Genomic DNA, 144179 nt, shown 5'->3' on the forward strand with positions numbered 1-144179 from the left:
AACACAAATAATAAAGAAACAAACCTATTGTTGGACAAATTGGTTAAAGATTTCAGATATTTTTAATCTTTTTGGAGAAATGATTATAAAACGATATGCTCGTAACCTACACGACTTAAATTACAGCTCATGATTGGATTTCAGGGAAGATGCAAAAACAAAAATATCGTTTGTTTTTGATGTTGGTAAAGAATTTTAGACTTTCAATTTTTTTGAGGTGATGATTTGAGAAACGATAGGCTCGTAACCTACAAGACTTAAATTTGAGCTCATGATTGAAGTTCAGGGAAGATGCAAAAAAAAAATATCGTTTGTTTTTGGAAGTTGGTGAAGAATTTCAGACATTCAATCTTTTTGAGGTGATGATTTGAGAAACGATAGGCTCGTAACCTACACGACTTAAATTGGAGCTCATGATTGGATTTCAGGGAAGATGCAAAAAAATATCGTTTGTTTTTGAAAGTTGGTGAAGAATTTTAGACTTTCAATCTTTTGAGGTGATGATTTGAGAAACGATAGGCTCGTAACCTACACGACTTAAATTGGAGCTCATGATTGGATTTCAGGGAAGATGCAAAAAAAATATCGTTTGTTTTTGAAAGTTGGTGAAGAATTTTAGACTTTCAATCTTTTTGAGGTGATGATTTGAGAAACGATAGGCTCGTAACCTACAAGACTTAAATTTGAGCTCATGATTGAAGTTCAGGGAAGATGCAAAAAAATATCGTTTGTTTTTGGAAGTTGGTGAAGAATTTCAGACATTCAATCTTTTTGAGGTGATGATTTGAGAAACGATAGGCTCGTAACCTACACGACTTAAATTGGAGCTCATGATTGGATTTCAGGGAAGATGCAAAAAAAAAAAATATCGTTTGTTTTTGAAGTTGGTGAAGAATTTTAGACTTTCAATCTTTTGAGGTGAAGATTTGAGAAACGATAGGCTCGCAACCTACACGACTTAAATTTGAGCTCATGATTGGATTTCAGGGAAGATGAAAAAACAAAAATATCGTTTGTTTTTGAAGTTGGTAAAGAATTTTAGACTTTCAATCTTTTGAGGTGATGATTTGAGAAACGATAGGCTCGACAAGACTTAAATTTGAGCTCATGATTGAATTTCAGGGAAGATGCAAAAAAATATCGTTTGTTTTTGAAAGTTGGTGAAGAATTTTAGACTTTCAATCTTTTTGAGGTGATGATTTGAGAAACGATAGGCTCGTAACCTACACGACTTAAATTTGAGCTCATGATTGAATTTCAGGGAAGATGCAAAAAAAAAATATCGTTTGTTTTTGAAGTTGGTGAAGAATTTTAGACTTTCAATCTTTTGAGGTGACGATTTGAGAAACGATAGGCTCGTAACCTACACGACTTAAATTTGAGCTCATGATTGGATTTCAGGGAAGATGAAAAAACAAAAATATCGTTTGTTTTTGAAGTTGGTAAAGAATTTTAGACTTTCAATCTTTTGAGGTGACGATTTGAGAAACGATAGGCTCGTAACCTACAAGACTTAAATTTGAGCTCATGATTGAATTTCAGGGAAGATGCAAATAAAAAAAAATATCGTTTGTTTTTGGAAGTTGGTGAAGAATTTTAGACATTCAATCTTTTTGAGGTGATGATTTGAGAAACGATAGGCTCGTAACCTACACGACTTAAATTTGAGCTCATGATTGGATTTCAGGGAAGATGCAAAAAAAATATCGTTTGTTTTTGAAAGTTGGTGAAGAATTTTAGACTTTCAATCTTTTTGAGGTGATGATTTGAGAAACGATAGGCCCGTAACCTACACGACTTAAATTTGAGCTCATGATTGGATTTCAGGGAAGATGCAAAAAAAATATCGTTTGTTTTTGAAAGACTTAGACTTTCAATCTTTTTGAGGTGAAGATTTAGGAAACGATAGGCTCGTAGCCTACAAGACTTAAAATTTGAGCTTACGATTGGATTTCAAGGAAAATGTAAACAAAAAAAAAGGATAATAATAGGGATATCGATTAATGGACTAATTGGTAAAGTATTTTTGTTTCTCAAACCCATTTTCTGGGAAGATTGTAGGTTATAATTTCTTGTGTATTATTCAATTAATTTATAACACGAGCGCTTTGGAGTATTTCGTTTTTATTTTTTATTTGCAGGAAACCATATGGACGTTAGGGTTTTGACTTGCATGAACCTCGATCAAGGATACCGGAGAAGGATCTGCCAATACTGAATCTTGGGATGAGCAGTGTTTCCAGAATACCAACGAACACCATGCTGAGCATTAGGTTGCAGTTGAATTTGTGATTATTATTAATTAATAAGATATGAATCCAAAATAAAATCAGCAGTGAAAAAAGACACAAAGACAAAAATAAGAGTAGGGAAGAACGAGGATGTAGTGAATGAGTGTGGTAGAGAAGAGTGAGAGAGAGAGAGAGTTAGCGAAATAAGAGAGATCAGGTCAGCCGAGAGAGAAGTTGAAGATGTATGTGTGAGCAAACAAGAAATAAATCAGTCGTGTGTTTTGCTTTGGCCAGAAAAGACGCGTTTGTGTTTCTTATCCGAAACGGAAGATTTTCCGAAAATTTGGAGTGAATACCGCTCAAGTCACGACACTCTAGTGAAGGACGATCACAAAGAGTAGGAAAAGGATTTCTGGAATGTATAAAACTGAAAAATGTAAGAAAATCACAAAGTTTGATCTGCTGCAAAGCGGCTAATTCTCCAAATTTAGTTGCGATGATTTCGACACCGTCCGAACAACAGTGTTTTTTTTCATCTATCATTCTTGGATTCTTGGAACACAATACGGCTGCTGTCCTCACGTATAAGGATTTTTAATTAAATGTACCTTGACCAAAATCATATTTTAATGAAATGGAGCTGGCTCACTATATAAAAATTGATTTAATATGATCAATCTAAACCATAAATCAGAATTATGGTAAAGTGTCAATAATAAACTATAATAATAATAATAATAAAGCAGGTTTTGGGGTTTTTGCTGAATGGCACTATTTTGCTCCACTTCATTAATTTTTTTGAGCAGATAAACATTTGCGATTAAACTTCAGTTTCCTACAGTATTATACAGTTAATTTTTGCTCAATTTGAGGAAGATTATTTATGATGAAATATTATTTCAATAAATGGCCAGGTAGCAGTTATTGATCAGCCCGCCTGTGTGCTTCTAGCAGATGCGGCGAATGAAGCTGATGCAGGTAATCTCGAAAACACAAAACTTTAAAATTCGATATCTCTGGAACGAAACATATTCATTTCTGTCGATAGGTGATTCTGGGGGCTGGTGGTCCGTGCTTTGTTCTAGATTAGTCCGAGGGGTCATTCACAAACACAGTAATTGAAAAATTTCCCATGCGTGTGACCCTCCATCTGTCAGAGCCTGGTCACGCTACTGTAAAGGAGACAATGCTAGATTATCGAAGCCTATATTCGGTAGGGCTGATAGGATGTTACGGTCCTGTTCAGCAACAGAGGGGCAACCCTGGTTGGTTTCTCATGCCCATGCTCTTTTTGTTTCTATATTTGGGAAACTTTACTTAAAAATTTAACCTTAGGGACAAAAATAAAGTAATTATTGGATATTGTGTATCACATGTGTGGACACATTGGTAATATATTTAAAAAAAACTACCTTAATCCACCTATGTGGTTGATGCCTTCCTCACTTTTTACCAACAATGGGTAATATGAGTGATTTAGACACATATTTCAGCTATTTTTTTAGATCCAGAAAAATAAGTACACAGATATAACTTAAGTGGTCATAACTCGAGACAGGGTTGCCAGATCTTCTATGTTGTGGTCTTGTTGGAAAGGTCTCTTGATTATCTAACCAACGATGGGTCGGATGATGGATCCGGACATCGTTTACATACATTTAAGTGAGATCCGGCTTCAAAAAAGTACATAAATATCACTTAAGTAGTCATAACTCGAGACAGGGTTGCCAGATTTTTAATGTTGTGGACTCGTTGGAAAGGTCTCTCGATTACCTATCCAACGATGGGTTGGATGATGGATCCGGACATCGTTTACATACATTTAAATGAGATCCGGCTTCAAAAAAGTACATAAATATCACTTAAGTAGTCATAACACGAGACAGGGTTGCCAGATCGTCAATGTTGTGGACTCATTGGAAAGGTCTCTCGATTACCTATCCAACGAGTGAGATGCTTCATAAAAGTACATAAATATCACTTAAGATAACTCGAGACACAGATTTTAATATTGTGGATCGTCTCTTTACTATCCAACGATGGGTTGGATGATGGATACATCGTTTACATACATTTAAATGAGATCCGGATAGTCATAACTCGAGACAGGGTTGCCAGATCGTCAATGTTGTGGACTCATTACCTATCGATGGGTCTCATCGTTTACATACATTTAAGTGAGATCCGGCTTCATAAAAGTACATAAATATCACTTAAGTGGTCATAACTCGAGACAGGGTTGCAAGATCTTCAATGTTGTGGACTCATTGAAAAGGTCTCTTGATTACCTATCCAACGATGGGTCGGATGATGGAACATCGTTTACATACATTTAAGTGAGATCCGGCTTCAAAAAGTTCATAAATATCACTTAAGTGGTCATAACTCGAGACAGGGTTGCCAGATCGTCAATGTTGTGGACTCAAAGTCGATGGATGATGGATCCGGACATCGTTTACATGCATATAAATGAGATCCGGATATATGTGAAAACACATTTTTATACATAACTTTTGAACTAGTTATCGAAACTTCAAACAATTCAATAGCGATGTATGGGACCCTAAACCAAGTCGAATGCAACTGGTTTGGTCAAAATCGGTTCAGCCGAAAAAACGAAGTTGACTTTATCATCATTGTTATCCGAGCATTCGTTGGTGAAGGTTGTCTGAATCAACATGACTCGTCGCGTCCCGGCGCAAAACGCCGGCAATATTGCCCTACCTGCAGCTCAAGCAGGCAAAAAAGTGGGAATTTCCAAAAGGAAGGTTGAGGCCTCAACTGATGGCCAAAAACCGGGATTTCCAAAAGGAAGGTGCTTTTGGAAGTGACATCGAACAGCAAAAAGACGAAAAAGAGCGACGGTACTGTACCGATGGATGAGGAGGAGGAGAACTCTTCGTCGCACGAGGAGCAGCTATTGAAGAACAACAAGTTTGCTGGACTGCCTGACGAGGACCAGGTAGCGGAAGCAAAGGAGAATGAAGTGAAACAGCGAAAGGAGAAACTGCCTCCTTTTTATGTGCGGCAATCAGCAGCGACGATCGACTTTCGAGCGGGGCTGGTTGAACTCATCAAGTCTGGGAAAGTCCAAGGCAACATTCGTCTGTGTCAGGATGGATTTAAGGTGCTGGTGCAATCCAGGCAGCACTATCAACTGGTCAAGGATTACTTGACCGAAAACGAGGCGGAGTACTTTACCCATGATGTCGTCATGGATAAGCCGTACAAAATCGTCGTCAGAGGTCTGTACGACATGCCAGTGGAGGAATTAGCTGCCGAGCTAAAAGTTTTGAAACTGGATGTGTTGGCCGTGCACAAAATGAGCCGACGCAACAAAGACATCAAGTACCGTGACCAGCTCTACCTGCTGCATTTGGCTAAGGGATCGACGACGCTTCCTGAGCTGAAGGCAATTCGAGCGGTTTTCAACATTATCGTGTCGTGGGAGCGATACCGACCAGTGCATCGTGACGTCACACAATGCTTCAACTGCCTGGGTTTCGGGCACGGAGGTAAGAACTGCCACCTGAAGCGTCGTTGCGCCAAATGTGGTACCGATGCGCACATCACATCCCAGTGCATCCAAGATTCGCTGGTGAAGTGCCTCAACTGCAACGGTGAGCACTCGTCAACCGACCGAAAGTGCCCCAAGAGAGCTGAGTTCGTGAAAATTCGGCAGCAAGCATCGACGAAGAATCAGCCTCAGCGTCGTAGAACTCCTCCAGCCCTGGTGGAGCAAAATTTTCCACCTCTTCAACCGCGACGCCAGGTCCCGAACTTGGCACCGTTGCCGTTGGATCCCAGGAAGAGAGCTGAGATGAATCATCCACGGCCGGGTTCCAGCCAGGAGCCGAGACCGCCACCACCGGGCTTCAGCCAGGAGCCAAGACCAACCCAAGAACCAGCAGTTGAGGAAAATGGTAATGATCTTTACACCTCAACCGAACTCCTCAATATTTTCAAACAGATGTCCGCTGCACTGCGTGGATGCAAAACCAAGACCCAGCAGATTGAAGTGCTGACCTCGTTCGTCATCCAGTATGGATCGTAGGTCCCTCAAGCTGCTGAATTGGAACGCTTGCTCCATTAGGAGGAAGAATTTAGAGCTGGTGGATTTTCTTCGCGAGAAGGAGATCGACGTAGCTACCATCACGGAAACTCATCTGAAGCCCGGTGAAAAAGTTTATCTGCAAAACTACAAGATTGCGACGCAGCTCGATAGGACCACCTCTGGAGGAGGAGGTGTGCTTGTCGCTGTTCATCGTGATCTCAAGCCACGCCGGCTGCCACACTTTAAGCTGGACATCATCGAGGCCGTTGGAGTGGAAATTCCCACTTCGGTTGGCCCAGTACTCTTCATTGCTGCATACTGCCCACGTCAGGTGAATTCCAGAGATGGTTCAGCAGCAAAACTGAAGAGTGATATCCAGAAGCTGACACGGCGGAGCGCAAAGTACATTATCGCTGGTGACCTCAACGCGAAGCATGAAGTTTGGGGCAACAGCAGGAGGAATCGGAACGGAGTGATTCTGCACAACGATCTGCAAAACGGATACTACAACGTTGTGAGTCCGGATCGTCCAACGAGGGTGGCTCGGTCTGGGAATCACTCAATCATCGACTTCTTCATTACCAATATGGCTGAGAACGTGGCTCATCCTGAGGTGTTTGAAGAGTTGAGTTCTGATCACTATCCGGTGGTTGTGGAGGTTGGAGCTTCCGTTACTCCGCAGCGGCAACCAACCCGGAAAGATTACCACAACGTTGACTGGCAGCAGTTTCAGCAAGTGGTAGACAGCAACATCGACTATGATCAGCACCCTGAAACTTCTGCCGATATTGATCGTTCGCTGGAGATGATCCAGCAGGCTATCAACCAAGCAGAGGCTGCCAACGTTCGGGAGGTTCCTGTTAATTTTAAGGTAACTGATATTGACGTAGATACTAAACACTTGATTAGACTTAGGAATGTTTATAGGAGACAATATCAACGGACTGGGGACTATGACAAAAGATTTCAGTGAACAATTTGAACAAAATCATACAAGACCGACTTGACAATATCAGAAATCAAGAATTTTCAAAACATGTAAGCCAGCTTGGGAATTATTCAAAACCATTTTGGAAACTTTCAAAAGTTCTTAAAAACAAACCAAAGCCTATTCCTCCTCTTATTGTTGAGGATTCTCGTTTGATTACATCCGAGGAAAAGGCAAATGCACTTGGGCTTCATTTTGTTAGTTCACATAATCTTGGCGCTTCCATGACCAGCCGTAAAGAAACATCAGTTGCCAATAGTATTTCAACAATCAATGACTCTACCTTTGAATTTCCTGCAGATTCCCATGTTTCTGGTGAGGAAGTCAAAGTTGCAGTAAAACAAATGAAAAATATGAAAGCTCCTGGCTTTGATAACATTTTTAATCTGGTGTTGAAAAAACAGAGTGATCAGTTTTTTCAACATCTAGCCGATATTTTCAATAAATGTTTGCAACTTGGTTACTTCCCCACCAATTGGAAGCTGGGCAAAGTCATACCAATTTTGAAGCCTCAAAAAGATCCAACATCGCCAAAAAGTTATCGCCCCATTAGTCTTTTGAGTAGTCTGTCCAAACTCTTTGAGAAGGTCATCTATTCAAGGCTTTTGGATTTTACCAACGATAATAATATAATTTTGAACGAGCAGTTTGGCTTCCGAAAGGGACATAATACTGCTCATCAGCTTACGAGAGTAACCAAAATCATCAAGCAGAACAAGCTTGAGTCTAAATCAACTGCTATGGCTTTGTTGGATGTTGAGAAGGCTTTTGACAATGTTTGGCATGATGGTTTGATACATAAACTGTATTTATGCGGTTTTCCAATGTATCTTATCAAAATTATCCAGCACTATCTTTCGGAGAGATCGTTCAAGGTTTTTCTGAATGGGATTGCTTCTGGATTATTCAACATTGATGCTGGGGTTCCCCAAGGAAGTATTCTTGGCCCACTTCTGTACAATATTTTTACATCTGATTTGCCTACTCTTCCTGGTAATGGTGTGTTGTCACTTTTTGCTGATGACACTGCCGTTATTTATAAGGGTAAAATAACCAGATATTTAGTTGGCCGTCTTCAGAAGGGTCTTGACGTTCTTTCCGAATACTTTGGCGACTGGAAAATTCGCATAAATGCAGCCAAAACTCAAACCATCATTTTTCCACTTTCCAAATCGGCCCGATTTGTCCCAAAGGATGATGTTTTGATTAAAATGAATGATGTTTCAATACCCTGGTCAAAGGAAGTTGTCTATTTAGGTCTCATACTTGACTCGAAACTATTGTTTCGGCAGCATGTAGACAAAATATTGAACAAGTGCAGCATTCTCATCAGGTGTTTGTATCCTTTAATTAACAGAAAATCAAAGCTATCTTTGAAAAATAAGTTAGCAGTTTACAAACAAATAATTTACCCCGTTATTGAGTATGCAGTACCTGTTTGGGAATGTTGCGCTAGAACTCATAAATTGAAGCTCCAGCGTGTCCAAAACAAGGTACTCAAAATGGTTTTGAATGTTCCTGGCTGGACAAGATCAAGTGAGGTTCATGAATTAGCAGAAGTTAAAGTGTTGGATCAGAAGATTCAGGAAAAATGTTTGAAATTCAGGGAAAAATGTGCTATTTCTGAATACCCCTTGATTCAAGGATTGGTTTAGTTTATTGTAAGTTTAAGTTAGTTTTAGGTTAGGTTATGTTTTCTTAACATTTTTTTTTTCCTTATTGTACCTAGTGTTACAAAAATGATAAATCATATACTTTTAAAGTTATAAAAATGAACAGTGTTTAAATCACGAAAAGCAAACTAAAGCTGAAGAGCCGCAGCTGACCACTTATTATGTAAACCAAATGTAATTATTATAAGAAAGATTCAATAAAGTATATTTAATTCAAAAAAAAAAAAAAAAGTTGACTTTATAGCTGTCGGCCACCATTGCTAGTACCAACCACTAGTGTCTTCCTTTTTATCTACAAGGACTTCGCCGCCCTGGGCTCCTAAGTGTATGAAAGTATGGCACGGAGCGACGGCGCCGAATACCCATATTTACACAAAGAATTTTAGAGCGCCCGCCGCGGGATTCGAACCAGCGACCTCTGAATTGTGAGTCCAGTGCGCAGTCCGATTGATCCACACGGGCGGGACAGGTCGGTTCAGCCAGTGCTGAGAAAACTCAGTGAGAATTTTGGTCACATACATACATACACACACACATACACACACACATACACACACACATACACACACACATACACACACACAGACATTTGTTCAGTTTTCGATTCTGAGTCGATATGTATACATGAAGGTGGGTCTTCGAGCTTTTAATAAAAAGTTCATTTTTAGAGCAGGATTATAGCCTTACCTCAGTGAGGAAGGCAAAAGTGCTGAAATAACATATTTTTTTTTTTTCTTAAAAAACTGTTTTCAGGGTGAAATTCCGATTTTTTGTAAGACTGTGCAAGATCTCTAGCTCTTCTGATGGCCTACCTTTATCCATAAAATAATTCAAAACCTGTGTGTATCCGTAATTTCTTATTGAACTTTGGATAGTCGAGTCAAAAAAAAGTATTTATTATTTTATTTGCTTATTTCATCTGAGCAAATACTTAAAAAATGACCCTTGAAATAAGTTTTCATTTCTAACAAGTCCATCCTCCGCTTCTATCTCGTGACAGGACAATTTTTATCACGCACCATGATTTACTATGTTGCCGGGTAGCATAATTATTTTCGCCGTTCACAAATTGCCCACGAGTCTTCTGCAACTGCTACCACTGTCATCGCTGCCCGTAATAACTCATTTATATCAGCCACATTTAACCTACCTTTCCGGTAGCAAAGGTATAATTTTCACATTTAAAACCCGGCTACCGAATTGGGTTGTCCCGGTTTCCTTTTTGTGCGAGGATTTCGTAATTTGTTTTCTTCCTGCGTTGCAGATGGAAAGGAGTTTTCCTGAAGTCTCCTGAAAGCTCGCCTGAAACGTGCCCCGGTTATTATATCAGACTGCATCCTTCTCATCTGTTGCCTGAGATAAGGGTAAAGGGTTTTTACTTCGTCCTGTTTGATTAGGATTTAGTTCCACCATAAATGGGCCAACAATACCATCCTCACCCAACTCAAAACAAGAAGCTGTTTGCGAGATCTTCTTCGCCGTGATTCCTTCGTCACTTCCTTACGAGGTGAGGTGCATCTGGTTGGTTGTTATTTATCTTATTTGCTTTCCACACTCCAGACTGTTCCGTACCTTCACGCAGAGGAACGAGGAGGCATGAGGAAGTTTGTTTCATTTTCGTCCAGACATTCAGACGCATAAAATCATATTTATTATTATGTTGCACAAACGCAACAACACACACGACACGACGAACGAACGAATGCATGCGAGCGAGTCGTGCGTTTTCTCTCAACTTATTCTCTCAGCTTGTTTTTCCTCCTCGCTGCGAGCGCGAAGTGTGATAATGTTCTTAGTCTGGTTCTCGCCCGATGTTACGTTTGTCTGGCTAGCTGGCTGACTAACTTGTTTTGCACCTCGCGGTATGAAAATCGAACGAATTTTGTGGAAATGTTGTGCACCTGTAAATTTTAAATTTTTCTGACAGGCTATCGTTACCAATTTCACAACAAATTCCATAAAAATAGCATTAGGACCATTGCAAATATTTTTCAAAGTTTATGTCTAGACCGCTTGTTAATATCGATAGGTAGTTTTTTTTTTCTTTTTCGTCGAGAGTTGACAGTATCCTCCCTACATCATCGATGATCGGAAGGAACGAATCGTTTTATTGAATGACGTTATTCATCCAGCATCGCTGATCGGAAGGCACATCGACGAAAAATTGTCTGGATACTAGCAATCGAATTTATTGTATAATTAAATATTCAAGAGCCAAAGGCAGCTCAAAACTCGTGTGAAACGTAGTCAAAGATGCAGTCTATTGAGCGGTCTCTACACTCAAAGTTATAAAATATATGTTATAAAATGTGACATTTTCTGCACCAAATCCACTGTTGCAGATTTTGAGATATTTTTTTCCTTTGGGTGTATATTTGACCTCCAATAACAAATAATTCGAACCAAACTAACCAGATTTCTAGGTTTCTTTGAAATTACCCCAAAATCCAAACTGGAAAACCCGATACGACCGAAAATTAATCTTTTCTTTATACAATTTGTCATGAAATTACAGCAGCACATTGCCCGGGTACAAATTTGAGCACTAAACATTGAAAAACATTGATTATTTATTTAATAAGCTATTTATTACCTAATAGGTTCCAAAAAATATTTTTTCAATCCTCTGCCACATCACACTATTACATTTTAAAACATTTTAAAATTAATCACACTGTAGAGAACAGTTTTCTGAACAAGTTCCATAAAAAAGGTATCAGTTTTAGTTCAATATAAGCAGAGGTAATTAAATTAAGAATTTTTTTATAAAGGCACTATTTATTACAGGAAATTGGGCATATTTCTGCTTTTTTGGACTATAAAATCGAAAAATAATCTTCAAAAAATACAGTTGTTCTAGATCTCCCGACGAAAGATTTCGGTAGACCCCGCAAAATGTTGGGAAAGAGTGCTTCTTTCACGGTGCCAAATATCAGACAAACCGAATTTTTTACCACTAGTTTGTTCTAAAAAACACACCGTGTTTAAAGTTTAAATAATAAAAAATCATAAAATACCGGTTTTTTATGTACTAAATTCTTTATAATTTGCAATATGGGTATCAAACGATACGAAATTTTGCATAAATTTTCACTGTTTTACAGTTTTTTGAATGGAATACTAAAATTTTCAAAAAATATCTATTTTCTCGAAAATATTAAAATTTTCATAATTCGCAATATGGGTATCGAATGTTTCAAAAAATTACATGTTTTTTAAACTGTTTTAGAGATTTTGGATAGAAAAACTGTTTTTACAAAATACCGTATTTTCCTTGGTATTTTCTCCAAAATACTAAATTTTTCAAAATTCGCAATAAGGGTATCAAACGATTCGAAATTTTGCATGCATTTTCATTGCTTTAGAGTTTTGTTGAATGAAAAACTAAAATTTTCACAAAATACCATATTTTTTAACTCAAATTTTTATAATTTGCAATATAGCGAAGCAAAATCACCAGCATTTTCACTGTTTTAGAGTTTTTAGCATGAAAAACTAAAATTTTCTATTTTCGTATTTTCTTGAAAATATCCAAATTTTTTAATTCTCAATATTGGTTAACGATTCGAAATATTGCATGTATTTTAACTGTTTTGGAGATTTTTGAATGAAGTACTTTTTTTTACAAAATACTGTATTTTCTCGAAAATACTAAATTTTTTAAAAATCACAATATGGATATCAAACGCCATGAAATTATGTATGAATTTTCACTGTTTTAGACTTTTGAAATTAAATACTAAAATTTTCCTAGAATACAGTATTTTCTAAAAACTACTAAAACAGTGAAAAAGCAGATCTGCAGATGCAATATGGGTATTAAACGAAGTTAAATTTTACCTGTATTTTCACCGTTTTTTTTAAATGATAAACTAAAATTTTCACAAAATTCCGTATTATCTCGAAAATACTCAATTTTACTTAACGATTTGAAATTTTGCATGCATTTTTATTGTTTTAGTGTTTTCGAGATATTACGGAATTTTGTGAAAATTTTAGTTTATCATTCAAAAAATTCTAAAACGGTGAAAATACAGGTAAAATTTCGCTTCGTTTAGTACCCATATTGCAAATTATACTTTTTTATGTATTATCGAGAAAATACGAAAAACTGTTTTTACAAAATACCGTATTTTCCTTGGTATTTTCTCCAAAATACTAAATTTTTCAAAATTCGCAATAAGGGTATCTGCAGATGCAATATGGGTATTAAACGAAGCGAAATTTTACCTGTATTTTATCCGTTTTTTTAAATGATAAACTAAAATTTTCACAAAATTCCGTATTATCTCGAAAATACTCAATTTTACTTAACGATTTGAAATTTTGCATGCATTTTTATTGTTTTAGTGTTTTCGAGATATTACGGAATTTTGTGAAAATTTTAGTTTATCATTCAACAAATTCTAAAACGGTGAAAATACAGGTAAAATTTCGCTTCGTTTAGTACCCATATTGCAAATTATACTTTTTTATGTATTATCGAGAAAATACGAAAAACTGTTTTTACAAAATACCGTATTTTCCTTGGTATTTTCTCCAAAATACTAAATTTTTCAAAATTCGCATTAAGGGTATCTGCAGATACAATATGGGTATTAAACGAAGCGAAATTTTACCTGTATTTTCACCGTTTTTTTAAATGATAAACTAAAATTTTCACAAAATTCCGTATTATCTCGAAAATACTCAATTTTACTTAACGATTTGAAATTTTGCATGCATTTTTATTGTTTTAGTGTTTTCGAGATATTACGGAATTTTGTGAAAATTTTAGTTTATCATTCAAAAAATTCTAAAACGGTGAAAATACAGGTAAAATTTCGCTTCGTTTAGTACCCATATTGCAAATTATACTTTTTTATGTATTATCGAGAAAATACGGTATGTTATGAAAATTTGAGAATTTCATTCAAAAAACTCTAGTGAAAATACATGCAAAATTTCGAATCGTTTGATACCCATATTGTGAATTATAAAAATTTGAGTATTTAAAAAAACGTTATTTTGTGAAAATTTGAGAATTTCATTAAAAAACTCTTAAACAGCGAAAATGCATGCAAAATATCGAATCGTTTGATACTCATGTTGCAAATTACAAAAATTTTGAGTATTTAAAAATAATACGGTATTATTTGAAAACTTGAAACTTACTACATTATCAAATAATAAGTTCTAAACGAATGCATTGAAAATTTAACATGATATTGATGGATTAGGTCAATTTAAGAAAGATTTTAAAAATGAGTTATCGTCCGTTATCGGCGATAAGATTATCAAGGTAATCGGGTAATAAAGGCCCTCTGAGTATGATTTGATCACTTCTTTCCCGACTAGCACTTGATCGCTGGCTGTGGTAGAGACGAATAAAAATGTGAATGATTGGGTTTAGTCGTCAACTTGCTGCGATCTGATTATAATTTTCCCCATTTAACACCAGCAGTCATGGGTTGTTATAATCAGCGGAGGTACACTCGACGAATGACACCTAGTCGTGTCAATTTGAGAATAAAGATTATTCTCAGCAGTCTTATTCGTGAGGTGTTACAGGCAGCGATTAATCGCAAAACTAATCATAGTCGTCAGATTTTCAACACTGAAGATTATCGCCGATAGAATTATCGTAATATCGATAACAATAGATTATCGTTAACGTCCCGATGATAACAATAGCCATTATCGTTATCGTTAGACGATAATATTATCGATGATAATTTTATCGATTAACAACCTTGATACGTACTGGTTTTGACGTACCCTTTTAAAAAGGGTGATGCATGAACAATTAAGGCAGCGAAAAAACAGTTCTGGAGTTTTTTTTAAAAAGGTCCAATCGCCTTTAGTTAAGGGTATTAAAAACACCCAAAAAGCAAAAACTGAAAATTTGGTATATTGGACCTTTACAAAAAAGCTCCAAAGTTGTTTCACAAACTGTTGAACTTTTGTTCGCCACAAAAACCTCGATCAAAAAATTTCAATTGGAATCACCGCAACATCCAATCGCCGGGAAACGTCATCGTCTAGCCTCCATTAACTGAGCGTCGAGGCGCGAACATCGTGAAAAACAAATCAGCCGACTTAACTCCACCTCCCTCTCTCTCTCTTTGTGTCCACGGATTAGCCTGTTTCTTTCCCCTTTTCGTAGAGTTGATCATTCCGGAATATCCTCCCGTCGCTGCAAATGCGTCGTTTTCCGCGCAGTTTCCAAACCCTTCCAACTGATAGCCTGTCCACCGTGACCCAAAGTCCTGTGCTGTGACGGCCAGTAAGTAACCGTCGTACGCGCGCGTCTCAAAACTCGGCCAGACTTCCACGCCTCGGTGAGCCATAAGCCGGCCAGTCTGATTAATCACCCAGACAGACCCGGTGGCGAAGAGTTGACCGGACACCAGACCCAGTCCTCGGACGAAAGGGCGGCCCACGGACACGGACATCGTCTGGGACCGGGCTTAGACCGTGTCCAGCCGTCCAACCCAAACAAGTTTTTTGGCTAAGATTTTCTAACGTGTTTGGAGTGTTCTTGTACAGTGGCACAGTCTGAGGTGTCCCCCCGGCGAAGGCATCGTGAGACAGCCCCAGCCTTAAACGAGGTGTCCCCACGAGAAGTCTCGCGGGGATGTCGTACTGTGTGGCTGGTGTTGCGACAATAATATGTGCCGGAGGTTAGGGTTACCAACACTTTGTAACAAAAGTCTAAACGGTGTTTGCCAAATGATGCTTTAAATAAAAGATGTACTAAATTGTTTTTTGAAAGTCTTTGAAAACTTATTTTGCATACATTCAACCTGGTCACTCTACCCTCCCAGAGAGAAACGCCGAGGAAAACCGCGGTGCAAGCACTTACGCCAACGGGTAAATTTTCGGGCCGTCTGATTGACGATGATTGACAATGTCTAGCGCACGAATATCGAGAGAATTGCAATTGCATTTGCATCATTTGCATTGGCTGGACCTGCGTTGGACCCACGGCCAGACACGGGATCCAGACTGGAAGTGTCTCCAGCGTTGTGATCCCAGGAGGAGTTTAATACATTTTTATACCAGAAATAAAAGAGATAATTTTCGAATTATTATACCACTTTCGAGGTTCGTTTTACGGGACTGTGTTTGGGCAATTGCTTCCACCATGGCGACCTCAAGTTCATCAGCTCTCGTGGCGAGAGTAAGCGAGGATGGATCGGATGTCCAGCAGACGAACTGCAGACAGCCGAAAATTTGTACGTAATGATGATGAATTTAAATAAAATTTAAAGCGGTTGCATTTTTTTTATTGAAATGGTAAACAGCGAATGACTGATGACTTGTTTCGCCAGTGTTGGCTTGAAACGGTGTTTGAAGTTGGTACACCGTAGAAATTTGTTTTGGAAACACAGTACAACTCAAGAGTTTTTATTGAATAGGTCTTATGAACATATGAAAGAAAATAGCTTCTTGGACCATTAAAAAACTCAAGGACTTTTTTTTATCAAAAATACATTCACGACTCTTCAGCATGAAACCAACAAAATGAAATCAGTCAAACATTACAATATTCAACCTTTTTTGAAGGTTGCAGACATCTTAACTATTTTTCTAAAAAAAAAAAACAGTTTCAAAAATCTAGCTTAATATTTGAAAAGGTCGTATGAAAACTTAAAATGCTGTTTTGAAGGTCTCGGGACCAAAAGGCCTATGTCTGAAAATATTTTTATCGGATTCCTCGGAAAATTTCACAAAAGATATCAAAAAATTGTGAAGTTATGTTTTCAATACTCTGAGATACGATTTTTTGAAAATAAAAACTGGGGTTTTCGACGCGCCACAAGCAAAAATGGAAAAAATGACGAAAACGGGAAAAAATCGACTTTTTTCACTAAAACTGCGATAACTTGAAAATTTCAGCGATGGCCTATACATGTTAGGGTACCAAAAGTTGCATATTTCAATTACAAAAATTTTGGTATAATATAATATAATATAATATAGTCGTTGTGCCGGTGATGATTCTTGCGAAGACTCTGCTTAATAAATAAGGTAGGTGTTGACATTTTTTAAAAATGTGGACAGAAATAAAAATTTCGAGTGCTTAATTACAGCCAAAAACATTTTCTCCCCTTTTCCGAACGGACAAAAAGTGCTTTGGAACTGGTTCGTGATTGGGTACACGGAGTACTCGGCGGAACGGACGGAGACTGGTAGTTGACGGGACGAACTTGGATTCCTTGGTGTCCCAGCTTTAGACCAAGGTTGAAAGTGCCGCAAAAGTTTGCGACAATCTGTTGGTGCAGTCGGCGGATTTTGCTATGGAAATGACATCCCGGTACTGGCATCGGTCAACCGACGAAGCTAACCTGCACGTGGTCGTTAAGCCTGGTGGCAAGATGGAGTCAGGGCTCAAACACGAAGATGAACGAACGACACACGCAGTATTCGAATTGATCGGCTGGGATCTCGCCAAGGTCTCCCAAGATAAATGCTGAGGGACACTCCGCTAATCAACACCTGGTGACGCAGATTGATCCAAATAATCAAGAGATTGCAAGTGCGAATCAAGCGCGAGTGTTTCTAAGTTAGCTATCGGTTCCCTGCGTGGCCCAAATAGATGTGCTTTAATAATGACAAAGTGCAAATAAAAATGGTATATTTCAGCATAAAACTTGTGTTTTATCATCATTTCAATAAATCCATGTGATATACCACACAAATACACTTATATTCAAAACACGAATCAAAAACTGGTTCCGAAAAACCGAAAAAAAAACATTTCCAACCAGTTCCGGCCGAAAGCCGATTTCTTAGAGATCCGGCCTCCAAATAGTACATAAATAACAATTAGATGCTAATAACTTTTGATAGGGTTATCAGATCCTTGATGTTTCAGGCTCATTTGAAAGGTCTTTCGATTATCTAACTAACGATTGGTCGCATGATGGACCCAGATATCATTTCTACTGAAATATCTGAGATCCGGCCTCCAAAAAGTGTATAAATAACACTTAAGTGCTAATAGGGTAATTCTCCGCCAACTCACACAGCAGTTGCCCCGACCCCTTTTCGATTTGCGTGAAACTTTGTCCTAAGGGGTAACTTTTGTCCCTGATCACGAAACCGAGGTCCGTTTTTTGATATCTCGTGACGGAGGGGCGGTACGACCCCTTCCATTTTTGAACATGCGAAAAAAGAGGTGTTTTTCAACAATTTGCAGCCTGAAACGGTGATGAGATAGAAATTTGGTGTCAAAGGGACTTTTGTGTAAAATTAGACGCCCGATTTGATGGCGTACTCAGAATTCCAAATAAACGTATTTTCATCGAAAAAACACTAAAAAGTTTTAAAATTCTCCCATTTTCCGTTACTCGACTGTAAAAATTTTGGAACATGTCATTTTATGGGAAATTTAATGTACTTTTCGAATCTACATTGTCCCAGAAGGGTCATTTTTTCATTTAGAACAAAATTTTTCATTTTAAAATTTCGTGTTTTTTCTAACTTTGCAGGGTTATTTTTTAGAGTGTAACAGTTTTCTACAAAGTTGTAGAACAGACAATTACAAAAATTGTGATATAAAGACATAAGGAGTTTGCTTATAAACATCACGAGTTATCGCGATTTTACGAAAAAAAGTTTTGAAAAAGTTGGTCGTCATCGATCATGGGCATTCATGGTCACCCGCGACAGACACGGACGACGAAACAAAGAGAAACGCAAAAAGTAACTTTTTCAAAACTTTTTTTCGTAAAATCGCGATAACTCGTGATGTTTATAAGCAAACTCCTTATGTCTTTATATCACAATTTTTGTAATTGTCTGTTCTACAACTTTGTAGAAAACTGTTACACTCTAAAAAATAACCCTGCAAAGTTAGAAAAAACACGAAATTTTAAAATGAAAAATTTTGTTCTAAATGAAAAAATGACCCTTCTGGGACAATGTAGATTCGAAAAGTACATTAAATTTCCCATAAAATGACATGTTCCAAAAATTTTTACAGTCGAGTAACGGAAAATGGGAGAATTTTTAAAACTTTTTTAGTGTTTTTTTCGATGAAAAATACGTTTATTCGGAATTCTGAGTACGCCATCAAATCGGGCGTCTAATTTTACACAAAAGTCCCTTTGACAACAAATTTCTATCTCATCACCGTTTCAGGCTGCAAATTGTTGAAAAACACCTCTTTTTTCGCATGTTCAAAAATGGAAGGGGTCGTACCGCCCCTCCGACACGAGATATCAAAAAACGGACCTCGGTTTCGTGATCAGGGACAAAAGTTACCCCTTAGGACAAAGTTTCACGCAAATCGAAGAGGGGTCGGGGCAACTTTTCCCGATTTCGTGTGAGTTGGTAGAGAATTACCCAATAACTTTTGAAAGGGTTGTCAGATACTCGATGTATTAGGCTCATTTGAAAGGTCTTTCGATTATCTAACTAACAATGGGTCGCATGATGGACCCGGACATCATTTTCATTGAAATATCTGAGATCCGGCCTCCAAAAAGTGTATAAATAACACTTAAGTGCTAATAACTTTTGATAGGTTTGTCAGATCTTCAATGTTTTGAGCTTATTGAAAAGGTCTTTTTAATACCTTTCTGAAAATGTAGTTTCTTGCAAAAACCACCCTTTTTACAATCTTCCGGACATACGCCAAAATCGTTTTTTTAGTATAACTTTTGAAGTACTTAACTAAACTAGCTGATTTTAAATAGAGACCTATGGGACCCCAAGACGGATCAAATGAGACTAATACGGTCAAAATCCGTTCATCCAGTCCGGAAATAATCGAGTGACAATTTTTTTGTCCACCCACCTACACACATCCACACAGACATTTGCTCAGAACATGATTCTGAGTCGATAGGTATACGTGAAAGTGGGTCTACGAGGTCAAATTAAGAAGTTCATTTTTCGAGTGATTTTATAGCCTTCCCTCAGTAAGGTGAGGAAGGCAAAAAGCATTTTTAATGCTGATTGATTTTTGATAACTGATTTTAAAGGTTTTTTTTATGATAAATACTTTTTAACGCAATTTCTTTCTCCCTTGAACAAAAAAAACTAGAAATAAAATTTGCATTGACTTACAGATATGATTTTGTTTTTATATTTCAAATTTAAAAAGCATTTCAAAAGCATTATCAGTTGGACTAAAGCAATATAAGTGCTTTCAATCATAGTTCACAGCAATAAGAAATCAAACACTCAGCAATAGATTAATATTGTTTGTTTAGAACGTATGCTCAAATAAATTTCTTAAACACAGAATTTTTTTTAAAAAAAGGTCTATCAAAAATAAAATTATAACAAACCAAGTTTTTCGCAACAATATTTTTGAATCTGTCTTATTTCAAAAATGTAAGGAAATGTGTTGCCCGGTGTTCTTCCTCAAAAACCTGCTAAGAACATTGCAAGTACTGCGTGGTAGATGCTGTCCATCCCTCAAGTTTGAGCCAACCAAAACTTGGTCAGACGGACCGTAAACGTCTCCAGAATAATTAGCACAAACGAGGAAACTGTGCTGATTAAAAGTGAAAAACGAACATCAGCATAATCAGCAAATAATAAAAATGAGTTTGCCTGTTTCACTCATTCATGTTTTGGTGGTTCAACGTTTGGCTTTTCTTCAAATGGACTTTTGACAATTTGGTGGCGAGATAGTGAAATGAAGAGGCCAGCCAAAATTATGGGACAAGATCAGAACTGGGAGTGGTGTCCAGCCCGGCCCGACAACAAATCTGGCAGACAGAACTTGTTAAATTAGGCAAGGACCAGTTTTGATTCAACTTTACGAGGGCTGGCGGTCACGACGGTCCACGCGTTCCAGCATCCAGCCAGAAACCGCCGTATGTCCTTTCCCTTGTTATGCAAAGGCGCGTATTTTGAGCATTTGAATCTTGGCTGCCACCTCGACTGTATACGACATTCTGGCGGGTCGAGCATCTGTGGCGAGGAGGACATCGTGCGCAGTTTTCAAGTGCAAAAATTCATTAGCGCAAACGCACAACATTTGGACGAGACGAGACAGACTTGTTACATAAATGTTGAGGGGATGGTGGGGTTTAATGGGTCGAAAAGTGAATTCTACTTTATTTGTTTTTGGTATCTTGAGAATCAATGTTCATGTGATGTGTTCGTGACATGCGGTAATACATTTATTGTTATATAGAGTTCACAGGTTTTGTTGTGATTCTTTTTATTTTGTTGTTCACTATACTACTATCAAACAGGGCTTTAATGTTTTTATAATTCACGAGTTATGGTAAAAAATAGAATAACTGCACTGCACCCCTCACTCCCCTACAACTTCAATCAGTGTTGTTGTCCCCAACTCTCACTTCCACCGACTAAGTGCAGCGGACTCCGTGAGCATATTTAAACGCTTTAATTAACGGGGATGAGATAAGTGACACTGACATTGGAAATGCGAGATGAAATCACCTTTTCCTGTCCGTGAAAAATTATGGACGACCATTTATCAGACCTGTCTTGCCTTAATTGCAACAATTTTGTTTTTGGAACTTGCATCATCTTGAGGGCAAACTGTAACATTTTTATTAAAACCTGACACGGCTTGATGTGATGGACAATTGCTAAAAACATGTTGTTCGGTCACTCTTTCCCGATGGATCGATCCAAGTCTTGCGACTGCCCAAAATTGATGAAAGTCAAAAAAGGATGTTTTCATTAGACGAAATCATGACTTATTCAACATTTTTCGTCTAAACATTCGGCGAATTGACGTCTTTCGGTGGCTTCAACCGTGTCTCAGGTGACTTATACATGTTTTTTACAATTTAGAACAGCCAACATCGGCAACGTAGACGAGGTCAAAACACTTTTATCAAAACGGCGTCTAATGTTTGCCAAGACTGATCGATCCAGGCGTTCGAGCCCAGACGGTGGACCATTTGAAATTCTAATATTTCTAAGTTCCATGTACTGGGAAAACCCGAAAAAGGGAGTTCAGTAGTCAGACTATATTTAAATCTCAGGTCAACCGTTTCGAGGTGATCGCGCAGCATAAATTCCTGCCAATTGGATACAATGTTTAGTACTCGATAGTACGGTGGAATGCAAATATACGACTGTCTGGTGACGAGTGATTTCGGTGGCATGTGGCATTAATGTTCTGCCTATCAACTACCAGACGAGAAGCCTGCCCGTGGGGATTGGAAATTCATGCACGACAAAACAACGTCCATCAACATATCAGATCACGACCCTATCGGATGATCTGGGCTAATCTGTATTCTAAGGTTTTGCATAGTTTGCTGCTAGTCAAGAAATGGCGCGTAGAATTTCGAAGTAAAATGAGCGAGTTGTAAAATATTCAATTATTTTAACCTGTTGTATTTTGATGATAAAATTATAATTATTGTGTCTTGAGGAGGGTGCCTAAAGGGGTTACATACATGTAGAAAATCACATAATTTCTCTCAGACCATTTTGCAGAATTAGTTTGTTCATATAATTTTCCATGCAAATTTGGCAGCTTTTTTGATCCATTTGGTGTCTTCGGCAAAGTAGTAGGTATGGATACGGACTGCACTTGGAAAAAATTATACACGGTTAAAAAAATTGGGTATTTTTTATTTATTTTTTTGTCACAAAAACATGATTTGCAAAAAAAACACTATTTTTATTTTTTTTCCATCTTCTGATATGTTTTAGAGGACATCACATGCCAACTTTTCAAAAATTTCCAGGTTGTGCAAAAAATGTTTGACCGAGTTTTTAGTTTTTTAATCAATACTGATTTTTTTTTTCAAAAAATCGTATTATTAATCGCAAAAATTTTTAAACTTCATTTTTCGATGTAAAATCAAATTTGCAATCAAAAAGTACTTCAGAGAAATTTGGACAAATTGCATTGTTTTCAAGTTAAATTTATTTTTAGGTGACTTTTTTTTAAATAGTCGATGTTTTTTCATTTTTTAAAATTAGTGCGCAAGTTCGCCAACTTTTGATTATTTTTTTTTTGAAAAGCTGGGAAAATTCTCTACACTTTGCTTTTTTGAACTTTGTTGATACGATCCTCATTTGCTGAGATTTTGCCATGCAAAGGTTTCAAAACATGAAAATTGATGTTTTCTAAGTCTCACCCAAACAACCCACCATTTTCTAATGTCGATATCTCAGCAACGAATGGTTCGATTTTCAATGTTAAAATATGAAACATTCGTGAACATTTCCGATCTTTTTTAAAAAAATATTTCTAAAAATTTTTAATCAAGACTAACATTTCAAAAGGGCCAAACATTCAATATTACACCCTTTTAAAATGTTAGTCTTGGTTTAAAAATTTTCGAAATATTTTTTTAAAAAAGATCGGAAAATGTCACGAAACCATTAGTTGCTGAGATATTGACATTAGAAAATTGTGGGTTGTTTGGCTGAGACTTAGAAAACATCAATTTTCATGTTTTTAAATCTTTGCATGGCAATATCTCAGCAACTAAGGGTCGTATCAACAAAGTTCAAAAAGCAAAGTGTAGAGAATTTTCTCAGCTTTTCAAAAATATTTTTTTTCAAAGGTGGGCAAACATGTGCACTTATTTAAAAAAAATGAAAAACTGCGACTATTTTCAAAAAGTCACTTAAAAATGTATTTAACTGAAAAACGGTGCAATTTATCAAAATGTCACTGAAGTACTTTTCGATTGCAAATTTGTTTTTACATCGAAAAATGAAGTGAAAAAAATTTTGCGACCAATATTTCGATTTTAAAAAAACAGTATTGATTACAAAATTCATAACTCGGTCATAAATGTTTAGCACTACCTGGAAATTTCTGAAAAGTTGGCGTTTGATGTCCTCTAAAACAAATAAAAAAATAAAAAAATAGTGTGTTTTGCAAATCAAGTTTTAGTGACAAAAAGTTAAATAAAAAATCACCAAAAATTTGTTTACCGTCTATAATTTTTTTCCAGTGTAGTCCTTATCCATACCTTCTACTTTGCCGAAGACACCAAATCGATTAAAAAATTCCTTCGAAAGATATAGATTTTTGAATTTTCACTCATCATTTTTGTATGGACAGCTGCCAAATTTGTATGGAAAATTATATGGACAAACTAACGATACAAAATGGCTTCTTTGGGCATACCAAAGGTAGTAACAATGTTTCAGCCGGATTACAAATTACAAAAATTAAAATTTAACAAAAAATAGTTTTTGTAGAGAATTGCTCAGAACAGAAAATCTATTGAATAGGTACATTGAAAAGGCGATTTTCAATCACTGAGTAAACTAAGTAAAAGATTATTAAAGCTCAAAATTTTGCCAAGCTTAAGCGAACGGCTATATTTTTATGAGCGTTTTCACTAAAAAAACGGAATTGATTTACGGGTGCCACTATATCTCGAGATTTGATGGACCAAATTGGCTGAAATTGAGGGTAAATACTCTCAAGACATATTCGACGAAGCCCAATTTTAATTTTGCTTCAGAAAAAATACAAAAATCAATACACTCAAACCCCGATGGTTTGGCACCAACTGTTGTCAAACGAACGGAGTCACTTTTTAGTTTGACACCCCTTTAACACGGAGTTCACACACACTACCAAAAGTTTGTTTTGTTAGGGTGCGTGAGTGCCGTGTGAAAAGTGACAGTTCAACAGTTTTTATGGTACGTTCGTTTGATGGATAGTTCCACACTGAGTGCCGCACTCAAAGCTGTCAAAGTGTTTCTTTGAAGAAACTCGCACTAGTTCCGCACGAGTTTCGCCGCCATCTTGGAACTGAAATTCTAGTGCCGCACTCGATATTTTTTCAGTTTCATTTGAGTTCCATGCACACTGAAAAAGAATGTTCGTTTGAACCAAAACTGGCACCGACGAGTGTGGCACTCAGTGCCGCACTGGCTGTTCAAACGAACGTACCATTAGTTTGACTTTGACCAACCAACAAAATAAAAAAGTGTCAAACATTATAGCGGCCAACCACCGTGGGTTGAGTGTAGCTAATATTTTTTTTCAATGAAAAAATAAGTCTGAGAGCTTGGCTCTTGACACATCTAGTGGTTGATGTTTGAAAAAATCTTCATAGCATTTTAACAATTTATTAACATTTCTTTTCATTTTATATGTAATTCGGAGCAGTGCGTGGCCGAATGGTTACGTGGGTGTCAATTTTATTAGTTTATTATCATAACCGAAACGAAAGCAAATATCAACTCAATGGTTGCAACAATAAAGGCACCGTGCATCATTAAACATGGGGTTTAATGCCCTTTCTTTCACATAAGTTTCGATTTTTTAAATAAGATCGGTCAGGAGCCGAGCACATTCTACAGAAGTTTGTATGGAATGTTAAATGTAATACTAGGTAGAATCCATTATTTTGTAATTAATAATTGAAATCAATTAAAATTGAATTACATCAAATCAATCAAACCATCCACATTACCGACCCCCGGGTCTTTTGTGGTCTCTATTGCAAGTTTCTGCTCGAACCTAGGAGTCCGAAGGCTTGAATGGGGAGAGCACCCAAACCTCTTTCTACTCCAAGGAACCTTCCACCCCAGTGTTTGAACTGACGACCTTTGGATTGCGAGTCCAACCGCCGCCAGCAATTCCACCGGAGTAGGCTTGGTTTGGTGTGTTGTTTGTACTTATGGCATGGAGACAAGAGACAACTCCTACACCTGGACGGCCTAACAACCAAGGCCGGGACCGACATTTTACTTCCTCATCCGATGGAAGGTTGCAGCAGATGGGAATCGAACTCAGAATCATCCGCTTACAAAGTGGACAGCGTAACCATTCGGCCACGCACTGCTCCGAATTACATATAAAATGCAAAGAAATGTTAATAAATTGTTAAAATGCTATGAAGATTTTTTCAATCATCACCCACTAGATGTACCAAGAGCCAAGCTCTCAGACTATTTTTTTTCTATCATTTTATCTATGCTGCAATCGCTCTAAATTGATAATAGTGTTTTGATTTAATCAGTGCAATTGCCGGGCCCCAATCAGACGAGATGTTTGTATAGATCGCGACATGCATGTCAAAGCTATTAATTGTAAGTGACTTTGACTTGCATGGAGACGCAGGGTAGCTGACGGTGTGCATCCATTGCCTCAGTCGAGCCGCGATTTCGTTCGCCGCGGACTCTTCAACCGCTAGAAGTCTCGAGACTAGACCGGGGCCCAATTTGGCACTCATCAGGATAATACACATCTATTAGGGTTCATCTACCCTAAATTATTGGAACTCAAATCAGCCTCAATGAGACGCCCAGGAAAGTTCTATTCCAAGTGAAAATGAAATCTCATGCTGAGGAGGAGCTGTCGGACGAAAATTAAGGAATGATCCTAATATGACGAAATTTTGCCATCGTTTCGGAACTTGGAGTAACGACGCGGTGTGGTGGCGGCTGTGTGATGATAACTATGCAAATGATGACTCTGGTTGATGCTGCTGTGCCAAGCTAGCTAGTTAGTGCCTAGTCTACACACTTTGTCAACGATGCTTACGTACAACTGCCGTCGCCGCCGCCGGTCGGTGTCAGTGAACTTGTTTAGAAAGAAACTAGAGTTCATTGTGATCATATTATTTTGACGGTTTACCTTTGGAAGATGGGTATCAGTTGGTGAAAGTTGGTGGATTCTTAAATATTGATGTTTTTAGTTTTAATTGAAACATGTATTACTAGGATCGTATATCCTGAGAAAATACCCTTGTAGAGTATTTCGGTTGCATTTACAAAGCGGACTCAGTGGCAAAATCAGATCGGCCAATGTTCAACAAATCATAGAAAATCTGTACATTTGAACATCATGACTTGCTTTTAATCGTCATTTGAAAGCTTTTCTTGCGATCTTTCGATTGTTGTATCAACTGACTGTTATTTTTACGTTTTATATCAAGTTTTAAAAGAAATACACATAATTGGAGCACTTTTTTCTTACGGATGTAAACAAACTTTGGTTCTCTCCAAGAGTGCATTGTTTTTTTTTAAACAAAATATTGTCTTGACCAAGTTCTTGACACACTGAAACCAATAAAACTCAAGCTTAGTTATGTTTCATGAATGGTCTGTTAACTTTTTTTTGTGAAAATATCAGTTGAATTGAGGTGTTTAACAATTGTGGGAGGCACAATAGCATCCTATATTATGGATCAGGCAATTTGGAGGAAATGTTTTGTTGCTCTAGATAAAATTTGGAGCAACATTTGAAAAGGGCGCAGCGTTAGATTGTGGGTGTTCCGAATATGTGGGGTGCCTGTACTGTGATAATAATTGCAGCTCCGTCATCTGGGGCGATCCGGGACAAATGGGCGAATTTGGACAGTTGTTTTAGCCTCGTCACAATACAATATTGAATAAATGGATATTTTTTATTGGATTCGGTTTAACAAAAGTAGTGCTTCTTTTGCCGAAATTCAAGATGTAGTCTGTAGGACTGTAGCCTCAATTCGCCCCAAATTACTGTATAAATGAATTCACAAAATTTGTAAAAGTAGATGAATACAACCACAAAATTCTAAATTTGAGAGCTAAAACAAGTGAAAATAACAATTTCAATTCTAAAAAATATGCTTAAAAATTTGCAATTTGTTCAGCAATATCAAAGTCACTTGCCATCTCGCACCCTAGACCCACTCCAAATGATAGACTTAATAGAAAGATGTGCTCGTCCACTTTTTCACACTTGATCCACTTGAACCGAACAGGCGACAAAAGTAATTTAGAGGCCCGAAAAAAAAATCTGTTTTTGCACAGCGGACCATAACTAGCGGCGTAGACTCATCCCAGGCCTTGAACGGAAGTCAAACGTCTGCGAATTTGATTCCAGCCAAAGATGACTCCAAACTGTACGGTGTACGTTACGAAACGTTTGGCCTGGCTATGGCAACGAAACTCGGCCCGACTACACTGGCGGTGATGGAATTGACCGCGCTCTGAACGGTCGCAGAAAAGTCGCAATTCTTCGTCGCTTGTCTAGGACTGAATCCGCGGATGGCGATGCACTAGACGAAAATGCTAATTCCGGCTAGATCTGAGAGGTTTGGATCGTCTAGCAGGCTAATCTACCGCCGCCAATTGTATCGCCGCGCTGAGTCAAGTCTATATTTTGACTGGGAAACGATCTGCGGAGGACGGGCCTTGGCTGCACACTTGGAGTGGCTCTTAATTGGGCGGCTAGACGATGATTTCTGGCCGGCAAGTAGTTTTGATTTGTTGGTGACAACAAAATAATCAGCTTTATTAATTGTTGGCAACAATGTCGACCAGCATCCAGCGATGGCAAACCCGGCTGGGGTCAGGTTAAATTGATTATCATTGTTGATTCGATAAAGCGGGAGACAGGACCATCAGCAAGATCCTATTCCGAGCTGGTACGCACCAATCCGGCGAGGTCAAATTAAGGCATCTCGACGAATGAAAGTCGCACTCAATTGGCAGAATCAAATTCGGTCCAGTTACGCATGTCTGGCCGGCAAGAGTCTGGGGCCAAAAGTGCGTGCCGAAAAATTGGACGAAAATTGTGCGTTAAGTAGAGGCTTCCTTTTTAGACTTGGAGGCGACGCACTGGACAGTGGGAATATAGAATATTTCAGAATAGGCAGATAGTAAGTAATTTTTTCCCATGACTTATGAAGAGTATCGGGGCCGCATTTACAAAACGGATTCAGTGGCTATTTCTTAACTTATCGTTAACATGTTAAGGTTAATGATAGCATTCCATAAGTCGCATCCCTAAAGTGTCGTGATGAGGTCCAACTTGTGACGATACACTACCTTCACTTTACTAAGCAATCGAATCCAGAAGGGAAAAGATCACCAGTTCTGTTGGTCCGGGTCAGGATCAACACATTAACACATTAACATTAGCATGTAGTCCAGATGATTGTGCAAATTTTGATGTTTTGAGAAGTGTATTAGTATATGAATAATAAAAAATGTCATTCTTTGAAAGGCTACACAGAGCTTCAGAGAACTTAAAACGTTAATGTTATGGATACAAAAATTTGCGCAAAGATCATGCCTACATGCCAGTGTTGTTGTACATAATCGCATTAGTGGCCAAATGCCTAAAATATTGCAAATATTGAGAAATATTCAGTCCTCTGGCACCACTGTAAATGTCTAGAACGTTTGACAGTCACCAAAACCTCGAAGAGCCCACGCATAGGGACGTGGCGTTACATCGTGCTGCCATCTGATTTTTTTAAGTGCAAGAGTGTAAAAGTGCTGAGTCATCGTCTAAAAATAGACGGCGTCCTATCTCGCCCAGCAAAATGAAGTCGATAAAGTAGTCGGTTTCGATGAGAAAAAGTGGAAAACGTGGTCTAAAAATAGCGACGCCATCCCCCTATTAGTATGTGTGAAGAGCCCACCGTAAACAAAGTATTGGATAGAGTATGTGCATTAGTATGTGTGAAGAGCCCACCATCAACAAAGCTTTGGATGAAGAAGTATTGGTGTCTTCTAATTGTTTACATTAAAATAGGGAAATGGCGAACGCATAAAAAACTTAACCAAAAAAAATATTTTTGTGTAAAAAATATTACAAAATTCGGTTTAATTGGTTACGCGAGTGGTCCTGTTTATGTTGGGTATGTTACCGGATGTATACGTGAATCGGCTGGTCGGATGAGCAACCGGAGAAGCAGAAGTAATTTTACCTCTTCCGAAGACTGGTACCGGAACCGGTTCTCGTTGTTTCGGAGCAAGAACCCGTCAGGAAGCTGCGTGGAGTAAGTAAAGAACCACCCACAAAAGCGAGGAAGGATCAACCAATTTTAAGGAAAATTCCGAATCGACCGGAAAAATCTGGGACCGGGGATCGAGAATTTCTTGGAATCCACGCGGAAGGAACATTCTTAAAAGGGTTCTGGACATGCGGCAAGTGTAACAAAAACATAATTTGAGAAACGTCTGTTCACTTTGTTCATTATTCAAAATCTGACAGTAGACACCTTTGTTTTCTTCTTCGTTTTCTTGATGTTCGTCATCGAATATTTTGGTTTCATAAACATGGCGGCAGTGACAAAGGGCTGGAAATATTTTAGCTCGTCCACCGGAACAAACCTCTGAACATAGAAGTAATTTTTGTTATAATCTAATACATACATACATCGTCGCCGTCTCGCTAACTTGTCGTACGTGCATTTTGGGCCAAATTGAGTTAAGAACGCCATTTTGTGCGGCTCACAATGCCGAACCTTTTGGCCTTCACAGATCCCCAAAATTCGATTTCAAACCTGAGATATTCCATAAAAACCGAAAAAACTTCATGCATTGTTGTCACTTTTCTTATGAAGGCAGTTTCAATCTTGTCGTGCTATCTTGTCACTCCCTGACATTTGGTGTAAGTGCGACAATTGCCCAAAGGGAATTCAGGTTAGATCGCGTTTGACATACACAGAAAAAAATCAATTCTCGAAACCGTGAAGTCAGTTCACGATTATGAGAACCACGAAGGAATATATTCACGTTTATGGTGCAAATGCACCATACTCATGAATAAATTCCTTCGTGGATCTCACATTCGTGAACCTAATTCACGATTACGGGAATTGATTTTTTCTGTGTAGGAACGAGGTCGACTATTAGGTTTTACGCCGACTCGATTTGGAGGTTAGAAGGAGTGCACTGGTTACATGGACTTAGCACAGTTCGATGCGGTCGTCGATTTTGTTCGGGAAAATTCGTCGACAATCGACAAAGACCATGTAAACAGTGCACGACGCTGTCGAATGACGTCACGGTGAAAAACCTAATTGTAAACATTTTCAGTTATAACTCGGGACTCTGGCAACCAAATGGTCAACCAAACAAAACTTGTTTGTTATTGTTTACATTGCGTGCTCTTGTTTTTACCGTAACATTAAAATGCGTTTTTTCGGTACGTCAAAAAGCAACGTACGTCAAGTCAGCACGACGGCGTCGAATATGACAATTTTGATAATCAAAAAAAAAAAAAAAAAATTAAATGTTTTGAGTATAAAGTATTTTTTTCCAAATTTTTACCATGATGCACAAGTATCACGCTGCGTGAGAATGAGACGATCACACAGTGTGTCTACTAGGGTGGTCCAAATCTGGACTTTTTTGGGGCTACCCCCTGAAATCAAAGATTGACCCATCACTAGGCTAAATTCCAAATTTGAGCTCATTCTGACCACGGGAACCCCTCCCTCCAATCGCTTAAAGTTTGTATGGGAAAAATCGTTAAAATGTATGGAGAAAAGCAACTGTTTTACTTTTTTACCTGTGGAAGGCGCCATAGTTATCCGATGCTTACCATTTCTCAAATGTAGAACCTTCATTATATTTAGAACAACTTTCCCGAAGATACCATATTTTTAGGATTTTTTCCCGCGAAGTTGTTAGCGCCCAAATCTGACCATTTTTGCGCGGCCAGCTGTAAGGGGCTACCTAACAACGATGTTTAATTCCAATTCGTACACGCACGTGCTCTCTCTCAGGTTCAAACCCTCTCACGAGTTTGCTTGCCTGCCTGCCTGCTTACCAACAAGCGCGCGCTGTTTCTCTGCTTGGACTTTTGTCGTCGCTGCGCTGCGTTCTTGGCATGTTTATTATAATTTTCAAGATATATTTCGATATTTATTTCGAGATATAAAATTAAATGTAATATGTGATTAACAATAGATATCATATTATCAGAGCGTGTGTAAGAGAATACAAATTTCGATAAATTTGTTCCTCCATGAATTTTCATCTGTTATGTTATGTAATTGAAATTTATTTCTAGTTTTGGTATAATACCAAACTCAAGACTGGGATTTTAACTCTTCTAGAAAAAATATAAGACTTTTTTTTAACTTAGTCAAGTATAGATTTCAGGAAGAACAATACACTTAGACAATTCATCGATTTTGGGAACTGTTTTTTCACTTTTGTATAGTATCAAACAAGCTTAAAAAGAAAACATTTGAAGTTTTTCGTAGCCCTATGATCACGATTATTTTTCATTCCATACAAAATATTTTAATCTGCCGAAAATATAAAAAACTTCCTTACAACAAATTGCGGTATATTTTGCCTTTGACGATTATTAGAAGTTTACGATTCCGAAACATCCAAAAAGTGCAACGATGTCTAAAAGAAAAGGCTCAAAAATAGAGATTGTTGAGCTAGCTAGTTTGAAATCTGTAATCAAATCGCCTTCGAATGGACAAGCAGTTGGTCGGATGATATATAGAATAAAAAAAAACAAAATTTGTATTACCTGAAGATTTTTTAAAATACTTGAATCATTCTCTCTAATGAGCCGTATATGCTCATTAGAGAGAATGATTCAATTATTTTTTGCTTGGAAAAACGAACAAATCCTGTTCATTTGCTTCAATTTTTTAAACGAGGCTAAGCCAAGGCCTAAGTCTTTTATTCAAATTGTTTTTTTTAGTGCACTTTTTTCAATTTTGACATAATCTAAGAACTTATATGCTAAATATATCTCAAAACAAACCTGCTATTTTAGTTGAAAATTATAATAAACATGCCAGGAATGCAGCGCAGCAGATAGCAAACGAAAACGACGACGACGACAAAAGTCCAAGCGCGCGCTGTCGCTTGTTGGTAAGCAGGCAGGCAGGCAAGCAAACTCGTGAGAGGGTTTGAACCTGAGAGAGAGCACGTGCGTGTACGAATTGGAATTAAACATCGTTGTTAGGTAGCCCCTTACAGCTAGCCGCGCAAAAATGGTCAGATTTGGGCGCTAATAACTTCGCGGGAAAAAATCCTAAAAATATGGTGTCTTCGAGAAAGTTGTTCTAAATATAATGAAGGTTCTACATTTGAGAAATGGTAAGCATCGGATAACTATGGCGCCTTCCACAGGTAAAAAAGTAAAACAGTTGCTTTTCTCCATACATTTTAACGATTTTTCCCATACAAACTTTAAGCGATTGGAGGGAGGGGTTCCCGTGGTCAGAATGAGCTCAAATTTGGAATTTAGCCTAGTGATGGGTCAATCTTTGATTGCAGGGGGTAGCCCCAAAAAAGTCCAGATTTGGACCACCCTAGTGTCTACGGCTGCCATAGACCACGAGCTCGCGCAGGAACTTTATAGATCCGACGAGACACTTTGGGGCCCCAAAGGTACGCCCGATGTCGGACGGTATTTTTGCGCCCAAGAATTGCGCCAATTGCTCAGTCTAACGATGCAATATTTGCTGCTTCCTGTTGTTGCCAGACTCTTTCACCCTGTCTCTACAGTCAGTTTGCAGTAGTCTAGCCGCAATAGATTATTCAATATGTTGGTGCGCGGGTCTAGACGAATATGACTTTGTATGGATGTGGAACAATTTGACTATTTTGTTGCACGGCTGGATCTCCAATTACGCCAATTCCGTCGTCTTCGTGACGAGTCTGCACAGTTGGCATAGCCTAGGGTTTTCCACACGCAAGTAGTTCGAGCCCTTATCACTTGGGAACCGACAGAAGTTCACTGCCAGAACCGTATCAGCATGGAAGAGCTACCGAACTGATGCATACGAGAAAAACGCTCTCGCGAGCTTTGAAATCATCGTGGATGGCGGTTATACGATGCTCGCCGTCACGTGTTTTCACCATCAAGAAATGGTTGATGGACGAGCGGGAGAAGCGCGAGAAAAACCTGGTTGAATCGTACTCAGCACCAGAGCACTACTCGCGAATTTTCGTACCACCGTCGGGGTGCAGTTTACTGGAGATGTTTAAAAATCACTAGAAAACTATTTTGTCATGAAATTTAAAAAAATATATATATAAACTGGTTACAAACTTTTCATCCAATGAGAGTTCTGCTACCTGAGATTTTTTTTCTATGTTTAAGAAAAATACGATTTATCGGCATTCCGGAAACACCCTCAAATCGGTCGTCCAAAGTTCCTTTGACACCAAATTTCCAAACCATCACCATTTTATGCTGCAAATTATTGAAAAACACGTCGTTTTTGAATGTTCAAAAATTACCCTCCCTTTTTACGCCCTCCGTCACGAGGTATCGTAAATTGTAGCTCTGTTTCAGGTTTACCAGGTAAATATTGAAAAAATCTGGACAAGTACCGAATAAATAAATTTTTAAATGGGATTTGCACGTAAAATCGGTGCGTTCTTGGTTTTGCCAGTTTTGAGCCCCTTAACGATTTTTGCATTTTTCAAAAACCTCGTGTTCCAGAGACCAACTTTGTCGAATAGTGCGAAAAGATTCGTCAACTAATATAAATGTTACAGAATTTATAACACCGTCGCAGGACACTTCAACTTATTCCTCACTATCTTCTGAGCGATTCTCTGCGATTTCGGTCATTTGATTTTTTGTATTTATTAATCCGGCTGAAACTTTGTTCGTGCCTTCGGTATGTCCAAAGAAGCCATTTTGCATCATTTGTTTGTTCATATAATTTTCCATACAAATTTGGCAGCTGTCCATACAAAAATGATATGTGACAAAAATCTGTATCTTTTGAAGGAATTTTTTGATCGAAGGCACCAATTCGGCAAAGTTGTAGGTATGGATAAGGACTACACTGAAAAAAATGATACACGGTAAAAAAATTATGATTTTTAATTTCAATTTTTGTCGCTTAAACTTAATTTGCAAAAAAACACTATTTTTAAATTTTTGATATGTTTTAGAGGACATCAAATGCCAACTATTCAGAAATTTCCAGAATGGACAAAAAATCTTTGACCGAGTTATGATTTTTTGACAAAATACAGATTTTTCCTAAAAATCGAAATATTGGTCGCAAAAATTTTTCAACTTCATTTTTCGATGTTTTGCAATCGATTGGATATGGATTATTGAATGTTTGGCCTGTTGTTAGCCCGAATTGTTAGTCTTGATTTTAATTTTTTTTAAATATTTTTTTCGAAAAGAACCGAGAATTTCACAAATGTTTCATATTTTAACATTAGTTGCCGAGATAGCGACATTAGAAAATTGTGGGTTGTTTGGGTGAGACAACAATTTTCCTGTTTTTGAACCTTTGCATGGCAATATCTCAGCAACTAAAGGTCGTATCAACAAAGTTCAAAAAAGCAAAATATAGAAATTTTTCTCAGCTTTTCAAAAATACTTTTTTCAAAGGTGGGCAAACATAGGCACTAATTTAAAAAAATGAAAAACTGCGACTGTTTTTAAAAAAAATACCTTAAAATGGCTATAACTTCAAAACGGTGCACTTTATCAAAAATTTACTTTGGATTGCAAATTCGATTTTACATCGAAAACTGGAGTTGAAATAATTTTGCGACCAATAGTTCGATTTTTTTAAAATCTGTATTGATTCAAAAAATTATAACTCGGTCAAATATTTTTGGCACATTCTGGAAATTTCTGAAAAGTTGGCATTTGATGTCCTCTAAAACAAATAAAAAAATTAAAAAAATTAAAAAAGTGTTTTTTGCAAATCAAGTTTCAATGACAAAAAGTGAAATTAAAAATCACCAAATTTTTTTCACCGTGTATCATTTTTTTTCAGAGTAGTCCTTCTCCATACCTACAACTTTGCCCAAGACACCAAATCAATAAAAAATAGATACCGATTTTTTAATTTCCACATATCATTTTTGTATGGACAGCTGCCAAATTTGTATGGAAAATTATATGAACGAACTAATGATGCAAAATGGTTTCTTGGGACGTACCGAAGGCACCAAAAAAGTTTCAGCCGGATAAAAAAAATACAAAAATTAAAATTAAAGAAAAAAGACCGATTCCTTAGAGAACTGCTCTTCTGACAATAAACCATGCTCCATACAAAAACTTGAATTTTTGTATGGAGAAAAAACCACGCAGAAAGGGATTATTGAACATTTCAATTCGGAAAACTTTTTTGTTATGCAATGTTGATTTAAAAAATGGTTATATTTTCTTGAAGTGTAACTATTTTGCTGAATGAGCTGCTGTTTTATGTAAAATGTAGTGAATACTTGTATGGACAACTCAATGACGCAAAATTGTTTCTATGGTCATTGAAAAATCCCCTGAATTGTTTTAGTAAAATAAAAAAAAAACAAATTACTTGTTCGGCTGAACGAAAAATTACGAGGGGACCACCGATGCATAATATTTTGCAGATGAAATATAAAAATAGAAGTTACTCAAATTTATTTACAATGCTTACTTTTCATATTTCATTAATTGTGACTTGAAATTAAATAAAAGATTGAAATTTTTGTTTTTTTATTGAACATGATTTTTGCATCCATTAACCCCTCGGTCATTTAGGTTTGTTTAGGATTTTTGACGTTTTGCTGCTTTTAAACTGGGCTACGGCCCAGTTAAAAAGCAGCCCAGTTCAACAACGCCCAGTTACCGAACAACTACTATTAATCCATCTCCAGTTTTCATGGAGAATAATCTCGAGATATTATTGGAGAATCACTGGCAGAGGATTTTATCCAAGTTATTAAAATTTTCATTTCCACCGGAATTAGTGGCCACAACGGTAAATTTGAAAATTCCGAACAACCCAACCCGGCTTTGCATACGTGTGATAGTGTGTACTTAGCATACGTATTTTCTCTCTTTCTCCACGGCCACGGGACGACTACTCCGAGGAGGGTGCTCGCTCGCGAATTTTCCACAAGAGGTGTAAAATACCTTTACTAACAACTCGCGTCTTGATTTTCATAAGTCGCGGTTCCGGCCGCCGGTCGCTCTCCCGCGATGGACGATCGGCGGCCAAGCGCTGAGAGTGCTGTGTGTGTGTGTGTGTGCTTGTATGCCGTCCTGCTCTCCGCGTGTGTTAGTCGACTCTGGCCGACCGGCGGCTCCCGTATAAATATAATACCTCCTTTACCAGAAATCATTTCGTACATAGCTCTTGACAACGCAAGTGTCCAGTAGCAGCGGAACTCTCTCTCTCTCTTAACTAAGTTCTTCAGAAGTTCTTATATTGTTTCTTATTTTGGATTATATTTTTAAAACAAGAAAACACCTCCAAAATATTTTTTGATTCTTTATAAATTTTTGTGAGTTAATTTACAACTGAGAAGTGAATTATATAAAGTGAAAGTAAATCAACGGTTAGAAAGTGTTAAAGGATACGTTCAGGACTACAAGTGATAACAGAACTATAGAATCAATCGATTGGTGAAAATAAACAGGATGAAGTTCCTGGTGCCATTCGTGGCGATATGTTCGCTGGGTATGCTGGCCACGGTCCGTGGGGCCCCGTTCAACTCGTACGACACCATCGAGGAACTGGTGGTGCCCGAGTCCAAGGTGATCGATTTCGACAACCTGACCGAGAGCGAACGGTCTGACCTGCTCCGCAATCAGATCAACATAACGGCGGTCAAGCTGCAGCAGCAGCGCCTTCGGGACGAGGCCGCCCAGAAGAACCTGCAACGGGCCGGGGCTCCGATGGCCATCAAGCAGAGTGCCACCGAACCGAACGTGTCCAGCCACGCGCAGAACCGCAAAGCGTAAGTACCTCCGAAAGTTGAAGTCTTCAGCGTGAAAAAGAAGGGGGGAAAAAGTGCAAAATTTCGCATGCATGTCGCAGTTTTCGCATTTTCCGGTATTTTTAGAACCGTTGCGCTCTGGGTTGATATTAAAAAATGCACGCAAAACGTAGTATTCGTGTGACTTCTTGAAGACGAAGAAGTATACAAAAAAAAAGAACGGGCTGTGATGAAAAATTGGAAGGTATTAATTACGAGCCGGCTTGGCTGGCAAGCCGGGAAATTCAAAGCCGTCGGAAAATTGGTTCGTAGCGAAAGGCAAGGACGGATTGTTGGTGGTGGGAGTGAGTGAAAATATTTGTCACAATGTCCGCGATGCGCCAATTTCAAGGCGATTGCACCCGGCGGCAAAGATTGGCCTAGTGTTAATTTGTGGATTGTGGGCAATGCCATCTAAACTTGAGTTTTATTGAGAGTTTGGTTACTCTCAATAAACATGATTTTATTGATAATTTTTATTTTTATAATGATTACGATTGATAATATTCTTGGATAAAACTTATTTCACATGGAAAACAAGTTTTTAAAGGTATCAAAAACCATAGTTGTTTAATGCTTCTTAATAGTTAATAATACTTTTCTTTTTAACTTATTTTAGTTCGTAGATAGTTAATGCTTGATCGCTAGCCATAACTTCAAAACTGTATAAACAAATAAGTGTCTGAAGATATTAAGGGGTTACACACATGTAGAAAATTACAAAATTTCATATTACAGAAAAATTATTAAATCCACTTAAAAGATGAATTTCAATCACTCCTGAAAGTTTCATGAAGATATGTTGAGATTTAACTGAGTTAGAGACGAGCTCAGAATTTTGGCATGCGCAAAGCAAATTGTCTAACTTTCTGAGAGTGCCACGATATCTCGAGATTGGACGGACCAAATTGACTGAAATTTTGAGTGAAGATTCCCAAGACATATTCCGTGTGAAGAAGCCCGATTTTGAAATTTTGAATTTTCAAAAAATACTAAAATCAAAAACTGGCGATTTGTTATATGAAAAACAGAAAAATATTTTTATCTTTTTTCAACAAACTTTTTGAAAATTGGGCTTCGTCATGCACACGGGACTGGTTTAACGAGTCTTCATCAAAATTTTGAGCCGATTTGGTCAAAGCAATGTTGAAATATCGTGGCACCCGTTTTTGTAAACTAACATCAAAAAGCTATATCTCGGCAATGACACAACCAAATGTCTTCAAATTTGTTGTATTAATAGATGAAAATGTATATTTTAATGCCCTGAAAAGAGATTTTGAAAAAAGTTTAAGTGTGTGCTCAAACCAACCTCTGACATTTTTGCCGATTTACATGTATGTAACCCCTCAAGCGAATATGAATATGAAGCGTTTTGCCTTCCTCACTGAGGTAAGGCTATAATCCTGCTCTAAAAATGAACTTTGTATAAAAACGTCGTAGACCCACCTTCATGTGTACATATCGACTCAGAATCGAAAACTGAACAAATGTCTGTGTGTATGTGTGTGTGTATGTGTGTGTGTATGTGTGTGTGTATGTGTGTGTGTATGTATGTATGTGACCAACAAACTAGCTCATGTTTCTCGGCACTGGCTGAACCGATTTGACCCGAACTTGTTGCATTCGACTTGGTTTAAGGTCCCATAGATCGAGTTTTATACAGATTGAAGTTTCGATAAGTAGTTAAAAAGTTATGTATAAAAATGTGTTTTCACATTTATCCGGATCTCACTTAAGTGTATGTAAACTATGTTCGGGTCCATCATCCGACCCATCGTTGGTTAGGTCATCAAAAGACCTTTCCAACGAGCCTAAAACATTGAAGATCTGGCAACCCTGTCTCGAGATATGCCCACTTAAGTGATATTGATGTACTTTTTGGAAGCCGGATCTCACTTAAATGTATGTAAACTATGTCCGGATCCACCATCTGACCCATCGTTGGTTAGGTTATCAAAAGACCTTTCCAACGAGTCCAAGACATTGAAGATCTGGCAACCCTGTCTCGAGATATGCCCACTTAAGTGATATTGATGTACTTTTTTGAAGCCGGATCTTACTCAAATGTATGTAAACTAGGTCCGGATCCACCATCTGACCCATCGTTGGTTGGGTCATCAAAAGACCTTTCCAACGAGTCTAAAACATTGAAGATCTGGCAACCCTGTCTCGAGATATGCCCACTTAAGTGATATTGATGCACTTTTTTGAAGCCGGATCTCACTTAAATGTATGTAAACTAGGTCCGGATCCACCAGCTGACTCATCGTTGATTAGGTTATCAAAAGACCTTTCCAACGAGTCCAAAACATTGAAAATCTGGCAACCCTGTCTCGAGATATGCCCAATTAAGTGATATTGATGTACTTTTTGGAAGCCGGATCTCACTTAAATGTATGTAAACTAGGTCCGGATCCACCATCCGACCCACCGTTGGTTAGGTCATCAAAAGACCTTTCCAACGAGTCTAAAACATTGAAGATCTGGCAACCCTGTCTCGAGATATGCCCACTTAAGTGATATTGATGTACTTTTTTGAAGCCGGATCTCACTCAAATGTATGTAAATTATGTCCGGATCCACCATCCAACCCATCGTTGCTTAGATTATCAAAAAACCTTCCAAACGAGTTCAAAACATTGAAGATCTGGCAACCCTGTCTCGAGGCATGGCCACCTAAGTGATATTTATGTACTTTTTTATTCCGGATCTAAAAAATAGATGAAATGTTTGTACAATTCCATCACATCAGCCATTGTTGGAAATAAGTGAGGAAGGCTCTAACCACGTAGGTGGATTTAGTTAGTTTTTTTTTTTGATACAACGAGTGCTTTTTATGCTTTGTATTCCTATAAAAAAACAACCTTTGTACATTTTTGAATATTTCTTAGTAATATTTTCGTCCAATGACATTGCTATTTTTTGTCTATGTCTATGAATAACGTTGAACCTTTGCACGCGCCGCACTTAGCTACTGTTCCCAGCTGATGACAAATCCCGTGTGGTAGAAGGTATGATTTTGGAAAGTTCTTCCGCCTCCACAACGCTATAATTACCTGAGTGGAAGAACACACCCACAGGGAGAGTTATTTTAAGACAACTCGTGCAAATGACCTAGGCATCGACGTCAGGTTTCATTGATGAAAAATTAACTTTATCTGAAATTTAACTTCCCCTTTTTTCGTTGTTAGCAGCTGATGATGAGTATACTAGGTAGGCCTACTCAACTTGGTAACACCGATTTATCTTGTGTTAGTACATTAATTTCGGGCTGTCTCGAATATCTGAGTAAATGACTCGGGGAAATATTCAAATCCACCCGCACCGGCTCGGTCAGTGTCCGACAGCCCGATGACAAAACATATCTTGGCAGCTAATTTATGGTTACTCTGAAATGTCTCGCACGACCATATGTTACGCGCCGATCACCGGCGGTCGCGAGAGCATCTTCGGGAAGAAGCGACACGCGTTTTTCGCACCCGACTCGGATCCGTTACAAGCGTGCGTTTAGTTTATAAACGTTGACGCTCAAGCGAGCGTCTAAATGTCTGGGAGCGTAATTGGGCGGAAAATTCCACACTGAAACAAATCGGGTGCTGCCGGCCGGCGGCGTGGATGTCGTTTTGAACACGTGCTGACGTTTAAAATGCAAATCCGGTTGAAACTGGCCTAAGTTTGGGCAAATTGTTGGCCAGATTTTGGGGCGATACAAAGTGATGCGGGTTGAATTTGAAGCTGTAAACTGTCCCATATCGTTGCTGTCGTGCTACCTTGAAGTGCGTGCATTTTGGGCCAATCTGAGTTAAGAACGCCATCTTGTGCAGCTCAGAATGGCTCAGAACATCAAAATTTGATTTCAATCCTGTGATATTTAATAAAAACCGAACAACTTCGTGCATTTTTATTACTTTTCATTTGAAACAAGTTTCAACCTTGTCGTTCTATCTTAACACACCCAGAAATTGATGTAAGTGCGACAACTAGCCAAAGGGATTTCATTTCAGAACGCGTTCGACACACGTACATGCCCGAGCATATTCAACTTTAGGACGTGTGAACCAAACAAAACGTGTTTGTTATTGTTTACATTGCTCTAGTTTTTGTTTATTGGAGGTCAAACATTAAAAAACGTTTTTTTCGGAACGTCAAAACGTGACGTGCGACAAGTTAGCAAACAGCGTCGATATGGGACATTTATACGAACATGGGCAATTAAGCCATGTTTGAAACATAAGAGTACTAAGTAGTAGTATTGTACAGTACTGTTCAAATGAATTTTTTTCGAATGCTTTTTGAAAGATTTAGTCAATTTAACGTTTTAAGGTGAATTATTCCATCTTTGTTTATAATTTTTTGTTCACAGGTATAAATTTGCTTCCCTGACAGTAATTTGACAAAAATTCTTTGTCAAGAATCGTACCATTATACGTTTTGAGCGGTTTTTAAAATAAAAATGTTGAAAAATTAGTTTTTTTGGTGGTTTTTGCCAATTTCAATATGACAGACTTGATTTTCAAGTCTCGTAAATATTTTTAACGGAAAGCTCGTCCAATTTCCCATAAGTTTGTGATTGACAGCTATTTAATTTGACTCGTTCTAATATTTAAGTAATCTTATTATTATTTGCATAACTATCCAGGTTCCTATGTATATTCTTTTTTCAGTTATGAGCAATGTATTTAAGCATTAGGGTGGGTACGGATTTTGAAAAGTTCTCAGATCAAGTTCTGGTGTGGTTCCCCTTGTAGGACATATCCATTGGAACTCTCACGGCAAATTTCAGCTCATTTGGTTGAAAACTGGCTTGTCTCAAGCGAGTTCAAGTTTACATGGGATTTACTATGAAATTTTTTGAATTTTCGTTCATTCGCTCCTACAGGCCTGGGGAAAACATGTAGAAACTTCTAGGATGGCCAGAAATGAGCGGAATCGTCTGGAGAACAACTTTCCCTAAGAGACCAGGTCGATTCGTTCAACCCCCATCGAGCTCAACGGCAATACATCCGGGGTTTTAGGAACCAACGGTTTTCCCCAGAAAAGCATCAAATTTTCCTTAGCATGCTATGAATGCTTGATGAACATCGTGACGCCACATGTCAAACAGCTACCACGTGATTGTAAAATTTGCACCATAACAGTTTTTTCTTAATTGGAGGTTTAGAATACAGCTAAATAGTATCAGGATCACCATAAATGATAATTCTATAGTACAAAAAGTAATTAAAAGTAATTTTTTATAGGCGATGCTAGTCCACGTGGTAGCTGTTTAACATGTGGCGTCGCGGTGTTCATCAAGCATTCATAGCATGCTAAGGAAAATTTGACGCTTTTCTGGGGAAAACCGTTGGTTCCTAAAACCCCGGATGAATTGCCGTTGAGCTCGATGGGGGTTGAACGAATCGACCTGGTCTCTTAGGGAAAGTTGTTCTCCAGACGATTCCGCTCATTTCTGGCCATCCTAGAAGTTTCTACATGTTTTCCCCATACCTGTAGGAGTGAAAGAACGAAAATTCAAAATTTCCCATAGTAAATCCCATGTAAACTTGAACTCGCTTTAGACAAGCCAGTTTTCAACCAAATGAGCTGAAATTTGGCGTGAGAGTCCCTATGGGTATGCCCTACAAGGGGAACCACACCAGAACTTGATCTGAGAACTTTTCAAAATCCGTAACCACCCTATTAAGCATATATCTGTTAGCCCATACATTCAATTGAAATGCTGTCAAAGACATACATATGGGAAATAAGACAAGCTTTCCGTTTAAGAGACTGTTTTATTTTTAAAGCCGCTGTATCTTCACAAGGATTGGAGATAGGACAATAGACAATATGGAAACTTTTATGTTAAATTATCTGGGGAATCAATTCCCACTATCGGTTTTTTAAATTTTTCTAAACGTCAACTTTTCGAAAAGAAACAGTTTTAGTTAATGATTTTTGTATTTTTTTAGGAGAGACATACCACCCTGCATTTTTCGTGAGTTTTTTTGTAACATCTAAGGCTATTTCCTGATAAATTTTGAACAAAAAAAATCGTAATATCATGTTAAAATATAACTTTCAAACATAAAAATTTAAAATCATCATGAAGTGCCATGTATTTTTATTTCAGTGGATTTTTTTTGAAAAGCCCGTCCAATTTCCTACACCACTTCTCAAATGTAATTTTCCAATACAATTGAATCCATATACATAAAAATGGCTTATATAGGCCTAGGATAACATGTCTACAAGGTTTCATTTAAATCGGAGAGGGTCGGGTACAAAAGTATCAGAAAAATTCCCGATTTGTGCTGGAATTGCTCGACTCCCTTTATTAGAACGTTTATTTATGTAAATTTTGTCTTGTTACATTTTTCTATAAAATCAATCTTTTGCTCTGTTGAAATAAATTGGGATAACTGCTTCATTATTTTATTTGAATTTTCATTGTGCCCACTATTTGTTTATTAAACATAAAGGGAAAAAACTTTAACCCTTTGATCCATTTTTTTAAAGACAATTTACTTTTTCGCATTTTCTTAAGATTATAGGAGAAATTCTCGTATGTTTGGCAGGTTAAGCACTCGCTCCCGAACTTCTAGAATAATATAAATCAGTTGATGATTTTTGGTGATTTTCTTTGTTAGCACTACTTAAAATTATATATTTCGGTTTGTTTACACACATTGCGCATCAACAAAACGTGACAGATCTTTTTTCGACGTGTGACGTTACACCTGCAAGTGTAGTAGTGGAAGAGATGATCCACCGAATAATCAAGGTGATGATTTATTGAGTTTCCATTTACTGATCTTTCGTAGGCGAGAGAGGAAGGCCAAGTTCATTTTCGATTTTTCACTTGGTAAGCGTCAAATCATTTTCTTTTGAAGATGATTCTTCCATCGCTGCTTCCTAAAGAGCTATTTATCTCTCGATTTCAGTTGAAAACGCTTTTCATGAGCTGTAAATCAACGTCAAAGTGCTGATATGACAACTTTAGAGGCACGATTGAATTTGATGCTGTTCCCCTAATACTGTCATGTTTGATTTGTTAGTCGACATTGTGATCGAATGCTCAAAAAGAAAGCAAAGCTTATCCCCAAATATTTTAGACCATTCCTTGAAAAAAAAAAAAATCGTCTGCACAATTCCCATCGAGCACCGCCAATCCATCACGCAGAAAATTCTCACCCAAACATTCCACAGCCGTCGTCTGACAGCGCGCGGCTGCAATTTAATAAACAAACAACTTCCAGATCGCATAAAGACACACCTCCCCGACCTTGACTACTGTGCTGTGCATCACGGGCGGAATTCAAATTTCTGTCCCGGCCACCCCCGTCCAAACCACCCCGCCAGACAGACGGACCTGTTCCCACTACCTAATCGGCCCGTTTCCCGTTTGCTCTAATTCCTGACACAGTTCTTCTCGCGACCTCCAAGAGTGTCTGAACGAATCTGTGTAGCACTACCCGTTCGTCTGGCTGTTGGTTGTTGTGCAGCATTCCTGCGATAACTAAGGACAACAAAAAAATACGCTTGCATAATATACGAGAAGTCGGCGGGACCCACGCTGAGGACCTGTTCAGGCACAACGCAGTTTAGACGGTGTTACGCAAGTAGAAGATGATAAGAGATTGTACTTGGTTAGAGTACAGTCCGAGAAAGTTCTGATATCCTGAAGTAGCTCGCATTGCATAACTAAGATCGGGGAAAAAAACCTTCCCTGAACTGATGGTGATGATTGCAACGCCTATAATGAAGGTGGTCCAACGTGAGTCAATATGCAATTCCGTTTCGTTGCCGGCTACAGCCGTGTCGGGACTCGTTCAAAGAGTACAACCGCGCAGAGAAAACTGCGATGAGACGACGGCGAGGGAAGCATACTGAAGTAGCTGGTGCGGGAGGGGGCTATGTAGCGCACATGAGAACCCCCTTCTGAGCGAGCCAGACGGCGGCTAGACAGCGTGATTTTTATTAACATACTTAGCGGTATTCTTCCACCAAAGCCCCAACGTAGTCATCATCAAGTCTGCTACTGCTGGCTGAATTGAACGAGCCGCCGTGCATCGCGGCCAAATTACGGGACGAACATCGACGACACCAACGACTGGGAGCAGGGGACAAGAAGGAGGAGGAGGATGATGTGCGCTGGGCTTCAGAGCATAGTGCCAAATCTTGGTCGGGCGAGTACGCGATATGCACACGTGATGGAGAAGAGGATGCGATGACGGTGTGATACTGCGCCGCCGTGGACCGTGTGCAGTATTTTTTGTTGCGGTTTTCAATGTCAAGGTCGGGAAGCTCTTGCGGGACGTATCGCCGGCTGGGATGGGACTGGGTCGGGGTTGTAGTTGGAGGAGTTTGAAACGAGGTTTTCAAAAGAATTTTTATCATATGGAATGATACCGTAAACTGGGGTCAATCGGGACACATGGGGCGAATTGGGACAGCAGTTTTAACCATGTTGGAGCACAATATTGTGATTTTTCTGGTTGGTTTCGGCTAGAACAGACTCAGACCAACAAAATGTGTACATCCATTTCCAAATTTAAAAGCTTTAAGTGGTCTAAAAACTGCTGTCCCTATTCAGACTGTAGTCCCGATTCACCCCAGATTACGGTAAAAAATCAAACTGTTTATCAATTCTTAAGTCAGTAGAACGAAGAAGACCTCATTATTATGGTTAGTGAAATTTCAATTCCGTCAAATTGTATGTTTCTGTGAAACTGTAACGATATGTCTCAAAATAATTTATCAAACTCAAATAAGAATGAAAATAATCTTAACAATTACTGTAAAGTTAAGCGGTTTAATTACTAATATATATAGGGTTGGTGATTTTTGACGATTTCGTGTACGGCTTAAACTTCGTGAAATGTATCAATTTTCTATTTTTTTCAAATAAGGCCGTTGCAAATATTTTTCAAAGTTTATGTAAAGTTCTACTTTTCAGCACTAAAATGGGTGCTGAAAAGTTGTACTTTTCAACACTTGTATCGAAAAGTAACATATTTCAATATTTTTTTGTTTTGAACGATGAATTTACTAAACACATGAATGTTTGACATAAAATTCCATTAAATAAGCGTTTTTCAGAATTGCAAAAAATGTTGTAAGTAATTCGTTGCACAACTTGATTTTTTCAGCACTCGTCGTATTTATCCAACTCGGTAAACCTCGTTGGATAAATGTACAACAATAATAGTAGTTTATGCAACAAGTTGAAAAAGAAGATTTTTTCAGCACGAGGTTCACCAAGTTGGATAAATACGACAAGTGCTGAAAAAATCTAGGTTTGCAACGAGTTCCATACAACATTTTTTGCATTTCTGAAAAACACCCATTGAGTGAAATTATAAGTCGAATGTTCATGTCAATAAATCGTTTAAATCAAAAAAATGTTGAAAAATATTACTTTTCAAAACTAGTGCCGAAAAGATCAACTTTTCAGCATCCATTTCAGTGCTGAAAAGAAGAACTTTTCAGCATTTGTTTTGAAATGTGTTTCTATTCGATTCTGTTATTTTTAGTAGATAAAAGTAGGCTGTTTCGTCACAGGAAAAGTAGAAAGTTTCAAGACGGAATTGCAAAAACTACTATTTTCATCCAAATGTTGAAACCTAAGCTTGTAATTTCAATTTTTATATTTTATTATTTTTTAGCTCCCCCCCCCCTCGACTTTGGTCAGAGCCGAGGGACATAAACTTCAAAAAATATTTGCAACGGCCTAACAAAATAATAAATAGTTGATCCATAAAGACTATTTAAGTTTATTTTTCAATTGAAAAGCTTGATAGGAATCATTTGAAGAATTTTTCAGTTTTTTAGAAACTAACTAAATTTATTAATACACACTTTGCTGCTATTTTATTTGAAAGGTATTGTGTCAATACAAATTCGAATAATCCAGCTTTGCTTTATTCAAAATAAAATGAAGAGTTTTTTTTATTTTTCAAATTACCTTTCAAAAACATTTCTGAGTCCTTTTTAATTTTAACAATATTTTATTATTTGGGATAATAATTCTCGTGAAAAATAAAAAATACTCTTTTTTGTTATCTATTCTCATTTTGAATTAAAAATTTCGATTTCGTTACAAATCATATTATTTTTGCCTATTGATTTTAAATTAAGTTTTTGATAAGTGAGATGAAATCTAAAAAAATATATTTTTAATTGGCTAACTGTCGCAGAACATTCAAATAATTTTACACATTTTGGCTGAACAAGATTGTTTAATCTTGCCTTGATATGAAATTTAATAAAATGCAAATCAGCGAAAACTTGTTATTATTACTAGTCGAATATTAAATAAAAAAAAGCAGTTCAGTAAATGAGAAAACGCATACCCTACATTTTGTTTCAAAAAATATAAAAAGCTCATCCATAAACGAGGTGGAAACTTTTTTGAAAATTAGAAGAATTTTGTTTTTGTGTCACGTTCAAATTAAGTGATGTTTTTTAGTTTATTGAAGAATAATACAAAATGAAGCATAACAAGTAGTTTCTGTGATTAAAACATTTTGCACGTTTCGCAAAATTCGCGTGAAATTTTGTGTTTTGAAATGGAGGTCCCCGTGATATTTGCAATTTTGAAGCGTGAAATATCACTAAGCCTACTCATTATGTACAACTAACCATTTGAGAAAATCTGTAAAAAATATCTTAAACACGCTTGGTTTTCCAAATAATCTTAAAAATTAGAGAATAAAAGTGGGTAATACTGCATCTTTTCTCTGGACTGACGTTAAAAAATTTCACGAAAATTCTGAATACTAGAAAATTTTGAACAATCATTGTAAACATGTACAAATGACGAAATAAAATCTCAGAAATAAGCTTCATACATTGATTCCAGCTCTACTGGATATAACTGGTCATTATGCATGGTCTTCCCCAGCATCAGCACTAATTTGATTGAAACTATCATGTGCCCAGTGGTGCACGTGGTCGCGTCCAGCCTCTTCTCCATGACTGCCTATCTAATGTCTGCGGCCTCCGGGCTATGCTGCTGCACACTCAACTATTAAGCCCCCCTCCCCCTTGACATGTCAGCAACCTTGTTGCACAAAACGGGATGTAATCTGTCTACGCGTGCGAGCACTCCGGGTTCATCCCTGTGCCTGTCAACAGCACGGTATAGTTTACTGGTTCCTGATGGGTCTGCACAAGCAGACGTCCGTTGGGACGCGATAGCAGAGCGTGGAGCGACGAAGAAGGTGAGATGTTCTCTGTCTGGTCTGGACCGTACACCTCACCCCACGTCGCGGGTCTACCAGCCGCGATAGTTGGTATTCCAGTGAGTGGAACTAAACAGTTTAACTGCACATACTCACACTCTGCATAGTGTGGTATGTGCACTTCGTCTAGCACGTCTAGAGCTGCTGAAGAAGGTTGTTCATAGGCCGCCGCCGCAACAACTATTTATAGAGCTGTCTATCGCGCCGGTTCAACTCTCTACGGCGAAGTAGTGTGTCCGTGGAAGGGTGGAGAAGTGTACCGTGTGGTCGTCTAGCCACTGTCTGGGAGCAGCATGAATGAGATTGATATGTTGATGTGACGAATTTAAAACGGCCGCCAACGGCAGGGATTGGAATGGGAGGGGGAGCGCAGGTCCAGGTGTGTCTGCGTCGGCGGGGCAGCCCCGTCGACGTTCAAGGAATGTGGGCATGTGGGAAAACTGCTTCGACTTGTGGAATTCGCCAGACGTTGAGCCGCGCTTGGTTACCGGTTGAGCTTTATTGAGTTGTTTGTTGGTGTCTTTGCAGGTTCGAAAAACAGATCATCGGCAATATCCGGCAGAGCATCGAGTCAAACCTGATGCGCAACGACAGCTACATCCAGATGGGGGCCACGCACGAGATGGCCTTTTCCGCCGTTTGTGACCTGCCGAAGCACACCGAGCAGAGCGTCTGGGACGATCAGTTCACCTGGAACCTTTACTTCCGTCTTACTCATAGCAAGCCTTACACTTCGGTCAGCTCGGCGATTTTGAGGTAGGCCAACCGGATCAAGGCAGTTCAATCACGTGCTAACGCATTTCGGTTCATTTTTTCCACACTTAGATTGTACATGAAGGGCAGCAACTCTACCGATGGAGATTCGAACCGTCGCGATGACGAAAACTGCAAAAATCCGGCCGAGCCGATGATCCGCATAACAGTTTCGGTGTACATGCGCAAGAAGAACAAAGGTAAGTTGAACTCGTTGGTTTTGTCTCCCCCGACAGAGAGCCTAACCGTCGCTGAACTTTACGCAGACAACTCCGTGATGGAACGCAAGAAGCGCATCTGCAGCAGCATCACCGTAACGAAGAACTACCGGGGCTGGATCACGCTCGACACGCTGCTGGCGGTGAAGCAGTGGGACAAGCCGAACCGTAACATGGGCATCGCGATCGACGTCCAGGACCATGAGGACCAGCCGTTGCACGCGGCCACATTCTTCCAGCCGGCCGATTGCCTCGAGGCAAGTAAAGCAAACGGTGAGTGTGTGTTTTTGTGCTTTTTACTATTAACCAATTTTAAGTTCCTCAAGTGACCAACATTCCAAGAACCAACTGCCCGATAGTGATTAGGGTGGAAACCTTATCCAGAAAGAAAGCGAAACTGGCGTCTAGGGTTCGATATGAGGAAGAGCACTTGGTGATGGTGATCCTTCCGTAAAATGACGACCCACGGAAATTGCCTGTGGCCTTCAGGTGGCGCGCCACGTTGGTTCAGGTAGCGGTCATTCGAAGCTTTCAGCCGCAGGGGCTCTCTCGCTCTGCTAACGGACACCGGACACAAGAACGCATTCCTGCAGAACGCGCGCGTTGTTCCCACGTTTGTTTATCGCCGTTTCCCGCTCAAAAGGTGATTTTTTGTGCTGGCACTTCAAGCGACGAGGGTGTCGAATATCCTCGCGCCAGCTAAAATGCAATTTCTGTATGTTTCGGTGAAAATTTGAACCTTCTTAGGTACCTTTCCACCTTCCTGTTCAATCTTGAGGACAGTTATCCAAGCCTTTAAAGAAATTACCCAAGGCGTTGCTACTATTTCCGTTTGATCACCCATCACTCCCTCAGAAAAAAATACCCCCTCATTACCGGGACGGAGAATAAACAGACGGGGTAGACCAAACGTCTCGTGGCCCCAAACGCGAGACGGCAATAATAAAAAAAAACACCCCGGCCAAGAAGCGACGGCCAGTGCACTGCCGAGGTTTGCACTTTTTTTTTCCAACCTCCACTTAAGGCAGCACACGACCATATATTATTTTCGTGCCCGACTTTGTTTACGCTAACCTGCCCAACTGGAATTTTCATTCAGAGAGTCTTATGGGTGCGAGCCCCGCCCCCTTCGGAAACCCCCGTAAACTCCCGATCCTCCCCATTTGAACGACTGAACGGGCATGGTTCGGAAGAAGTGTGCTGACTAGGCCAACGGAAGACAGGTGAATGATATCCCTCCTGTTGCTGTGCGTCGTGATTTATCGTTTCGGTTTTCTTGGACGGACCGCGGCCGTCGTTAACAGCCAGTGTGCACCTGAGAATGTCCGTTGAAAGTTTGAGGTTAGATCCTAAATAATCCCCTTTTATATGAGTAAAGGCATTCCGATGAACCTAGGTAATGAAAATAAACACATCAGGTTTTATATCTCTTTATTTGCGATTTGTTTTAACATCTTTGCGTGTTTGCGTGATTTACTCAGTGTTGATGTCTTCGACTAATCACAGTGGTTTTTCATTTCTAAATGTTCTGAACTCCACCCCTCGATGGTTGGGCACTTTTTTGTTTGACACTTTTTTAGTTAAAACCCCGTTGGTTGGTCACTAAAAAGTGACGAACTGTCACTTTTTACTCGGCGCTCACGAACACTGTCAAAACAAACGCTTGGTAGTGTGTGTGAACTCCACGTAGCAGGGGTGTCAAACAAAAAAGTGACCCCGTTCGTTTGACAACAGTTGGTGTCAAACCATCGGGGTTTGAGTTAAACAATTTTTATAAACTTTTTCCTTTTTTATGAATTTCCTTTTTTTCAATGTAGGATATTTAGGCTATTATTATTTTTAACATGTATTTTTATGGACTATATCAATCCTCGGTGGTTGGTCACTTTTTCGTTTGACACTTTTTTAGTTTGGTCAAAGTCAAACTAAAAAGTGACGAACTGTCACTTTTTACACGGCGCTAACGCACACTACCAAAACAAACGTTTGGTAGTGCGTGTGAACTCCGTGTGAAAGGGGTGTCAAACTGAAAAGTGACCCCGTATTGCATTTTTTTTAAATTTTGTTTTAAAGTTAAAATTTTATTTATGAATTTTGAAATCAACAGGAGATATTTTATAACGTCGAAATGAGAACCACTGTGCTAAGCGAAAAAATAAATAAACCGCACGAAAAATTATGAGTTTTCACTTTCGATTGTCGTGTTTCTATTTTTAATGCTTTCGTTGGCAATTTTTCGCTTGCGCTTTGCATTCCCTATAAGCGCAAATAACCGCGCTTGCATTCGATATTCTCCCGCGATCAGCTCACCGCCCAAAAATGTAGCTTCCACTAAGTTTGACGTGTTATTGCTGCTGCTCGTTTGTTGCACTAATTAATGTACCCAGCTGTCTGTGAGCCCCGCACTGACCAACGGTTTATTTTCTCTTACAGCAACAGCAGCCGTACTTCCATGGAGCTTCTTCCGAAACTCACTCTCATGGTCCTCGGATGAAATGGACGATGTGCCACAGTAAGTGTTTTTTTTTTTATTTGAATGAGGTTCAATCCAAGCACTGACTCATCCTTTTCCCTTTCCGCAGCGTCCCACGCATAGACATCATGATGATGCACAAGCCTCTGTACCAACATTACCAGCATCACTCGCACCACTCCCGTCCCATCTTTCGGCCGAAGCACCAGCACCCGCACCACCACTACGGTGGAGTTCGCTACCGCCTAGACAACGCTTCCGGACTATCCTCGTCATCGTCGTCTTCTTCCTCCGTTGCCAACTCGTTCGAATCCGTGGACGAGGTCGAGATCAAGCAGCATCCGTCGGTCCACGTGCACCACTCACAGGCCAAGCCGCACAAGAAGCGCCACCTGAACCACAACAACCAGCAACAGCACGTGGCCCGCCACCGGGTACAGTTCGAGAACAATTCGGCGGAAAGTGACGAAGACTACTCGGCGTCGTCGGCTTCCCTCGAGGAACGGAAGCTCTGAGAGTCCGGTAGTGTCGAGGTCAGCCGGCCCCGCCGTGGGCACTAGTATTAACGACCTTAGGTTAGCGTAGCGTAGCAGTTCACGCGTTGATCGCATTCGGCCGAGACATTTGCTGGTGTGTGGTGGATACGGCCCTGGCGCGACATCACGATCACGCATCGCGATGTCGCGCAACATCAGCTCCGCTCGGAGTTGCTCCGAATAAGCTAAGTGAAGAAGAGCCAGAATACACAGTAAAACTCGAGTTCCTTCCCACGTATTTCGATTTTGTATTTTATTTGTAAAATCTAGCATTTACCCCTTAGAAGTGGCGAGATAACCAGTGACAGTTTACAAGATGCGGTCACGCTTGACCGCGTAGGTACGATAGGTTTAGAGTTCCTGAGCTCCGTGTAGAATGTGTGTATGTGTACTTAAGTAGACGCGGCATGGCCGCTTGGACGGCGGCGGGTCCACAGTGGTGTGGTGCTCATCACGATGTAGTCTGTAAGGCAGGTCAGTGTGTAAATCACTGTTTAGGCTCGCTAATACATTGCAGGCTTGACGGTATCACGAAATATTCCGTATAAAGCCAAACAAGCTTGATGCAGAGGTACACGGAAATTATCCTGTATTTCACCTTAATTTGTTTTAGTTTTTGTGCTTGTTCTCGATTTGACTTCAAGATACCATAGATCCGACATATTTTGAAAATTGACAGTTAATGCCAATTTGCTTGAACGTTTTACAACACAAATTTCCAAATGATAAAAGTTTAAGAACATGCGATCAGGACCCATATGCGAAAATTTTATTACAAAATTGCACGAAGCAAGAAATACAATTTCTCTTCCGTACTACAGTATCGAATCGTCGAAGGGCAGTTGCGCGTAAGCTTCATCCTAGTTTAGGGCACTTATTTATTTATGTTTGCGCTGGAAAGCAGCATTTTCGTTAAGCTAAGCTAAACTGTGTAAGGGACAAACAAAATGCGCTAGTAAGAGCTTTAAACAGATACGCTAAGAAACGGTAGTGTTAGAAACCTTCCTCCCAACTTTGATTGTATATAATGAGCAAAAGTCCTTCTTGTTAGCTTTAGGTTATTTATTCCCTCATGAGAGAAGGACAGACCAGCTTAAGCTAGCAGTCGTCTCTAATGTTTATTTTAAGTAACTTTTTGCATTACAGTTGATATTCAAATGTGACGAATGAACCGAATGATTTGTACATATTTGTTGCGTAAGTTCAGTTTTTCAAACGTGCTGATTCGGTTGCTACCTTTAAAGGTTAAGAAGCTCATATTGCGTGTAAGACGTAGTAGCTCGTAGGATGTGAATTATTCTCAAATCTAAGCGTTGTGTCTAGAGTGTAAGCCAGTCAGATATAAAACTTTTATTGAAAACAAAATAAAATTTAAAAATTCAGCAAACTTTAATTGTTACACGAACCAACTTCCCGAAATTTCCTTCAGTCCAGCTTCTAAGAATAGTTTGTACAGCAAAAATCCCATGACGGCGTAGAAAATGGCCAAAAACACCATGTGGGCCATCCATTGTTTCCGATATCGTGCCCGTGCCTGCTCCAGGTTGTCCCATTTTTCCTTCATGAGATACATCCGCAGACCTATGACGTTGTGCGCCAGAAAATCCTTCCAATCGATTCGTTTGGCATCGCACGGGAAGTACCGTTGGTCTTCTTCGCTCATCTGGGCCAGTACCTTGTGGAACTGCTCGTTTCGGAAGTCCCACTCGTTGTTGGTAAAAAAGCAAAGCACTTCGGAGAATTTATGCACCTTACGGTATAGCTTCACGATCTGAGGTTTTTGGCTGTTGAAGCGAAGTCCCAGGTCAAACAGGACAGCCGGGATCAGGTGGTAGAATATTTTGAGGATTTCGGAGAGTACGTAGTAACGGGTGGTGTTGTACGTTGGGATCCAGAGCGACTTCAAGAATGGAATTTTGCCCTTCCATTTCATCTGCTCGGTTCGGACCATGCCCCAGGTGACGGGATTGTCCGCCGCGGTGCAATTAATGATGTTGGTCTCATCTGGATGGTTCTTGGCGTACCAACCAATAGCTAGGGTAGCATTCATGACGATATCCGCTGGAATGATGTCCGCCCGGAAGTCGTTGTTAATGTGGAAAATTCTCAGCGCTCCAGTTGCAGCCCCAATAACTACCCCGTTGAACCCGTACAGGTTATCCGTCCAACCGGGGATGGGATCGCTCGAAGTTGTTGTTACTAAAACGATCGATCTTCAATGAGCAATTTACTATCCAGCCAAAACAAAATGCTTACTCACCAATTGACGGCCGAATGACCGCGACGGGGACCTTATCCGCAAACTGCCGAACAAGGTCTTCTGCGAGTGCCTTTGTGAACGCGTAGGTGTTTGGCCACGGTTCGATGATTTTGCGACTGAGCACCTCGAAGCTTTCCTCGTCCTGTTCCATCTCCACCAGTTTGATCAGCAGGTGCGGATCAACCTGTGGCTTGTAAAACTTCTCCTCGATGGTATTACGAGTACAGTTGGAAAATGCCGTTGAAATGTACACAAACACGTCCAGCACTTTGGCCTGAGCTGCGATCTTCAGCACCTCGAGCGTGCCGCGCACGTTCGTCTCAACGGATTCCTTGAGTGACTCGTCGAACCTCACGTCGGCAGCCGCGTGGAAGAAAATGTTGGCATTGTTGACTACATACGACAAATCGTCGTTGCTAATCGATAGCTGATTCTTGCTGATATCCCCGTCAATGATCTTGATCTTGTCGTGGTAGTGTTCCGGATTGCTGTGATAGGTGGTGAAGATCGGTTCCGAGCCCAGAATCGAAGCCAACCGCTCGTACGGAGTTTTGCCCTTTTTAGCACGCGACAAGAGTAGTATCTCTGATACGCCACACCTAAATCCAACGTGTTACATGGAAATCAGTCAGATCTCAGCAGAAATTAATTTATTGAAACTTACCGTATCAATTTTTCCACGTAGAGTTTCCCCAAAAATCCAGTACCTCCAGTCAGGAACACAATTTTCCCATGGTAGAAATCTTTCAGCGGGGACCGGTACCGCTCGAACTCGTCCAGGCTCGCCTTTCCGGAGCCAAGGAGGAGCTGCGGCGGCAGCTCGACATCGAGAGGCACAACTGGTTCAACGGTTTCCATCGTACTGACTGGTGAGGATCGCGTTACGGCGCCCGCGTTAGCAACGAATTCGTCGTTTAATCGAGGTGCATTTTGGGGCTGGTATTGCACACATCACACAGCGCACCAGTGCGAGGTAAGGTCATGGCGGCCACGCGGTGGATGATTTTCGGAAATAAGAACTTTGGCAAAATGTTTATTTTGCCGGTTTCATTGAACAATTTGCGCGAGTGATAAACTTTATACACCTATCTCGGTTGAGTGCTTTTATCAGTTCCTCCTGGTGCTTCTTTCAAGCAAATTGTGTCCAACTATCAACTTTTGGGTGTAGTTTATTCTAATGTGACTTCTCTCATTGTAGGCCCTGTGTTCACTGGCAGACTGTTGACCGTAGGTCGTCTTTAACACAGAATGGCCTCATGGTCATTTGATATTCAAAGTCAACTGAAGTAGATATCGAGGGCAGCAAAAAATTCAACCTGAACATTGCCCGAGTGACACGTTTTAAGTTGCGCTTCGCGATAGGGCGCGAGGAGCGCGGCCTTCAGTACGACGGTTTTTGGTACTAAGATTCCCGATGTTTTTTTATTCTGTAGAATGACTAATTATACAAACGGTTGTTTTGTGCTTTCTGTAAAATTTTATTGGTCTTTTTCTAAAAAAGAATTGTAGCAGCAATTATTCTAAGCTTTAATTTCAAGAAAAAAAATAAAAATTCGGTTATGTGAAAGTAAAATTTTTTTTACAGAATATGTATTATGTTAACCAGCGAATCATTTTTCAATTATTCATTCAAGTTGCAAATGATTTTTTCATTGTAACTTAGGGTAGACGCATCTGTTTTGGATCTACCTTGTTTTAGATGACATCCTTCCGAATCAAATGCAACAAGAATAATCCAAATCGGATGAGTTTTCACCGAGATACAGCCGGATGAAGTTGCATTTCCAACTTTTTTGACCCCCTTGGTGCTTTGCGTATGTTTTGACTTCGTTGGTGCTACAAGTGATAAGAAACTGTTGCTCCTTGTGATGAAGTTATAGGTTTAACCATTTACGCCTAACGGTAGACAACCTATTGCAAACACCGTCTTCATTTTGTGTCATGCAACACACACCGCACGGCGTGTTTTCTGGACAACCTTAAGGAGAAAAAATAGTCATCGCTACTTTCAAATGGATCTTATAGGAAATTTTCTCAGCTTTCCAATGCTTCTAAGAGCGAAATGTTTCATCGGGTGATTTCTGAGATATCTATGTTTTAAGTTTTTTGTTTTAAAATCAATAATCATTTATTGGAAACTTTTAAATAACAGTCCAGGAAACTTGTCAAATGATGTGTTTCATGTGTCATTAAATCTTCATAATGTAATAAATAAGACAAGAAACAACTTTGTAGAAGATTGTAAACTGCTAAACAATTTGAAAATGAAGTTTTAACCCAATTTTTGAATATGTGGGATTTATTCATAACTTAAAATCATAAAACCGCATTAAAATAATATTTTTACAAGAACAAAAAGATAATTACTTAATTGTTGTGTACAAATAACACCGGTGTGCTCTGATTCAGTTCAGTTGTCTGCCTGTGTGGATCAATCGGACCGCGCACTGGACTAACAATCCAGAGGTCGCTGGTTCGAATCCCGAGGCGGACGCAAAAAATTCTAAGTGTAAATATAGGTATTCGGTGCCCTCTCCCCGTGCCATACCTTCACACTTCGGAGACCCGGGAGGCGGAGTCTTGTCGCAAAAAGAACGATACACACCTGTGGAACCGTTGACGAAACCGCAAGGTATAAGAGGGCCACATCATAAGGTGTTACGTCGATTCCGTTCCGCTCTGATTCAACTTGGAAATAGCTGAGATTGATAGGGTATTACAAGATTTTTATGAATAAATATCATATTTCCTTAATCAAACATTAACCAGTTGCATGGATACAAAACATGTTAAATACTCGAAATTAAACTGCAAACTACTGTTGCAAGCTTTAGGAGAAATACTTTTCATTAGTATGAAATGATTGTTTTAGTTTTTTTGTATTAAATGATCAAGGATTTAGCAATATTTTAGAAGTTTATAAGACTCTCATCTTTAAAAAAAAGCATTTCTTAATTTTTGTTCAACTAGTTTGGAAAGAAGGTTTCTGTTAGTTTATTTTTGCTAAAATTATATTAAATTTTTGCTTAAACAAAAAAAAAAGTTTATGACGGTGTTTTCAGCATTCTGGATTGGAAGACTCGAATTTTAATTTTTCTTTTAAGTTTATTTTCAACAAAAAACATTTTATAAAATTTTAACTTTATTTTATTCTCATGAAAATATGACTTTTGAAGCTTGCAACAGTAATATGTAGTACATTTTTGATTTAAATCATATTTGTATTTATGTTCCTGGTTAATGTTTGCTTAAGAAAATATCAAATTTATTCATTGAAATTAAATAATACCAATAACAATTACAAACTTGCCAAAGTTTTGGTTTAGCAAGCTAAATCAGAGCAGACACGTGATATTTGTACACAAAAAATATGTAGTAATCTATTAATTCATGTAAAAAAATATATTTTTACACTGTTTAATGATTTTAATTTCTGAATAAATCCTATATATTCATAACCTCAGACAAAACATAATTTTCAATATGTTTAGAGGTTGGCAACCTTCCACAAAGTTGTTTCTTGTCTTATTTCGCACATTATGAAGATTTAATGACATATGAAACACATCATTTGACAAGTTTTCTGAACTGTATAAAGTATAAAGTTCCCAATAAATAATAAAGGAATTTTAAACCAAAAAACTTAAAATAGAGATATCTCAGAAATTTCCCGATGAAACATTTCGCTCTTAGAAGCGTTGGAAAGCTGAAAATTTCTTATAAGACACATTTGAGAGTAGCGATGACTATTTTTTCCTGAAAAGTTTGTTCTAGAAAACACGCCGTGACCGTGTATAGCGCAACAAACTTTTTTCAGCTCATTGCGGTACGGAGTGACTGATTGTTATCAATTCATAGTGAATTTATTTAATTTGAATGGTTCAAATAATATAAAAACACCTTATTTTGTTTAACCTCGAGGCGTTTTTTGATTTTTTGATAAATCATAATATTGTACCAACTCCCAAGAAATCGTACAAAGTTTCCCCGTCCCGTCTCCGATTTGCGTAAAACTTTGTCCTAAGGGGTGACGGTGGGGCAGTATGACCCCTTCAATTTTTGAACATGCGAAAAAATAAACGTTTTTTCCATAATTTTCAGCCTGAAAAGGTGATGAGATGGTAATTTGGTGTCAAAGAGACTTTTATGTAAAGTTTGACGCACGATTTGATGGCATACTCGAACTTCCGAAAAAAAAACCCTTTTTCATGAAGAACATTTCACATTTTCTTGAAGAACATACAAAGTTGTAAGGCAGTTTATTACATAAAAATGATTGCTTGTAATCATCACGGAAAATTGGAATAACTTTTCATGGTTTAAATATTTCATTGAAAAAAGTGTTGTAAATCATTACAGTTGTTTTGCGATCATTAGGCTAAAAAAAACTAAGATGTTAAGATCTTTTTTGCAAAACACCTGCGTTGACATTTCCAGTGCAAAATTTGAAAGGGGCGGTACGACATTGCTCTTACGGCCTTTCATTACACGCGTTTAAATGGGACGAAAGGCCGTAAGAGCAATGTCGTACCGCCCCTTTCAAATGTTGCTCCAGATTTCATAAAACTTCAAAATATGTTTAACTGTTTCAATGATGCTCAAAGGGTTTTTGACGTAGGGAAATGCAATTTATATTATTTTCAGTTGATCACGTCTAATTATATATAAATTTTGAAAATTTCAGAAAAAAAATTTCCCTGATTATTTGCAACGGTCTTAATATTAAAGAAAACAAATTTCTATTTGATCCTCCTCAAAATTGAAAAAAATTTCACAAATTAATACAAATTACCGGTACTGTCTCGTGAATCGGTCTCCACTATAGAGACAAGAAAAAAAAATTTTGGAAAATCTTAAGAGATACCCCCTGGTTTGATTCTTTAGGTAAAAAAAAGCTACTGTGCAAATTTTGAGCCAGATCGGTTCAGGTATAAGGGTCGCTTTGTATCGTTCTTGTTTGTATGGGGAAAAGCACAAAAATGTATGGGGAAAAGCAAAAATATTAGGAATCGAATTAGGGGGTATCCCTGAGGTGGATTTTTTTATTGTCATCCTAGTCTGCACTTGCTCTGTGACCCGAGTCATGGTCACCGTATCATCTTGGTCGTGCTATCTTGTCTCACGTTTAGGAGTATAGGACGTCAATTTGTGTATCTTTCAATAAATCACTTTTTTACTTTCTCGCACTCTTAAAAATAGATTGCACTTGAATTAGCTCTTATCGATCATGCTATCCTGACACACCCTACAAGTGTAACAAGTTGCCAAAGGGATTTTTAACCAAATGCCGTTTTGTCATTTTTGCAAGCACGACACTGTTTACAGTTTTGATTTGGGACATTGCACGTATTTTTCACACACTTTTTTTTCACGAAAAGTGACGTGCGACAAGATAGCACGATCACGTCAATATCGTACCGCACTTGAAGAACAGGTTTTGCATTACATGCATGTAAACATTATGTAACACTTGTTAATAAGGTGACGCTTGCCGCCGGTGTTATTATACCTACCAGCTGTATTGAGTTCCGGTCATCGCGGATCATCGAAGTGAGAAAATTGGTCTCCAAGTAATAAAACTAAACAAATCAAGAGCAATAATTTAACTTTATTTGATCGAGTTTCAACACCCGTCGGAATGATACCCTATCGCGAAGGTTAGAATCGACGGGATCTTTCCTACGTTTTATCACTAAATACACCTGTGTAGCTTAAACCTAGAGGGAACTTAACGGGTAACAAAAAAAATAATGTACAAGTTTTTGGCCGCTCCATTCGTTCCAGCTTCCATCGACGGAAACCGGAGAAAAAACAAAATCTTTGAGCACACGGCGGAAGCGGAAACACAGCAGCGTGGGGTCTGAAGAAAACACAACCTATACACAACAAAGTTCTACTCTCTAGAATGTTACTCAATGGTGGCCTCAAAACAGGAACCACTTGAAGATGTAGAAGATCAGTGCCAGCCAGAAGAAGTAGTACGCGGCCACGATGAAGTAGTGCACGAAGCGCATCTGCCGGTGCCGCTTCTTGGCCTCCTCCAGGTTGTCCATCGGCTCGTTGGCGATGTGTCGTCGCAGGCCGTGGATGTACGTCCAGAAGTAGTCGGGCCAGTTGAGCTTGGCGATATCACACGGGAACATGGCCTGATCGTCCGGGGACAGTCTGCAAAGGTGTTGCATAGGAGTGTTTAGTCGATTGAAGTTCTTTTTTTTATAATTTTGACGGAACTTACTTTTTGACCAGGGCCCGCATGTTTTCCTTCTCAAAGTGCCACCGGCCGTTGGCAAAGTACGAGATGACGGTGGCGAACTTGTGCACCTTCCTGTACAGGTCCATGATGCTGGAAAATAAGAAAGAAGTATGGAATAAATTATAACATTTTAATAAGGGAGTTTGGGAGACCCGAGCAGGTGGAAATAAATAAAAAAATCATGTTCTGTTATTGTTAGGACAAATAACTCGTTCTGTTGCCTAAAAATACTACAAACAATATGGTATTGATAAGATATATTTTTTCGATAGTAAGTAACTAAATTCAATATCAAATTCTTATTATTAGCTAATTGTAAATGTAAATACTATTGCTTGGTTCCAACTAAATATAATATTTTTTTCAAATGCTGAAAAAAAGTAAACATTGCCTGACGGCTAGCAAATTTTGTTCAACCTTTGTAAAAATGTTAAATTTAACAGTGACCAGACAAAATCTCCAAGTAAGTAAATGAACAAAATGTTTTAAAGTTCTAACGAAAACTTAAAAATGAAATATTTCGTCATGCACAGATTTTTCGATCCAACTGTATGATTCTTTTAATTATTAATATTCCAATAATCAAAAGAATATTCCAATAGAGAAGTTCTCTACGAAATCGATCTTTTTCTAGTTTTAATTTTTGTAATTTTTTAATCCGGCTGAAACTTTTATGGGGCTTTCGATATGCCCAAAGAAGCCATTTTGAATTAGTTTGACCGTTTCCATCCATTTTCCATATAAATTTGTCAGCTGTCCATACAAAAATGATGTATGAAAACTCAAAAATCTGAATCTTTTGAAGATATTTTTTGATCGATTTGGTGTCTTCGGCAAAGTTGTATGGATAAGGACTACACTGAAAAAAATGATGCAGAGTAAAATTTTTTTGGTGATTGACTTGATTTGTAAAATACACTTTTTTTTATTTTTTTCATCAAACATCAAATGCCAACTTTTCAAAAAATTTCCAGGTTTCGCAAAACAATTTTGAACGGGTTATGGATTTTTGAATAAATATTTATTTTTCAAAACATCGAAATATTGGTCGCAAAAATTTTTAAACTTCATTATTCGATGTTAAATCAAATTTGCACTCAAATAGTATCCTAGTGAAATTTTGATAAAGAGCGCCGTTTACAAGTTATAGCAATTTTTAGGTGGCTGTTTTTAAACAGTCGCAGTTTTTAATTTTTTAAAATTAGTGCCCATGTTTGTCCACTTTAAAAAAAATATTTTTGAAAGGCTGATTTTTTTTCTATATTTTGCTCATTTGAACTTTGTTGATACGACCCTTAGTTGCTGAGATATTTCCATGCAAGGGTTTGAAAACAGGAAAATTGATGTTTTCTAAGTTTCACCTAAACAACCCACCATTATCATTATCTATATCTCAGTAACTAATTGTTCGATTTTCAATGTTAAAATATAAAACATTCGAGAAATTTTAGATCTTTCCGAAAAAAATATTTTAAATTTTTCTGGATCAAGACTTACATTTCAAAAGGGCCATACATTCAATATTACATCTTTTTGAAACGGATTCTGGAAATTTCTAAAAATTTAACATTTGATGTTCCCTAAAATATATCAAACAATATTAAATAAAAAAAATATTTTTTGGTAATCAAGTTTTAGTGACAATGTAAAAATTCACCACAATTTTTTTTACCGTGTTTCTTTGTTTCAGTGTAGTCCTTTTTACAACTACAACTTTTCCGGAAAAACCAAATTGATCAAAAAATTCCTTCAAAAGAAACAGATTTTTGAATTATCATATAGAGCAATTCCAGCTCAGGATTTTTTCTGGTACTTCTGAAACCGACCCTCATCGATTTCCAAAATAACATTTAAGAAGAGCGTAAGTTATTTAAATATTTTTGTATTTTGTAATTTAAAAACTACTGTATCTCGAAGCAGTTGCATCGTATCAAAAAGTGGTCAAAGACAAACTTGTAGTAAATTTTTGTCAAATTGTCTGAGAAATCGATTCCCACTATCGGTATGAGAAAATTTTGACGTTTAGACAACTTAAAAAAACAGTTTTAGTAAATGATTTTTGTATTTTTTAGAAGAGACATACCATCCTGTATTTTTCGTGAGACTTTTTGTAATATCTTAGGCTCCTCATAAAAATCGAACGAATCGTGACATCACCTGAAAATTTAACTATTAAACTTAAAAAAAGGTAAATCTCACAGAAGTGGCGTGTATCTTTCTTTCAGTGTATTTTTTCAGAAAGCCCGTCTAATTTCCTACATGTTGGTCTTTGACCACTTTTTGATACTATGCAACGGCTTCGAGATACAGATAAGTGGCTTATATAGGCCTAGGATAACATGTCTACAAAGTTTCATTGAAATCGGAGAAGGTCGGGTATAAAAGTACAGAAAAAATCCGGATTTGAGCTGGAATGGCTCTATATCATTTTTGTATGGAAAACTGCCAAATTTTATGGGAAATTGGGAAAGGTATCAAAAAAGTTTCAGTCGGATTAAAAAATACAAAAAAAAAAAAATAAAAAAAAAGATATTTCGTAGAGAATTGCACTACGACATTTTGAGGAGAATTTCCTCTCATCACTTACCGCGGTGTTCGTCGAATCGCCCGCAGATAAGTGTCGATCAGGAACGCGGGCACTAGGTGGTACAGGAACTTGTAGTACTCGTACAGGAATTTGCTCTTGGTCGTGTTGTGACACACCACCCACAGGGACCGCTTCGGGGGACAGTGTTTACCAACTTGGATGGAGTAGTCGTAAATTTTTTCTGCAAAAATAATGCGAAAACATGACGAATTGTAAACACGGTGTATTTCGGCACTTAGTTTGTTGACTTACGATACGTGATTGGGTTGTCGTTTCCGGTGACGCAGTTGTAGATTTTGGTACGAGGTCGGACCACACCCTTGGAGTCGGTGCTGCCACTCTTGGCCTCCACCGGACGTTCGTGTTTCCTGAGGTGATGATAGATAAATCTAGACATTCAACAAGAACCAAACCAAACTGAGTGGGGGAAGTGGGGATCAACGGGACACCTACCGTTCAACGTAGGTCTGCCAGCCGGCCGCCAGCACTCCGTTCACGACAATGTCCGCCGGGATGATGTCGCCGTTGTTTACGTCGTCCAGATACATCACCCGGATGATGCCCAACGCAATACCGGCGATAACTCCGTTCAGGCCGTAGATGTTGTCGGTCCAACCCTCGATCGGTTCCTCGTTGGTGGCGATGACTGAAAGTTTTTGGAAGCATTGGGTCAACGATCCTTCTAGATAATAAACATCGAAGTTGTTGCAAATGCACGCGTTCGAGTTTCGTGTAATTAGTCTGTCTGAATGCATCGTTCAACTGGCCATTGCCTTCTAATTATGTAATCGGTTGAACTTAAAGTCGTCACTCATTTGAATTTGAGGCGTCTCCAACTTAAATGCAAACGAAACTTGCGTACGTCAGAGCTTAACGAGTGTTGGCTTGTTTGGGCAGCTAATATTTGCATTAGTTACCAATTGTTAAATTCTATAATAAGTTACAAGAAATACTTACTAATGGACGGTCGGACAACGGCGATGGGGAGCAGTTCACCGAACTGGCGTACCACATCTTCGGTGAGCGCCTTGGTGTACACGTAAGTATTCGGCCAGGGATGGATAAACTCGTTAACGGTTTTGTTGATGTGGTCCTCGAAGTGCTCGTCCATGGCTTCCACCAGCTGGATCATCTTCTCCGGGTCCGACGGTGGCGGGTAGAACTCCTCCTTGATGGTCTCCTCCGGACAGTTGGAGTACGCCGTGGAGATGTAGATGAACAGCTCGAGGTTGATGATTTTCTCGCAAATCCTCAGCAGGTCCCGGGTACCCCGCACGTTCACCTCGATAGCCTTCTTCAGGGCCTGGTCAAAGCGGACGTCGGATGCCGCGTGGAACACGATTTGGGTATTTTTCACAATGTAGTCGATCGACTCGTCTGACAGACCAACGCCCGGATGTTGTAGGTCCGCGTCTAAAATCTTTTCAAAAATACCATCAAATCAAATACCATCAAATACACTCCAAATCATAACACACTTTTATACGATCAATAAACGCCGGGTAGTCCTTCTTGAGGTTCATGAACACGACGCTGCCAAACAGTTCGTCACATCGTTGCTGAACCGTTTTTCCCTTTTTTGGTCGTGACAGCAGAATAATCTGCTTGACGTTAATTCTGCAAAGAGAGCAATAGACAATAGAATAGAGAGAAAAGCATCGATTAGTATAACGTTTATTTTTAAAAAACGCGGTCACGACCAACCCGCAATGTCAGCATGGTGGCGCACATGGCAATTGAAAATTCAAATGAAGGAACCATTCAATAAACACTTTTCACCCGGCAGTTGAAGAAGTTTCGCGTGACAATGACAACTGGTCGGCTTCAATTTGCATTAGTTGTGATTGGTTTTTATTTGTGTGACGATTGAAGTAATGCCGGATATATTCAGTTAATTGTGCAGAACTTGGGTTTGGATAGAGTGTGGACTTTTTTTTACATTTTGAACTCAATTGACGTAATTTGGCTTGAAGTGCACAGAGCAAGGCTATGGCCAGTAACACGATTTGTTACAAAAAATATTGGTTCTTCTGTTTTGGCAATGAGACCTCAGTGACCCCGCCATTAAGTTCTTTAATTAAATTCTTTTATCCATCAAGTTAACGACTGACGACTGGTGTTTTGGAAATTTCGAAAATGGACTGCTAGACAATGTAGAGAATGAGTCATCGTCTAAAACAATTCTTTTTGAATCTAAGTGAGCATTTCAAAACAATATATCAAAAGTTGTATTATCAGTTGATGGTTTATACATGATATATCAGCAAATATTTTACAAATTGCAAATTTGCAATAGTCACAAAATGTCATATTTTTAACCAGTTTATTGCCAATGTTCGCATAAATGTTTTGAGTTCCACAAAACCACAAAAATCAGCTTTCAAATCGACTAGATGATTATGAGCAGTTCTCCCAGATTTCGGTCATTCGTTTTTTTGCATTTTTTAATCCGACTAAACATTTTTTGGTGCCTTCGGTATGCCCAAAGAAGCCATTTTGCATCATTTGTTCGTTCATATAATTTTCCATACAAATTTGGCAGCTGTCCATACAAAAGTGATATGTGAAAATTCAAAATTTTGTATCTTTTGAAGGATTTTTTTGATCGATTTGGTGTCTTCGGCAAAGTTGTAGGTATGCACACAAAAAAATATTTCCGAATGTTACATCATTTATGATGTAACACTTTTGCACGACATTAAACATTTATATTTAAATGCAATTTGATGTAAATTTGCAACAAATTATACGTAAAAACATTATTTTTCGTGTGATTCAACCATTTACGTCGAATCTCAAGTTTAAATGTGATTCATGTTTTCCGTGTCGAGCAAATTCACATATTTTTTTCTGTGTGGATACGGACTACACTGGAAAAAAAATTATACACGGTAAAAAAAATGGGTAATTTTTTTTAATTTTTTGTCACTAAAACTTGATTTGCAAATAAACACTATTTTTATTTTTTTTCATTTTCTGATATGTTTTAGAGGATATTTAGATTACTTTTTCAAAACTACCAATGCGCCATGGGTTTCCTATGTACACAGGACCTTTTGAAAAAGTAAACGAGGTATCAAATGTCAACTTTTCAGAAAATTCCAGGTTGTGCAAAAAATCTTTGACCGAATTATGATTTTTTCAATCAATACTGGATTTTTCAAAAATTCGAAATATTGGTCGCAAAAATTTTTCAACTTAATTTTTTCATGTAAAATAAAATTTGCTATCAAAATTACGTTAGTGAAATTTTGATAAAGTGCACAGTTTTCAAGTTAAAGCCATTTTTATGTAACTTTTTTGAAAATAGTCGCAGTATGTCATTTTTTTGAATAAGTCCACATGTTTGCACACTTCTGAAAAAAATATTTTTAAAAAGCTCTTTTGAAATGGTAGTCTTGGTTTTAAAATTTCGAAAAAAAAATTCGAACAGGTCGTAAAATTTTACGAATGTTTCATATTTAAACATTGTAAATCGGATAATTAGCTGCTGATATATCGACATTAGAAAATGGTGGGTTGTTTGGGTGAGACTTCCCGAGCATGGGTAAATAACAAGGGAAATGCGTAATAATACCTTTCTCTGGTATCAATACCAAATTTTGGTATTCCTAGACCCTTTAAAATTTGTCTTAAGGATTATGCAAGAGCAAAATGTGGTATCATACCAATTTAAGGTATTGTTTTGATATAGGGACCATCCATAAACCACGTGGACACTTTAGGGGGGGGGGGGGTTTGGCGATTGTCCACGATCCATACAAAAAAGATTTTTTTTGTATGGACAATTGTCCACGAAGGGGGAGGGGGGGTAACAGATTCTCAAAAAAGTGTCCACGTGGTTTATGAATGGTCCCATAGCAAAATTGCAGAATTTGTCAATGATCGAACACCACATTTTGGTATTCTTTTGGTATTACAGTATTTTATCAAATTCCTCTGCAACTATGGGAAAATTTTGACCAATTTTGACAAAATAATTAATTTTGCGCTATAATGATGTCTCAAAGCGAATGCTTTCATTCAAAACCGGAAATTTCAAACTTGATTTTAAACATTTTTGATATACCCCCTATAGAAATGACTTGAAATTGTGGAAAATTTTCTAAGTCAGGATGGCACATTTTGGTATTATTTTAGTATTAAGGTGTTTTATCAAATTCCTCTGAAACTATGGGAAAATTTTGACCAATTTTGACAAAATAATTAATTTTGCGCTAAAATGATGTCTCAAAGCGAATGCTTTCATTCAAAACCGGAAATTTCAAACTTGATTTTAAACATTTTTGATATACCCCCTACAGAAATGACTTGAAATTGTGGAAAATTTTCTAAGTCAGGATGGCACATTTTGGTATTATTTTGGTATTAAAGTGTTTTATCATATTCCTCTGAAACTATGGGAAAATTTTGACCAATTTTGACAAAATAATTAATTTTGCGCTAAAATCATGTCTCAAAGCGAATGCTTTCATTCAAAACCGGAAATTTCAAACTTTATTTTAAACACTTTTGATACCCCCTACAGAAATGACTTGAAATTGTGGAAAATTTTCTAAGTCAGGATGGCACATTTTGGTATTATTTGAATATTGAAAGGTTTCATCAATTTTCTCTGAAACTATGGGAAATTTGTTTAAAAAAATTTACGAGTTAATTAATTTTGCGCTCAAATGACTTGAAACCCAAAAATGTTAAAGATGATTTTAAAAATTAGTGTGATATACCCACTAATATTTTTTTCAAAAACGTTGAAATATCTCTAAGTCGGGATAACCAAATACTTTGAAAAACGAGTCAATCGACAGATTAATGAATTTTGGTGAATTTCAATTCAGTTTCATTTTAATAATACTTATTTTTCAATCTTGTTATTTTTCAGAAGCTTCAAAAATTTCAAGCACAGGCCGTTCATCAATGACAAATGCATTCGGTGTGGTGAAGAATATCACTAATAACAACATGGAATCATCAGGTGAGTAGATTTGGCTGTTGCATATGAATAATTTCCGTTTTTTCACTAACTGCAACTGCTTCACTAAAAATGGTATGAAAATACCAAATTTTGGTATTACTTGTTCAAATAACAGCGACCATAATGTGATCTTGGTTGCCCAGTAATAGATGGTAAAATACCATGAAATCATACCAAAATCATGTATGTGAAAGACCACAGAAATACCAAAATATGATTTTCCAAGGGCGCGGGAATACCTTAAAAATAAAACCATGGCAATACCAAGTTTTGGTATTCAAGCAATGTTCAAAAATCCAGAAGACCTCAACTTGGTATTGAAATGGTTTTATTTTGAGGTATTATTTTACCCTTGGAATAACATGGTTTGGTCTTGTTGTGCCCTTACACATACAAGATTTTGGTATGATTTCATGGTATTTTACCATCTATTACTGGGCAACCAAGGGCACATTTTGGTCGCTGTTATTTGCCCAAGTAATACCAAAATTTGGTATTCCCTTGTTATTTACCCCTGCTCGGGTTAGAAAACATCAATTTTCCTGTTTTTAAACCTTTGCATGGCATTATCTCAGCAACTAAGGATCGTATCAACAAAGTACAATAATGCAAAATATAGAGAATTTTCTCAGCTTTTCAAAAATATTTTTTCAGAGGTGGGCAAACATGTGCACTTTTTTTTTTTAAATGAAAAACTTCGACTATTTTCAAAAAATGTCCTAAAACCTGATTTAACTTGGAAACGATGCACTTTATCAATATTTTACTAAAGTACTTTTTGATTAAAAAATTAATTTAACATCGAAAAATTAGGTTGAAAAATTTTTGTGACCAATATTTCAATTTTTTGAAAAAATCAGTATTGATTCAAAAAATCATAACTCGGTCAAAGGTTTTTTGCCAATTCTGGAAATTTCTGAAAAGTTGGCATTTAATGTCCTCTAAAACATATAAAAAAATAAATAATAATAGTGTTTTTTGCAAATCAAGTTTTAATGACAAAAAGTTGAATAAACAATAACCAAATTTTTTACCGTGTATCATTTTTTCCAGTATAGTCCGTATCAATACCTACAACATTGGCGAAGACACCAAACCGATCAAAAAATTCCTTCAAAAGATACAGAGTTTTGAATTTTCATACATCATGTTTGTTTGGACAGCTGCAAAATTTGTATGGAAAATTATATGAACAAACTCATGATGCAAAATGGCATCTTTGGACGTACCGAAGGCACCAAAAAAGTTTCAGCTGGATTGAAAAATACAAAAAATAAAATTGAAGAAAAAAGACCGATTTCGTAGAGAATTGCTCAGTTGATGGTTTATACATAATATCCCATCAAATATTTTACAAATTGCAAATTTGCACAAGTCACAAAATATCATATTTTAACCAGTTTATTACCTTTGAGTTTCACAAAACCACAAAACGTAAGCTATCACATCGACTAGATGATTATTTAGACTTATGAAGGTTAACTTTCATTAATTCTTATATGAATACATACCAGTCCATAAGAGTTAAATTCACTTCATCTCATCTGGAACCTGAAATTCCATCAAAAATATCTACCGAAGTCGCGTGTAAACAACTCGATTAAGTTGAACTATCTCGCAAGAGCAAGCAACTCAAATCACGAAACTGCAAAGTGTTTTTGACAGTAACTGTTGTCGTTGTCACCAAGGCGCCAGTTGGCGTGCTACAGTAAAACGTGATGGTCACCAATGAAACGTTTGGGCATTACCAGCAGCTGGAGCATGATCTTTACGACCGTTGAATTGTCTGCGCTTCAGGCGTTTACTTCTTCGTGCTACTGAAGCGTTGGCGAAACTATGAACTGATTATTGTATCTTGATTTATTGTACTCTATTTTTTTTGGGACGTTTTAAATGATTGTTAAAAAATATTTTTTTTTAGTAGTTTTCCGATTTGTTTAACAAATTACCAGTGGGAACTTCCCCTAAAACGGTGGTGTTTATGTCACCGTTATCGCAGATCGGCGCGTTCCCCGTGGGCAATGGTTCAAGTTCATTGTCAACTGGTTTGCAGATTGCTGAAAATTGCCACTGTCAACAGATGCTTTCCACCAGAGAAAAGAGGGGGAGCGAGAGCAAAAGTTATTCATCAGCTCGTAAGCAAAAGTATCCCGACATTTTTTTTTATCTAGACTTTATTTGTCCTAAGAAAAAGGTAAGTATTTAAATTCCGGGTTGGTTTCAGTACTTCAAAGCTTGATTCCAACAGGTTCCCGGTAGCAATCTGTTGACAGATGCAACGAGCCATTTAGGGATACTTGTAATGCAAAATATGGCACTTCTTTGGAAATCCCACGCAAGACTACACGCCAAATGAGGCTTGAACTGAGACTTGGTGCTGTTTGACAGTCATAACAAACTGGAACATTTATCTTTCAATGGTCTCGGAATTTGAAAATCAGGAAGGGTTCTCTTTGTTAGAAGTTGCAGCTTATCTGAGCGATATAAAATCAAAGAGGTGAAGATTGAGGTTTCCTGGAATATAGTATTTTTAACAAACTTTTGGATACTCGATAACAGAATCATAATTTGAAGCCAAGCACGGCTCATACTAAATATGTGAAGAAAATCAGAATTAAGTAACTGCTGACTCTTTTTATTGGTCCAGTGCAAAAAAAAATAACCTAACCCTAACAAAACCCATGTCCAATCGGCGTTAATATTCTAGCACCCCAAAGGTGGCACCCCTGCCTAAACACACCCCCCCTCTGCAGTCCATCAGCACTAGATGAAAAACACTTGATCATTAGCCAGCCCGCGCACCCTTCCTCGCCGATATCTTGGCACCAAAGATCGCGGAGGATCCAAAAGTCATTAGCTCCAAGTGGTCCGGCAGCTGCCGACCCGGCTCTGCACATCGATCTTGAACTTGAACTGGAATATCCTACGGCTCCTGAACCTGACCTCAAGCCGCGCGATGCGAAGTAACGCTGAACCGATCGAGCGGAGAAGATACGATCGGCTTGAAGAAAACATGGCAAGCTCGTGCTCGCCGCAATTACCCGGTAATTGTTGTTCACTTGTGATGTAGTGTTTGGGGGTTTTTTGGCCGGTTGTTGTGTTTTTTTGTATAGTTCTTTTGTTTGAGCTGTAGCCAAGAAAAAGATTATGAGCAACGTCAGCGTGGTGTTCCCAAATACGTCATAGTGAATATTGAAGATTGTGAGGTTTCAGCAAAAAATGATCATCAAAAAATGAGGAAGAGTACAAAGGTGAACGAATTGATTTGTTTGTAGAGGCAAAAAAGTCTTCAAAACTTGAGTTACACTACATAAACATTAAATTTTTTTAATAGCAATTTATGTTATTATAATGAAAGGAATTTAAAAACATTACAGTTCGCGGAACACCTGGAATTTGATAGTTTTTCAATGTGATGAAAAAAGGCAATTTTTGTCTTCTCTGCTATTTTAAATGATTTTTTTAGGCCTACAAATTGTTCCGAATTTTTTGATTTCAAGGGAGAATATTTACTGCAAACAGAGCATTCAAATGTAAATAAAAGCGAATTATTATGTTCAATTATTAATTTTAGGTAACATTTAATGATTTGTAAACTGTTTAGAATCTGTGGTTGTTAGGCTTTTAGGCAAATAGTTTGAGGACTTAAAAAATATAGTCTAACAATTGAAAAAATCGTATGAAACGTTAAAATGCTGCCCAAATAGCTTCTATTTGAAAATATTGTTATTGGATTTCCTGGAATATTTTGCTTTTGTTTCTGCTGTTTGTTTTCGAAAATTTTCAAATTTTGCTGACTCAAGGCGGTTTCAAATACACCCAAAAAGCAAAAACTAGAAAATTTAATTTGGTTTCTTGGACCTTTTCAAAAAGAAATAAAAAAAACTCCAAAAATATACAATCAAAGCAATCCACTTTAACGACCTCCGAGTGTTTTGTGGTCTCTGTTGCATGTTTCTGCTCATTTGTAGGCGTCCGAAGGTTATGTGTGGTGAGTCCTGCAAAACCCCTTTGACGGAACGTTTTATATCCCCATCCGATAGAAGGCCAGAAAGATAAGGCGGGCATCGAACCCACGCTCCATAGCAACTTAGGGACCTGCAGCCGAAGCCGCTCATCAAATATACTTATTTTATTATTTGTATCAAGGACTACCTAACTAATTTCAGGTCCCTTTAAAATTTCATGTTTAAAAGTCTAAACTTAGAAATATGTACCCTCACTGCAATGGCTTATGAATTGATATCAGTTGAAAGGTTCTCAAAATTACTGAATTGTAAATGTAAATCTTGGAGCTGAACTTTTAACCCTCTACCGCCCAATTTTTTCATTTTTTCCGTGTTCAGGAGGTCATTTTGAGCAACTTTTGTTGTACGAAAAACTTTATTTCTTTTGTTTAATGTTTTTCTTGTTCTATTTTAAGTATTCTAAAATGCATTTATCTTGTTTAGTTTATGTTTGTTTTGAAAGCCTATTCTAACACCTCATATCATTAAATTTTGCCTTCCTAATTTTTCATGTTTTTACAGTCACTTTTTCAACTTTTTGCTTGTTTTTCACATTTTCTGCTCTAGAATGGCAGCATTTTCATTTAAATTGTAAAAAAATGCGTAGAGGCATAGTCTGGGACCCTACAAAAATTACTGCATACTTCTTTTTACTTAAAATATAGGAAATGTTAGTAAAACATCTAAGTTGACCTCAAAAATGTCATTTATTAAAACATTGGCAAAGTCACATAAAACAAGTCAAGCATCCAATCTTAATATTTAATAAAATTTTAAGAGTTCTTCTATCCAATGCTTTTCAAACATAAAAAAAATGGTTGAAATTTTTTTTTTGTGATTTTTAAGATCGAAGCCCGTCTAAAGGCGGGGCTGGGTTGTAGAGGGTTAAATTCTAAGTGAAATTAAATAAAAAATCTTTAAAATTATGGGGCATTTGTCATCTTTGTCAAAAAAGACACATTATATTACACACTGCATGTTCAATTTTTATAAACACAAAAAAGTGGAAACAGATGGGATTCAAACCTAGCACTAACAGTAAGGACCACTCGGCCATCAGACCGATGAAGAACGGAAAGAATAAACACATATATAAGCTTGACTTCATGGTCAAGTACGTTTCGCATACTGATGGGCTACATATTTCTGGGTGTAATATTATTTACATAAAATTTCATAAAATAATTCAAAATTTATTTTACACCCAGGCCTTTTACACGCTGCGGGAAAACTACTTTTTTATGTGGGTAATTCTCCGCCAACTCACACAGCAGTTGCCCCGACCCCTCTTCGATTTGCGTGAAACTTTGTCTTTAGGGGTAATTTTTGTCCCTGATCACGAATCCGAGGTCCGTTTTTTGATATCTCGTGACGGAGGGGCGGTACGACCCCTTCCATTTTTGAACATGCGAAAAAAGAGGTGTTTTTCAATAATTTGCAGCCTGAAATTTGCGAAAAATTTGGTGTCAATAGGATTTTTATGTAAAATTAGACGCCCGATTTGATGGCGTACTGGCGGCATATTAGCCTTTTTGTTTTTCGCATCGGAAGCTAAGTCTAAACACTATTTTAGTGAAATTTAAGTTAAAGAAGATGCATTGGAATATCATCTACCACCTGGTGCTAATATCTCATTTTTGCCAAAAGTTGATAACGTCATGATTCGAATTCCCGGACGCTTCGAAACCCGGACACTTCATCTTGTTTTATAAGTTATTTGGATAAAAGTTCGCATTATGAATGTCAAAACTGTGTTATTTGATGAATTCTAACTTCAACTTTCATTTAAAGTTTGTTTGAACGCTGTAGTTAATGCCAACACAATTAAATACAATAAAATTATAAGTTTACCAAAAATGCGAAACATTTCACTTGAAATATTTCATAGGCGTTCGAAGCACCAGGAAGGCCAAGCAGAAATTTATGGTTTCGATTTAAATTAAATTCTAGCAATTTTTTTTATGAACTATCGATTGTTTTAATGTTAACAGCTTATTTGAGACCTAAAGAATGCAATTTACTAACATTTCAGTCCAAATTTGTGCGATTCATAAGTAAAATCGAGTGTCCGGAATTCGAAGCAAAAGTGTCCGGATTTCGAATCAGCTTTTATCAGTGTCCGGAATTCGAAGCACAACAAGTCAATTTAATTTTAAAATTCTGATGAAAAATTGTCAGAAAACACTTATTTTACATGCATTTTCTTGAAACTGACTGTTTAGTGTTTATACTACATCCTGATGATGTTTCTACATTTCCAACTTATAACATGATTTTTTTCCAGCTACAACAACAATGATATGCTACTAAGTGTCCGGATTTCGAATCATGACGTTATTAGCCGTTTTTTCAATGGTGGGCAGTTCAACTTTTTATTCAAGCTATTCTGGCAGCACTTGCTGCTACTGCCGAAAATATTGAGTTTAGCGTCCCGACGCTCAGGCAATCAAGGCAAGCTTCTTAATTTGAATTCTAAAACATGGGTGTCAGTGTGCGGTGAAATGTTGATAGTGCATCTTGATCCTTAGAAAAAGCCATACAATTTAATGACTAAATAAGCTTTTTTGAAACATTTTGTGTATTGATCTCAATCAATTTTTGAAAATTTGGGCGAAAAGTGATTTTGTCAGTCAATTGAGAGAGTTTTTTTTCTTATGTTAGCTTTTTTTCCTGGCATTATAATCTAACATTAAAAAAGATTTGAAGATTTGTTTGGACGAATTGTACAAAATCAAAGTATCTTATCGACTGATCAACTGAAATAGTTCGGTAAAACAGAAGATAATCTTCATTTTCAAAAACAAATTTTGAATATAATCAATTCAACATAAAGCGGAAACAAAACACCTGCTGAGACTGAAGCAAGTGCAAACACTCTCCAGCATCCAGTGGTGCGCTACTTCCTCTCAACGGGCAATCGATGGACGAAGGTTAGCTGAAGATCGGCCGGTCGATTGGTGAAGTGAATGTTTCCCCCCCACACCAGCAGTTCTGCTCACTTGACGCTCGAAGCCTTTTTGGGAGGCCTTGTGTAAAAAAACGGCACTTGATGACTCGTTTGAATAATAACTGCTTGCGCGGGTTCACTAGACTCTCGTACTCATAGACAGAGGTATCGCAAATCTAAGCATGGTGAACAGCCAATACAATAGGCTGTGAAGCTTAAGTAGAAAAAAACTTCGGGTTGAACTTGACGCACGCGGAACAGAACTAATTGTGATTGGAAAATGAAAGTTTTTTGCCTTGCTGCAGAACTTTAGTATTGACGAGGGTAATTGTTCGCGGAAACGAGCTTTTTCTCAAAATCAGAATTTTGTTTATAAACTTTGCTAATATAATTTCGTAAAAAATACACACAAGATACGAGTTAAAGGCACATCCTTGAAGAGCCAGAAAAACTTAAAAAGCTCTGGCTTAAGTATCTCAAAATTAACCAAAAGTACAACGATCACGGCAAATTCCCTCGTGCTCCATTGCTTAGCTCGAATGACTTGGCACATTAAGCGACGAACCTGTTTTTATTTTGTTTTGTTTTGCTTCTTCACGAATGCATTTCTCAGCTGCACTTCCACCCAGCAGCGGCTCAAGTCTCAGATCCAATCGCTCTATCAACAGCCTCCCTGGGAAACAGGACTTCACGTCAAGTTGCAAAATGAGTGAGTAAACAAGTTAAATTTTAGTAAACAACTGCGGAGTGATACTGCAACGGATTAAAAACAGTTCGGCGAGTATCGAATGACATCAGGGTGGATTTAAGTTCTAGGGAATGCAAATCTGGACGTTTTCAGGACAAATAACGCTAATTCAATTGGTAAATTTACGCAGACGCCAAGTTCTAACGCTCCGGTTACTGTCCAAAGAAGACGGTTTTTTTTTTCGTCCTCCGGCAAAAGGCCAACGAGTATCAATGATCCTTCCGTAAACGAAAATTTGCCATGCTTTCGCGTGCGCAGAAATACTGTGACTGTTTAGTTCCGAAAAAGGTCAAGCAGGTCAGTGCAAAAAAGGTGGAGAGAAAAAAAAATTCCCCCGCAACAATTCGAAACCGGCTTTGATCGGCAGTGGCACTCGGAATTCTGCTGGCGATGAGGACCATTTTTCTAGGGGCAAGAACCTATCGCGTTTTGCGAATCTTGACCTGGTGTCGCTATTGTTGGTTTAGTTTGGTAGCTTAAAGTTTATGTTCAAAACCGGTGCATGATTAATGCCGCGTTTTGCAGTTTGAATTTGGTAGATAAACATGATTTACGTATCGAATTTGATGCTCGGAACTATACATTTAAAATAAACCTTAAATTTATATTTAGAATAATCAACACTTTGTTCATAAATCAAAAGCTAAAAAACGATCAAAAGAAAATATATCGACCTGAACATTCTAAAACAAAATTTAGGAACCAGCTAAAATAACTGAACCCAGTTTTTTGTTCAATTTGAGATAACTGACATTATTATTGCAGCAATAAACACACAAAAACCTGCAACTTCATACATTCAAAAATTCAAGCCAGTACAATAAAATAAAGAGAACTGCAAAACGGACAAACAAGTTGAAAAGTTCTTGCAAATCACGTTAGAACGGCACGTAATAAAAGTTGGTAAGACTAATCGATTTTTTTTTACGCACATGAGTTATGCACAAGTTTGACCACCTAAAAGGTCACATAACCGAAATTGAACAGCTCAGTTGTTCAGTTGTCGGGAGATTTATTTTATGCGCCAATCGGAGTTAGTCTTTTATCGTTCATCTGGTTCGCTATTGCCAGCCTTGCCCGTGAAACATGCCGTGAAAAAAAATCCTCACTCCATTTCCTTATTGAGCAGTGGGTTATGTAAATTAAAGGATATTTTAATTTGTCTTTTGTTCTCAGTTGTGAAACGAACGATAGAGTTCAAGGTTCCTTTACGAACTTTCTTTGTTTTCATATAAAAGCTGTAATCCTTATAAAATATAATAAGGGGAAGTCTAATTTTTTCACATTCTAGAATTTTTGGAAAAATAAGTATGAAAGTCTAACTTTTTTTTCATTTTCTTGGATTTTGCGGTATCTGATCGTTTCTTGGACTACTTTTTTAAAAAAATCCAACGCTTTGTTAAGAATCGGTCATCTAACAATTTGTTTAGAACAAGAGTGAAATGGATCCTTCAGGGTAAATGAGCAACTCTCTACGAAATCGGCCGATTTCGCCCATTTTTATTTTTTTTTGTATTTTTTATTTGGCACAAACTTTGTGGAGTTCACCCATACAAGTTTCTATACAATTTTGGCTGTTGTCCATACGAAAATGGTACGTAAATATTCAAACAACTGTAACTTTTGAGTGAGTTTTCTGATCAATTTGGTGTCTTTGGCAAAGTTGTAGGTATTGTTGAGGGGACTGGGCCATTCGGCAGAAAATTATTCGGCAGAATGACATTCGGCGGAAAGCCGAACGGCAGAAAAACAATCGGCGGAATGGGTCATTCGGCAGAAAAGGTCATTCGGCAGAAAATACGTTTGGCAGAAAAGCTTGTTCGGCAGAAAATCAATTGGCAGAATGTCATTAGGCGGAATGGTACAAATGGCAGAATAACTCGTTAGGCCGAATAAGTCGTTTGGCAGGATGTCGTTGAGCGGAATAGTACAAATGGCAGAATAACTCATTGGGCCGAATAAGTCGTTCAGCAGAAAACCATTCGGCAGAAAGCTTTGTTTGGCAGGATCTCTTCTTAGTTGGAAACGTTCGAATACAATACACAAAACAATAATGAATTAATAAATCTATTTGTTTAGACTCAAAATCAAAGTACAAAAAGATCACATTTTCGCGGCACTTTTGTACACCTTGCTGAGTCCGTCCATCGTTTGTCGTCCGTGCAACCGTACGACGTCAAAATTCAAAATATCAATATTTTTCGACATTGTTAAGCGGTTTTCTAGCGACGACGCACGGTTTTGTTATTCAGGACCATTGTGATGTGCTGTAATTTCGGTTTTCAGGTCAATCATACAAAACAAATAACTTGTTCGAGCTTCAGCATTGTCTTGGCGTTTCTCTATTGCGTGATTTCTACTCGAAACTAGATGTCCACAGGTTTGAAACGGTAAAGGTGAGAACAAGATTATTCGTTTGACGCAGTGGTGGACGCAGCACTTTGCGCCAGTTCGATTTTTCTGTGATCTGTCAGTTGAACAATCTACAGAGCATACTATGTTCAATGGTCGATGACAGGCAGGCTATGATGACAGCCGCAAAGTTCTGCGTCCATCACTGCGTCGAACGGATAATCTGGTTCTTAGCTTGAGGTGAAGCCGTTGATCATTTTCGAAGAAAATTGATCATCATCATTATAAAATACAAGCCTTACCCGACAAACTTCGTTCTGCTTTTTTCGTTTTTGCTTTTTGCTAATTCAGCCTCCTGTGATCAAAATTTGAGTTTACGTACATTTTTCCATACAATCTGCAGATGCTCCGGAATCGCTCCAAGAGTGGCCAAAGTGGAAATTTTTTAGCATATAAACCTTCCTTGGGCTTACACGAACCTAACGCAACAAAAAACACATCGATCCGACGCTCCGTATTGAACTGATTCGCGTTCGAACAAAACCGTCGAATTTTTTTATATATATAGATTCTGTATTAAATTCAATTTAACGAATTTCAGCACCAAAAGGAATCAGCATGTGCCGGTTGTTACCTTCTTGAAGCCACTGAAAGAATTTTTGATCTAAATCAAATGTGCTTCAAAATTTATAAAATTTGGTGGCACAGTCATTGACGTCCTACTTGGCAGTCATTGATTAATGACGATTTCCATAACTTTTCAAGGAATGGGATAATCGTTACCAAAAGGAATCAGCATGTGTAGGGCACTATTCTAAACAACTTGTTGGAGGAATTTTGTCAAAATAATGAAAGCGACGCAAAATTTATATCTTTGAACGAAAAATCATGACAATGATGGAAGTCTTCACGTTAAGATAATCCAAACCTCTCTTTACAATTATTTATCGCTGTCGTGCTGTCTTGTCGTACGTCGTATTTGACGTTCCGAGAAAAACGAGTTTTAAAGTTTGATCTTGAATAAACAAAAACGAGAGCACGCAATGTAAACAATAACAATTACGTTATGTTTGGTTGACCATTCTGTGCATTGCCCCGAAGTTTGGCTGAATTTGGTTGCCGGAGTCCCGAAATATAATTGAAAAGGTTTACGGTAGTCGAGCTCGTATCTGTGTCAAACGCTTTCTGACCTGAAATCCCTTTGGCCAATTGGGTCCTAAAATGAAGTTTAAATTTGTGATATTATTGGTCATAACGATAAAGCTTATTTTTCTGAGTACAACGACCGCAAAGGATTTAAAATGGATTTTTAATTCAATTTTTTTTTTAAAACCCTTGAAAATGATATTATATATAAAAATACAAAATTTTCGTTTTACTTGCTACTGGGACTGATAAGCCGAGAACTAAATTTGAGAATTGATCCACCAGTTAAAAAATTAACTTCACTGTCCTTCTTGACAGGAAAGGTCCTACTTGATCCATCAAAAAAAATTTGTCTTGTCAATATTTTTTTTTTGCATTAAAATAAAAAAAAAGTGATCACAAATGGTTTTTTATCGTGTTTTTTACAATTGTTCATAAAAATTTACATAGGGCTTTATTACCCAATTGTCGCACTTACATCAAATTTCAGGCTGTGTCAAGATAGCACGACAAGTTTCAAACTTCTTTCATATGGAAAATGACAAAAATGCACGAAGTTTTTTTTTGGTTTTTGTGGAATATCTCAGTATTGAAATCGAATTTTGGGGGTCTGTTTCTATAATGCTACGTTCGTTTGAGGGCTAGTTTCGCACTGAGTGCCGCACTCAGAGCTGTCAAAGTGTTTGTTTGAAGAAACTCGCGCTAGTTCCGCACGAGTTTCACCGCCATCTTGGAACTGAAACTCTAGTGCTTTTCAATATATTTTTCAGTTTCATGCGAGTTCCACGCACATTGACAAATGACGTTCGATTGAACCAAAACTGGCACCGACGAGTGCGTCACTCAGTGCCGCACCGGCTCTTTAAACGAACGTACCATAAGTTTACAATAAACTAGCGCTCCTATTCCGTGTACGTATCGGTTGTTGCGTTTGACACGGAATATGTAATCGATTCGAATTGAATTCCGTTTCAGAATTCCGATTGATTGACTGGGAATAATTTTCACTTGTACTGCACAAAATTTCACAATTCTAATGATAATGGCAAACACGACAATGTAGGTTAGGGTAGAGTAGTCATCAATGAGACACGGGGAACAATGATAAAATGGCTCTCACAAGTAGTAGTTTCAACCAAACAGGCTCATATTTTGGGGAAAGGTGTGTCTACACGATACACGTCTGCCATAATAGTGGCTTTGGTTATGGAAGCTCCCTTGAAAAGTTATTCATTAATGTTTGATTCTGGGGTGTAACAGTAAATTATGGACAAAAATTAGTTTTTCGCTCATAGGCAGCCATAAACACCAAAACTAACATTTCTCCAGATTTTTTTTGACGTTTCATAAGGAAAGAGTTGGGCTACAATGTCCTTTCATTTGGTTTGGCCAAAATTAAGAATATACCAAGAATCCAGGGCTACCTTATTGTTTATCACTCCTTTCAGCCCATGGGTAACAATGAGACACTTTGATTTTTCTTCTTTTCAAAATCTATGTAACTTAGGGCGATAAAAATCATGGATTTAGCTCAATACTGTTCATTGGTGAAAATCTAGTCTTCAATCTGAACAAGAATAGCCGTTTTAGATAGCTTGAAAGATTAGTTTTTGCTCTTTGTTGTGCTTTGGTTTTTAAATGTATCAAAATTTTTAATCCAGAGTGATTCAAATTAAATAAGTCTCTTATAAATACATATTTTTAATTTTTTATATGACATGACCAGAAAAGCTTCAACAATTTTTTAAAATGTCTAAAACAACAAATAAAAAAAAACAGCAAATAAAATCATAACAAACAATATTTTACAAATTATCTTAATGTCCCTACCGCCAACTGGAGAAAATCTGGAGTACAAACTGAATAAGTACACGAGATTTCAGAGCAATTAATTTGGAGATCGGTGTACTAATTGTTTTGTTCTGTTTCTGTTTTAACCGAAATCAATCAGAAAAATCAAAACATTATGCAAAAAATAAACTAAAACAGCTGTTCTGATTCGATACATTCGTCTTTGTTGCCAAAGATGTTTCATAAAAAAATATTTAAAATTACTTTTTTTCAATTTAAATTCATGAATATAAAAGTGAAGAGAAAATATTTCAAGCGCTAGGCAATTTACGGATCTAACCATTATTCTCTATAAGTAAAATTATGCTTAATATTTTATTTTTATTTTTGATTCGTTGTTCATCTATTTCCACAACAAAATCTGAATTTCCAGACCAAAATTTGATATTTTTTGCCGATTTCGGGGATTCCCGGGATAAAATATAAAAATCCCGGGATTCGGGAATTCCCAGTTTTGGAAAAATCCCAGGAATTTTGTCCCGGGAATTCCCGGGATGGACGCACTATATGTAACTCTTTCAAAATATTAATTGATGTCGTGACTTTCACCTTTATTTTCCCGAGACTTTGCCAAGATTTCGGATGAATACAAAACACGTCTGTTCACGCTCAAACAAAACACACGACTGATTTATTTTTCGCTCATTCACGCATACAACATCAACTCCTCTCTCGGCTAATCTCTCTCTCATTTCCTACACGTACTCTCTCGTTTTATTCTCTCTCTCTCTCTTCTCTCTGCCGCACTCATTCACTACATCCTCGTCCTTCCCTACTCTTAATTTTTAATTTGCTATTCTATTTTTTTTATAGGAAAGCTTAAAATCGGTGGATTTCTCATAAACACATATTCAGCAACCATCCAATGCTCTGCTTGGTGATCTGTGATATCTTGAAACACTACGCATCGCAAAATCCAGTTTCAGCAGATGCTTCTTCAGTCTCCTTGATCCTAACACGTACAGGCCCAAACGTCAGCATGAATACCTGTAATTAAAGAAATAAAAAGAAAACGACAGCTTCTACAGCCCTCGTGTAATTAATTGATAAAATATACCAGAAATATGAATCTCACTGTAAAAAACACGATAATTTTACATCTGGAAATTCTGCCAATTGTTTTTTTTTTTTTTTTTGCTCGTAACTATAAATTCACATCATTAAATGAGTACTTACACTTATTCCACACACGATGAGATAAAATCACCTCGAAAAAAAGGATAGTGTCAATTACAAAATTTTCTAAATAACTTTCCAATCAATTGATAATATTTATATTCTATTACATCTTCCCTGAGATTCAATCATGAAGTCAAATTAAAGTCCTGTTGGTTACGAACCTATCGTTGCCTAAATAGTCACTTCAGAACGAATGAGAATCTAAAATTCTGTTACAACTTCAAACAATTGATCCTATCCATATTTTATTCATAACCGAGATCAGAAAAAAATATGGTCAGTTTTTTTAAAATTACCTGTAATCTCAATCGTTGGCTCAAATTTAAGGTCTCAAGGTTTAGAGCCTGTCGTCTCTTAAATATTCACTTCTTAAAGACTGAAATCCAAAAACAATCTATGTTCAAAGTTTTCTTTTTTTTTTGCTTTTGAATTTTAAGATCTAAAGGTTATTCGTCTGTCGTCTCTTAAATTTTCACTGAGAGCTTTAAACTCCAACATTCACGCTCTGCCCTCTCAGGGGACTCAAGGGCAAAACTCGAAGCATCATGCTCTTCCCTTTCAAATTGACACAAGCTCAAAGTTCCATCACGCTCTTCCCTCTCAAGGGGACTCAACCTAAAAACCTCTAACACGCTTCATCCTCTCGAAGGTATACAAGCTCAAAGTTTCAGTTTCCACCCTCTTAAGGGACTCAAGCTCAAAGTTCCAACAATCACGCTTTCCCTTCTCCGGGGACTTAATTTGTGTTATTACTGTTCACAACGATAAAGCATATTTTTCTGGGTACAATGACCCTTTTTACGACCTTCCATCGGATGAGGGAATAAAATGTCGGTCCCGGCCTTGGTTTTTAGGCCAAGCTCAAAACTCCAACAATCACGCTCTACCCTCGCAGGGGACTCAAGCTTCAAAACTGCAATAACTACGCTCTACCCTCTCAGGGGACTCAAGCTCAAAAATCCATCAAGCACGCTCTACCCTCTCAGGGGACTCAAGCTCAAAAATCCATCAATCTCGCTCTACCTTCACGGGGGACTCAAGCTCCAAAACTCTAACAATTACGCTCTATCCTCGCAGGGGACCCAAGCTTCAAAACTGCGACAACTACGCTCTACCTTCTCATAGGACCCAAGCTCAATGTTCCAACAATCACTACACGCTCTTCCCTCACAGGGGACTCAAGCTCTAAAATTCCAACAATTAAGCTCTACCCACGTAGGGGATTCAAGCTCAAAAAATCCATCAATCATGCTCTACCCTCACAGGGGACTCAAGCTCCAAAACTCCAACAATCACGCTCTACCCTCGCAGGGGACTCAAGCTCCAAAACTGCAACAATCACGCTCTACCCTCTCAGGGGACCCAAGCTCAAAAATCCATCAATCACGCTCTACCCTCCCGGGAGACTCAAGCTCCAAAACTCCAACAATCACGCTCTACCCTCGCAGGGGACCCAAGCTTCAAAACTGCAACAACTACGCTCTACCTTCTCATAGGACCCAAGCTCAATGTTCCAACAATCACTACACGCTCTTCCCTCACAGGGGACTCAAGCTCTAAAATTCCAACAATTAAGCTCTACCCTCGTAGGGGATTCAAGCTCAAAAAATCCATCAATCATGCTCTACCCTCACAGGGGACTCAAGCTCCAAAACTCCAACAATCACGCTCTACCCTCTCAGGGGACTCAAGCTCAAAAATCCATCAAGCACGCTCTACCCTCTCAGGGGACTCAAGCTCAAAAATCCATCAATCTCGCTCTACCTTCACGGGGGACTCAAGCTCCAAAACTCTAACAATTACGCTCTACCCTCGCAGGGGACCCAAGCTTAATGTTACAACAATTACTACACGCTCTTCCCTCACAGGGGACTCAAGCTCTAAAATTCCAACAATTAAGCTCTACCCTCGTAGGGGATTCAAGCTCAAAAAATCCATCAATCATGCTCTACCCTCACAGGGGACTCAAGCTCCAAAACTCCAACAATCACGCTCTACCCTCACAGGGGACTCAAGCTCCAAAACTCCAACAATCATGCTCTACCCTCGCAGGGGACTCAAGCTCGACAATCCATCAATCATGCTCTACCCTCACAGGGGACTCAAGCTCCAAAACTCCAACAATCATGCTCTACCCTCGCAGGGGACTCAAGCTCGACAATCCATCAATCATGCTCTACCCTCACAGGGGACTCAAGCTCCAAAACTCCAACAATCACGCTCTACCCTCGCAGGGGACTCAAGCTTCAAAACTGCAATAACTACGCTCTACCCTCTCAGGGGACTCAAGCTCAAAAATCCATCAAGCACGCTCTACCCTCTCAGGGGACTCAAGCTCAAAAATCCATCAACTCGCTCTACCCTCACGGGGGACTCAAGCTCGACAATCCATCAATCATGCTCTACCCTCACAGGGGACTCAAGCTACAAAACTGCAACAATCACGCTCTACCCTCTCAGGGGACTCAAGCTCAAAAATCCATCAATCACGCTCTACCCTCACAAGGGACTCAAGCTCCAAAACTCCAACAATCACGCTCTACCCTCGCAGGGAACTCAAGCTTCAAAACTGCAACAACTACGCTCTACCCTCTCAGGGGACTCAAGCTCAAAAATCCATCATTCACGCTCTACCCTCCCGGGAGACTCAAGCTCCAAAACTCCAACAATCATGCTCTACCCTCGCAGGGGACTCAAGCTCGACAATCCATCAATCATGCTCTACCCTCACAGGGGACTCAAGCTCCAAAACTGCAACAATCACGCTCTACCCTCTCAGGGGACTCAAGCTCAAAAATCCATCAATCACGCTCTACCCTCACGGGGGACTCAAGCTCCAAAACTCCAACAATCACGCTCTACCCTCGCAGGGGACTCAAGCTTCAAAACTGCAATAACTACGCTCTACCCTCTCAGGGGACTCAAGCTCAAAAATCCATCAAGCACGCTCTACCCTCTCAGGGGACTCAAGCTCAAAAATCCATCAACTCGCTCTACCCTCACGGGGGACTCAAGCTCGACAATCCATCAATCATGCTCTACCCTCACAGGGGACTCAAGCTCCAAAACTGCAACAATCACGCTCTACCCTCTCAGGGGACTCAAGCTCAAAAATCCATCAATCACGCTCTACCCTCACAAGGGACTCAAGCTCCAAAACTCCAACAATCACGCTCTACCCTCGCAGGGAACTCAAGCTTCAAAACTGCAACAACTACGCTCTACCCTCTCAGGGGACTCAAGCTCAAAAATCCATCAATCACGCTCTACCCTCCCGGGAGACTCAAGCTCCAAAACTCCAACAATCATGCTCTACCCTCGCAGGGGACTCAAGCTCGACAATCCATCAATCATGCTCTACCCTCACAGGGGACTCAAGCTCCAAAACTGCAACAATCACGCTCTACCCTCTCAGGGGACTCAAGCTCAAAAATCCATCAATCACGCTCTACCCTCACGGGGGACTCAAGCTCCAAAACTCCAACAATCACGCTCTACCCTCGCAGGGGACTCAAGCTTCAAAACTGCAATAACTACGCTCTACCCTCTCAGGGGACTCAAGCTCAAAAATCCATCAAGCACGCTCTACCCTCTCAGGGGACTCAAGCTCAAAAATCCATCAATCACGCTCTACCCTCCCGGGGGACTCAAGTTCCAAAACTCCAACAATCATGCTCTACCCTCGCAGGGGACTCAAGCTCGACAATCCATCAATCATGCTCTACCCTCACAGGGGACTCAAGCTCCAAAACTCCAACAATCACGCTCTACCCTCGCAGGGGACTCAAGCTTCAAAACTGCAATAACTACGCTCTACCCTCTCAGGGGACTCAAGCTCAAAAATCCATCAAGCACGCTCTACCCTCTCAGGGGACTCAAGCTCAAAAATCCATCAATCATGCTCTACCCTCACAGGGGACTCAAGCTCCAAAACTCCAACAATCACGCTCTACCCTCGCAGGGGACCCAAGCTTCAAAACTGCAACAACTACGCTCTACCCTCTCAGGGGACTCAAGCTCAAAAATCCATCAATCACGCTCTACCCTCCCGGGGGACTCAAGCTCCCAAACTCCAACAATCATGCTCTACCCTCGCAGGGGACTCAAGCTCGACAATCCATCAATCATGCTCTACCCTCACAGGGGACTCAAGCTCCAAAACTCCAACAATCACGCTCTACCCTCGCAGGGGACTCAAGCTTCAAAACTGCAATAACTACGCTCTACCCTCTCAGGGGACTCAAGCTCAAAAATCCATCAATCACGCTCTACCCTCCCGGGGGACTCAAGCTCCAAAACTCCAACAATCACGCTCTACCCTCGCAGGGGACCCAAGCTTCAAAACTGCAACAACTACGCTCTACCCTCTCAGGGGACTCAAGCTCAAAAATCCATCAATCACGCTCTACCCTCCCGGGGGACTCAAGCTCCAAAACTCCAACAATCATGCTCTACCCTCGCAGGGGACTCAAGCTCGACAATCCATCAATCATGCTCTACCCTCGCAGGGGACTCAAGCTTCAAAAATCCATCAAGCACGCTCTACCCTCTCAGGGGACTCAAGCTCAAAAATCCATCAACTCGCTCTACCCTCACGGGGGACTCAAGCTCGACAATCCATCAATCATGCTCTACCCTCACAGGGGACTCAAGCTCCAAAACTCCAACAATCACGCTCTACCCTCGCAGGGGACCCAAGCTTCAAAACTGCAACAACTACGCTCTACCCTCTCAGGGGACTCAAGCTCAAAAATCCATCAATCACGCTCTACCCTCCCGGGGACTCAAGCTCCAAAACTCCAACAATCATGCTCTACCCTCGCAGGGGACTCAAGCTCGACAATCCATCAATCATGCTCTACCCTCACAGGGGACTCAAGCTCCAAAACTCCAACAATCACGCTCTACCCTCGCAGGGGACCCAAGCTTCAAAACTGCAACAACTACGCTCTACCCTCTCAGGGGACTCAAGCTCAAAAATCCATCAATCACGCTCTACCCTCCCGGGGGACTCAAGCTCCCAAACTCCAACAATCATGCTCTACCCTCGCAGGGGACTCAAGCTCGACAATCCATCAATCATGCTCTACCCTCGCAGGGGACTCAAGCTTCAAAAATCCATCAAGCACGCTCTACCCTCTCAGGGGACTCAAGCTCAAAAATCCATCGATCTCGCTCTACCTTCACGGGGGACTCAAGCTCCAAAACTCTAACAATTACGCTCTACCCTCGCAGGGGACCCAAGCTTCAAAACTGCAACAACTACGCTCTACCCTCTCAGGGGACTCAAGCTCAAAAATCCATCAAGCACGCTCTACCCTCTCAGGGGACTCAAGCTCAAAAATCCATCAATCACGCTCTACCCTCCCGGGGGACTCAAGCTCCCAAACTCCAACAATCATGCTCTACCCTCGCAGGGGACTCAAGCTCGACAATCCATCAATCATGCTCTACCCTCGCAGGGGACTCAAGCTTCAAAAATCCATCAATCATGCTCTACCCTCACAGGGGACTCAAGCTCCAAAACTCCAACAATCACGCTCTACCCTCGCAGGGGACTCAAGCTTCAAAACTGCAACAACTACGCTCTACCCTCTCAGGGGACTCAAGCTCAAAAATCCATCAATCACGCTCTACCCTCACGGAGGACTCAAGCTCCAAAACTCCAACAATCACGCTTCACCCTTTCAAGGCTTTAACAATTAAACAATCACGCTTCATCCTCTCATTTAAATCAATCAGCATTTTCTTTTTCTACTGCACTCGATTCCGTTTTTGTTTCATTTGAACATTACTCTATATCAAAAACAACTCGTTCAACTGTTAAGCGCCTTTCAAAACGTATTAAGCAAAAGGTCTTCAAAACTACTCTAAATTTTCCAAAGACAATTTTATATTAAGAGTATTCAATCAAGTATTTTCATAAACCAGTTTGTGCAATTTCTTTCAAACCTTATACATTTTTTTCTTATTCAAAAACAACTTAAACTTCCAAAGCCAGGACACAGTATATATGTACCATGACATAAAAACATCTCTGAATAGAACGAAATTCTCCTAAAAAAATCACACATCCACCTCTTATTATTGATTAAACAACAAAATTCAACGAATAAACTTTCAACTTAACCTTTCCATTCTGTGGTGGTTCTACAAAAACTATAAAATTACGTCTGACATCAGCCCAACATCAGTCCGACAGTGTAGCATTCATTATATGGAGATCGTCACACGAGTCGGCCCTACATCGACCAAACATTCTACTGTCTTACCTTAACAGGGAAAATGAAACTAAAAATGATGGCGTCTTGTTTGTTTTTTTTTCTTCCTTTAACACGCTGCCGATAAAAACATTTACAAACCTGTTCAGGATCTCTAGCAGCCGGTAACGGCAAAAAGAACTTATTTTTTTTACAACCGACAAGGGACGCTGACGCCATCTTGCCTGTCACTACACAGCAGCCAGGACGCCGACGCTATCACAGTAGCCAAGAACCACAGCAACAGAAACACAAAATCACTCGAAATAAAACGCACTCATGAAACTTTTCCTTTTTTTGTATAAAATCGCGGCGGGAGCACTGCGCCATTGTCGTGACTTTCACCTTTATTTTCCCGAGACTTTGCCAAGATTTCGGATGAATACAAAACACGTCTGTTCACGCTCAAACAAAACACACGACTGATTTATTTTTCGCTCATTCACGCATACAACATCAACTCCTCTCTCGGCTAATCTCTCTCTCATTTCCTACACGTACTCTCTCGTTTTATTCTCTCTCTCTCTCTCTTCTCTCTGCCGCACTCATTCACTACAATTGAAAGTGATTTTTGGCAAATTTATTGAGTTTTAACTCCATTTAACAAAAAATATAAAGTTTTTTGGTATAAATATATGGATTTTACAAAATTCTAATACTTTTTGGTATAACTTTTGTTAATTAAAGTTTCAAGTTGGTAAAATTGCTTTAAAATAATTAAGGCAAGTTACCTGCAACGGAACAATACTAAAACATGACATTTTATTAGAAAATAATTGATTTTCGTAGAGTGTCTCATTGTTCCTGCCAAGCCATAATGAGACAGTTGAATAACTCGGGCTGTAGACGTAATACCGATGTCATATTTTGGTCAATGTTGGTACACATTAAAAGAAAGTACTGTATGTAAAAAAAATATTTACACCCCTTGGGCACTATACACATTTTGTGATGAAACATATAAACAATTAAAAGTTTGACAAAAACCTAGTACTACGTTTTATTCAGAAACTCATGCCGAACATTTTGCTATAAAAAGCTCATGAAAAGATGATTTCCATAAAAAGTTATATAACTAATACTATTACAGAAATAAAAAAGGTGCAACAAAAGTTTGTACACCTTTCGAAAAATTAACATAAATAAAGTTATTTGTTGATAAATCACCATAATTCCAGTCTCCCAACTCCAAATAGGCATCCTTGACTGATTAAAAATAATTTGGATTGAATATCAAGTTTACTACTTACTTAGTATGAAAGTTTAAATAACTCTGGAAATTCTATATAAAACTTATCTAAACTTAGTTTTGCAAACATTTAATTTAACTGAACGTCAATATATTACCATAGAATTGCTAATTGTGGGTATAACACCGTTTTGGGAGTCTTTGTATCGATAGAATAGATTTTTCGTTGGAATTTCGTTTAAACCCGAAATTTCGTCGTCGGAAAATCCGCCGGCATCCGAACCGGTCCACGATTCACAAGTCAATCTCTGTGGCATTGGAAAGGGCATACAATTTCCGATCTTTTGATACCCATACATCAAGGTTTTCTATAAAACCCACGTTTTTAAATACAAACGCAAAAACGTTGTTATGGTTTCGTTTGAGCAATCTGCCAAAAATGTATGGACTTTCGTAATTTTTTTTCTCGTGGATCAAACTGGGCAAAAAGCCCAGGTATTTAAAAACGTGGGTTTTATAGAAAACATAGATGTATGGGTATCAAAAGATCGGAAATTTTATGCCCTTTTAAAGATTTGTCTGGTCACGCCTTCCGTCAGACGGGAAATTGAATGTTGGCCCCCGTCGGACCTACAGGTTAAGTCGTAAGCTCAGTCCAGGTTGTCTCACTGGGTCCTGTCTCGATAAAGTTGCTGGTAGGAAGTTAGACAAAAATGACTTTGTCTGCCAAATAATATTCTGCCTTATGATATATTCTGCTTAATGATCTTTTCTGCCATTTGTTTGTCTGCCTTCTGTACTTTTCTGCCATATGAACCTTTCTGCCTTATGTGCTTTTCTGCCAATCGACGTTCCGCCAAATGACCCTGTCTGCCATTTGACCTTTTCTGCCGAACATTTTTCTGCCATTCGTACTTTTCCGCCGAATGTACTTTCTGCCGAATGTTTGTCTGCCGAATAACCTTTTCTGCCTTCTGGTTGTCTGCCGAACGTCATTCCGCCGACCGTCATTCTGCCGAATGGACCAGTCCCATTGTTGAGGACTATTAAGAAAAAATAGGTACATGGAATAAAAATTGCAGATTTTTAATCATTTTTTTTTACAAAAAGTAAATTTCCCAAAATACGTATTTTTTTTTATTTTCGAGATTTTTTGATATGTTTTAGGGGACAAAACCCCGCAACTTTTGAGCCATAGAAAAACATGGTCTAAAAACCTGCCGCCGAGTCATGCATTTTTGAAAAAATAGTGATTTTCGAAGAAAAACGATACTTAATCCACCTTTAGGTGGCTGGTGCTTTCCTCACATTCATAAAGTCAATACATTCAGTAAAAATAGCAACATTCCCTTAACATGTTTAACAAATCAATTTTATTACTGATTTCTTTTGATAGGGTTCGCAGACCTTCAATTTTTCTGGCTCATCGGCAAGGTATGATAAAAAAAAACTTATCCAACGAAATTTTACATGGAAGATTCAGGCAATATTTTTATCACAATATCTCAGATCCGGCCTCCAAAAAGTTCATAAATAACACTTAAGTGCTAATAACTTTTGATAGGGTTGTCAGATCCTTGATGTTTTAGGCTCATTTGAAAGGTCTTTTGATTATCTAACTAACGATGGGTCGCATGATGGACCCGGACATAATTTTTACTGAAATATCTGAGATCCGGCCTCCAAAAGGTGTATAAATAACACTTAAGTGCTAATAACTTTTGATAGGGTTGTCAGATCTTCAATGTTTTGGGCTCATAGGAAAGGTCTTCTTAATACCTTTCTGAAAATGTATAACATGATAGGATTTCTTGCAAAAACCACCCTTTTTACAATCTTCCTGACATACGCCAAAATCATTTTTTTAGCATAACTTTTGAAGTACTTAACTAAACTAGCTGATTTTAAATAGAGACCTATGGGACCCAAAGACGGATCGAATGAGACTAATACGGTCAAAATCCGTTCATCCAGTCCGGAGATAATCGAGTGACAATTTTTTTGTCCACCCACCTACACACATCCACACAGACATTTGCTCAGAACATGATTCTGAGTCGCTAGGTATACGTGAAGGTGGGTCTACGAGGTCGAATTAAGAAGTTCATTTTTCGAGTGATTTTATAGCCTTTCCTCAGTAAGGTGAGGAAGGCAAAAAAAAACAAATTTCATGCAAAAAAATGTGACGTATTTTTTATGTAAAATTAAATTTCCAATCAAAAAGTACTTTACACATTTTTTGATAAAAGCTCTGTTTTCAAGATAAAGCCACCAAAAGTTTGATTTTAGCGAAATATTTGCAGTTTTTCGATTTTTTAAAATATTGACCATGAGTGACCATTTCAATTTTTTTGAAAAGTTCAGAAAATTTGCTATAAAATTATCTAAGAGACATTGAAGATTGGGCGTTGGGTTGCTGAGATACAGCCGCATTGAGGTAAAGAAACAGGAAAATTGATGTTTTCTTAATCTCACCCAAACAACTCACCATTTTCTAATGTCGATATCTCAGCAATTAATGGTCCGATTTACAATGTTAAAATATGAAACATTCGTAAAATTTTTCGAAAAAAATTAAAATCAAGACTAACATTTTAAAAGGGCGTAATATTTAATGTTTGGTCCACTTCAAATGTTAGTCTTGATTTAAAAAAATGAAAATATTGTTTTCGAAAAGATCAGAAAATTTCACAAATGTTTCATAATTTAAAATTGTAAATCTGAACATTAGTTGCTGAGATATCGACATTACAAAATGGTGAGTTGTTTGGAGGAGACTTAGAAAACATCAATTTTCCAGTTTTTTAACCTTTGCATGGCAATATCTCAGAAATTGAGGGTCGTATCAACAAAGTTCAAAAAAGCAAAATATATAGAATTTTCTTAGCCTTTCAAAAATATTTTTTTTTCAAGAGTAGGCAAACATGTTCACTTATTCAAAAATATAAAAAACTGCGACTATTTTGAAAAAAGTTACCTAAAAATGGCTATAACTTGCAAATGGTGCAATTTATCAAAATTTCACTAGAGTACTTTTTGATTGCAAATTTGATTTTACATCGAAAATTGAAGTTGAAAAATTTTTGCGATCAATATTTCGATTTATTGAAAAAATCAGTAATGATTCCAAAAATCATAACTCGGTCAAAGATGTTTTGCCCATTCTGGAAATTTCTGGAAAGTTGGCATTTGATGTCCTCTAAAACATATCAGAAAAAAATAAAAATAACGTTTTTTGCAAATCTTGTTTTAGTGACAAAAAGTGAAATTAAATATCACATATTTTTTTACCGTGTATAATTTTTTTCAGTGTAGTCCTTATCCATACCTACAACTTTGCCGAAGTCACCAAATCGATCAAAAAAATCCGTCAAAAGATGCTGATTTTTGAATTTTCACATATCATTTTTGTATGGACAGCTGCCAAATTTGTATGGAAAATGATATGGACGAACTAATGATGCAAAATGGCTTCTTTGGGCGTACCGAAGAAACCAAAAAAGTTTTCAGTTTGATATCAAAAAATTTCAACTTGGTTCTAAAGTGATTGTAAACGCACGAAAACACATTTTAAAATATTTTCAGTTGAGTGCATGTCTACTACCGCTGAAATTTTGATGTTTTGTTAATATAAAATGTTTAATTGCCTATTGATTATTCGACCCAATATAGAAGGAATAGGAATTAAAAAGTTTCAAAACATCGCTGTGAAAATAAGAAAGATAAGTTCAAAATCAAGGTGAATATAGAATTAAAATTTTGTCCGATACTAGAACTAGAACTAGAAAGCTGAGAAAAACACAATCATAGTTGCTCCACTCATAAAGTAACGTGTTAAAAATTTGTAAAAAGATGAGTTTCCTAGAAAAAATACAGTTTGTTGTGTTTTTTTTGTGAAACTTTACGTGTCTCAAAATTTAAAATTTCATCCTCATTTCATTTTATTTCATTTAATGATCTTAACTTCACCTTCGATTCTGTTTGGAAAAGTGCCAAGAAAAGTTTAACTTTTCACAAATCTTGAGAATGTTTCAAACAAATTTTCTGGCTTCCAAAATACGTGAAAATATTTTCAATTATTTTAATAATAATTTGCGTTTCAAGACAAATCATGTTGCACCATTTGTGTGGAGAGCCAAAGTAGTAAATAATCCTTTTTCAAAGTTAGCTAATCTTTCGAGAGTTTGTAGCAACTATATACGCCAGCAAAAGTAACGTAAGATTTTCATTACAATCATCATTAAACAAATTTATTCTACTTGTTCCGATTTGCGTCACGGAAGGTTACCCTGCCTCCGCTTGCACCCTTTGACACATTTGAAATCATCACATATGCAAAACGACTCCTCTGGTTTTTAATTCTCTCGTAAATCTTCCATCTCCAATAGATGCGATCTTTCTAGCTTCTTCGACCGTCTTCGCCCAGGTGAGTTGGTGAAAACAACGCGTCACCTGCTGTCCAGCGTTCAGTTATCAAACATAAAGTACACTCCTTAATTGAATCCCGCACAATCACATTAGGCAGCACCCCCTGCTCCAAGGTTGGCCCCGAACGGGCCAGCGCACAAGGTGGCCATTAGGCCATAATTTGTGGTCGATTACGATGTTGGACTGTAGGTATTGATGTGCGACTCACCTGAGCAACTTCTCGATCAGGAGCCGCCCGATGAAGCCCGTGCCGCCGGTCACCAGGACGTTCTTGCCGCGGTAGAACTCCATGACCGGCGTGTTGGCGATCTTTTTCTCGTCCGTCAGCGACAGATCGTTGTTGCGTTCCATGGCCACCACGCTCATTTTGGGGGGATCTTTCTTTCTTTTTTGTTCTGGGTGGGGATGGGGGGGGTTACACTTGATCTTCTCTCTTCTGAACTATCGTAACGCACGGCCGTTATGAGGAGGTGGGCGTTACGTGATCACTGTTTGCGGTTTCACAGAGGGGGAGATGATCGCAATTCCTTGCGCGGCGATTAAACCAATTCTGTAAAAGGCACAAATGCAACTAGTTATGTGCGCGACCACTAAATCGTTAAAATTACGTTGGCGCGAACAGGTATTCAAACAGGCAGAGTGCGGAGTACGGGGGAGGAAAACAAACACCTGAAGTTAGGGGAAGAAGGGGGAGTAGTGTGGACACTTGCTCGTTGATGATATGAGTAAATAGACGAGTTGCCTCACGCTCCTCGCAATGTCTCTGGTCTCGGCGTATTGGTCCAACGAGGAGACACCGTTTGCGCTTTGCTGATTTATTTATTCAAATCAAACACTTTCATCAATTAAAAACTAGCAACTTTCGCCCCTCCGACGGGTAATAGTCACTTGCAACACTCAAACGCATTAACGTTAAGGAGTCTCCAGAGGAGCGTGAATGGTAATGGCTGTTGGATAAGACAAATGTATCGACACTATTCGAAATTCACGACCATTTCACAAAAAAAACTTGCCACAAATCACACTGAAATGCCATACAAAAAAAACCTACCAAAAACACTTGCGAAACTTTTATTCTACACTAGAAGTTACACCAGGCACAATAATTCTTCAGCTGTATAACCTGTGAGAGCTCAGAGTATTCTTCCAAGAAGCGGGAACGACTTCCGTTGTGCGTGCGCACTGTTCGAGCTGATTAACGTAACTGAACTACTCGAGTAATTCTATTGCCATTGTCAAGCACTTGCGCGCGCGCACCAGTCTCAGTACGCTCAATACACACAACACAGCAAACAAAACGGAGGTTCACTCAATGAACACCATTCACTCTTGAGCGTGCGCGTCCATTCATCGACTGACCAATTTCTACACACCGTATAGACAGCGCGCGGGGGCTTGAGGTGCGAGTGAAAGAGAACGGTCGCCCGGAGAGAATACTTTTTAAATGTTGTATTAGCTTAGTTAGCGCACACGCCGGGTACTTGTATGTTAATTTTAAGCTGGGATTGTCAGACTGGTCAACTGGTACTTTTCCGTGATCTTTTCGAATGTACATGCCGCACACATTCGTGCTTTTTGTTTTAACAATGCTGGAAAGTTCAAATTTGGGGTGAACTTTTCGGGTCTTTGCCAGCACATGGTAATACGAATGGTCGCGAGTTCTAGACTGTTTGAAATTAAAATAATTTAAAAAACCAAAGAAAAGGGAAACACACAACTTTTGGTTTTTCTAATTGATAATGACTCATGAACAATGTGAAATAATAATCACACTTGTTTAACTATGTGCTACAATGTGTCTCAAGGTTAAATCAAAAACGTATGACTTGAAAACATTTGGGCAAACACAAAAAGGGAGCAAGAGAAGACGAAACTCAACTGTAAAGACAAAAACCAAAATAAAAAATAAATAATGGTACTGAGTAAAACAGTTCGCACTGAAAGAATGATTCAAAATACTCTTTAAATGAAGTCGATCCCAAACTCAAGCTTATTATTCTATATGCAATGATCAAGGTTGTATTTAAAATTACAATCGGTTGATTTACAATCATTTGTTTATAAAAACGTAGATTGAATATTTAAACACTTATTTTTGCGTAGAATATATATTTTCAATTGTGTTCTATTCATTGTAGGGGAGAGTGGGGAGACTTGATCCCCGGGGAGACTTGATCCCAAGCCTGAATCTCGTCAGCATGTGGGTAAACAATTAGTTTTTTTTTCAGGAAAGTTGTGCGAAATTGACTAAAACTCATTGTAGAAAACAAAGAAAAAAATAAAAAAAAATGTTTAGATTGAGTTACACACATTTTCCTAAGAAGTGCTGCAAAAAACTTCCAAGAGATCTTTTTTATTTGTTTTGATAAGTATAGAAAACACTCAAAAATTATTCAAAATAATATTTTTTATACAAGAATTGTTTGATAAACATATCAACTCCAAAACCCTTACGCATTTGACGTTAAATTTATCGTCATACTATTTTTACAATTAATTGTTTAAAAAAGTGCGTTTAGGGAGACTTGATCCCTGCATTTTTACAGTCACTGGAATCAGCCTCAAGATTAAATAATTGGGCTGGGTTTTTGTACATAGTTTCCTTCAGTATAGTTGTACATAACTTACTGCAGTTTGAACCATTTTTCAAAAGTTTTGTGAACAAAAATTACCAGCTTTTGTAAACATGCTCAATTTTGGTATAAAAAAGATAATTTTAAGTTTTTAAAAATTTGCATGCTAAACTTGTTATATTTTGAACACAAACGTACAGGTTTTATGTGAAATTGCTGTAACTTATAGAAAATAAAAAGTTTGGATGAAAAAGAAACATTTTGCTTAAGATTTCTTCAAAATGTTGAAAGGGGGATCAAATTACCCCCAACATTTTGAAAACGCCGGTTTAAAATATTTTTTTAAAACGCTTGGCATGAGTCATCTGATGAAATACCCTTATCAGCCAAACATAGTTGAATGTTTAAGCTTTCAATTCATGCAAAAAGATCATAGTTTTGTGAGAAATTGACAGAGTTATGTGCGATACAAAAAAATGGGTTCAAGTCTCCCCACTCTCCCCTAATTCTATATTTTTATATCCACGCTTTAACAATTACTAACAAAAATTTGGTTAATTTAGGCCAACGCAGTCTCTTTGCTTGGGAAAAATAATATTATTTGGTTAAAATATTGCAACTGGTGTTGGCACAGATTAATAGGAAACAAAAAAATTCTATGAAATTTCTAAACAATTGAAAATAAAAGTATTAAAAAAGGGTTACAGTAACTGTTGACGAATCGTTTGCAACATTTATAATGGATTTATTTTTTGTTCCCTTTTACTGCCTGGACTCGATTATCCTTGGACCTAAGAAAAATTGCTCTTGGCATAATCAAAACACGAAAACATTTTTTTTTCGTTGCCTTTTTTTCAATGTCGAGCTTAAAAGGCAGTATTTGTAAATATTGCTCGGTTTGTTCTAGAGGTCGTATCGAGTTGCTCCGATTTGGATGAAACTTTCAGCGTTTGTTTGTCTATACATGAGATGAACTCATGCCAAATATGAGCCCTCTACGATAAAGGAAAGTGGGGTAAAACGGGCATTGAAGTTTGAGGTCCAAAAACATAACAAAAAATCTTAAAATTGCTTGCATTTCAGTAAAACTTCATTTATTACCGTAGGCTTATAGTCCATGAAACTCCCTAACTTTTTTCCTATGGGAGTATGGATGTTGAAGGCTGTTGCAAAAAGATATTAAGGTTTTAAAAAAATCTATTTTTAACAGTAATTTACAAAAGCTATGAGAAAAAGTTAAACCAATCCTGGATGTCTATGGCTCATTTTGAATTGCTTCAAAAGACCTTTCAAATGCATCTAAGCCAAAGCATGAGTTCATCTCATGTATAGACAAACAAACGCTGAAAGTTTCATCTAAATCGGAGCAACTCGATACGACCTGTTACACATTGGTGAAAAACTCGCCCTTAAGTATGTCTCGTAAATTATTTACGCTAAGGTGATTTAGAATTTTTAAATCGAAGATGGCGGCCATGTGGTGCCCAAGTAACATTTTTTGTTGCGGATCCTTAAATGCAACTATTTCGTAACACCCAAAATGTGCTATCACAACATAGTTAGAACACTCGTGGTGCCCTAAAAAGCGCACGAAAATTTGGTGTTGAAAACATTCAGCCGCTTGTTTCAACTTTGTTACGACGAAGTTCCAGAAACAATTTGTTTGTCTAAATATGTCGGTAAGGCGTCATCCATAAAGTACGTCACGCTCTAGGGGGGGAGGGGGGGTTGTCGTAAGTGTGACAAAGTGTGACAAGGGGGAGAGGGGGGGTACGTGAGACTGTGACGTCACGCTAGACTATTTATTTAATATTGAACTTTTTTTTTAAATATAGCTTTAAAAATTTAATGTTTGATAACTTTTACTCATAAATCAAACACGATTCAAGGCTTTATGAAACAGAGTTTTTGATGATAGATTTAATATGCTTCAAAAAACTGTAATGGTGATTTTTATCACTAAACATTGAACAAAATTTAAAAAATCCAAACGCAACCTGTAAAAATAAAAACACTCTCGAATGAATTCCAAATTTCAAAATCATCCTTTTATGAATCATGCCACACAGTAAAACAATGTTTACCTCAATTTAGACTCAAAAGTGTCATTACACCAGAAAAGTGGTAAAATTACTCATTTTCAGAGGTAAAATTACACATTTTTCTGACATAAAAGATGTACCCCTTCCCAGATGTAATATTACCATGATTTTTACTGTGTAAAATTGTACAAAAACAAGATAGTGCGGAGGGGGTCCGACAAAACGTGACGTACTTTGTGAGGGGGTCAGAGCCAGCGTGACAAAGTGTGACATAGGGGAGGGGGTTAATTTTGGCCGATTTTAGCGTGACATACTTTATGGATGACGCCTAAAGTAGTTTGTTGTGTTGTCATGATGTTGCCATTATGTTGTCGTTTAATTTGCGTGAAACAAAAATCTTTTAAGCAAAAAAACTTGAGTGCCCCCTGTCGGGATTCTGGGCTGGCACCTTCAAATCATCACACCTTGCCTCTACCACTGAGCCACGGATGAATTGATGAAAGGGTAAATGGTTGGGCTGAAGTGTATCTAAGGATTTTTGATTTCAATATTATTCTTAGCACATTAATCGGGCTAAGTCACATGTTGGAACAATGGAACCAATAAGTTTTCTATATGTTTCGATTACAAATCGAAATAGAGACGTGGCGTTACATCGTGCTGCCACCTGGTTTTTTAAAGTGCAAGAGTGTAAAAGTGCTGAGTCATCGTCTAAAAATAAACGGCGTCCTATCTCGCCCAGCAAAATGAAGTCGATAAAGTAGTCGGTTTCGATGAGAAAAAGTGGAAAACGTGGTCTAAAAATAGCGACGCCATCTCCCTATGGATTGTTGCAAAGTTGTTTTCAACTCGAAACGTTTGCAACATTGCAACGTATTGTTGCTAAAATGTCATTTATATGTTTCTACAGCAAAGCAAAACAAAAACAGGACTTAGTCAAATTTATCATGTTGCCAAATGCTACTTGGGTGGTGATTAAAATTAAAATAATCGATTCTTCGAATAATCGAGTCTGAACAATAGTTTTTCAACTCAAAATTAAAAAAAAATCTTTAAAATTTAATTTACGAGCCTCGGTTTTAACATTTGAATGAAAAATGTGTTCAAAAATGCATTATACACTTGTCCAGAGGTTTTGCAATCATTTGTTTCCAACGGCCTAAATAAAGGAAAAAAGCTAGGGCTGTGGAACTTTGTACATTTTTCAGTGACTTTGACTCCAACTTCTGCTCAACCAAAACATCCGACACAACGACTCCGACTTCGACTCATCGATTCCAACTCCAACTCTAACAACAACTCCCATGCAAAGTTGTTGAGAATCAGCCGACACCAACTTCGCCATCTCTCAATGTATCGACTTGAACTCCATAGTTTTGGAAAAAAAAAGGTTAAAAAAACTTCAATTCCTTTTTGTACATCGTAAACCAACCAGCTAAGAAAACAAACCGCTAATGATACCGATTTAGGATGCATTGCAGATAATTTGATAAGCTTTTAGTGCTATAAAAAAACCATAATTGCAGTGCCGTCGTCTGATCACTGTGTAGTTTTTGCTGTGAAATCCATCATCACAATTTTCTGTAATTGATGAGTCTGGAACAAGTATTTACCTTTTGCAGTATTTTAGCGAACCATACGTTAGTTCATATAAAAAACTGGATTTCCTCCAGATTTTTAGAACAAAATACTGGTTTTTTGAAAGAGCACACGATTTTGAACCAAACTACATCAATAACTCAAAAGGCGTATGGGACATTTTTGTGAACAGGGCCAGTTAACTATTCTAAACTAAGTCTAGCAAAACATTGTAATAGGGCTGAAGCCGAAGTGTAAACAAAAAGTCTACCCTGCTCGTTTCTAATGTAAACATCAACTGACGTGAGCAGGATAGACTATTTGTTTACAATTCCGCTTCGTCCCTTTTACAATGTTTTGCTTGAAGTGATTGTAGGTAGGCTATAACCCAGAGTGAACTGACTTTTCTTCAAGAATGTTCTCTGTGTGTTATGTCCTATCTAAAATCACCTAGCTTAGTTACATGTTACACTCAACCCCCGGTGGATGGTCACTTTTTCGTTTGACACTTTTGTAGTTTGTACCCCGTTGGTTGGTCAAAGTCAAACTAAAAAGTGACGAACTGTCACTTTTTACACGGCGCTCACTTACACTATCAAATCAAACGTTTGGTAGTGCGTGTGAACCCCGTGTAAAAGGGGTGTCAAACTAAAAAGTGACCCCGTTCGTTTGGCAACAGTTGGTGTGAAACCATCGGGGTTTGAGTGTACTTAGAAAAAGTTCACAACTTACGGCCGCCATCTACATTCAACATAGAAAACTTGCTGAGCCGATATTAGTTGCTATACAGTTGTTTGTTTACATTTGATATGGGAACGCCATCTTAGATTTTGAAATTTTCCAAACCTTTCGCCAAGTTTCTAATTTGATCAGTTTTCCATTGTGGAAGATCACAATCATATCCATTGATTCAAATTCCTAAGCTAAGTACAATTTTCTAAGTAAAGTGATTGTAGAAAGGCAATTACTCTGTGATTGTAAGTTTTTGATCATGAATCAAACCCGAACAAATAACATTTTCGGGTATTCAATTTAAACAAAAGCATAAGCATAGGTGCCCACCCACAGTTGCTGCTCCGTTAATGACCAGGACCTCCAGAAGTTACATCCACGAGCCGTGGAAGATGAGTGGGAGCTATTTTTCCTTACTTTGCAACATCTTAAAGGCCCCTATCATGCTGATCAATACCGGCGCCGGCCACGACCAGTGGTAGGATCACGGGGAAGTGGATGGGAATGTTAGTCCGATACTTGAGTGATAGTATCACATGAGTTTTGAGGGGTTAGTAGATGGGTATGAGCCTCATACTATGTGGTCAGGATCACTAGCGTGCACAGGGTGGGGCAACATGGGGCAGTTGCCCCACTATCCTCAGAAATTTGTTCCAAAATTGCTAAGGGGATGTTCATTAACGACGAAATTTTCAAAACGCTCATATTGTTGCCCCACCTTCCTTAAGGATCCGGGCACGCTAGTGGTCAGGATTATACAATCACAAAACAAATAATGTAATCTTAATTAAAGCACAAAAAACACCAAACACTGAAAAAATGACCCTCGAAACACGAATAATCCTGCAAGGCGTGCGCACCGCCCCACCATCCAAATGCTACTCAAAATTTTCGGGTATTCAATTCTAGATTCAATTTATAATCAAATTAGACGTCTTTGGAGTTCAAACATTGTCCTGGCGAAAATTTCCACAAAATCGTGGCGATATTGTAGAACAAAAAATCTAAACCATTCTTTGTTTTGGGAATTATCTTATTTGCTTTTTACAGGCAGGCTTTTAAAAATGTTGGTAAACTATTTAAAAACATGTTCAAGCCAAACAATGCAAAGGGTCCAATGTGAGTTTGTAAACAAAAGGTCCATCCTGTAACCATCCACTTACGTGAGCAGGATATACTCTTTGTTTACACACTCATATTGGCCCCATTTAATTTGGTTTGCTTGAAATGTTCTTTTTATACCATTTAAATTGTTTTTGCTATCTAGAATTAACGAGAGGTGAATCGTTTTACGGTTAATCGATTAATTTCAATAAAAATATTCAAATATGTGTACCAGTTTGCAATACAGTTTGCACCAATCAATTCTGCATCCAACGACAAACTGGCGTCAACAGTGGTGGAAAAAATGCCACCGCTTTACGCGCCATAAACTTATTAGAATGTTCTAGCAGTCGTATTGCGATAACATCAATCCCACCTTTCGTCGTCGCAACAATTACAGGTTTCTGCGATGTTTGCAATATATCTGCCCTGTCCCACTCGTCGGTGGTCGAGACAAATAGGCCAGTCTGCCATTTCCTGAAGCAACTTCACCAAACGCGGAAACCAACCAGCCGGTCTGCCAGCAGCACTGTTCAAACGGTCGAGGCCACGCAATAGATCAAGACGACGATCGATGAAATTACTCGAAAGTGGAAAGCGCAGAAAAAGTGTATAGTGTAGATGTGGATTAGCCAAGGTCGATTCCGACGACACGTCAAGAACCCGGCAGAGTGCGGCGATCTCCAACACCTTGGAGTGTGTTGACCAGCATGCTAAAGTGTTCATAACCCCCGTTTGGTCTAATTGGCGACTGCGGTCAAAGGAGAAAATCTGTACGGAGAGACCCTAGAAGGTTAAGGATGAAGCTGTGCCGCCGCGAGAGAAACCCAATCAACTCCAACGAAGCAATTTGCGGAACGATTACTGGAAGCTGCTGAAAACGATTGTTTTCAGCCGTACTATTCCGCCGTGTTGATGACGATCGATACTTGGCTCAATGCCGGTTTTCGTTCGTTCGAAGTGGTATGCAAATATGCAATGCAATACGTGTGTGTTTGGAATTGTTTTATTAGCATGCGAGAAGAGCCCTCAAGTGCCGGGACAGCAGTGGTGACGCGATGTTTTATAGGATTCCAGTTAGATTTTCCCGCTAACACGCCATTAGTCATGATAACTGTGCGCGCGACATCGAGTTCATCCAGCAAACAATGCATGCATTCCAGCTAGATCGCGATAGCCCGGCAAGCAGTTTGTTGGCGGGAAATTTAAATGGTCAGTTTCGGAGAGCACAACGAATGGACGGAAAACGATGAAAATACGGCCATCACAAACTATTACGCGGGCTAACCGCGGGGTGACAGATAATTGATGATTTTATCTTGAGTATTTTGTCTTGATTATTTTATCTTAAATGAATTCTGTTTCGTTTTATTATTTCAGACAGAAAAGAACTTTGTTAATTTTAGCTAATTAAATACAACAAATGTGCAGGATTCCTGTAGCAAAATGGTTTTAATGGAGGATTTATATCAAAAATTGAAACAAAAACAGATTCTGTTTTGTATTAAGCGTTTTAATTTTCTTTCATACATGAAAATGTGTGCAAAGTTACTAAACTCGCTGCGCACCAATCCAATAGTTATAGCCAGCCACTAATTGTTAGTATGTTTGTCTTCGAACAAGCAACATTTCCTGAGTGAGAGTGCGAGAGCATAATATTGCCAAATGCACCAATATCACACACAAACGCAATACTGACCAGCCTAAACCATTAGTGGTTCTCCTCAGTACGCGGTTACAAGCACAGTTAATATTAATCGAAAAAAAAATCATTTAAAAAAATATGAGCTGATAAACAAGGTCTATTTCAGCAACCCTATTGTTTTCCGATGTTTTTTGGGCAACAAATAATGTATTATTTACTATAATTTGTATTTTTGCTTTTTTTAATGAGTGTAGAATTGTAGATCAACAAAGTGTCTCCCCTGGCAAAAGGTAGATAGGTATTGGTCGGTCCAACCGAACCAGCACTTGCAAAACACCGGACCTGACCGGACACTGCTGTGTCCAACGCTGATAGTGTTAGCAGCAGCAACTTCACTGCTAGGCTAGATCATGCAGAGCGTAATGACTATTGAGAACGCGCCAACTGTTGCATAACTTTCGTCTAAGTACTGCGCGATTTGTGAGGTTGACGTGGTTGAAATTCTGATGGTTGTCTAGTTTGATTATTTTAATCAGATATAAGAAAGATAATGAACTTATGATTTGATATTTATTATTGATTTTTTTTTATCAGAAGTTATGAAACTACCTTACGAGGCATTTCATTGGCATCACTGGGATATTGTTTGTTCATAAACACAAACAAAAAAATCTGTAAAAATCGTAAAATCCATGTTCAAACACATTTGCTGTTTTCAATATCAACGACATTTTTTGAACAAAATCGTTTACAATTTTCTGGATTTCGATACAAACGTTACCAAAACCGACAACGTTGTACAGATACATCGAAATTAATTTGAGAGATGTCGTCAACATAGATTTCACGGATTCGCTCACAAAACTTATATACGTGCATGGTGTTCCAAATTACCCTTTGTGAATTTAATTACCCTTTGACAGCAATGAACTGATTCACTTTTCCAGAATGTCATGTTTTTGACTTGTTTGGTAAAGTAAATTTGAAGTATTTTCTAATGAATTTGAAACATGGACCGTTTTATACCAATTTTAGCCGAAAATCGCAATTGCTTAAACATTATTTTTTTACTAGCGCACGTTTTTTGTAAGAAATGATAAAGTCAAACAAAATGTAAAACAATTTCACATAATGATTTTTAAAAAACACAATTGTATCGCCTTTTTCGATTTTTGATAGGATTTGAAAATAAAAATAAGGCCATTGCGAATTTTAACTCAAAATAATTATACTTGAAATAGAAAATTTAAAGGAAACAAACTTTTTTCATTAGCTGCCAAGCATTTTGCTGATGCATTGAGCATGCATTTTTATTTTATCTGTTGGATCTTGCATTTATTTTATATTTTGTTTAGTTATTTCAATTTCAAAATATTCTATTTTTTTAAATTTTTAGAATTTCTATGGATTTTTAAATTCAATATTTTTTTTGAATTTCTTAATTTCATCAAAACTCTTAAACTCAATTGAATAATTTGAATTTCATAATATTTATTTTTATATTTCTTGGATTTTTAAAATTTTACGTTGTAGCTTCCTAAAAGTCTTGGATTTTATTAAAACCCTCATTTTTTATTTTTTTATTTGCTTCACATTTTTATTTTGTAACAGGCTTCAAAATAATATTATCTCTTTTTTAATGAAACTAGGTTATTTAAAATTACGGGATTAGCTTCTAACATTTCTTGTCATCCCTGTGCTTGAATAACCTTTTATTGAAATTTTATTAATATTTTTAACATTTCTTAAATTCTATTAAATTATTATAGGAGTCTGAATCTACAATCAAACATAACAAATCTTTACAAAGTACGCTTGAATTACTTTAAGTATTTATCAAAAATTTTAAGCTGGTTTTTAAATTTCTTGAATTTTATTGATTTTTATGAAACAATCAAAAATATTTTAATTTCTCAAATTTTGTCAATTCAAAAATTTCTTAAATCTTTTTAAACTAATTAAATTTTATTAAATTATTTAAAAATCATTAAATTATTTAAATTTCATTGTATGACTAAAATTTCATTAATTTATTTAAATTTAATTTTTTTTAAATTCCATTGTTTTTTTTTTTTGAGTTAGGTATTGAATTAATTAAATTTCATTAAATTATTGCTTATTGCGAGATAAAATCACGTTTCTCCTTCGCTGTGAGTGACAGGAGATTATTGCCGCCTAACTACCGCAGTGTAAAAATTAGCTAGTTGAACTGAAATTCTGCGTTAATTTAGCTGTCTATTTGGTTTGTTTTGAATATTTTCGAAAAAGTCAGCTCAAAACTCAAGACAACTTTTGACAACAGCCAAAAATTTGTTCTGCGGTTGTCATGCGGCTGTCATGCGACCATTATCTTGCGGTCGTATCACCGCGCGTGAACTCTAATTATTGACGTCCGCAGTAATATTCAAATTTCATTAAATGATTTAAATTTCCAGATTTTTAATTTTTGCAATTTATAAGTTTTTTGAGTTCTGTGCCACTGCTTACACAGAAAAAATCAATTCTCGAAACCGTGAAGTCAGTTCACGATTATGAGAACCACGAAGGAATATATTCACGTTTATGGTGCAAATGCACCATACTCATGAATAAATTCCTTCGTGGATCTCACATTCGTGAACTTAATTCACGATTACGGGAATTGATTTTTTTCTGTGTACGAGCAAAAATTATTTATTTTGAAATAAGCTTGAATTCCTTGATTTTAATAATTTTAATTTCACGGTTTTTTTTTTAATTTTTAGTAATGGTTTAATTAATTTCATTAATTTTATTATCTAATTTGCATTTATCGAATTTTACTAAATTATTCGAATTTTTTTTTGAACTTTAAATATTTTTAAATTTTATCAATTTCTCATAAATTTCGCATTAATTTAAATTCCTTGATTTTTTTAATTTTGGAGGGTTCTTGAAGGGGCAAATAAATACACATTTTTTAAATTTCAAATGTTTAATGGAATTTTAAATGCAATCAAATGAGATCAATTTAAAATGCATCCCCCTACTCCCCCTAATTTTCAGCATTTTAGGAATAATAAAAAATCTTTGGAATTTTGTTGAATTTTCAATGTTTATTAGGGTGGTCCAAATCCAGGATTTTCGGGGCTACCCCTGAAATCAAATTGATGGCTCATTCTGACCACGGGAACCCCTCCTCTAATCGCTAGAAACTTTGTATGGGAAAAATCGTCAAAATGTATGGAGAAAAGCAACAGTTTCCAATCTTTATCATTTGTCAGATGTATTATCTTCATTAAATTTTAAACAACTTTCCAGAAGACACCATACAACCTCAATACAATGTAATTTTATGAAATTCTATAGTTATATCCATTTTCCTCATCCAAATCTGTTTTTTAAACAAATATGTGTACCATTTTGTTTCAATTTCGTGTAAATTGGAATATAATTCGTATAGTCAAGTTTGGCGAATAGGGTGGTTTATGTCGAATTATGAAGCACAACCTGTTAAAATGTTCATAAGATTATTTAGACTTGAATAAGACCCCGAAATATTTTTAAACATTATTTGAATTTTCAGTATGGTAGTTTTATGTTCAGTTTCGCAATGAATAGCTGAAGATTTTGACTTTTTAACTTGACTAATAAAAATAAAACGTATGAAGTTTCAATCAACTCAAATCATCTAAAACCTACTAACTAAGCATAAAGAACGTAAACTTGTGTAAGTTTTAATATTATTTACGCAAATGTAATTATAGAAAAAAACATATATTTTAGTTACTCAAAACGAGACCCCATATGAATCAGGAAGTGTGCACCTAATGAACAAATCGCCCATCTTGTCCAGTCAAGGACCTACACACATTTGGCACCATTGAGAAGACAACAGCGGTGGCTCATTGTACTAAGGCACCACGACCAGCTGGGTGCGTGTACCGAGGAAAAATATGCCACGTATTGAGTTCCTTCTAACGCGCACGCTGCACGGTGCCTTTGATATTCCAATGTATCAACTGGCGCGGATACCCTCACAGCACCAAGTCAAGAACTTGTACAGACTTCTGGTCAGTAAACAAATAAAAAAAAATCAGACAAAACCTCAATTACGCGGCCAATATCGCCGTGAGGATCCACTTTTGTGGTGATGTAAAGAAAAAACCACCGTCTTAGAACCAGAAAAACCTCTGAAGAGAGAAGACCATGATCGGTACTTTTTTTTCCACGGTGAGGTGCTATTCAACCTGCTGGGGGTACATAAGTGCGCGTTTGCTAGATGTTGGCATTACAAATTATTTTGGTGAAGCGGATACTTGAGATTTGCGCTCAAGGATGGCGTCCGCGATCATCGCACCAAGAACCGGACGGCGAGCCAGCGATTTGACGCGAATCCAGTGCTGATGACGTACATCCAACTCTAAGACATCCAGGGGGAAAGCTCTTCAAATCTGGGAGATGATTACGCACGTGTTCTCAATAACCATTGGCTCCGTGACTTTCAAATCGAGCCGCGTTTGCTGATGGCGTCAAAATTGGGCAAACAAATCCGTACAGTTTGCATGCATTTCTTTACCCCACCTGCCAAGTCGAAAACGTAACTCTAGCTAATTAGTTGGTAAACTGAAACCCCTCCTTCTGCTCATACAATGTACACAAACAATGAGATTCTTAACACATCATTATGATAGTGCCAGCTCCTGTCCAGGTCTACCAGGTAAATATCAATTAAATGTGGGCTGGGAAGTCAATCATTGGTGCAATTACTCAATTTACCCACTGTCATGGTTGCCCGGTCATTGCGCGATGAGGTTGGAATTACACTTTGCCTGCGACGTCATTGCGATCAACGGGTTTTAAGGCGGTGAATAAGGATTTGAGCCCATTCGAAGAAAAATGATAAACTGTTTTGATTGTTGTATTTAGGAAGTCATCCTCGGCAGTACTGAGCAAAATTATGAGCTCAAAATAATTTGTGTGCTATGTAGACGTGAACAGTATGACAATCGATTGGTTACTTATATTCAATGAGACAATTATGCAACTATTTATTTTGGACTATTCTGCCCATCCACGTTTTTTTATTCTGTAGTACCTATATTATTTGTTTTTCTGTATACTAAATGAAGTAAATTTGGTCCGAATAACGCAAAAATAAAAATCACGCACGACAACCCAATTACCAAAAAGTAACAACAAAATAGTTTGACAACAGCAAACCAAAACATTTCTCAAGTACGCTGCAAATACTCTTGTGTGTACACACAAGATTTAGGGGAAATATACCCATTTTAATCACTCTAAGCCGTTCGACCGATTCTCATCACTTTTGCCGTTTTCTGCTATTAAATCAACATTTTCAGATGTATCAACAATAGAGAGTTGCTTGCTCACTTTTATTTGAGCTATTTGTTACTTTGGAACAGTCAAAAACATTTCTTAAAAGCTGTAATTCATGATCAAAGTGCTGATAGGCCGATAATAGAAATAGGCTGAGAAAGGGTATAGTTCCCCTAGATTCTAGTCAGAAACTTCTGTACTAGGGGAACAGCATCTAATTCCAGCGTGCCTCTAATGTTGGCAGGTCAGAAATTTGACATTCAATTAAAGCTAATGAAAAGCGTTTTCAACTGAAATCGAATGATAAATAGCTCAATAAGGAGTGAGCAAGCAAGTTTCTATCAAAAGTTTTACAAAATTAGTTGTTGAAATGGTGAAAATCAGCAAATTGGATGGAGTTAGGAGCGAGTGCTTAACCTGCCAAACATACGAGAATTTCCCCTATACTGTTTTCGTGGAGTTTTTACCACAGTTTAACTTGCCTAGTTTTTCCACTATACGTTACATGTATTTGTACATATTTGTACTCACAGATCACAAACAGAAGGTAAAAGGTCAGCAAACTTGTCCTGCTCACTTAGTTTCTTGAGGGAAAACATCCCAAGATCAGTCTCATTCCCTCAGACCTTTGAACAGATCAGCACAGTTACTGCTAAATACAGTCTATGTTTAACAGCTCTTATTTGAGCAATCAGAAGATTTTAAGACATTTTTAGCCCTTATAACAATGCTTTTATGGACTGTCCAGTTTTAATAAAAAGGTAAATAAAAAATTGCGTAAATAATAAACTAAGCTTTTTTATTAAATTTTAAAAATAACAATGCCCGCAAAATTATTTTGTAGATGAAAACAAATCAACCCAATTTTTATGCATTCTTTTTAAAACAATTTATTATTTGTATATCAAACCATAAATTGCTTCTAACAGATTGATAAAAATATTGTGAATAACTGTACCTTCACAAGTCTCAAACCAGAAACTCAAAGCATTGCCAACATGAAACGGTGTGGAAAGAGGAACAACAAAAAGCTTGCGTTCCATCAATGAAAGCTTCTCACGAGCTTTTGCTCGGTAACGTACTCCATCAAGACGGAATGCGTAACGTCTACAGTATGTCTAGTTACAGATTGGTCAATGTTTGACAGAGCAAAACGTTCTTTACGCCCAACAAAAAAAAAGTATTGCTTGGCAGAATCCATTGGCTGGTCTGTTTAATTGGATAGTCTGTGGTGACGTATTTTGTATAAGTACAGTGAAACCTCTTTTTTCGCGGTGGCGTTACGCTTTTTATTTCGTCGACTTCTCTTAAACCATACAACATTTTTGCAATCTTTTTAAAGCAATTTGTAGGTTTTGTTCAGATATACAAAACGCTTTTTGAAGCTTGCAAAAATGTTGTATGGTTTTAGAGAAATCGACGAAATAAAAGCGTAACGCCACCGCGTAAAAGAGGTTTCTCTGTAATTATAGTTAAACCTCGCATAGTGTGCAGGCGTTTCGCTTTGTTTTTCTTTGATTACTCAATAACGAAATAATATTTTTGCAATCTTTTTGAAGCTTGATGATTGGAACAAGACAAACAAAAAAAAAAAGATTGCAAAAATATTTTTCCGTGTTTGAAAAATTGACAAAATACAAAGCGTAACGCCTGTGCCCTATGCGAGGTTTGACTGTAGGGAGAGTGCACAGAAAAAATCAATTCTTGAAACCGTGAAGTCAGTTCACGATTATGAGAACCACGAAGGAATATATTCACGTTTATGGTGCAAATGCACCATATTCATGAATAAATTCCTTCGTGGATCTCACATTCGCTTTTTTTCTGTGTGGGGAGACTTGATTACCCGGGACACTTGATCCCAAGCCTGTATCGCGTCAGCATGTGGGTTAAAAATAGCTTTGTTCTAGAAAGTTGTGCAAAATTGACTAAAACTTATTGTAGAAAAAAATGAAATAATTAAAAAAATGTTTAATAACCAGCTTTTTTTTTACTGTGAACAGACACGGACCACTGCGACACTTGCGTATCTATTGTAGTATGACCTGTTCTCAGGTTTTCTGTTTTGCTGCTGCTTACAGCCTGCTGAACGATCGTCTTCCGTACCGCTATTGTTTGAGCGAGATAGTTTTTGACGAATTATTCGAGCAGTTGCCCCCTCTCATTCCCCAAACCAATCCTCCAAATGCCATGCCACACGAGCACGAGAGACCGATCCGAGGACGTGGAGATGAGCAAGATTGAGGGGAAATCTCGTTTATTTTTGACCCATCTAGAGATCGTTACCGATCATATAGCCCAATCTTCAGCTCGAATTTTGCCTGAGAGCATGTGACCGAGTCGAAAGTAGCATTTGAAGCTCTTCTCTGCGTATTGTTACAGAGTTCTTCAACGCTCAGACTCAGTCGCCAACAGATCGTCCGAGAGATTGGATGGGATGGGTTTTGGGGAGGCTTGGGACTTGACAAATCAATTCCCGCAGCAGCCGAAATCCCCTCTCGACCGCCACCTACCCCTTTTGCCTCGCCAGATGGGTTTCAAGCCATCAACCTTCCGCTTACAAAGCGAAACCCGTACCACTACACCACGGGAGCTCGGCATAACCAGCTTAATTTTGATCTAAAAAAAGAATATTTTAAGTTTTTAAATATTTACATCCTAAACTAGTTCTATTTTAAACAAACGTACAGATTTTAGGTAACTTACACAGAAAAAAATCAATTCCCGTAATCGTGAATTAAGTTCACGAATGTGAGATCCACGAAGGAATTTATTCATGAATATGGTGCATTTGCACCATAAACGTGAATATATTCCTTCGTGGTTCTCATAATCGTGAACTTAATTCACGATTACGGACTTCACGGTTTCGAGAATTGTTTTTTTTTTCTGTGTATAAAAAAATAAAACTGGATGAATAAGAAACATTTTGTTTTAGATTTCTTAAAAATGTTGAAAAGGGGATCAAGTTACCCCTAACATTTTGAAAATGCCGGTTTATCTGATGAAATAAATACCCATAAGTCAAACTCCCCACTCTCCCCTTTGGAGAAACCTCTTTTTACGAGATGCGTTACATTTTTCAAATTTGTCGATTTCTCTAGAACGATGCAACATTTTGTTTTGTTCAGATCTACAAAACGCGTTTTGAAGCTTGCAAAAATATTGTATGGGGGTAATTCTCCGCCAACTTACACAGCAGTTGGCTCGACGCCTCTTCGATTTGCGTGAAAATTTGTCTTAAGAGGTTATTTTTGAAAAAGTTGGTCGTCATCGATCATGGCTGTCCATGGTCACCCGCGACAGACACGGATGACGAAACAAAAAGAAACGCAAAAAGTAACTTTTTCAAAACTTTTTTTCGTAAAATCGCGATAACTCGTGATGTTTATACGCAAACCCCTTATGCCTATGTATCCAAATTTTTGTAATTGTCTGCTCTACAACTTTGTAGAACAGTGTTACACTCTAAAAAAAACCCTTTAAAGTTAGAAAAAACACGAAATTTTAAAATGAAAATTTTTGTTCGAAATGAAAAAATGACCCTTCTGGGTCAATGTAGATTCGAAAAGTACATTAAATTTCCCATAAAATGACATGTTCCAAAATTTTTTACAGTCGAGTAACGGAAAATGGGAGAATTTTTAAAACTTTTTTAGTGTTTTTTTCGATGAAAAATACGTTTTTCCGAATTCTGAGTACGCCATCAAATCGGGCGTCTAATTTTACATAAAAGTCCCTTTGACACCAAATTTCTATCTCATCACCATTTCAGGCTGCAAATTATTGAAAAACACCTCTTTTTTCGCATGTTCAAAAATGGAAGGGGTCGTACCGCCCCTCCGTCACGAGATATCATAAAACGGACCTCGGATTCGTGATCAGGGACAAAAGTTACCCCTTAGGACAAAGTTTCACGCAAATCGAAGAGGGGTCGGGGCAACTTTTCCCAATTTCGTGTGAGTTGGTAGAGAATTACAAAATGAAAAGTTTTGAATCAAAATTTAATGAGGGAAGGAGGAAGGGAAGGGAAGTTTACAGATTAGGCAATGCATTTTGTAGTTATTCAGTTTGATACTGAAATTTTAATTATCGATTATTATTTTTCTCAAAGTAAATAAAAAAAATGGGTAGTTTTGGTTTTTTTTTAAGTTTTTCTAATAGTATTACATTTTATTTTAAATTCTGAAACAAGACATTTTACAATACTTATGAACTAGTGTCATGTTAAACCAACATAATATTTTTTTTATATTCCAACAGTTTTTAAACTAATGATGAGGACAGAGTTTACGGGATCGATGGCGTTGATGGTGGGATCGAAAAATAACAATTTATGGAAAAAAGCTACAAAACAACCTTCAGAACAAGTCAAATGAATTTTAAACACAGAAAATTTAACATTTATTAAAACTTTTTGACACAACTTGTACATCTCCAAAAAAAAAATACCCTTCCGCTACCTACGACACGTCCTGTTGATTGCACCTATTTTCTAGGCACACTTCTGGCGCGGGGGTGAGAGCGACAGCAGGGCACACTGATTTGAATGTCAAGATCAACATTTTTCGCAAGTGTAACAGTTTTCCCACGCTCTCTTGGCAAATTTTCCGCTCTCACTCTCCCAAAGCTTTCCCGATGCTCCTCTCCGAGAGTTGGTCCAATGTTTATGTTGACATCCTCGCTCCTTCGCCAAACGACCTTTGCACGACAGCATCTGTTTTTATGGTGGGTGGGTGATGGCGGGTGGAGGTTGCTGGGAAAGCAACAGACGTTGTCCGGAGTGATATTTTGAGAGAGTGTTTTGAAAATTACTTATGCAATTTCGTTGATTAAATTCTGAATTAATTTACAAGAATGAAAAAATAACAAATTTCGTTGAAGTTAGACTTTTAGAAACCTACACAAGATGCTTTCCAAGCCACATGTGGGCCCCCTTTGAGGAGATATTTCCTCGAGAGCAAGAGACTTTCTCCGGAGAGCGAGGGAGAGCAAGTGTCCTTTCGGGAGCGCAACCGTTTCAGTCCAGTGGATCTGAAAAGTGTCTTCCTCGTGTCATACTGCAGTGGAACCTTGGCGAGTGTGGACGCGTTTTTCGGTACTTCTCGCAGACCACACACTCTCATTCACACCGCACGATTCTACCCATCCCTTAGGCACACACCTACACTCCTACTCACACAAGCACATGCACAGACATACACTAAGGTCCAAACAAAAAAAGAGTGCTTCTAAATACAAATCAATCTTCATTCATCCGAAGTCGTTTTCACCGTTCGAGAAGCAGACACAACATTCACCTGGAACAAGATTTATCAATTTCGTCGAGATTAATCGTGGTTCAAGCTAATCGAATGTAATTTGTCTGCATCAAATCAGTGCTCTGTGGTGGAAGTTAGTGAATACTGTATGAAAAAGTTATTGGATACAAGTGTTATGTGACCGCCGCATAACACCAATTCGTAACATCTCTGGAATATCGTGATTGATACTGCAGTAAAGAACAGCAGCAGAAGTGGTTCAAAGTTTGGGTCTTTCCTCCCAATTCTTCCCACATTAAGGGGGTGGTGACGACGGTCAAGGAAAAGTTTTTTTCTTCGCAGAGCAAAAAGGGATAATTAAATGCTGTTTTGTAGCAACGTTGACCATCAGCAGAGTCAGTACTTTTCCGCTTGACCAGCATCAGTAAACTACGAGGAAAAAAAAGGTTGTAAAACAAGCTCATTAGCACGCGAACTGAACAAATTGTCCTTTGGGAAATTTGACGCACTCCGCAGGGCCATCGCAAGGATCACCCTCACTTGGTCAGTCTGCAATAACAAGCTTGCCCGAGGTTTGCTGATTTCGCCAACATGGACGGAGGTGGAGGCAAAAAGAACACCGTGTCGGAGTTTAGCTACATGCTGCAGAGACAAGTAAGTCCCGATCTTATGTCATCCCGTGCTGGTGGTATGGAAGAATTTTCCACTCTGTTCATTTGATACCCACTTTATGAAAAAAGATAAATAAAAAGGATTCAACATTCGGGGAATTTTCCAGCAAAGGGAAAGGGGAACCGTCGTCGCTAATGGTAATTAGCTTTCGGAATTGTTCGTCCGTTATCTCCCGCGTTGCCGGAGCGATGGCGTTGATAATATCATCATGGCATTATACATCAAGCGCGTAACGTAATTATTGCGCGGGTAGGGTACTGTTCGTTGAAAGGTGTGGGTGGGTTAAAGTGGTTGAATTTGAAGGGGTTTGAGACTTTCTTTGTGCATGGACAAGGCAAAACAAATATTAGTTTTATTCAATTGTGTTTGCCCAACAATTGCTCGAATTCAACTCTCAAGTCGATTAAAAAACTTGATTAATTAAAGAAAACAAAAAAAGTCGATTTTTGAAATGTCGAAAATTTAGCTCGTCGAATATTACCTCTTTTTTGAGTAATTTGACCTAAAACATGTTTAAAATTCTTCAGAAACTGATGAAAGTTCACCAGTTTCGGATGTAATATTACATATTTTTTGAAACACAAAATCTGTCATCATTCCCTGTTGAATATTACCATCATTTTTTTTCTTTGTACATGGAACAGTGTTGAAAATGGTCTTGCATTGAAATTGTCTCGTTTGACTGGTTTGACCTTTGAAATTTTTCATTAAGATTTGATCAAGCTAATTAAAAAGGAGATTCAATCTTGCAACGTTTTTTACGATAACGTTAATTTACGTGTTCCATTTCAAGATAATATAGACAAAATCAGCTGAAATTTGGCATTGGCTCAAGGTATATCTCTTTGAAATGACGATCCTGGATTTTAAATTCAGATTTAAAAAGAAACAAAATACAAATTTTATAAAAATACAAATAATGGTATAAAGTATTCTCGTGCACACTTCATTAGTATGTTCTTCACAGAAAAAAAAACAATGGAAATTTGGAAGCTGTAATTTTTGTAATATTAATCAGTTTTTTTGGGATTTTCATCAGGTTCATATTTTTACACATTTTTATGTAATATTACTCATAAAAGAGGTAATATTTAACCAGCAAATTATCCTTTCAAAATTCATAATTCTTTTTTCAGTGTATGTGAATGTTTGTTTAAAGTTCATTTTATTTATTTTTCCAGGAGCTCTCAAATCAGTTGAAAATTTTGCATCGGCCAAATACCCGGCCTATACAGTAAAAAATGTGTAATTGTGGAAGGCTAAATATTACTTCTTTTCTGATGTAATTTTACCTCAATTTAGCCTCAAAAAGTGACATTACACCAGATGTAAAAAGTGACACCCTTCCCAGAAGTAACATTTCCATGTTTTTTTGTGCCAAGTTTTTGTGCCTTTCACGGGTAAAAACTGAAACAGTTTTATCCATACATTTTGACGATTTTCCCCATACAAACTTCAAGGGACTAGAGGGAGTGGGTTCCGTTGTCAGAATGAGCTCAAATTTGTAATTTAGCCTATAGTAATGGGTCAATCTTTGATTTCAGAGGGTAGCTCCGAGGAAGCCCGCATTTGGACCACCCTACTGCCTACCTTTCATATATTTTATTTATTTGGAAAACTTTTTTTGGCATATTTCCTATGAGCTACGGGATTCTTTATGTTTATAAGACCTTTTCAAAGAAAATTTGAAGGTTTTAACTTTTTATTGTTTTATTGGAAACTATAAATTACAAATTCTAATTTACGTTTATCATGCAGTTTGCATCATCAGCATTTATTTTTTTATGAAAAAAGAAATATTTAACAATAGGTATGATTAATATGTGTCATTACCCGACACTTTTGTACCCGACCCTCTCCGATTTCAATGAAACTTTGTAGACATGTTACCCTAGGCCTATATAAACCATTTTTGTGTATATGGAGCCAATTTTACTCGAAAATTACATTTGAGAAGGGTATTTAAATATTAATGTATTTTTTAATTTAAAAATTTCTGTATCACTAGCCTTCTGGCCAAAGACAAACTTGTAGGAAATTGGACGGGCTTTATGAAAAAAAATCCACTGAAATAAAAACACACGCCACATTTATGAGATTTTTCAATTTTAATGTTTAAAAGTTAAATTTTAAGGAGATGTCACGATTTTTTTTTCGTTCAACATTTTTTAGAAAAACTAACTTAATCCACCTATGTGGTTGGAGCCTTCCTCACTTATTACCAACAATGGCTGATATGATGGAATTGTACAAAAAATTAATCTATTTTTAATATCCGGAATAAAAAAGTACATAAATATCACTTAAGTGGCCATACCTCGAGACAGGACTGCCAGATCATCAATGTTTTGGACTCGTTGGAAAGGTCATTTGATAACCTAACCAACGATGGGTTGGATGGTGGATCCGGACATAGTTTACATATATTTAAATGAGATCCGGCTTCAAAAAAGTTCATAAATGTCACTTAAGTGGGCATATCTCGAAACAGGGTTGCCAGATCTTCAACGTTTTGGATTCGTTGGAAAGGTCTTTTGATAACCTAACCAACGATGGGTCGGATGGTGGATCCGGACATAGTTTACATACATTTAAGTGAGATCCGGCTTCCAAAAAGTACATAAATATCACTTAAGTGGTCATAACTCGAGACAGGGTTGCCAGATCTTCAATGTTTTCGATTCGTTGGAAAGGTCTTTTGATAACCTAACCAAGGATGGGTCGGATGATGGATCTGGACATAGTTTACATACATTTAAGTGAGATCCGGCATCCAAAAAGTACATCAATATCACTTAAGTCGGGATATCTCGAGACAGGGTTGCCAGATCATCAATGTTTTAAACTCGTTGGAAAGGTCTTTTTATAATCTTACCAACGATGGGTTGGATGGTGGATCCGGACATAGTTTACCTACATTTAAGTGAGATCCGGCATCCAAAAGTACATAAATATCACTTAAGTGGACATATCTCGGGACAGGGCTGCCAGATCTTCAATGTTTTCGATTCGTTGGAAAGGTCTTTTGATAACCTAACCAAGGATGGGTCGGATGATGGATCTGGACATAGTTTACATACATTTAAGTGAGATCCGGCATCCAAAAAGTACATAAATATCACTTAAGTGGTCATAACTCGAGACAGGGTTGCCAGATCTTCAATGTTTTCGATTCGTTGGAAAGGTCTTTTGATAACCTAACCAAGGATGGGTCGGATGATGGATCCGGACATAGTTTACATACATTTAAGTGAGATCCGGCATCCAAAAAGTACATAAATATCACTTAAGTGGTCATAACTCGAGACAGGGTTGCCAGATCTTCAATGTTTTGAACTCGTTGGAAAGGTCTTTTGATAACCTAACCAACGATGGGTCGGATGATGGACCCGGACATAGTTTACATACATTTAAGTGAGATCCGGATATATGTGAAAACACATTTTTATACATAACTTTTGAACTACTTATCGAAACTTCAATCTGTATAAAACTCGATCTATGGGACCCTAAACCAAGTCGAATGCAACAGGTTCGGGTCAAATCGGTTCAGCCAGTGCCGAGAAACATGAGCTAGTTTGTTGGTCACATACATACATACACACACACATACACACAGACATTTGTTCAGTTTTCGATTCTGAGTCGATATGTACACATGAAGGTGGGTCTACGACGTTTTTATACAAAGTTCAATTTTAGAGCAGGATTATAGCCTTACCTCAGTGAGGAAGGCAAAAAGCTAAAGATGTTACAAAAAGGCTCACGAAAAATGCAGGATTGTATGTCTTTCATAAAAAAATACAAAAATCATTTACCAAAACTGGTTTTTTTTTTTTGAAGAGTGGTCTTAACGCCAAAATTATTGAAATCCTTTAATGAGAATAGTTTTCCAGACAATTTTACATAAAAGTCTCCATATTGACCTTTGTCCTATGTCCAATCCTTGTGAAGATACAGCGGTTTTAAAAATAAAAATGTTGAAAAAATGGTTTTTGGTGGTTTTTCCAACTTCTTATGACAGATTTGATTTTTCACACTGGAATTTTTTTTTAATGGAAAGCTCGTCCAATTTCCCATAAGTTTGTCTTTGCCAGCATTACAATTGGAAGTATGGGCAAACAGATATAAGCTTTAATACAATATTGCTCTTAACTGAACATAAATAACGAGTATTAAAACGAGTCAAATTGAAAAGCTGTCAAAGACAAACTTATGGGAAATTGGACGAGCTTTCCGTTAAAAATATTTACGAAGCTGAATAATCAAGTCCGTCATATACAAATTGCCAAAACCCATAAAAATCTGTTATTTCAACAATTTTATTTTTAAAACCGCTGGATCAAGGATTGGACATAGAACAATGGTCAATGTGGAGACTTTTATGTAAAATTGTCTGAGAAATCGATTCCTACTATAGGGTTTTAAAATTTTGACGTTTAGACCACTTTTCAAAAAACAGTTTTAGGAAATGATTTTTGTATTTTTTAGGAGAGACATACCATCTTGCATTTTTCGTGAGTCTTTTTGTAACATCTTAAGCTAAATCTTCAAAAATTTTGATCGAAAACAATCCTGACATCACCTTAAAATTTAACGATTAAACTTAAAACTTGACGTGTATTATTATTTCAGTGTATTTTTTTTCAGGAAGCCCATCCAATTTCTTACAAGTTTGTCTTTGACCACATTTTGATACGATGCAACGGCTTCAAGATACAGAAATTTTTAAATTACAAAATACAAAAATATGCAAATACCTTACGTCCTTCTAAGGTGTTATTTTCGATTTCAATTGGTTCGATATACACAAAAATGGCTTATATATGCCTAGGATATCTCTACATGGCAGTGCGTGGCCGAATGGTTACGCTGTCCGCTTTGTAAGCGGATGCTTCTGGGTTCGACTCCCATCTGCTGCAACCTTCCATCGGATGAGGAAGTAAAATGTCGGTCCCGGCCTTGGTTGTTAGGCCGTTAAGTCATTCCAGGTGTAGGAGTTGTCTCCATGCCATAAGTACAAACAACACACCAAACCAAGCCTACTCCGCTGAAATCGCTGGCGGCGGTTGGACTCGCAATCCAAAGGTCGTCAGTTCAAACACTGGGGTTGAGGGTTCCTTGGAGTAAAAAGAGGTTTGGGTGCTCTCCCCATTCAAGCCTTCGGACTCCTAGGTTCGAGCAGAAACTTACAAAAGACCCGGGGGTCGTTAATGTGGATGGTTTGATTTGATCATGTCTCTACAAAGTTTCATTGATAATTGAAATCGAAGAGGGTCGGGTACAAAATTACAAGAAAAATTCCTGATTGAGCTGAAATTGTTCATAAATAAAATTAAAATCAATTTCATCCCTGATTTTAATTGTTGTTCAAAATTGATCCACTGAGTCATTCTTTACCCACTTAACTCGTAGTGTTCAGCAAAAGCCACTTTTCAAGCCACTTGTTTGTACTACGGAACACTAATCCCTTGTCTCAATCTCCAGGTACGCGTCAGTCAGCGTGCCTCATTAACCGGCGAAGAAATCACTTTTCCCGAGCGTGACAAATTTCGCGCTCAATTACCTATAAATATCGTCGGGCCCCGGAAGCAATTTTCCCTCAAAATACCTCACCTTACCTGTTGTTGTAGTTGTTGTTGGTGGTGCTTACGCAATTGGTGTGGATGTCCACCGGTGGAATGCCGTCAGACGGGGGTACACGTGGCGTGCGTCAGTCTGCTGTGCGTGCGTGGGAAGAGCGGGAATGTCGCGACGCAGGACCAGATTTGGCACAAGAGTGTCCTAGGCGGCCAGCTGCACCAGGGGAGACAAGGTCGGACAGGGGCTATACGGCAGAAGGGTCGTTACTTATTCACAGCACCACGCGTGACCCAAAGTTTGGGGCTGTTTGGAACACAAAAGGTTAGGGTTTTGGGACTAGGAAGAAAGGAAGTCAAATTGGAGTCTTTGCTAATTAAAATAAGCTTAAGAAACAACAATAGACCTAATAAAACTCAGATCAAGAAAATAAGTCACAAAAATCAAAGAAAAAAAAGCTTTCATATCATGTTTTTTTTTTTTCAAAAAAAGTCTCCACAAAGCTCAACTAAACAAGCTGACTATGGCTCTCCACGTAGCCACCGAGTAGCACCACACTCTTGTTACAATGTTTACAAATTGCTTTACTAGCACTTCCACACTCCCCGCCACTGGCCACTCAACTTGCTCACTGTTGTGGGACACTTGTTCTTGAGTAAACAACGTGCGTGTGAAATGGTTTCCTTGTAGGGGGATATTTGCCCGAAGCTCTTTGCCGGTCTCTGAAAAAGTGCGGAAAAGTTTACTTTTTCTAAATAAATACGACACTTGAAGTTGGGGATGACGTCATCGCGTCGAAGAGGACGCAGCTTAATGGTTGTTTGAGAAGCTTTTCGAATCTTTGTGATGTATGGTTTATTCCTGGAGTATGTTTTTGGAAAGTAGGGAATTTCAATAAATCCCATTTTTTTCAAGATAATTCTTTTTGCTCTTCAAGAAGATTTTTAACTAACAAAAATTTGTAAAGTTTTTAAAAGACATCCAAGAAAAATCTAATTTTTTCATATCTTTTACTGTCCACAAGCTCTTTTGATACCCCTTCACCCGTCTGTATTCCCGTTGACAGGAAATGAAAAATTATGACAGATATCATCCGGATGACCTACCCCCCCGTGGTGAGCGAACATTACAAGGTCGAGAAGGTGCAAAACATTGCCATCAAAATAAAAAGGCTCCTTGACATGATGGATTGGTCCCGTGATCACCGAGGCTAAATTTACGCACGCACCAAAATCTTTCCCGTCACGTCGTCCTAGGAAAAAAAGATGGGAATTTTTCTGGAGCGTGACTCGCAGCACCCGGAAGGATGACGATGGATGTTTGCGCCGGATGTGAGAACATTATCGTTTTAAGGATTTTACCCAACCAATTGTTTGCTTCTATCCAACAACAGCTTTAAAATTAAAAAAAATACGAAATTAAAAAAAAAACTTTTCGGGTTATTAAAGATTCGAATTTCACAAAAAAAATGACATTTCCTAAAATATTTTACTGTAAGATAACGAAGAATTTCAGATTATTTGAAACATTCTCAGAATTTTTAGTCAGCCATCAAATCGGGCTCAAAATTTAAATTTCATCACTATTCTGGCTTCAAATTATTTTTACAAATGCTAAAAAATTAAAGAGGTTATACCGTGCCATCCCTTTGGGAAGAGATATCGGAAAATGAACCTCGAATTCGTATTGCGACATCAGAAAATCGGAAGCAAACTTCCTAGATTGGTGTAAAGCCCAAGTAAAGCCTCTTTTAGGTTTTCTTTTTAATTTTATCAAAGAGCAGTTCTCTACGAAATCGGTATTTTTTCTTAAATTTTTTTTTATTTTTAAATCCGTCTGAAACTTATTTGGCGCCTTCGGTATGCTCAAGGAAATCATTTTGTATCATTAGTTTGTTCGTATAATTTTCCATACAAATTTGGCAGCTGTCCATACAAAAATGATATGTGAAAGTCAAAAATCTGTATCTTTTGAAGGAAATTTTTGATCGATTTGGTGTCTTCGGCAAAGGACTACACTGAAAAAACTGATACACGGTAAAACATTTTAAAGTGATTTTTAATTTCACTTTATTGTCACTAAAACTTGATTTTCAAAAACCACTATTTTTATATGATTATATCGTTTATACTTTCCAGAAATTTACAAAACGAACAAAATCTTTGACCGAGTTATTATTTTTGAATAAATATTGATTTAAAAAAAATCGAAATATTGGTCGCAAGAATTTTTCAACTTCATTTTGATGTAAAATCGAATTTTCAATCTAAGAGTACTTTACTGAAATTTGGATAAAGTGAACCGCTTTCAAGTTATAGCCATTTTCAGGTAACTTTTTTAAATATTCGCAGTTACTATTTTGTTTAAAATTAGTGTCCATGTTTGCCCCTCTTGAAAAATTTTGTTTTGAAAAGCTGAGAAAATTCTCTAAATTTGATTATTGATAACGTTAAAATATGAAACACTCTTGAAATTTTACGATCTTTTCGAAAACAATATTTTCAAAAAAAAAAAAAATAAGACTAACACTTCGAAAGGGCCCCATATTCAATATAACACTCTCTTGAAATGTTAGCCTTGATTTAAATTTTTTGAAAATATTGTTTTCAAAAAGATCGGAAAATTTCAAGAATGTTTCGTGTTTGATTTGATGTCCCCCAAAAACATAACAGAAATAGAAAAAAATATAAAAGTAGTATTTTTTTGCAAATCTAGTTTCAGTGACGAAAAATTAAACAAAAAACGACCAAATTTTGTTTACCGTGTAGCATTTTTTCAGTGTTGTCCTTATCCATAGTTACAACTTTGCCGAAGACACCAAATCGATCAAAAAATTCCTTCAATAGAAACAGATTTTTGAATTTTCATAAGTCATTTTTGTTTGGGCAGTTGCCAAATTTGTTTGAAAAATCATATTCACAAACTAATGATGCAAAATGGTTTCTTTGGGCATACTAAAGGCTCAAAAAAGTTTCAGTCGGATTAAAAAATACAAAAAAAAATGAATGACCGAAATCTCAGAGAATTGTTCCAAATCGTCATCTAAAGCTCATTTTTACCAAAGAGCAATTCTCTGAGATTTCGGTCATTCGATTTTTTATATTTTAATCCGGCTGAAACTTTTTGGTGCCTTCGGTATGCCCAAAGAAGCCATTTTGCATAATTAGTTCGTTCATATAATTTTCCATACAAATTTGGCAGCTGTCCATACAAAATGATATGTGAAAATTCAAAAATCTGTATCTTTTGAAGGAATTTTTTGATCGTTTCTTCGGCAAAGTTGTAGGTATGGATATGGACTAGACTACACTGAAAAAAAAATGATACACGGTAAAAAAAATTTTGGTGATTTTTCATTTAACTTTTTGTCACTAAAACTTGATTTGCAAAAAAATACTATTTTTAAATTTTTTTTATTTTTTGATATGTTTTAGAGGACATAAAATGCCAACTTTTCAGAAATTTCCAGAATGGGCAAAAAATCTTTGACCGAGTTATGATTTTTTGAATCAATACTGATTTTTTCAAAAAATCGAAATATTGGCGCAAAAATTTTTCAACTTCATTTTTCGATGTAAAATTGAATTTGCAATCAAAAAGTACCTTAGTGAATTTTTGTAAAGTGCACCGTTTTCAAGTTATAACCATTTTTAGGTAACTTTTTTGAAAATAGTCGCAGTTTTTTATTTTTTAATATTAGTGCCCATGTTTGCCCACCTTTGAAAAAACTATTTTTGAAAAGCTGAGAAAATTCTCTATATTTTAATTTATTGAACTTTGTTGATACGACCTTTAGTTGCTGAGATATTGCCATGCAAAGGTTAAAAAACAGGAAAATTGATGTTTTCTAAGTTTCACCCAAACAACCCACCGTTTTCTAATGTCGATATCTCAGCAATTAATGGTCCGATTTACAATTTGGAAATATGAAACATTCGTGAAATTTTCCGATCTTTTCGAAAAAATATTTTCAAAATTTTTAATCAAGACAAACATTTCAAATGGGCGTAATATTGAAAGTTTGGCCCGTTTAAAATGTTAGTCTTGATTCGAAATTTTTGAAAATATTTTTTCAAAAGATCGGAAAATTTCACGAATGTTTCATGTTTTAACATTATAAATCGGACCTATAGTTGCTGAGATATCGACATTAGAAAATGGTGGGTTGTTTGGGTGAGACTTAGAAAACATCAATTTTCCTGTTTTTAACCTTTGCATGGCAATATCTCAGCAACTAAAGGTCCTATCAACAAAGTTCAATAAAGCAAAATACAGAGAATTTTCTCAGCTTTTCGAAAATATTTTTTTCAAAGGTGGGCAAACATGGGCACTAATTAAAAAAAAAAATGAAAAACTGCGACTATTTTCAAAAAAGTTACCTAAAAATGGTTATAACTTGAAAACGGTGCACTTTATCAAAAATTCACTAAAGTACTTTTTGATTGCAAATTCAATCTTACATCGAAAAATGAAGTCGAAAAATTTTTGCGACCGATATTTCGATTTTTTGAAAAAATCTGTATTGATTCAAAAAATCATAACTAGGTCAAAGATTTTTTTGCCCATTCTGGAAATTTCTGAAAAGTTGATATTTTATGTCCTCTAAAACATATCAAAAAATAATAAAAAAATAAAATAGTGTTTTTTTGCAAATCAAGTTTTAGTGACAAAAAGTTAAATGAAAAATCACCAAAAAATTTTTTACCGTGTATCATTTTTTTCAGTGTAGTCCATATCCATACCTTCAACTTTGCCGAAGACACCAAATCGATCAAAAAATTCCTTCAAAAGATACAGATTTTTGAATTTTCACATATCATTTTGTATGGACAGCTGCCAAATTTGTATGGAAAATTATATGAACGAACTAATGATGCAAATGGCTTCTTTGGGTATACCCAAGGCACCAAAAAGTTTCAGCCGGATTAAAAATACAAAAATTAAAATTAAAGAAAAAGACCGATTCCGTAGAGAACTGCTCCAAAATGTTCTTTGTCACAAGATAGCACACCAGAAACGAAATGTTACGTAAACTTTTATTTTATCTGTTTTTCTATAAATTCTATTTTGGTGAATACTTTTGAATTATTAAATGCATTTTGAATTAGGAAGTTATTCAAAATATTATAATTCAAAACTAGTTTAATATGTTTGACCATCTTTGGCTTAGGAAATCTTTAATAAAGAATTCTCGCAGCTCACGAATCTTAGAAGAACTCATCAAAATTGAACATTATTTTTCAGAAATATTTCATCTCTAGCTTCCATTACACCTGAAAACACATACATATATTAAAAAACGTTATTGAAATATCTTCTCCCGCGGGTTTGTGTTTCAAAACAGACGGTACAAAAAGGACCATTCACGCTACATAAATACGATTTCCACGAAGCCCCATCATCTGGCAAATCAACCGTGAAATGGGAGTCTGTGGCATTTTCCGTTAGCGAAAGGTGGTAAAGAAGCCACAGCACAAGCAACTACAAAAACTAACTTAATCCACCTATGTGGTTGGAGCCTTCCTCACAACAAAGGCTGTACACAAGTTTCATCTATTTTTTAGATCCGGCTTCCAAAAGTACATCGATATCACTTAAGTGGCCATATCTCGAGACAGGGTTGCCAGATCTTCAATGTTTTGAACTCGTTGGAAAGGTCTTTTGATAACCTAACCAAGAATGGGTCGGATGGTGGATCCGGACATAGTTTACATACATTTAAGTGAGATCCGGCTTCAAAAAAGTACATCAATATCACTTAAGTGGCCATATCTCGAGACAGGGTTGCCAGATCTTCAATGTTTTGCACTCGTTGGAAAGGTATTTTGATAACCTAATCAACAATGGGTCGGATGGTGGATCCGTACATAGTTTACATACATTTAAGTGAGATCTGGCTTCAAAAAAGTACACCAATATAACTTAAGTGGCCATATCTCGAGACTGGGTTGCCAGATCTTCAATGTTTTGGGCTCGTTGGAAAGGTCTTTTGATAACCTAACCAACGATGGGTCGGATGGTGGATCCGGACATAGATTACATACATTTAAGTGAGATCCGGCTTCAAAAAAGTACATCATATCACTTAAGGGACCATATCTCGAGACAGGGTTGCCAGATCTTCAATGTTTTAGACTCGTTGGAAAGGTCTTTTGATAATCTTACCAACAATGAGTCGGATGATGGACCCGGACATAGTTTACATACATTTAAGAGCGAGTCCACGAACAGGGCATACCCCTTTGTATGGGACGTCGTTTGGACCTCACCAATCTGCCTGAAATTTTCAGGGGTTGTTTGTACATATAAAACTAGCATCTGGCCAAAATATGAGCACTATAGGTCAACGGGAAGTGGGGCAAATCGGGACACAAAGTTTGAAGGTTCAAAGACGTAAAAAAATCTTAAAAAGGCTATAACTTGAAAAAAATAAATTTAATTTCAAAATTCAAAATGCATCTCAAAGGGCTTCAAAAATGCAACAAAATGCAGGATAGAGCATCCAAATTGGTTAATTCTAAAGGGAGTTATTGGCATTTTAGTGAAAAAATAGCATAATTTTCAAACTCAAATAAAAAAGTGTTCCATCCAGATATCAACTCGGATCGACCAGCACCTTGTAGGGGACATCTGGAACTAGCTTCTGAGACTGAGAACGCTTTGGGTAAGGCAGTTTAACATATTGAATAGACACTTTTACTCTTAGTGAATTTTTTGATTGTAAATTTTTGCTCGGAGGACCCCTTAGATCCCATTTTCTGGTGATAATTTTATCATAATCGTATTTCTGAGACAATTTCACAATAGAAACATACATAAAAATGTATATTGTCATCCATTTTAATCCTTTAAAAACTGAAAGATAAAAAAAATTAAGAAGCTGCTTTTATTCTGGTGTCATCTAGTATCCTTGGAAACGAAATTGATTTTCAATAAATGTGAATCAAAGATTTTTTAACTTTCATTTTTAAAGGGTTAAAATGGATGAAAAAAACATTTTTATGCATGTTTCTAATGTGAAATTGTCTCAGGAATACGATTATGATAAAACCACCAGAAAATGGTATCCAAGGGGTCCCCGAGCAAAAATTTACTACCAAAATTCACTAAAAGTAAAAGTGTCTATTTGATATGTTAAACTGCCTTACCCAAAGCGGTCTCAGTCTCAGATGGTAGTCCCAGATGTCCCCACAAGCTGCAGGAATCGATCAGTGAACACTTTTATTTGAGTTTGAAAATATGCTATTATTTTCACTAAAATGCCAATCCCTTTAGAATTAACCAATTTGGATGCTCTACACTGCATTTTGTTGCATTGCTCTTTAAGATGCATTTTGAATTTTGAAATTAAATTGAATTTTTAAGTTAAAGCCTTTTTAGATTTTTGACGTTTTTGAACAAACTATGTGTCGATTTGCCCACTTCCTGTTGACTAGAGTGCTCATATTTTGGCCAGATGCTAGTTTTATATGTACAAACAGCCCTGAAAATTTCAGGCAAGTGAGTCGATGCGAGATGGGTATGCTTTGCTCGTGGACTCGCTCTTAAGTGAGATCCGGCTTCAAAAAAGTACATCATATCACTTAAGGGACCATATCTCGAGACAGGGTTGCCAGATCTTCAATGTTTTAGACTCGTTGGAAAGGTCTTTTGATAATCTTACCAACAATGGGTCGGATGATGGACCCGGACATAGTTTACATACATTTAAGTGAGATCCGGCTTCAAAAAAGTACATCAATATCACTTAAGTGGCCATATCTCAAGACAGGGTTGCCAGATCTTCAATGTTTTGGACTCGTTGGAAAGGTCTTTTGATAACCTAACCAACAATGGGTCGGATGGTGGATCCGGAAATAGTACACATACATTTAAGTGAGATCCGGCTTCAAAAAAGTATATCAATATCACTTAAGTGGCCATATCTCGAGACAGAGTTGCCAGATCTTCAATGTTTTGGACTCGTTGGAAAGGTCTTTTGATAACCTAACCAACGATGGGTCGGATGATGGATCCGGACATAGTTTACATACATTGAAGTGAGATCCGGCTTCAAAAAAGTACATCAATATCACTTAAGTGGCCATATCTCGAGACAGGGTTGCCAGATCTTCAATGTTTTGCACTCGTTGGAAAGGTCTTTTGATAACCTAACCAACAATGGGTCGGATGGTGGATCCGGACATAGTTTACATACATTTAAGTGAGATCCGGCTTCAAAAAAGTATATCAATATCACTTAAGTGATCATAACTCGAGACAGGGTTGCCAGATCTTCAATGTTTTGGGCTCGTTGGAAAGGTCTTTTGATAACCTAACCAACGATGGGTCGGATGGTGGATCCGGACATAGTTTACATACATTTAAATGAGATCCGGCTTCCAAAAAGTACATCAATATTACTTAAGTCGGGATATCTCGAGACAGGGTTGCCAGATCTTCAATGTTTTGAACTCGTTGGAAAGGTTTTTTAATAACCTAACCAACGATGGGTTCGATGGTGGATCCGGACATAGTTTACATACATTTAAGTGAGATCCGGCTTCAAAAAAGTACATCAATATCACTTAAGTGGCCATATCTCAAGACAGGGTTGCCAGATCTTCAATGTTTTGGACTCGTTGGAAAGGTCTTTTGATAACCTAACCAACAATGGGTCGGATGGTGGATCCGGAAATAGTACACATACATTTAAGTGAGATCCGGCTTCAAAAAGTATATCAATATCACTTAAGTGGCCATATCTCGAGACAGAGTTGCCAGATCTTCAATGTTTTGGACTCGTTGGAAAGGTCTTTTGATAACCTAACCAACGATGGGTCGGATGATGGATCCGGACATAGTTTACATACATTTAAGTGAGATCCGGCTTCAAAAAAGTACATCAATATCACTTAAGTGGCCATATCTCGAGACAGGGTTGCCAGATCTTCAATGTTTTGCACTCGTTGGAAAGGTCTTTTGATAACCTAACCAACAATGGGTCGGATGGTGGATCCGGACATAGTTTACATACATTTAAGTGAGATCCGGCTTCAAAAAGTACATCAATATCACTTAAGTGGCCATATCTCGAGACAGGGTTGCCAGATCTTCAATGTTTTGGACTCGTTGGAAAGGTCTTTTGATAACCTAACCAACGTTGGGTCGGATGATGGACCCGGACTTAGTTTACATACATTTAAGTGAGATCCGGCTTCAAAAAAGTACATCAATATCACTTAAGTGGCCATATCTCGAGACAGGGTTGCCAGATCTTCAATGTTTTGGATCCGTTGGAAAGGTCTTTTGATAACCTAACCAACGATGGGTCGGATGGTAGACCCGGACATAGTTTACATACAGTTAAGTGAGATCCAAATATATGTGAAAACACATTTTTATACATAACTTTTGAACTACTTATCGAAACTTCAATCTGTATAAAACTCGATCTATGGGACCCTAAACCAAGTCGAATGCAACAAGTTCGGGTCAAATCGGTTCAGCCAGTGCCGAGAAACATGAGCTAGTTTGTTGGTCACATACATACATACACACACACATACACACACACATACACACACACATACACACAGACATTTGTTCAGTTTTCGATTCTGAGTCGATATGTATACATGAAGGTGGGTCTACGACGTTTTTATACGAAGTTCATTTTTAGAGCAGGATTATAGCCTTACCTCAGTGAGGAAGGCAAAAAGAGCGATACCGTAATCTGGGGTGAATCGGGACTACAGTCTGAATAGGGACAGCAGTTTTTAGAGCACTTAAAGGTTTTTAATTTGGAAATGGATGTACACATTTTGTTGGCCTGATTATGTTCTAACCGAAACCAACCAGAAAAATCAAAATATTGTGGTCCAACATGGTTAAAACTGCTGTCCCAATTCGCCCCATGTGTCCCGATTGACCCCAGTTTACGGTACCTGATGGGATTTTTCCCGTCGAACGCGCACCAACGGTTTCCGGGGTTTATTTTTCCTCACACGAGCACACCAGAGCGAATGATGACCTCACGGTGCGCAGCGCTGATGTGGCCAAAAGGGATTCGATTTCAGTGGCCTTTGATCTCAAAGTACCCAATAAAAGGTAGAGGCGTCGCGAGTTACCATCGGGGCAGGATAAAAAGTTTTAGTTTGTTAAAATAAACCATGAATACCAAGAATTTATTTATTTAAATATTTCCTCAGTGCATAATAAAGAAGAATGCCAGGGAAAAGAATTTCCCCGTCAATACCAAAACCACAAGAAATAAGGAATTCGACACCATGACATTTGACGAAGGTCTACGGAAGCTGCCGAAAAGAATGTGCTGTCAATGAAGCAGCACAGACCTTGCGGCGGAGTTGGGTAAGGTATTTTGGCCACGAACTCCGGAATTCCTGGCCGCACAGTGTTCAAACCGTTTCGTTTCGTCGTTGGTAATGACGATTGCGGGGGTGTGAGGAATTGTTATGTGCCATGTGCCACGCTCATGCTCAATTAAATTATTGATTACGTGCTAAACTGTCGTCGTCGTCTCACCGGGATCGGTGCGTCCGCCTGGTTGTGGCAGCTCGTTAGCCATGCAATCGTGTTGCCTCAAAGAGAAGGTCCTTTCTACGTGTGGGTTGTACGCGACGAAAGGCAGTCACCGCGGTGGAATCGAGAAACTCAGTGGTTTTCCCGCACTTCATAAGAGGATTAGACTTGCCGCACGTAAAATTGAGATTTAATCCGTTTAGAACTGTTCATTATGAACTCGGAACGAGTGGATTTGGGCACAGCGTAAATGCTTGAGAATCAAGCTCTGTTTTTTAACAAACCAAGTTCTGTTTTATTTAACAAATCGTTAAAGCTTTATTAGACACATTCCGCCGTGACGTTGCAACGCTTTGACTTTCCTTTTTCCAGCATTTCGGCTGTAACTAAAAAAATAGATTGAAAAAGTACATATGTTATTACAGACTCGGAAAGTACATTAAATTTCTTATAAGAAACAATGTTGAAACATTATTTTAAGCAAATATTCTATTCTTTGAGAGGAATATGTAGCGTGACGTTGCAACGCGTGACTTTTCTCAATCCTGACCCAATTCATGTTTCGCCATTAACTCTGCTCTGTTAAATTGCAAAATTGGAGTTCTTCTTCCATTTTTAGTGTAAAATTAGCCAACAAATCGAATGCAATCATTAGTTTTTCGAAAAAACCAAACCTCGATTTTTAAAGACCATTTACATTTCGTGACGTTGCAACCTGTTTTTGAAAACAGGGTTTTTCGTTGCGTTGCACCGTCACGAAAGTTTAGTTTCAAAATTAATCATAGTTTTTTGTTAGTTTGAGCAACTGTAGGTTATGATTTTATTATAAGACATTAATAGACAGTACAAGGACATGTGAATTGATTGGCCCGCCCATGTTAGTTTACCTGTGCAACATAACATTTTAAATTACGAACAACTAAACGTTGCATACAACTTATTTAGGTAAGGGTTCGTCCAACAACAAAGTGACAAAAGTTTGTAAAAAACAATCGAATCACGTGATTATTACTGTTTGGTGAATTTCACCGTAGTTTGGCCTACATAAGGGTGTGCGATAGACAAATTCGTTGCGTTGTATTTGATTGAACCCTCAGTTTATCATAAAGGGGCCATCCAGTAACCACGTGATTATTTTTTTGAAAGTTTTAGGATTTTTCTTGGATTTTTCCCCATTGTGAACATCGGTCTCTTTTGATTTACTCAACAAGTTTTATAAAATACCTACTTTTTTTCGAGTTGCTACAAACCTAAGTGACGGAATTTGTGAATAACCCATGTACAATTTTTCTGTAAATAGGCTCGGAAACATTATATAAAACATATCTAATATTAATTATCCTTTGATCTCCAACAATCAACTACGCATACACCTTTTTTGCCATGTGACCAATATGATTTAAAATTTCGTGACGTTGCAACGCAAACTTAACTTTGGATCTAGAAAACCATGTTGCATTTGAAAGCTCTTTCCAATTACAAAGAGCATCCGAAATATCAAAATGATTGAATGTTTAATTTTCTGTTGACATAAACAACTGTCCCTTTTTCGTGACGTTGCAACGCAATAAAATGGTAAACTTACACTAGTTAGAAAAAATACTTAACTTAAGATAAACTGTAAATCCATGACATTTCCGTTTAGTACATCTAAAAACCTACAAAATGCAATCAAAATAATAATTTTTGGATTTTATTTCGCTGAAAACCAGGAGTTTTTAGAAAAATGTTTTAAAACGCTGATTTTATCACGGATTGTTGCATAACTTAACCAACTTGTACATAATGATATTCAAAAGTTCAATTAATGAAAACCATGATTTTTGAAGCTTCAAGTAGTCTAGAATCGAGGAAAAATATCCAAATAGCTCATACACGCTTTTCAAAATTTCATCCTAAGGTGTACATTGCCGGAGAATGTGTCATTAAATTTTCACCAACTTATGAGCAAACAGTTTTGATGAATATACAGTACTTGTTCGGTAACTAGGCTGAAATCGTAGCCCAGTTACCGAATGCTATTTGCTAACTGGGCTGAACGAAAAATTACGAGGGGACCACCGATGCATATTTTTTTCCTGATAAAACATGAAAACAAAAATTACTCAAATTTGTTTACAGTGTTCACTTCTTTTTCTCTAATTGTAACCAGAATTAGTTTAATGGTAGAAAAATATTTTTGTTGTTCAACGTGATGTTTGCATCTACCAACCCCTCGGTCATTTCGATTTATTTTGGTTTTTTGACGTTTGTCTACTTTTTAACTGGGCTACAACCCAGTTATCGAGCGCCCAGTTAAAAAGCAGCCCAGTTAAACAACGACCAGTTAGCAAACAACTACTGTTAAATATGTTGATTTTCATTTAACTTCAACAGTTTCGGTTTGGTCTTAACTTAAAATTTGACTTTCGACCTCCTGCGGATATATTTTGAAACCTCGTGTTAAAATCTTGTTTCAAGTAGTCTTTAAACTTTTAGTTTTTTTGTATTTTTATAATCAGAGATTTGGAGAACATTTCACCTGAGATCAATTCGATGTTACTATGTTATGTGTAACTCAGTTTAGATTTTGTTAGACGAGCGCACTTTTGGGAAATAAATTCTGAGTAAACTCCTCAGAATTATGCGAAATGGTTAAAAAATCTATGAAATTAAATTACAAGCCTTGGTATTGGCATATTATTGAAAAAAGTGTTTAAAAATGCATTTTACACCTGCCAGTTGTTTTGCAATCATTAGTTTTCATAATATCGATGTATTGACGAAACATTTTTTTTCGCCGACAAAAAAACCTTTTCAAAATCAAAATAGTTTTGTTCTATCCCAGACATGCTAAATATGATATTAAACGCAGGAAATGCGTTTCAAATTTTTTTCAGCCCATTAAACTTCTATTTCCATTAAAATTTTGATGTTTTTGATGAAAAACCTGATTTTTCAGACCGATTTGGAAGAGGGGGATGGGGGAATATTTGCAACGGTCCAATAAAATCATGATGTTTTTTTTTTTTTTGGAAGTTTGAAAGATTATAAATTCAAGTAATAATTAAAAAAAACAATATTTTGACATTTTCAGTTAAATTTAAAGCAAATATACCAATTATATTACTAAACGGCATGTTTTCTATCGAAATTACAAAAAAAGGATATGTATTTTTATGTACCTAATATAATTAAAAAATATGAACTGTTTGTATGGGACTTCGGATAATCGAATCGTATATTTTTTTCGATTTTTTTTCGCATCAAGATCAAGATCTGCGACCCGATTTTAGTCAAATTTGAATGGTTGATTGTCTATTAGTTTATCACTTGCACTTCCTCAATACTACATCACCATTTTGGCCGTCATTTGGGTTCATAAATTTCTAAATCACATTCTAGTAGTTGAGGAGTCATAGCTTGACAATCAAAAATAAGACACCGACAATTTTTATTCGTGATACGATATCCGTAGTGATTTTTTTTCAGTACCTTTGGATAATCAAGACTAGACTGTATTGGTTCACATGACTCATTCAATGAAACAATGAATTTAAATTGTAGTATATTTTGTGTAATAGGGTCCATTAATATAACCATTTGGAGTTAACAAAACAAGTCAATTTTGCGGGCATTTCAGGACATGATCCACAAGGTGTACTGAGCCTGAATCCCAATTATGAACTTGATTGATTGCGACAGGACCTAGTTTATGGCAGTTTTGAGTTCCGATTTTTGCATGTTTCTAAAACCTCATGTGCTTATAGTTCATATTTCGAGGAATAACTTTGCCGAAGAGTGTGAAGAGATTCGTCAAATATATAGAATGCTAAAGAACTCATAATACCACCACTGAAAACTTCAACTTTGTCTCCATGTTCTTTTGACAACTATGTCTCAGCTTGCTCTAAAAAAAAGAAAATTCGTATAAAATATCATATAAATAATCAAAGCATGATTTTCCTTGCAATCAAGTGACTTATCTATCCAGAGACTGCTCAATAATAAATGACGTAAAAGACCATCCAACGATCTACGACATAAAAACGATTATCTACCCAAACCAAATGTTACTCCCCAGTGAGCCACAACGGATTAACCGGCGGTGGCGCGTCTCCACTTCCCAAGATTTCTCCCCCGGGGAAAAACTAGCCGAAAATCCTTCAGCGGTGTTTTTCATTAGGCAATAAATTTGATTGCTGTTGAGCCGTTTTCCAATCTAATTTACCGACAAAACCCAGCCCACTTCTTGTCTCGTTTCGTTGAAGGCACTCACCGTCAGTTGAAAAGCTCCTCCTCAACTTAGCCCCCCACTCAGCTGAAGCTTTCCCATTGACGCTTCTGGAGTTTTCTTCCTCCCGTTTATTCTTTGTTCATTTTCACTGCTGAGCTTTTACTGCCTGCCATCCCTGATGGGGGGGGGGGAGAGATGAGTTGGTGGTGATGATTCTGTTCAGAGGGCGATGAACAACAGAAGTGTGCGGGACGTGCCGTGAAGAATTTCCACGTGGAACGACATAAAAACGCGTTCTCGTTCCTGTCGGAATGGTATTTATATTATTTATTTATTTATTTGCGTGGGCGACGTCGCTCCTGGTACGGAAAATATATAGTCACTCCAGTCTGGATGAAGCATGGCTGCTGCCCGTGGGAAGCTGCAAAGCAATTTTGTCCCGAGAACCCCATCAGTGAAGGGTACTTCTTCGATGAGGGGATGCAAGGGTTGTTGGATACTTTCTTATGTAAAATATACGACGTCGAAAGATAGTGAAAAAATGTAAATTTTAATTCAATATTAATTAATATTTATGAAAAATCATTCATGTCCAAGCTCCCCTATAAAAGATGTCTAATGAAATTTAAGAATTCAGTTCGACCGTATTAAGTATTCCATTTCAGCTTTGCTTATAAAACTTTGATTGAACGTATTAAATTTAAAAAGACACCCTTAAACCACTCGATTTCAACCAAAATCCTAAAACTGAGCATCCGTTCTCCCACAAAACTAGATATAAATCGAATCCAATTTATTCTACACTTTCGGAGCTTTCCTTCAAAAGTCCCACCTGAAACTCAAATAATCGGATTTGATTAACTTGACCGGAGCAAGTCCACCACTTGATTTATAACCGACCCTGCCCCACACAAAACCAGCGGTTTTCCTTCCTAAGCTAAAGCCGAAGCCCGTCTGTTTTGGAGGTGGACGACACCTTTTTCGTTAAAATCTCCTTTTTTCTGTTTGTGGCGGCAAAAGCAAACCTTTTCCCCATTTCGATTGCTTTTCGGTTGAGTTTTTCATCCCACCTACTAGGAGGGTGGGGTTTGTCTGCAGCAGTGGAATTCACGACTCTAAACCAGACGACTCCTTTTAGGAGCCGAGGTGGTGGGAAGGCGAGCTTGATTTTTTTTTGTTTTGAATATTTCATAAAATGAATCCCATTTGTATGCAAAGTGAGTAGAAATAATCTGTTATTGAAAATGGCTACTGTTTGGGAAACGTGACAAAGTAGCTCATTCGCCATGAGTTCTTAGAACGAGTAAGAGGTTTTGTTGAGCTTTTGATGAAAATATTCCGGAAGTAAACTGTTTGAACTCAGATTTTATATATGCTTAAGAAAATATTTTTAGTTTAAAAGTTTGACATATTTACAAATGATGACAGTAACCACTACAATTTCGTAAATGGGTACTCTACCAACTCACACGAAATCGGAAAAAGTTCTGCGATTTTCGTGAATATTTGTCCTAAGGAGTAACTTTTGTTACTGACCACGAATCCGAGTTCCATTTTTAGATATCTCGTACCGGAGGGGTTGTACGACCCCTTTCATTTTTGAACATGAGCAGTTCTCTACGGAATCGGTCTTTTTTCTTCAATTTTAATTTTTGTATTTTTTTAATCTGGCTTAGAGGATGACGAGCGGGAATTCCCGGGAAAAAATCCCGGGAAATCGATCATTTTTGGACCTCTCGATTCCCGGGAAATTTGGTCGAGACTCCCGGGAAAAAAATAACTGTTATGGTGCCAATTTTACAATCACATGGTAGCTGTTTGACATGTGGCGTCGCGGTGTTCATCAAGCATTCATAGCATGCTAAGGAAAATTTGATGCTTTTCTGGGGAAAACCGTTGGTTCCCAAAACCCCGGATGTATTGCCGTTGAGCTCGATGGGGGTTGAACGAATCGACCTGGTCTCTTAGGGAAAGTTGTTCTCCAGACGATTCCGCTCATTTCTGGCCATCCTAGAAGTTTCTACATGTTTTCCCCAGGCCTGTAGGAGCGAATGAACGAAAATTCAAAATTTCCCATAGTAATTTCCATGTAAACTTGAACCCGCTTGAGACAAGCCAGTTTTCAACCAAATGAGCTGAAAATTGGGGTGAGAGTCCCTTTGGTATGCCCTACAAGGGAACCACACCAGAACTTGATCTGAGAACTTTTCAAAATCCGTACCCATCCTAATGGATATGGACTACACTGAAAAAAAAATGATACACGGTAAACAAAATTTTGGTGATTTTTTATTTAATTTTTTGTCACTAAAACTTGATTTGCAAAAAAACACTATTTTTAATTTTAGAGGACATCAAATGCCAACTTTGCAGAAATTTCAAGAATGGGCAAAAAATCTTCGACCGAGTTAAGATTTTTGAATCAATACAGTTTTTTCAAAAATTTGAAATATTGGTTGAAGAAAAATTTCAACATCATTTTTCGATGTAAAATCGAATTTGCAATCAAAACAGTAACTAATTTAAATTATGTGAATTTTTTTTAAAGTGCACCGTTTTTAAGTTAAAGCCATTTTTAAATAACTTTTTTGAAAATAGTCGCATATAGTTTTTTTTCAAAAATTTGAAATATTGGTTGAAAAAAAATTTCAACATCATTTTTCGATGTAAAATCGAATTTGCAATCAAAACAGTAACTAATTTAAATTATGTGAATTTTTTTTAAAGTGCACCGTTTTTAAGTTAAAGCCATTTTTAAATAACTTTTTTGAAAATAGTCGCAGCTTTTCATTTTTAAAACTAGTGCCCATGTTTGCCAACCTTTGAAAAAAAAAATATTTTTGAAAAGCTGAGAAAATTCTCTATATTTTGCTTTTTTGAACTTTGTTGATACGACATACAAAACAAGAAAAATGATGTTTTCTAAGTTTCAACCAAACAACCCACCATTTTCTAATGTCGATACCTCAGCAGCTAATGGTCCGATTTACAATGTTAAAATATGAAACATTTGTGAAATTTTCCGATCCTTTCGAAAAAAAAAATTTCAAAAATTTAAAATATAGACTACACGAAGAAAAAAGAGATTCTAAAATCGTGAACAAGCGTTCATGAAAATGGGAACCACGAACAAAGTGTTCAAATCTCATGGTACGTTTTTCAAAATCGTACCATGGGATTTGAACACTTTGTTCGAGGTTTCCCATTTTCATGAACGCTTGTTCACGATTTTGGGAATTCTTTTTCTCCGTGTAATTTTCAAACAGGATATACATTCAATATTAAGCTCTGTTGAAATGTTAGTCTTGATTCAATTTTTGAAAATACTGTATAAATCGGATTATTAGTTGCTGAGATATCGACATTAGAAATGGTGGGTTGTTTGGGTGAGACAGAAAACATAAATTTTCCTGTTTTATAACCTTTGTATGGCAATATCTCAGCAACTAAGGGTAGTTTCAACTTTGAACTTTGTTCAATGAAGCATAATATTTTCTCAGCTTCTCAAATTATTTTTTTCAAAGCTGGGCAAACATAGGCACTTATTTAAAAAAATGGAAAACTTCGACTATTTTGGAAAAAGTTACCTTAAAATGGCTATAACTTGAAAACGGTGCACTTTAACAATAATTCACTAAGGTACTTTTTGATATCAAATTCGATTTTACATCGAAAAAAAATCTGTATTGATTCAAAAAATCATAACTTGGTCAAAGATTTTTTGCCCATCCTGGACATTTCTGAAAAAATGGCATTTGATGTCCTGTAAAACATATCAAAACATAAAAAAATAAAAATATTGTTTTGTTGCAAATCAAGTTTTAGTGACAAAATTGAAATTAAAAAAATCATCAATTTTTTTACCATGTATCATTTTTTCAGTGCGGTTCATATCCATACCTACAAATTTGCCCAAGACACCAAATCGATCAAAAAAATCCTTCAAAAGAAACAGATTTTTTAATTTTCACATATCATTTTTGTATGGACAGCTGCCAAATTTGTATGGACAATTATATGAACGAACTAATGATGCAAAATGGCTTCTTTAGGCATACCGCAGGCACCAAAAAGTTTCAGCCGGATTAAAAAATACAAAAAAAATCTAATGACCGAAATGTCAGAGAATTGCTCACATGCAAAAAAACGTGTTTTTCAACCATTTGCATTCAAGCTGTAGCTTGGAATGGTGATAAGATGGAAATTTGGTGTTATTAGAAACAAACAAAAATTGAACACCCGATTTTATGGAGTTTTCAGAATTAAAAAAAAATATTTTCATTCAAATTTAATGTACTTTTTGAATCTGTAATAACTCAGAAGGGTTATTTTTTATTTAGAAAATTTTTCTTATTTTTTTAACATTTCGTGTTTTTTAACCATCAGGGTGTTTTTTAGAGTGTAACAATGTTCTACAAAATTGTATTGCGCATTTTGCACTTTACTAGAGTCCTGCGCAATTATTTTCATCACAGTACCTTTTTATCACAGTGATTTTTCATCACAGCTGTATGGTTTCCAAGGGTTGCCAAGGAAAGCTGTTTATGTTTTGATTTGTATTTTTGCATTGAGTGGCAATGTTATTTATGAAAGATCAACTTTTATGAGTTGTGTTTTAAAACACTATCTAAAGAGGAAAGGAACGGATTTTTGGGAAGTAGGTACAAGAGCGTTTTGTGAGTGTGTAGATGTTTCTAAAAAGACTTTAATTTTCATTGTTTTCAGCAGCGAATCGTAAGTGCATCGAACCTTGGTGAATCAGAGTTTTACAAATACAACACATTTGCCGATGCAATCATTTTCTCGAGTTTTCAAATAAAATCAGTTTTTAGGCTTTACAATATATTTATTTACAAAATCCGTTACGCGGACAGGTTTGCAACATTTTGGTGCATCCGCTTTGTCGGATCAAACTTTCCTCCTCTTATGTAACCGCAGTGACGAAACAAATTCTCCATCGAACGATCGCAAAACGTTTGGAGAACCTCTGCAATCACGATCTTGATGTCTTGCTTGGAATTTTCTCTGTACAGGAACCTCAGACGATCCTTGACCAGACCGAACACTATCTCAATCGGATTGTACATGGGACAATAGGCGGGTAAAAAGATCGGGATGATTCCCAGTGATCGAAGGTAGTAAATGATCATGGGATCGCAATGTATCCGAGCGCCATCCATTATCCAAATGGAATTTGCGCCCGGATAACGCTCCACATTGTTGTCGCGAATGAACTTCTGGACACACTCGAAAAATTTCGTCCTGTTGAAGGTGCCCTCGGTGTCATAAACTTCAGTCATACCGTTTTGCCCTAAGAAGCATAAAAGAGAAACCTAGGCTTCCTCAGGAACTCTCCGGTACAAACTAGTCGCTCTCCTTGCATGCAATATCCCTTGTTGCGTAGGAGCGTCCGATTGTCGAAGCTAACTTCGTCAAGAAAAAGTAGACAGTGGAAGTCCCAGAGCAGGCTTGCCAACTCCTGCCAGTAACGAACGATGTCCGCTGACCGGATCTGAATGGCTCTCCTCTCGATTGTCTTCCAAGTAAGTCCAGCGTGGTGCAAAATTCTGCAAACCGTTGATGCTGAGATGGTTAACCCGAATGTTTGCTCAAACATTTGCTTCGTTTCTCCCAAGAACAATGTCGGTTTTTCTCATATTGCTTCAGAATCCAGTCTATCTTCTCAACTCCGAACTTTTAACGTCCCGTTCATATTTCTTCCTTGAGAAGAATCCGTTGGCGGCGTATTTGGAGACCCAGCTTGTTATTGTAGAAATGTGCTTGCGGTAGATTTTGGCCAGTTTAGTTTTGGTTAACCCGAGGAAGTAATATCCGTAGAGAGCGTGGTAGACCGTATTTTCTGTAGCTCGCTTTTTGAGCTGTTCGATTATAATATCACCCATTAAGACGTCTATATTCGAAGCTTATGAACCGAAAACTGACTTAGCTGCAAACATAAAAACACAATTGAAAATTAGATACACTTTTAATGAAATACCTAAGACGAGCAATACCAAAACAACAGACAGGCGCGCGGACAAAGATCTCGTTCAATGCAATCGCCGTCGAGAAAAAGCAGCAGGACACTTTATACCGGACGATCCCGAGCAAAGCTCCGTTACAAATCACCCTAGTTTTGATCTTAGATTTCTTCAAATTTAGGTAATTAGTTCTAGAGCGTGCAATCGAAAACAACTAATCCAGAGATTGAAATAAGTGACAGACTCTAAACAACGAGTGTCAACAACATTTGAAATAACCATGCTGGCTGAGATTCAAATTTTTTTTAAATCCAAGTAATCTACCTGTCAAGCCATTTGCACTTTCAAAACTTTGATTGAACACAACTCGTGCTGATTAGATCGTTGCAAGGTAAGAACTTTTTTCAAAAGAATCTTACATTTTAAAAAAATCGTTGGTTCCAAACAGAGTCCACCATGGAGAGCGGTGCACCCAACAAGAGACCACGCTTGGACGACTCTCAAATCAATACCGACGACGAAGCGGAAACCGTTTACGACAAAGTATACAATCCGGACTGTGCGCTTGATACGGATGAGTCGGAAAGCGACGATGTTGAGGGGCAAGTACGTAATCTGCTGGGTACTGTGTATGGTGATCAACCTGTTCGAGCATCGACAAGCACCAAGGCTTCAGTAAACGTCGACGCCTCTGCCGGGGTCTCCACCGTGTACTCCAAAGAAAATCCCCGATGGAAAGTACGGATTATGGGTTCTAATATCTATACGCGACTTCAAGGGACATTCCTCGGGGAAGGAGATCGGAAAGTGGGGTGTGGCAGGTGAAGATGTCCAGACGTTTCTTCACAACAGCTGGGAACTGTGTAAGCAGTACCTTAAGCAGGAAGTCGTTTTTCAACGGAGCAGCAAGGTGGTGAAGCACGGCCAGCATGGCTCGGAAGTGATCCACAAGAATCTGATTTCGGCAAATTTGTGCTTTTCAACGACAAGTCGAACCGTAGACTTTATGCACCAGAAAAGCTAACGGAAAACATTCTGCAACACTGGCGCAAAAAGGAAATTCACGTGCTTTTGCATCAGTATTCCTTGTCAGTAAGCAGCAAAGCTGTTTTTAAAACCGTCAAGGAAGCTTTGCTGGATCCGGCAGAAAAGGATAAATCTGGAGCAGCAGCTATAAGAGCCGAAGAAGACGTTGTTAAGAAGCTTCGAGAGGTACACGGTGACAAATGGAGGCCCATGACATCGCATGGAAAATGTGGGCCACCTACATAACCGCTGGTGAACCGCACCAACATTCCCAAATGCTGCTAGAACCACCACCGGCGAACATCGTGCAACTATTTGCAGCCAAGGAGTCAGCAGTTGTACGGAACATTCAACGAAACTTCTCAATGGCGCATAACGTACAAGCAGGATATTCGAATGAAATCGCTACTCTTCGTCAAGCCGCAAACATCTTAAAAGAAGGAATCCAGACGATAACCTCGCAGTTCCAGATTCTGGATCGAAGCATTGAGGCTTTGGAGGCACGTTCAAGCTGCACTGGCTCGTTCATCGATGCTGCTGAGGATGCGGTGCGCGTAGAAGAAACTGATTTTTCTAACACTCTTGCTGAACACGTTGGAACGCAGAACGATAACGAACACATGTAATTGCCTTGTCCTGAAATATAATTACTCTTCGATAGTTTAAAAACTGTTTTAATTACGAATATTTAGAACCTATCCACTAAATTACTAGCTAGAAGTGACTTTAAAACCTAATAAACTAGTTGCTGGTTTCCGCCTTGAGAAAAAAACAAGTTCAAAATTGCGTCTTTTGATTGAGCTACACCAGCAAACGGAAGTAAGAAGGAAGGATTGGGCTTCAAACAAAACGAACTTGTGACACCGAGGGTACTTATTCTTCTGGCGCCAAGACACACGACTGTTTCACTTAAAGGTAATTATATAACCTTCCCATAAAGCAGACCACATATGAAGGCTCTCAGAACACAGAACTGGGTAACGGATCTTGATCGGACAACAATTTCCATAATATTTTATCTGTGTTTCTCAACTTTTTCGGGGACTTTTTGTTTATTGGAATAAGCTGTGATGATAATTTTTTTTCTGGCAACTGTGATGAAAATAATCCCGCAGCACTCTAGCAAGGTGCAAAGTGCGCAAAGTTGACAGTTCTCAGTCATGCAAAGCAGTGTGATGAAAAAATCTAGGCCTAGCACGATTGACACAAAACTCTATAA

At 37.7% G+C, this 144179-nt stretch overlaps 3 protein-coding genes across 7 annotated transcripts in view; 2 read left to right on the forward strand and 1 right to left on the reverse strand.

Annotated features, from left to right (window-relative positions):
• Nucleotides 1–36681: 36681 nt before the first annotated feature.
• LOC6043695 (protein anachronism) lies at nt 36682–53933 on the forward strand. The gene is made up of 6 exons (XM_001861290.2): nt 36682–37320; nt 49095–49322; nt 49392–49519; nt 49586–49810; nt 51971–52049; nt 52120–53933. The coding sequence occupies exons 1-6, from the start codon at nt 37001–37003 to the stop codon at nt 52523–52525; spliced, it is 1386 nt and encodes a 461-aa protein (XP_001861325.2). The 5' UTR covers nt 36682–37000; the 3' UTR covers nt 52526–53933.
• On the reverse strand, nt 53911–95944 carry LOC6043701. The gene is given in 13 exon segments (XM_038261334.1): nt 53911–54745; nt 54807–55405; nt 55471–55757; nt 60489–60913; nt 60916–60971; nt 61042–61149; nt 63647–63827; nt 63899–64035; nt 64100–64292; nt 64604–65066; nt 65125–65263; nt 94937–95278; nt 95780–95944. Coding segments are annotated over 12 exon segments (3549 nt in total). The 5' UTR covers nt 95095–95278; nt 95780–95944; the 3' UTR covers nt 53911–53942.
• An 18824-nt stretch (nt 95945–114768) lies between these two features.
• LOC6043702 (putative sodium-coupled neutral amino acid transporter 11) overlaps nt 114769–144179 on the forward strand; it is a 65991-nt gene continuing 36580 nt past the window's right edge. Inside the window, exons 1-2 of one of the 5 annotated variants that reach the window (XM_038263886.1) lie at nt 114769–114801; nt 114967–115618. In XM_038263886.1, coding sequence (XP_038119814.1) covers nt 115556–115618 — 63 coding nt within the window. In that variant the 5' untranslated portion in view covers nt 114769–114801; nt 114967–115555. Of the gene's footprint in view, nt 115619–144179 lie in introns of all 5 variants that reach the window. The other 4 variants (XM_038263888.1, XM_038263887.1, XM_038263884.1 and 1 more) reach the window with 4 other exon arrangements.

The sequence above is a fragment of the Culex quinquefasciatus genome, chromosome 3, assembly GCF_015732765.1.
Source record: "Culex quinquefasciatus strain JHB chromosome 3, VPISU_Cqui_1.0_pri_paternal, whole genome shotgun sequence".
NCBI classification, from domain to species: Eukaryota; Metazoa; Arthropoda; class Insecta; order Diptera; family Culicidae; genus Culex; species Culex quinquefasciatus.

Excerpts from the sequence above, each read along its gene's own strand:
- LOC6043695 (XM_001861290.2), top strand. The coding sequence starts at position 37,001 with ATGAAGTTCCTGGTGCCATTCGTGGCGATATGTTCGCTGGGTATGCTG. Across the intron at positions 37,321-49,094 it reads CACGCGCAGAACCGCAAAGC|GTTCGAAAAACAGATCATCG; the intron begins GTAAGTACCTCC and ends GTGTCTTTGCAG. Across the intron at positions 49,323-49,391 it reads GTCAGCTCGGCGATTTTGAG|ATTGTACATGAAGGGCAGCA; the intron begins GTAGGCCAACCG and ends TTCCACACTTAG.